At 44.2% G+C, this 144,179-nt stretch overlaps 3 protein-coding genes across 6 annotated transcripts; 2 read left to right on the top strand and 1 right to left on the bottom strand.

Moving 5' to 3' along the window:
- Positions 1–15,077: 15,077 nt before the first annotated feature.
- On the top strand, positions 15,078–36,572 carry col1a1a (collagen, type I, alpha 1a). The gene is made up of 47 exons (XM_014204457.2): positions 15,078–15,382; positions 17,756–17,947; positions 18,472–18,494; positions 18,743–18,778; positions 19,934–20,026; positions 20,724–20,795; positions 21,330–21,374; positions 21,873–21,926; positions 22,451–22,504; positions 22,691–22,744; positions 22,933–22,986; positions 23,252–23,305; positions 23,408–23,452; positions 23,605–23,658; positions 24,122–24,166; positions 24,315–24,368; positions 24,976–25,074; positions 25,200–25,244; positions 25,420–25,518; positions 25,679–25,732; positions 25,927–26,034; positions 26,716–26,769; positions 26,961–27,059; positions 27,268–27,321; positions 27,444–27,542; positions 27,891–27,998; positions 28,284–28,337; positions 28,453–28,506; positions 28,699–28,743; positions 28,981–29,187; positions 29,430–29,591; positions 29,920–29,973; positions 30,219–30,326; positions 30,724–30,777; positions 30,910–30,963; positions 31,312–31,473; positions 31,645–31,752; positions 32,055–32,216; positions 32,432–32,539; positions 32,771–32,824; positions 32,942–33,049; positions 33,320–33,373; positions 33,512–33,619; positions 33,725–34,007; positions 34,256–34,446; positions 34,579–34,821; positions 35,243–36,572. The coding sequence occupies exons 1-47, from the start codon at positions 15,301–15,303 to the stop codon at positions 35,387–35,389; spliced, it is 4,350 nt and encodes a 1,449-aa protein (XP_014059932.1). The 5' UTR covers positions 15,078–15,300; the 3' UTR covers positions 35,390–36,572.
- Positions 36,573–44,666: 8,094 nt separating this feature from the next.
- ppp1r9ba (protein phosphatase 1, regulatory subunit 9Ba) lies at positions 44,667–109,816 on the top strand. Of its 2 annotated transcripts, none has more exons than XM_014204456.2 (11): positions 44,667–44,985; positions 47,943–49,461; positions 86,152–86,284; positions 91,735–91,855; positions 91,965–92,069; positions 96,266–96,401; positions 101,476–101,619; positions 101,784–101,837; positions 101,980–102,209; positions 105,883–105,979; positions 106,165–109,816. In XM_014204456.2, exons 2-11 carry the CDS (start codon positions 48,010–48,012, stop codon positions 106,216–106,218), a joined length of 2,526 nt encoding a protein of 841 aa, XP_014059931.1. In that variant the 5' UTR covers positions 44,667–44,985; positions 47,943–48,009; the 3' UTR covers positions 106,219–109,816. The 2 variants fall into 2 exon arrangements, with proteins under 2 accessions (XP_014059931.1, XP_014059930.1); XM_014204455.2 differs by having other exon boundaries at positions 44,673–44,994.
- Positions 109,817–129,979: 20,163 nt separating this feature from the next.
- On the bottom strand, positions 129,980–137,783 carry LOC100194647 (proteasome (prosome, macropain) 26S subunit, non ATPase, 3-2). 3 transcript variants are annotated; one of them, NM_001139732.1, is given in 13 exon segments: positions 129,980–130,239; positions 130,846–130,867; positions 130,870–131,052; positions 133,764–133,867; positions 134,010–134,129; positions 134,211–134,325; positions 134,919–135,022; positions 135,523–135,713; positions 135,889–136,025; positions 136,241–136,378; positions 136,583–136,773; positions 137,408–137,572; positions 137,682–137,729. In NM_001139732.1, coding segments are annotated over 12 exon segments (1,524 nt in total). In that variant the 5' UTR covers positions 137,568–137,572; positions 137,682–137,729; the 3' UTR covers positions 129,980–130,180.
- Positions 137,784–144,179: the final 6,396 nt, after the last annotated feature.

The following is a 144,179-nucleotide window of genomic DNA, read 5'->3' on the forward strand; positions in this document are numbered from 1 at the left end:
GGTACATAATAAAAAATCTTTACCTCAAGCTGCTCTGAAGTGCAAGGTAGACTGAAAAGAACATGAAGCTACATGGGTGTGTTTTATGGTAGCATGTAGCTGTTGTACGCTCATACAGTGCAGTCAACTCCTGATTAGTAAAGGTAACCCTGTGCCTAAAATCTTGCCCTAGCCATGCTAATGTTATTGATATACCTGTAGCCTCTGCCTTATTGCTTCATTGAAATGTGCTTGCTTACATACTTACTACGTTAAATCTTTCATGAGTAAGACAAGAAATAAGATGAAAGTACTAGGATATAGAAGAGGCACTTGATAATCTTTCTACTGTGCACTTGATCATCTTTCTATTGTATGTACATGTACTTAAGAACTATATTTAAGTGGCGAATTTGGCTCTAAAACCTTGTGCTGACCAAGAATCAGTCTGAGCAATATTAAGGAGTCAACCTCCTAGGTCTGAACAATGATTTGTCTTCAACTTTGGGGTAAATGGCAAACCATAGAAGGGTATGGTGTGTGTGTGTGTGTGTGTGTACATATGGCAGTTGGCAAACTAAACCCCTAAATTTGACTAGTAGCTTGGCATAACCAACCCTGCTCTTATGCTTTGTCCTTAGAGACCCCAAATGTAATAATCTGTCCTTTAAAACCCTTTCCTGCAGTGAAATGACCTAGCAGCCTCATGGGTGGAATGTTAATATTTTTCATAATTTCATTTAATTAATAAACATTATTTCAAAAAGACTACCAAGAAAGACTCCAAGAAACACGTGGTTTTGCCCACTGCAGTAAAAGGTTAATAATGTGAGTAAATCAAATATCCCACTGCCCTTTGTTTCTTTCTGTTGTAAAAACAAAATATTTTTCCCTCAATGAATTCCCTCTTATGTGCTTCTCTGGCACTCAACTGAATCCAGTCTCACAACTTTCCCACTATCTTGTGTCCAACTTAACTCAAGAGCCTGATATCTCTATCGGTGGCTATTGTATCGTGTCAACTGCGAGAGGAGTAGTAACCTTTCTGCGCTGCAGTAGAAATGTACACAGGAACAGTTCGTCCTCTCCCTCTTTCCATCTCTCTGAGAGTCTGAGCCAACCTGGCACAGTGGGACTCCACCCTTCTTAACCACCAGTATGAACTGTACAAGACACTGACCACAAAACAATAGATTACAAAGAGTCCTGTCGGGATAGCCGGCCCTGTAAATTAATGTTTCTATTTCAGACGCTGGTTGCCCTTCGGCCAATGCAAGGCACCAGCAGTACTCTCAGGATAGCTGAATCCCTTACAAATGGGGACGAGTGAGAGTAGGTGACTAACTGGTGTGTGACTTTGTGATACTGCAGTAATACATTGAATTAGTAATCCATTTAGCATGTATGGCATTTTGCATAGTGACCTACTTTTTGGCGAAAGGTAAAGATATTTGACCACTTGTGGCCTTCACTGCACTTTACATAAACTCACTAAAGAATGAACGTGTTAAAATTGCCAAATAGTGGGAAATGCAGTATAACCTTTTGAATTCCACAGGCCCCTTGAGAGTAATGAAGCCAATGAAATGAAAAGCAACAAAGCCAACAATCATAAATAGACAGAAAAGTTAAAACGGGTTCTACAGTATCTTCTCCTTTCTTCTGAACTTCAATTCCTCCCTGATCCTGTGTTTGCATTCCAGTAATACTCATGGTTGATCTGCTGGCAGGGCCATGCTCAACAACAGAAAGTTTCTCTGCTCCATCTGGCATCAACCGGCACGTCGATCAACACTCACATACAGTACATTCAGAAAGTATTCAGACCCCTTGACTTTTTCCACATTTCCTTACAGCTTTATTCTGAAATGTATTAAATAAATACAAAATCTCAATCTACACACAGCACCCCATTTTCTGCAAATCTATTCAAAATAGAAAACAAATACCTTATTTACACACAGTTGAAGTCGGAAGTTTACATACACCTTAGCCAAATACATTTATACTCAGTTTTTCACAATTCCTGACATTTAATCCTAGTAAAAATGACCTGTCTTAGGTCAGTTAGGATCACCACTTTATTTTAAGAGAGTTGAAATGTCAGAATAATAGTGGAGAGAATTATTTATTTCAGCTTTTATTTCTTTCATCACATTCCCAGTGGGTCAGAAGTTTACATACGCTCAATTAGTATTTGGTAGCATTGCCTTAAATTGTTTATCTTGGGTCAAACGTTTCAGGTAGCCTTCCACAAGCTTCCCACAATAAGTTGGGTGAATTTTGGCCCATTCCTCCTGACAGAGCTGGTGTAACTGAGTCAGGTTTGTAGGCCTCCTTGCTCGCACACGCTTTTTCAGTTCTGCCCACAAATGTTCTATAGGATTGAGGTCAGGGCGACCAAGCTTTAACTTCCTGACTGATGTCTTGAGATGTTGCTTCAAAATATCCATATCATTTTCCCTCCTCATGATGCCATCTATTTTGTGAAGTGCACCAGTCCCTCCTGCAGCAAAGCACCCCCACAACATGATGCTGCCACCCCTGTGCTTCACGTTTGTGATGGTGTTCTTCGGCTTGCAAGCATCCCCTTTTTTCCTCCAAACATAACGATGGTCATTATGGCCAAACAGTTCTATTTTTGTTTCATCAGACCAGAGGACATTTCTCCAAAAAGTACGATCTTTGTCTCCATGTGCAGTTGCAAACCGTAGTCTGGCTTTTTTATGGCAGTTTTGGAGCAGTGGCTTCTTCCTTGCTGAGCGGCCTTTCAGGATATGTCGATATAAGACTCGTTTTACTGTGGATATAGATACGTTTGTACCTGTTTCCTCCAGCATCTTCACAAGGTCCTTTGCTGTTGTTCTGGGATTGATTTGAGCTTTTCGCACCAAAGTACGTTAATCTCTAGGAGACAGAACGCGTCTCCTTCCTGAGCGGTATGACGGCTACATGGTCCCATGGTGTTTATACTTGCGTACTATTGTTTGTACAGATGAACGTGGTACCTTCAGGCGTTTGAAATTGCTCCCAAGGATGAACCAGACTTGTGGAGGTCTACAATTTTTTTCTGAGGTCTTGGCTGATTTCTTTTGATTTTCCTATGAGGTCAAGCAAAGAGGCACCGAGTTTGAAGGTAGGCTTTGAAATACATCCACAGGTACACCTCCAATTTACTCAAATGATGTCAATTAGCCCATCAGAAGCTTCTAAAGCCAAGACATCATTTTCTGGAATTTTCCAAGCTGTTTAAAAGGCACAGTCAACTTAGTGTATGTAAACTTCTGACCCACTGGAATTGTGATACAGTGAATTAAGTGAAATAATCTGTCTGTAAACAATTTTTGAAAAAATGACTTGTGTCATGCACAAAGTAGATGTCCTAACCGACTTCCCAAAACTATAGTTTGTTAACAAGAAATTTGTGGAGGGGTTGAAAAACAAGTTTTAATGACTCCAACCTAAGTGTATGTAAACTTACGACTTCAACTGTAAGTATTCAGACCTTTTGCTATGAGACTCGAAATTGAGCACAGCTGCATCCTGTTCCCATTGGTCATCCTTGAGATGTGGCTACAACTTGATTGGAGTCCACCTGTGGTAAATTCAATTGATTGGACATGATTTGGAAAGGGACACACCTGTCTATATAAAGGTCCCACAGTTGACAGTGCATGTCAGAGCAAAACCATGAGGTCGAAAGAATTGTCTGTAGAGAAACTCCCGAAATACAGGTGTGCCACGCTTGTAGCGTCATACCCAAGAAGAGTCGAGGCTGTAATCGCTGCCAAAGGTGCTTCAACAAAATCCTGCGTAAAGGGTCTGAATATTTATGTAAATGTGATTTTTCTGTAAAAACCTGTTTTTGCTTTGTCATTATGGGATATTGTGTGTAGACTGATGAGGGGGAAAAAAAATGAATGAATCTATTTTAGAATAAGGCCGTAACATGGAAAATGTCAAGGGGTCTGAATACTTTCCGAATGCACTGTATTATATTCAGCTTTAATCCATCAATATAATGAAGTTGTTCGAAGTACAGATGTAGGATCTTCATTTGAGGCAGTTTGCTAGAGCAGGAAAATAATCCTGCAGCACCAGGAAATTTGAATTTTTATGTGGATTATAATTTATTTAATGGAAATGTTTGTAGGGGTTGATACATTTTTTGTAAGGGCAATTCAAGTATGAAATGACAGTGGAAATGACAAACTTCAGAAGCATTTTTAAATCTCAACAACAAAAGTGATCAAATTAAGATCCTACATCTGTAGTAATACCTTAATTCTCGTTTTCATTGTATTCTTTGTTAATTATAGAATACAATTTCACTGCAGACGGTAAAAGTACAGTATTCAACTACAAATAATAGCATAACAGAGATTATACAGTATGAGGCAATGAGTCATAGTAAGTGGTATTGGGTTGCATTCTTCCCCTACCAGGCCTACTGAAATGGTAACGACGTCATCATAAGCCCTCACCTGGTCACAGTATAATAAAAGGGTGTGGTGGTGGGGTATAGGATGATAGGTCTCCGTCTTACCCAATATGACACTAAGAATCCATCTCATTTGCATACAATTGGTTGGAGCATGCAGTAAAGTCAATGTGATAATGGTATTGTCAAGAGTTACAGCATTGTAACACAATGAGAGAGATCTGAAGTCTCACATGTTGTATGTCCAGTTTCCATCGAGTTCATAATAAATAACTTATCTTCACCCTTAGATGAATAGACAGTAGTGGTATGCAGTGTGTATGTGTTGGAACCTCAAATGTCTTCCTATTTGTAGTCCAGATAGTTAAAGACCCTGAACTAAATATTTGTATGTCTCAGATTAAGTCAGTTCAGTCAAAGGGCTGACTTACTGATGATAATTGAGGTCTTGCAGTGCCATTGGGTCCATCTTGCATTCCTATCCTTCTTTCCAGGTTTGCAGAGATTCCTACTCATTTTCGGTTTTTATGACGTTGCCGGGAACCACAAAGAGGATAGGACCCTTTCCAAGAGGGAACAGCTGCGGTGAAACACCAACCTGCGCGAAGCTGGTGTTTTCAGAGGCATCCCCTCAGTCTCTTGAAAGGCCAAGGAGGGTCCCAACACCTGTTTTCTCAAGACTGACACCCGCCCATCAACCAGTCTCCTTATCGTTTCCTTCAACAACAGTACCAGTAGTTGTTGATTAGATTCATTAAATGGAGCAATATGAGGGTACATGGCTGTGCTTCAAAGGTCAGGGCTCAAGGCTCGTCATGTTCTGCGTTTACATAGGTGGCCTAATTCTGATAGTTGTCCCACTAATTGCTTTTTGATCAATCACAACAGCTCTTTTGACATTAGATATTTTTCAGAGCTCAAAAGACCAATTAGTGAAAAAAAAGATCAGATTTGGGCTGCCTGTGTAAAGAGGACCACGTGGCACTCATAGGAATCTGATCATTAGTTTATTTGTAGATGGGAGTTCTACCTTGAAAGGTTCACATATGGGTAATTTCAAGGTAACAGAGTGATGCTGAGACTCACTTTAAAACGTACTGTATGTCAAACTAAAACCAATGGTTGCAAAGTTAAACAAACCAACTCTACGCACACAGACAATTTGTATGAATTTCCATAGACATTTTTTTACAAAAACACATTTACTTGAAGAACAGTGCAGATGCAAAGTTTGGTAACAGAATGATGACAAACAGCACAAACTGTCATTCGGTTACCAGATTTTGCATCTGCACTGTGGAATTGCCCATATGTAAACTGGCATGCATGTGTAAACTGCCCTTTACTCAATTACTGTACTCCATTAACATGCCATTTTTACCTAACGTGCTCCTCTGTGGTTTTTGACATTATCATGCAGGCTTGGGGTCAATGGTATCTCAATTCAATCACTGGCATTGCATATCTAAATGAAGCTCTGCAGCTCTTAAAAGTCACATGTGAGGTGTTTTGGTTGGCCAAGAGATGAAGATCCTTTTTTAATGCTGGTTCTTGACAATGGCGAGATCATTGAGGCCTCTGCATTCTCTCTGCCTCGCTCTCGCCCTCGCCCTCTGACTGAATGCTCAAAATTACAGCCCTTTTCGTTGCAGCTTCCCATCGCTCTTCATGCTGTCTTTCCACCATCAACAGTCCATGTCCAAACACTCATAGGCCTAAATGTCTTTCCTTCATCCCTTCCTGAGGTAAAAGCAATATGGCTGCTACAGCCACCAGCTATAGCAGCGGAGATTTCTATCACACTGCTTTTAGACATTCATATATCGTCAGGAGCATACGACAATGTTGCCCCACTTCTGACCCCCTGAAAGTAATTTATTTCCTGAGTAAACACAAGTCTTCATCTGGCAAAGGAATTCTAAACATTTTCTGGACTAGCTTTTCTTTCTCTCTCTCGCTCTACCCACATCATGCTAATATGTCTAATGCTGCAGGAGGGGATGGCTGCCGTTTTACATGCTCCTAACCAACTGTGCTATTTTGTTTGTTTTTTTGCATTGTTTGTAACTTATTTTGTACATAATGTTGCTGCTACCGTCTCTTATGACCGAAAAGAGCTTTTGGACATCAGAACAGCAATTACTCACCTCGAACTGGACAAAGATTTTATATTTAAGGAGTCTGACGCTAAGGATATACTGCTTTCTCGAGACCAGGTCGAAATCCCGTCATTCGCGTGAAGACAATACTGAGAAAAAGGGGGTGGAAGTCGGGATGCCTTGTGAGAATTCGTCGGCGAGTGAGTAAAACTCAACTACCATCCGTACTATTGGCCAACGTGCAATCGTTGGAAAATAAACTAGATGATCTACGATTAAGACTATCCTACCAATGGGACATAAAAACGGTAATATCTTATGTTTCACCGAGTCGTGGCTGAACGACTACACGGATAATATGGAGGTGGCTGGGTTTTCCGTGCATCGGCAGGACAAAGCAACTACATCTGGTAAGACGAGGAGCAGGGGTGTGTGTCTATTTGTCAAAAACAGCTGGTGCGCGACGTCTAATATTAAAGTAGTCTCAAGGTATTCATCGCCTGAGGTAGAATACCTCATGATAAGCTGTAGACCACACTATCTACCAAGAGAGATCTCATCTATATTAATCATAGCCGTCTATTTACCTCCACAAACCGATGCTGGCACCAAGACCGCACTCAACGAGCTGTATAAGGGCATAAGCAAACAAGAAAATGCTCATCCAGAAGCGGCACTCCCAGTGGCTGGGGACTTTAATGCAGGCAAACATAAATCTCTTCTACCAGCATGTCACATGTGCAACCAGAGGAGAAAAAAAATTAACTCTACACCACCTTTACTCCACACACAGAGATGCATACAAAGCTCTCCCTCACTCTCCATTTGACAAATCTGACCATAATTCTATCTTCCTGATTCCTACTTACAAACAAAAACTAAAGCAGGAAGTACCAGTGACTCGCTCAATACGGAAGCGGACAAATGACGCGGATGCTACGCTACAGAACTGTTTTGCTAGCACAAACTGGAATATGTTCCGGGATTCATCCAATGGCATTGAGGAGTATACCACCTCAGTCACCGGGCTTCATCAATAAGTGTCTATCGACGTCATCCCCACAGTGACCGTACGTGCATATCCCAACCAGAAGCCATGGATTACAGGCAACATCCGCACCGAGCTAAATGCATTGAAGGAGCAGGACACTAATCTGGACTCTTATAAGAAATCCCGCTACACCCTCAGACAAACCATGAAACAGGCAAAGCTTCAATACAGGACTAAGATTGAAACATACTACACCGGCTCTGACGCTCGTCAATGTGGCAGGGCTTGCAAACTATTACGGAGTACGAAGGGAAACCCAGCTGCGAGCTGCCCAGTGACGCCAGCCTACCAGACGAGCTAAATGCCTTTTATGCTCGCTTTGAGGCAAGCAACACTAAAGCATGCATGAGAGCACCAGCTGTTGCGGACGTCTGTGTGATCACGCTCTCCGTAACCGATCTGAGCAAGACCTTCAAACAGGTCAACATTCACAAAGCTGTGGGCCAGATGGATTACTTGGACGTGTACTCAAAGCATGCACGGACCAACTGGCAAGTGTCTTCACTGACATTTTCAACCTCTCCCTGACCGAGTCTGTAATACACCGCCCTTTCCCACCTGGACAAAAGGAACACCTATGTGAGAATACTGTTTGTGGACTACAGCTCAGTGTTCAACTCCAAAGTGCCCACAAAGCTAATCACTAAGCTAAGGACCCTGGAACTAAACACCTCCATCTGCAACTGGATCCTGGACTTCCTGACAGGCCGACCCCCAGTTGGTAAGGGTAGGCAACAACACATCTGCCATGCTGATCCTCAACACTGGGGCCCCTAAATGGTGCGTGCTCAGTCTCCTCCTGTACTCCCTGTTCACCCACAACTGCGTGGCCAAACACAACTCCAACGCCATCATTAAGTTTACTGACGACACAACAGCGGTAGGCCTGATCACTGACAACGATGAGACAGCCTATAGGGAGGTGGTCAGAGAACTGGCATTGTTGTGCCAGGACAACAACCTCTCCCTTAATGTGAGCAAGACAAAGGAGCTGAATGTGGACTACAGGAAAAGGCAGGCCAAACAGGCCCCCATTAACATTGACGGAGATGTAGTGGAGCGGATCGAGAGTTAAGTTCCTTGATTTCCACATAACCAAAGACTCCAGTCACCCAAGTCATAGACTGTTGTCTCTGCTACTGCACGGCAGGCCGTACTGGAGCGTCAAGTCTAGGACCAAAAGGCTCTTTAACAGCTTCTACCCCCAAGCCATAAGACTGCTGAACAATTAATGAAATGGCCACCCGGACTATTTACATTGACATTTGTTTTTACACTGCTGCTACTCGCTGTTTGTTATCCATGCATAGTCACTTTACCCCTACCTACATGTACAAATGACCTCGCACATTGACTCGGTACCTCCTGTATATAGCCTCTTTATTGTTATTTTATTGTGTTACTTTTTATTTATTTTGTAGTATTATTGTTTTTACACTAGTTTATTTAGGAAATATTTTCTTAACTACATTTATTGAACTGCATTGATGGTTAAGGGCTAAGGGCTTGTAACTAAGCATTTCATAGTAAGATCACTGACCTGTTGTATTCGGCGCATGTGACAATACAATTTGATTTGATATACTGAGAACTAAACCAAGGACAGGGTTGTCACGTCCTGACCATAGAAAGCTGTTCTTTTCTATGGTAGAGTAGGTCAGGGCATGACAGGGGGGGTTTCTAGTTTAGTTTTTCTATGTTATGTTCTAGTTTTGTATTTCTATGTTGGGTTTTGTTTGGGATGATCTCCAATTAGAGGCAGCTGGTCATCGTTGTCTCTAATTGGAGATCATACTTAAGTAGGTGTTTTTCCCACCTGGGTTTGTGGGAGATTGTCTTTGAGTTAGTGTATGTTTCACCTCTGCGTCATGGTTTGTTGTTTTTTTGTTATTCAGTTTATTTGTATGTATTGCATAGTTTCACAGTTCAATAAAATATGTGGAACGATAATCACGCTGCACTTTGGTCTGATTCATCCAACGACAACCATGACAGAATCTCTCACCTCCAAAGTACCAAGCAGCGTGGAATGGACACGTGGACTGGGGAGTATCGACGTCCTAAAGAGGAGATTGAGGCAGCGAAAGCGGAGCGGCAATATTACAAAGCACTATACCAACCACGAGGCAACTGCGAGAGGCAGCCCCCCAAAATTATTTATTTGGAGGGGGGGTAACACGGGGAGATTGGCAGAGTCAGGGTGGAGTGAGTGACTAAGCAAGCACCGTGTGATGCGCACTGTGTCGCCAGTGGGCATTCACAGCCCGGTGCGATCTGTGCCTGCGCCCCGCATTTGTCGAGCTAGGTTGAGCATTCAGCCAGGAAGGGTGGTGCCAGCTCAGCGCTCCTGGTCTCCAGTTCGTCTTCTCGGTCCAGGATATCCTGCGCACTATGTCGCCAGTGCGTATTCACAGCCCAGTATATCCTGTGCCTGCCCCACGTACCCGGCCTCCAGTGAGTCTATCCAGCCTGGTACGCCCTGTGCCTGCTCCTCGCACTTGCCCTGAGGTGCGTGTCACCAGTCTGGCGCCACCTGTGCCAGCCCCACGCATCAGGCCTCCAATGCGCATTCCCAGTCCGGAGCTTCCAGCGACAGTTCCTAGTCCGGAGCTTCCGGCAACAGTTCCTAGTCCGGAGCTTCCGGCGACGGCCCGCAGTCCGGAACCTCCTGAGACGGCCCGCAGTCCGGAACCTCCTGAGACGGCCCGCAGTCCGGAACCTCCTGAGACGGCCCGCAGTCCGGAACCTCCTGAGACATTCCCCAGTCCGGTACCTCCTGAGACATTCCCCAGTCCGGACCCTCCAGCCACGTTCCCCAGTCCGGACCCTCCAGCCACGTTCCCCAGTCCGGACGCTGCAGCGACGTTCCCCAGTCCGGACGCTCCAGCGACGTGCCAGCCCCACGTATCAGGCCTCCAATGCGCATTCCCAGTCCGGAGCTTCCAGCGACAGTTCCTAGTCCGGAGCTTCCGGCGACAGTTCCTAGTCCGGAGCTTCCGGCGACAGTTCCTAGTCCGGAGCTTCCGGCGACGGCCCGCAGTCCGGAACCTCCTGAGACGGTCCGCAGTCCGGAACCTCCTGAGACGGCCTGCAGTCCGGAACCTCCTGAGACGGCCCGCAGTCCGGAACCTCCTGAGACGGCCCGCAGTCCGGTACCTCCTGAGACATTCCCCAGTCCAGTACCTCCTGAGACATTCCCCAGTCCGGACCCTCCAGCCACGTTCCCCAGTCCGGACCCTCCAGCCACGTTCCCCAGTCCGGACGCTCCAGCGACGTTCCCCAGTCCGGACGCTCCAGCGACGTGCCAGCCCCACGCATCAGGCCTCCAATGCGCATTCCCAGTCCGGAGCTTCCAGCGACAGTTCCTAGTCCGGAGCTTCCGGCGACAGTTCCTAGTCCGGAGCTTTCGGCGACGGCCCGCAGTCCGGAGCCTCCGGCGACGGCCCGCAGTCCGGAGCCTCCGGCGACGGCCCGCAGTCCGGAGCCTCCGGCGACGGCCCGCAGTCCGGAACCTCCTGAGACGGCCCGCAGTCCGGAACCTCCTGAGACGGCCCGCAGTCCGGAACCTCCTGAGACGGCCCGCAGTCCGGAACCTCCTGAGACGGCCCCCTGTCCGGAACCTCCTGAGACGGCCCGCAGTCCGGAACCTCCTGAGACGGCCCGCAGTCCGGTACCTCCTGAGACATTCCCCAGTCCGGTACCTCCAGCCACGTTCCCCAGTCCGGACCCTCCAGCCACGTTCCCCAGTCCGGACCCTCCAGCCACGTTCCCCAATCCGGACCCTCCAGCCACGTTCCCCAGTCCGGACGCTCCAGCCACGTTCCCCAGTCCGGACCCTCCAGCCACGTTCCCCAGTTCGGACGCTCCAGCCACGTTCCCCAGTCCGGACGCTCCAGCGACGTTCCCCAGTCCGGACCCTCCAGCGACGTTCCCCAGTTCGGACCCTCCAGCGACGTTCCGCAGTCCGGAGCCTCCAGCGGCGGTCCGCAGTCCAGAGCCTCCAGCGGCGGTCCGCAGTCCAGAGCCTCCAGCGGCGGTCCGCAGTCCAGAGCCTCCAGCGGCGGTCCGCAGTCCAGAGCCTCCAGCGGCGGTCCGCAGTCCAGAGCCTCCAGCGGCGGTCCGCAGTCCAGAGCCTCCAGCGACGGTCCGCAGTCCAGAGCCTCCAGCGACGGTCCGCAGTACAGAGCCTCCGGCAATGATCTACGGTCCGGTTCCTCCTCCGACGATCCAAGGTCCGGTGGCACAAAAGCAGAGGGATCAGCGGGCGGAGCAGGGGTTACGCCCCGAACCGGAGCTGCTTCCTCTGCTGGAGGATGCGTGGGATGAGAAGGTTCTGCTTACTGCACCAGAGCCGCCATAGATATTTGTCACCCTCCCTAACCCTCCCCTTTTTTTTTGTTTAGGTGCGTTCGGAGTCCGCACCTTTGGGGGGGCGGGGGGGTGTACTGTCACGTCCTGACCATAGAAAGCTGTTACTTGCTATGGTAGAGTAGGTCAGGGCGTGACAGGGGGTTTCTAGTTTAGTTTTTCTATGTTATGTTCTAGTTTTGTATTTCTATGTTGGTTTTGTTTGGGATGATCTCCACTTAGAGGCAGCTGGTCATCGTTGTCTCTAATTGGAGATCATACTTAAGTAGGTGTTTTTCCCACCTGGGTTTGTGGGAGATTGTCTTTGAGTTAGTGTATGTTTCACCTCTGCGTCACGGTTTGTTTTTTTGTTATTCAGTTTATTTGTATGTATTGCATAGTTTCACAGTTCAATAAAATATGTGGAACGATAATCACGCTGCACTTTGGTCCGATTCATCCTACCACAACCGTGACAAGGGTCTTGAATTACAGGCTTGTAATTTGACTTTTTAACTTGAGATGTTTGACACTTTTGCTTGTCAATAGTAGCCCTGTCACAACTCCTTCTTTAGCTAATTTTTCAGCGTGACCATGTTTATGTATTTTTTTTAATGTAGGCAATTTTTTTGGTATGCATTCCCCTCTGGAGACATTCGTGGCCATCCGTTAGCCTTAACCACAATTTACATTGCGTGAAAAGTTCCAGTAATTCCAGGGGGTGAGAGCAGTCAACACTGTGGCTTTTGCGGTTTCACTTGACATTCATACTGCACGGCAAGTTTCAATTTTAGGTGCGATTCGATTTGGAGAGTTTGGGCGAAGATTAGCATAACCTATGTCGGACATGACTTTTACACTACCCTAAAGACTTTTAGTGGTCTAGGCCTATACAAGCCAGTCAAGGAAAAGGTGCACTATACGTAATTGCAGTAACCAATGCGTTGTTTCAGTTCAGTCTTTGTTGTTTAACATTCAACATAAATATTCGGTCTTCCGTCAAATTACGTTTTTATTTTATTATGCTGATCGACAAGTGACGCTTACATTGCATCATTAAAAACAAAGCAAGAAGGCTTACATTTACACAATGTAGGGTATTTTACGCACTTAAAAAAAAGATCACAAAACTACGATGCATTTCATTGATCATTGTACTTATAGCCTATCAAACATGCGGTTGATCTGAATGAAATTATTTTTAGAACGGATCGTCACGGCCATCTCATTCACACAATTACCGGGTGGCTCGCCATTGGACCTGTAGACTGTCATTGGACTGTACAGCAGTCCATCCTAAATGCCACATATTCAAATGGAGGGTTCATTCACGCAAAGCTAGCTCCCCTTTCTTACAGAATTTCCATCATTATGAGAAGCCAATCATGCCCCGTTCTGTTTTTAATAATGGTACAATGCACTTGTAATTTAGTCCCACATACACCTGATTCAGAACTCGAAATGATGAGGTGGCGCTTTCTATCTCAGAGAAAGTATTCCATCGTCATCCTCGTAAAAAAAAAGAGACGCATTTCTTGGATAATGTGAAGGCATGTGATGTGAGAGGGGTTCAGACGTGAAGGGAAAGAGCAGGGATGGGATTGAGTAGTTCTGCTTAAAGCTGCAACGTGTCTGCAGTGCAGAGAAAAGACTGTACTGATGCCAAAAAAATGTTTTTTTTTCTTAAGGAAGATGCAGGCGCGTCTATGGAGAAGTGTCTTGTCTTTCTGTGCGTAATAATTACATTATGGGCGTTGCGGAGTAGTGCATCTGGCGATTACACATTATTCACTAATAACTCATTGTATTTATTTGCTATATGTGCATGGATGTTGTATGACACCTTCATCTGGGGAGTTAGGGTGCTTTTTGACTCTTTATAGCAGGACTAACAACAAACTTGAGACAAACGTCCTAAATAAATACATTATTTTTCGTTTGGAAACGAATTCTTCCGTTGTGGAATTGCAGGGGAGTTTCCACATCTGTTTCAGTCATTATAACTTTTTTGCGTGTTTATGTCTGTGCACAGACGTTCTGCAGCATGCACACGACCAGTAGAGGAGTTGACGGTTTCCATCCAGAGAGAATCCGGTATATATTCTTCAAACAGGCGTTAATTAACCAGGAGTTAATTGACGATATTCTCCTCAGGCGACCTGTAGTGGGATTGATGCCAAGATGAAAGATGCGCTGGCAATCCACGGGCATTCAATTTTCCGATCTCTCATTCCACGTATACCTTCCGAAGCCGATCCCATATCGCGAGAACTATATTATGAACAAATGTGAAATAAAAACGTTCAATTCCAGCCAAAATAATACTATTGTCTAAACTGTGAGTTTCCAATGTGCCCCATAGCGACACTGTACACACTCTTCCCCTAAACTGTAGCTCAGTAAGGCCTAGCAGCCATCCTTTCATCAAATCAAGATCCTTATCGATACGATTGGCTACATGCAATAGGTTATCGAAAGCCCGCACACCTCTCCCAATATGATCGGTCATAGAACTTCAAACCACATTTACTACAAAAACTAAAATAATCTTAGGAATACATTCGATAGTGCCCCACATCTGGATTCAATCGATGAGCAATTTCACCTTAAACAAAAATGTAGGTAAACGTTTCCGATAGCTACGTTTCGATCAGAAATATCCTAGGCCTAGACACAGACGTACAGGCCTGCTAAGCAACAGCCAATCCATCCCCACAGAATAATAAAATTGCAACGAAACCACAGCTCCTGAGGGAACAGTGCATGCCCAATTTAGTGTCCACGTTGATGTGGCACCTTCTACTCGTAAAAGTAAGACTGTGCTACAACTGCAAAGCATTCAATATTGACAACAAAGTAACATCTGCCTGGAAACACACAAGTGGGGTAAGCAACATAATTTAAATCCATTTTCTGTGCACAGCTCGTTTCTATTTAATTGCAACCTTGAAGAATCTACCGACAGTGAGCTCGCTATCCGGGCCCTCCTCGCCAATAGACTTTTGGAGATGCCATGGCCTGTTGTCTGTCTAAGCCGGGATAGGGGAGTTTTTTTTACAAAACCTCCACCTTTTATAGAAAGATCAAGTTTCCTGAGACTTCAAGGTGAAAAATGTGCCTACGACACCCCCTTTGTACTGATGGAAGGAGGAACTTTCTTTTAATGAACATGAGCATGCTGGAGATTTCTGGTGTGGCCAGCACCTCCCCAAAAGTTTGGAATATAAAAGGCAGGGCAAAAAGTTTATGTAGGCAGTAGGGAGTTTTCTGCGGGGTCTGGATTGGAAATACAGAGAACCGGACCCTACTTGTATGATTGGAGTCTAACGGAAAATATAACTTCCCCCCTCGCCTCAAAGAGTCTACATGTCTAATATTTAGACATGTTCAGCTTTGTGGATATTCGGTTAGCGCTGTTGCTCAGCGCAACAGTGCTTTTGGCAAGAGGACAAGGCGAGGACGATCGTAAGTGTCTCTTTTTAGTCTATCCTTGCCTCTGGTATGGTATCTATTGTCTTAACGATGTTGATATGGAAAGACTGGGTTGAAAGAGAAAGGTGGTTTTAATAGGAAAAAGGTTTGGTGATGACTGAGCCATTCAGATATATTAGGATACATTTATATTTATCTGTGGTAAATGTTTATTGACTGGTTAAATGTTTTTGTTGTTGTGGGATTCATAAGGATAGCCTCTCTTGCAGCTTGAGCAGAGTGTATGCGCGTCATTGCTTGTGGGCCTTCTCACGCGTGACTGCGCGTGCCTTTGGAACGAGTTGGTACAGGTTCCAAGGCTTTCCCTTCCACTCGTTATTTGATGCCCTGGAGGTACATTTTAACAGCTGGAAATATTTGAACGCATGTAAGGGATAGAGGGGAAGGCGACATGGCATGCCAACTCTCTGCCCATTGGACTGAGTGGAATTGAACGGGCCTATATGGCTCAGTCTGGAAATAAAGTTATTCAGTTGGTTATGGAGCAATAATTCGTAGCCTGAGGCATAAATGTCAGCCATGTAGAAAAGGAGCAGGGTCATTCCTGAACCATGGTAATCTTAAACCTCGAGTTTTTCTAAATGGAATGTATACAGTCATTCATCACAGGTAGGCTATATTTTTACGTTTGTGGAAAGAATACGGTGACCTAAATGTTGAAGGAGAGGACAAAGCATCATCATGCGCAACTTCCCTTGAATAGTTTCAAGCGCAGTTATTTGGCACAGGTAACTACTTACAAAAAGTGTATTCAAATAGATATAAAGTATAAGAACCTAAATGCATTACCTATAGACAAACTACAAAATCCGTTTTAAAGTTATTGGATGTATGGTGTCACCAAACACTTGAGTATAGGGTTTCTAGTTGCATCTAGGGCGTACAGATGTGCAAATTCGCTCTACGGCCCTGTAGCGCCACCATGTGGTTCTGACATGCAATTCCACCAACATTTAAATGTTTTCAATGCGCCCCCTACCATCCCCTTTCATTTTTTGAATAATTGAAAACACATTCAGACTTCGGAAACTTTCCACTGAGGTATAAACGCGGGTGGTTGCCAAACCGACAGTTTTTAGTTATTTCAGCAGCGTTTGGAGGACAGCATTGACGACGTGGACCTTTTCCACTGACTGTTTCGCCCTCTACAGTCAAATTGTAGCAACTCCTGTGGACCAACATTGTTGGTTTGGACACAGGTAGTCGGGCCCACGGCTAAACGAAGATCACAAATTCGCCATCAATACAATATAATATTGGCTATTTAGGCCTAGTTAGAGCGCTAGCTGGGCTTACTTTGGGAATGCAATGTCTGGTTTGATATCCAACAATAAATAAACAAGCTCAAAACGAATTTTCAGAGGTAGTCAAGCCTGATGATTATACTACAAAGACGGATCAATTAGTTAGCCATCTAACTTTAAAATAAACAACTACTTATTATTTTCTTAATGATGCAGAAAATCAATAAGTTATTTCAGATTTTTTAGGCAAGTTATCCGGGTAACTAATTGATCCTACTTTGTAGTAGTATACCCCTCAGGGCTTACTATTTTGCGGGTTGGTATAATTTGTCGAACGTTATAACAGGAATCTGTTCCAAAAACGTCGTCATGTACAAGGATGCCAAAAGACAACGCATACAAAGTAGCATGATCAATTCACTTAGCTAACTAGCTGCCGAATAGGCATCAACTCACCATGTTGCTTATTCTTAATGTTTGGCCATAGGCTACCAGAGTGAGGACAGACATTTTTCGGAATAAACGTACTGAGTGAAAACGTTGTTTGTTGGCAACCTTGTTATTTACGAAGTTTTTGTAACATATTCCTGTTGGAACGTACCACAAATTATACCCACCCCTATTTTACATTTCAACAATATTTGTCAACATAAATGTAGGAAATAGGCCTTACTTTAATCGTTTGCCAGGCCTTCTGTCCTGTTGTTCATTCCAATCAAGGCATTACAAATACATTTGTCATTTAGCACAGCGTTTCTTAACTCCAGTCCTAGAGTACCACCGACAGCACACATTTTTGTTGTTGCCGCTGACAAACTCACCTGAATTAACTTGATGAGGGCTTAATGATTAATGTTAGTTGACAAGTTGAATTAGGTGAGCTTGTCTGGGGCTACAACAAAAAGGTGTACTGTGGGGGTGATCAAGGACTGGAGTTAGGAAATGCTGATTTACCAGACACTCTTATCCAGAGGGACTTGGTGAGTACATACATTTTCGTATGCATCACCTGGTCAAAGCGTCATCACATGGGCATCCGTGCCTTCTAGGTCGACATTGGATGCAAGCGATCTAAACTATTTCATCTCTGCATCTTTCTCAGGCACCGCCGGCAGCTGTACGTTGGACGGTCAATTCTACAACGACAGAGATGTCTGGAAACCCGAGCCATGCCAGATCTGCGTGTGCGATAGCGGCACCGTCATGTGCGACGAAGTTATCTGTGAGGACACATCCGACTGCCCCAATCCAGTGATCCCCCACGACGAATGCTGCCCCATCTGCCCCGACGACGGTACGCCGATTTCCTCCCGACGCAACGAGGTTTACGTTACAGGCGCAGGCACTCTCAGAATCCGTTTTGACACGTTTTTCGAGGCCCCAGAGGGACTGTTCGGCTTTTACTTTTAAGGGGTTGGACAGCATTTTATGGATGGCCAACGAGGAATTAACTTGGATTTACCTTTTATTCTAATCACACCAGTCATTTTTTCCCCTTTTCCTCCGAAATGAGATGGGATACTATTCAGTGCTTCAGGCACATATAATGCGCATGTCCAGTCTGGTGCCACTGCCACCTCCTAACTACCTCTGGCCTTCCTTTCAACTTTGACCTAGTCTCAAATTGGCCATTTGTGTACATTTTCATTAGGCCTAGTTCAGACATTGTAGGCCCCTATTAGTTCTAAATCTAATAACACAGTAGGCCTTATGTACAATTTAAATGCACCCTACAAATATTTGTATTTGTTTACTGTTCAGGCTATTTCAGATATTTCACATTTTAATCTAATTGTTGTTTCTCTGTTGCTACCATAGGCTTCCAGGAGCCAAAGGTTGAGGTAAATATGATATTACGATCCTTATTGTTATTAACTATTAGATAAGGCTATTATAATTACATTTGCTATTATTGTTAACGTTTAAAGTGTACTTTACATGTATTTTTTTATTGTTGATTCATTATAAACACATCATTGCAACAAAACTATTTTATCTTGCACTGCAAAACTAGTAAGGCCATATCACAATAAGAACCACATCTTAAATTACAACCATAACCTAATGCTACTATTTCCCCATCAAATAGGGACCCCAGGGTGATCGCGGAGCCAAGGGAGAGCCAGTACGTTTCACTTCCTTATTCCTATCATGCTTTGTATTCACTTCCTGGGGGCCAAAACCTAACAAACATGAGATTCATGCAAAACTTAAAATCACAGTCTTTCACTAATCCTCCATTGATAGAGGTGTGTGGACGTTAAAGGTTTGCACCTGTATCCCAAGTTAGGATTTGGCCCTTATGTTCTGGTGTCTTTTTGTACTTGTGTGCCTCTTGTCTCAGTTTTAAAGGACAGGCCTAGCATCTTGCACATATCACTCATAATGACTGTTGTACTAGCTCGTAATACTCATAGCAGAGTTTTGGCCTACAAGATATTAGCTATTAGTAGATTCTGTTTTTATGTTGGTAATGTCTGACATGAGGTTAGATTATAATCGATTGCAATGGATAAACATGTACATCCAGAGTCTTTGGAGTTTACTAGTAGAGCTAAATAGTCGACCACTATCTTCATTATTTAAATCTCAATTCATATTTTTCAATTGGTATAAATGTTTTACTTCATCCAAGCCCAACCTGTCTAGATACCCATTTGGTGACTAGTATTTTGAGATATGTGTGGATTTGTATTGGGCCGGCATATGCAGATATATTGTGCATTTATTGAACTAGAAATACAATTTCTTACCTTGAATAGTTCTACTCCATTTCAAATTAATTTGAAGAATAATGTGGTTCTCACAATATCTGGGACAGTGACTGGTTGGCCCTAACCAAATACTTGAAGTGGGCACAGTGTAGTGTTACAATCTTTATGACTTAAGGTACTTGGGATTGTCTTGTAAGTGAGACCATGCGTGTAATTTTATCTCCGATCAATTGGATGGATGGACAGACTGGAAGATACTTTTACAGTTGAATGAACAAATAGATAGATTGATGTATGGAAGGACAGGTAGATAACTCGACTAATGTAAAAGTAATCTGAAGGTATTACAGATTTGACCCATCAATTTGCTTGTATTATATTAGGGGCCAATATGCCTTGAGTTCACCCCAACCCCAAGGCCTATGTTAGCTTTTCCCTTGTCACTCTTCACTGATGCCTTATCTCCCATAGATAATAACGAAGCCCTTTTCTATATTCAATGACTACTACTATGTCTCTGTGATAGTTCATCACTAACCAGCTTCTCTCTCTTGTCTCTACTGCAGGGACCTGCTGGTTTCCCCGGCAACGATGGTATTCCCGGCCAGCCCGGCCTTCCTGGACCCCCAGGCCCCCCTGGACCCCCTGGTCTTGGCGGAGTAAGTATCTCAGGCCAAGATGGACGTTTAGCCTACTTAGCACTGAACCAGAGTCAGCTTTGACCAAGGTCAAATGATTAAAAGGTTATGCGTTATACAGAGGAAACTGATCCTAGATCAGAGATTAGGGGCAGCTTCTGTTGGGGGTTAGTAACTTAGATTTAAAGAAATGGGAGAAAGTGGCTAACTCTGACAGCTGGGTGAGGAACACACCAACACCCTCTTATGATGTCACATATCTTAACCTCACTGATCTCCTTATAGTCTGGACAGGCTCCAAATACAGTGTTTGCACAGTGAATACAACAGGAACTATTGTGCTAGTCTATTCAGAATGGAAATCTCCAAATCATAATGATATACCACCCAAAAGAGTAGAGGCAAGAGCACGGGAGGTGTGATGCTAAGCTATTCTGGTTAGAGTGCAGTGCAGTCTGTATTTCAGCACCAGGGCAGGTGGACAGCGCCCAGCCAGGAGTGGACAGCTAGGAAAGGCCAGAGAGGTAGTCACCCTGTAGATATGTAATATGATATGAACAGATCTGTCATTGATATGGACAGGCCTAGTGCCTTGCATTCTCTAGCTGTGTTAGGCCCATCCATATGCTGTATGTCGAGATCACTGTAATTTTCTCATGATTCCCAATACTGACTGACTGTAACACATCTTCTCTCTCTACCTTGTGTCTCCCTATAGAACTTCTCCCCTCAGATGTCTGGTGGTTTTGATGAGAAGAGCGGCGGTGGCATGTCCATGCCCGGCCCCATGGTACGGGCAAAAACTACACAGAGCCTGTTGGCCTAGTAGCATCACTCACTCGTGGTATCTGTTTTGTGTATAGACACTACCAAAAACTATGGCCATGAGAGACTTTTGCTCAGCAGAAGTCCTGCAAATTGGCCTCTGTGATACTCCATATGTAACAACAAATACTATCCCATTAAAAAAAAATGATATTTTGATGTCTTATGTACTTCCATAAACGACTAACACCATGCATTACATGTTTGAGATATCTGCATAACCTTTGACTCTTCCTACTTTGTCACTTCAATAATAGCATCAATTCCCCTGTTACCACTGTGTAGATGCCTTGAAAGGTTACTGATACCACTATTCTAATATCACTCTTCATGGTGCGACTGTTGGGCGTTAGAATGTATACTTTGGGAGGACTTTAACCCTCGTCCACCCAACCTTTGGTTGATCCTTTGGTCCGTTGGCTCCTTCTATATTCTAATGGGAAGACTGATGTGATTGGTCAATAATTTACTGATCGTTTCTCTTCCTTTTGATTGACAGGGCCCCATGGGTCCTCGTGGTCCCCCTGGACCTCCTGGTTCAAGTGTAAGTATCCCTTCCCTTTGTGTTCTAGCTGTTTAAGTGACATTTGTCATGTAGGGGAAGAGACCTCGGGTCAAAGGTCAAAAAGAGGTCAGTTTATGACTCTAGGTGAATTGCATGATGGGAGTTGAAGTCGCTCTCGAGTTGTTTAATTGTAGGTGTGTTTTTTTTAAGCATATATGGCTGTATGTTAACTTAGTTTAATTTAATAGGTTCCTGACCACTTCTATTTAGTGTCTGTTTAGATCTTGTCATTTTATTTCCATTTTAGTAAGCTGCTAGTCTGTCATTGGCTTTACTTAGTTGACCATTTCTATTGCTTTTTTTTCTCCTTTTTTTTTTTTACATTCAGTTTCAGTCTTTGATAACTATAATGACCGTGGGAATGTTTTACCCACAGGACTTATTGCCCATTGTCAACAAAACTAAACAATGTTTTTTTTTTTTTTTGGAATGAATGAACATCAAAGTCTGACATTATCTCTTTGTCTCCCCCTATAGGGACCTCAGGGTTTCACTGGCCCCCCTGGTGAGCCTGGTGAGGCTGGTTCTTCTGTGAGTATCTCGTTCCGGAATATTCCGGAAAATGATTCGCCACCATCTCAACATCACCTCAGTATCTGAATCCCTCATAAACACACACTTTGAGCTAAATTCTACGCCATATTCTGCAGGGCAATACAAAGCCAAAAAGCAGAAAAATAGCTCAACATACAATAACTACACTTAAAAAACTACTTCCAAACAACCTCCAGACTACTAAACCACCCATTACCTGCTGCATAGTTCTTGCTCTATCCTGATGCTTAGAATGGAGTCAACTAAGGTCACAGGGTCACCAATGTATGTTAATGTACCCCCCCCCCACACACACACACACAACACAGACCCCCATCTCCACCTTCCAATAGTATTTTGATTTAACTACCTATTAGGTAATCAAGTTTCTAGATTAATGACAAATGATCCTAGATTATTTCCATCACTGACAAATTGTAATGATATTTCTCATATCAAGATAACTCTCTCTCACACACACACATACACAGCCTTCTCACCCAGTGGTTTATCTCTTACAGGGTCCCATGGGCCCCCGTGGTCCTGCTGGTCCCCCTGGCAAGAACGGAGATGATGTAAGTCACCAAGATATCCATAATTAAAATCGACCATTTACCATCTATGTCCCAGGACAATTTCTGGGTAAGATATTCATAAAGGGGATGGATTTGGATCATAATTTATTCCTTAATTTGTCTCCTCCTCTCCATCCCACTCCTTCCTTCCTTCCTTCCTTCCTACCCTCCTCTACTCCCATCCAGGGTGAGTCTGGCAAGCCTGGTCGCCCCGGTGAGCGTGGAGCTTCCGGCCCACAGGTGAGTCGCAATGTCATTGTAATGTTGCTCCATCCATACACTCACTCTAGAACATTAGTCTCAAGAGCGATAGCACCTAATAGTCAGACACCATGAGACATCTCATATACTTCAAGGAATATTAAGCCATCAACTGCACTGATAACATGTCCCGTTATTTTTTTTTCTCTTTCTTTCTCTCTCTCCAGGGAGCTCGTGGCTTCCCCGGAACCCCCGGCCTTCCCGGCATCAAGGGACACAGAGTGAGTCACCACACCCCCAAACTGTCTTGGTAGAAGTTGCTCTCCAGAACAGATCCAGGATCCGCTAAACAGCCCTATGCCTAAACTTAATCATGAAGGGGATGCACGCTAAACTGATCTTGGACCAGTGTCTGGTGGCAACATCAGCCTATACTTCCCAAATAGCAGCAATACAATCTGCCCTGTTTTCCTCTCCTCTAATATTGTCCTCCATCTCTCTCTCTCTCTCTCTCTCTCCTCTATCTCTCTCTACTTCCTTCTCTAGGGATTCAGCGGTCTTGATGGAGCTAAGGGGGAGTCTGGCCCTGCCGGACCCAAGGTGAGACCCCTTCTCCTCCATCTCTCCTACTAATGTTGAAATCACACATAATTCCCCTCTCTCATCCCCCATTCACTGACCTGTCTGTTTGTCCTTCCTCAGGGAGAGGCTGGTGCATCCGGTGAGAACGGAGCCGCTGGAGCCATGGTGAGTCCCACCCTCCATTTTCTCAACAGTCCTACACAATAAAATGAGTGTCGAGAGAAGATCACACTCATTTTTAGCATTCTGCAATACAGTAGTAATGTGAATGGCAGCCATGATTACTTACCGTGCCAATATCTGTCCCTCTCTTTTAGGGACCCCGTGGTCTGCCTGGTGAGAGAGGCCGTGCTGGTCCCAACGGAGCTGCTGTAAGTCAACCCCAAAACCACCCCCTGTAACCATAAACAAGGGGTGCACTATCACCATCACAACATAGTTGTGAGAGACACTATTCCTGTAGCTCAAGGGTCATCACGTTTCCCAAGCGTTTTGCATATTTCAGATGTTTTACTGATCAGTCCAGGGCTAATTTGTTGGAAACAACCATTCTTGCTCTCAATCTACAAAAGGCCTCACAACCTGATTTACTTGAATGCCCTATATTGTGGAACATAAGCCTTGTATACTGGCTTCAGTAGGAAGCCATCTTTCACATGTTCTTACAATTCAGTATGTCAGTTATTTAGTTTTACAGTGTCATGTTGGATTCTGACATTGAAGGGTCAGCCATTTTGTTTGTTTACAATTGTTGTTTATAGTTTAGCCATATTGGACCCTGAAGGCTGATAGCTAGTTGCATCTGACCCTGTTGTGCCTCTTTCTCTCCTGCAGGGTGCTCGTGGTAACGATGGTGCTGCTGGTGCTGCTGGTCCTCCTGTAAGTACTAACGCCAGCTATCTATTCACACATAAACAGTACACAACCATCAACAGAAACATATTGGTACACAAGCACACTTATGCAGTATTCATCATTTAGACTGTAACTCATTCCTCTCTCTCTCTCTTGTTTTCTTGTATTCTAGGGCCCCACTGGCCCCGCTGGTGCCCCTGGTTTCCCCGGTGGCCCTGGAGCCAAGGTAAGATGTCAACTTGCACCTATCCGTGTTCACACACCTGTATACCTCCTACCTTCTTACTGTCTATCCTCCACCCTCTACCCTCACCTCTAGCTCTTTCCCAGGGGGCAGTATTTGGAGAGGTAGATGAGATAAAAACATACATTACATCCATTCTAGCACAAAAAAGGCGGCTAACTACATCGGCCCCAAGTGACGAATCATCCTCTTTCTTTTATAGAACAACTGTTGGGTTGGTGCTTATCTGAAGGGTGACTATGAGAAGAAATAACCCTCTGACTGCAGAACAGTCTTGCTGTAATGTCTTCATGGATCACTGTAATGAGCTCGCGCTGCCAAGCTGTCCACTACAGGGGTCATGTGGGTTCAGAGGTCACATTGATTTATATGGGGTCATGATGTGGACATCATTTAATTGAATGGCAGCATAGTACAGTACTACCATAAGGAAGTACTAGGGAGTAGGGTAGTACAGTACTAGTACAGTAGTACTTCACTTGGTAGCAGTAGTACTACTAGAGTAGTACTTGTGTAGGGTAGTACTTAAGGTAGTACTAGTACAATATTAGTTCCAGGTTCTTTCCCTGACCTATCTTCACCCCAACAGGGAGAGGTTGGTGCCCAGGGAGCTCGTGGTGGCGAGGGACCCCAGGGATCCCGTGGAGAGGCTGGTAACCCCGGACCCGCTGGCGCTGCTGGCCCTGCTGTGAGTCTCAGCTTTAGAAACCTCTAGTGAAACACACCCCTGGACTGTGTTGCAGACTTTAAGTCAAATTTGCTATCCTTGTGAGAGACGTTCCCCTCTAACCCGTTGGTTTGTATCTCTTGTAGGGAAACAACGGTGCTGATGGAAACCCCGGTACCAAGGGTGCCCCTGTGAGTATACACCTCACCCCACTCCTCACTGAACTAGCCATTTTAGTTGTCATTGGTTTGTCTTGGTATTTGTTAGTTCAACTTTGGAAATAACCAATATTGTTGTCACTGACTGGTCACTCAGTGGTGATGAATCCAGGAAGTATAATGATTGTCTCTCTGCTGCCTCCTCCAGGGTTCTTCTGGTATTGCTGGCGCTCCTGGCTTCCCTGGACCCCGTGGACCCCCCGGACCCCAGGGTGCTGGTGGAGCTCCCGGACCCAAGGGTAACACTGTAAGTCCAGCTCTCTCTGACTTCCATCACTAGATATTGTACAACATTTTTTAAATAAATATATGTTATCTTAATTTATGTTGATGTTATAACTTGGTCAGAATGCACAGACCATTGAGTGTGGATTCTGATAATGATGTTTGTTGTTTCTTCAACCTAGGGTGAGGTTGGTGCTACTGGAGCCAAGGGAGAGGCTGGTGCTAAGGGAGAGTCTGTAAGTACACCTTTTGACTTCCTCTTTGGTCAAATACGATCCACCAAGTCACCCATAGCACGTACTCTGTACGCACATACTCAGTCAGCAGTCCGTATGTGTCTGAACTCTACCACTGTACTGATCCACATCTCAGCACAATGCCTTGCCGCCCTCCATTTCTCTGACCTTCATCTTGTTTCTCCATTACCCAGGGCCCCGCTGGAGTCCAGGGACCCGCCGGCCCTGCTGGTGAGGAAGGCAAGAGAGGAGGCCGTGGTGAGCCCGGTAGTGCTGGTGCCCGTGGAGCCCCCGGCGAGCGCGTAAGTACCCCAGATAGTCACAGTGTCCCCTCTTCATCATACTGTTCTCCTGTCCTTTACATGCGTTCCCCCCTTCCCCTTCTCTTTAGGAGAGAGAGAGAGGAGGAAAGTATGCTATAATAACGGAACTAGAATCTGTTGACCAATATCTCCATTTCACTGTCCTCCTATCTCCTACTTTTAGAATAGCCCCCCCCCCGCCTCATTAAACTGTGTTGTAGTCCTCCAAATCCACAATACTTTTGCTCCACTGTTTTCCTATTCCAAAGAACCACCATTGCGTTACTGCCTCATACCCATCAAAATGATATAATTTGAACCATCCAATATAATGCTTTAAATCAACTATAGGAACTGGGTCAGTAGGAGAGTGCTATACAAGAACTTGGACATTTGTCTTTTTATACATTGCTTACTTCCTCACAGTACAGCTAGTACTGGCACATGCATACACAACGATGATATCTATACCACTACTCCGTCACATAAATAATCACATTGACTTATGAATGCTTATCTCTTTTTGGAACCAATAGCTAGCTCATAACCTAATTTGGCCACCAGAGGGCTGTGATTGCTGAGCAGTAATGTTACTGAATGGTTGTGTTACTGTTGTGGTACTGACGGAGTGACAGACAGTGTTGTGGTATTGACCTGTGTTGTGTTTGTCGCCCCCTACAGGGTGCCCCTGGTAGCCGTGGTTTCCCTGGTTCTGATGGAGCTGCTGGCCCCAAGGTGACTACACACACACACACACACACACACACACATATACGTGGAACAGACACACATACACACATGTTCAAATGTATACACCACAGTGCACCTCCAAACGTTGCTACATGCTATGGCCACTAGCTAAGTACAGCAAACTCCTCTCTCCACCCTTCTCTTTCCATCTCTCTCTCTCTCTCCCTCCATAATAGGGTGGCCCTGGTGAGCGTGGTGGTGCTGGAGTTGCTGGAGCTAAGGGTAACACTGGTGAGCCTGGCCGCAACGGCGAGCCTGGTATGCCTGGATCCAAGGTGAGTTAGACAGGGGACTGGTCTCAGATCACAGGACATGTGTTTTACTCTATCATTGTTGGATAATTATTCAACAACTAATAGATACTATAAAAATGAAACCCATATATTCATGTTAATATGGCATGTCAAGATGTGTATGCTGCCTATGTTATGTGCTTACGTTACGGTTGTTATGTGCCTGACCTTTGCCCCCCCCCATCTCTAGGGTATGACTGGTAGCCCTGGCAGCCCTGGTCCCGATGGCAAGACTGGCCCCTCTGTAAGTTCCTCAGCTACAGATTCACCTGACCCTCACAACATCAATTAAACGACACTGAGACACTGAAGCGAGAGACACTGATGAGAATGAAACCTATGCTACTAATTCTGTGGTCCCCCCCCGGTGCCGGTGGTCAAGATGGTCGCCCCGGACCTCCCGGCCCCGTTGGAGCCAGAGGCCAGCCCGGAGTCATGGGATTCCCCGGACCTAAGGGAGCCGCAGTGAGTAACCCTTCTCTCTCGCGCTGCTCTTATTCGGGCACAATCATTTACGGGCCAATTCGAGAAATGAGCTCTGAAATTGAGAGGTAACACAATGTATACCAGTGGAGGCTGTTGAGGGGAGGAAGGCTTATAATAATGGGGTGGAATGGAGTCAATGGAATGGTATCAAACATATGTGGTTGATTCCATTGACTCCATTCCAGCCATTACTATGAGCCGTTCTCACCTCAGCAGTCTTCACTACAATGTATGACAAAGTTGTCCATAGCCTAAAACCTAGGTTTCAGTATCCAGAATTGCTCTCTGATGGGAAATGAGCTAATGGGTATTTGTCTTCCCCTGTAGGGTGAGGGTGGCAAGCCTGGTGAGAGAGGAGTCATGGGACCCGTTGGTGCTGTTGGCGCTCCCGGCAAAGATGGTGATGTTGGTGCTCCTGGTGCTCCCGGTGCTGCCGTAAGTACACTTCCAGCATCCCACAATGCTTCACTCCCATTCTCCCCAAAGCTTTGAGGACAACATTCTTCAGCATTACCCGCACTGCATCACACTTGCACACAAACAAACACTATCACTAATACAAGCCAGCATGGAATCTCCTAGGAGACTGCAAAACCACTCAGTTTGTTTTTCCTTACATGATATGGGGCTAACCCCATCCCCTACCAAGGTGTAGCACCCACCATTATGCCGGTCACACTGATTTTCCTAACCGACTCTTCTCCTTCTTCTCCTCCTCAGGGACCTTCTGGAGAACGAGGCGAGCAGGGAGCCGGTGGCCCCCCTGGATTCCAGGTACAACACTGAACTATGGGACATTATCAGCATCTGACCGATCACAGACCTCCTCCTACTTCAGGACCTCTGACCCTTACCTCACCTGTTTCTCACTTGTCTCTTTGTATAACAGGGACTTCCAGGACCCCAAGGTGCTATTGGTGAGACTGGAAAGCCCGGAGAGCAGGTAAGAATACTGCAGGACTACAGCATCTTTGGTGTTGCCACTCACTGCCCCATGCCTTGTCCTTGCTACTCATCACTACATGACACTTGACTTCCTGTCAAGATTTGGGACTTGACACAGCTGAACATTGAGCATCACAAATGCAGATCTCAAATCTCTAGTCGTAATCTCTAATATCTTCTCTCTCTCTAGGGTCTTCCCGGTGAGGGTGGTGCCCCTGGTGCCGCTGGATCCAGAGTGAGTATCCCAGAATAATAATGACATCACCTCCTGGGTGATGGACTGCTACAGCTACACTGTGGCCTAGCGACTTAGCCAAGCAAGACAACGGCTAACAGCTGAAGCCGCAACAGACTAGCACCCAGCTGACCCAGGCTAAAGACATTAGCATTGGCATCGATAACATCCTTCACCTTATATACACGTGATGCTCCAGAACCAAAGCTGATGCCCTCTCTTCTCTCCATACCCCAGGGTGACAGAGGTTTCCCCGGTGAGCGTGGTGCCCCTGGCCCATCTGGACCCGCTGGTGCCCGTGGCTCTCCAGGCTCTGCTGGTAACGATGGTGCTAAGGGAGAGGCTGGTGCCGCAGGTGCCCCCGGTGGCCAGGGACCCCCTGGCCTGCAGGGAATGCCCGGAGAGCGTGGTGCTGGTGGTCTGCCAGGTCTGAAGGGAGACAGAGTGAGTACCGGTGCCACCCTTCACTTATCATCCTCCATGCCTAAATGCATGTTCATCAGTGGGCCTTGACTTCATGCTTCTGTGGCACTCAGTGGCATACCCTCCATCCATCCAAACTTCCACTTGCATTACAGTGGACTTGACTGAGTCCAAAAAAGCTCTCATCCGTCTCTGTATCTGCATAACCCACAACTTCCTAATAACCCACAACAGTACTAATTCAGCTACTCTTGTGTCGACAGGGTGACCAAGGAGTCAAGGGTGCTGATGGCGCCGGTGGTAAGGATGGCATCCGTGGTATGACTGGCCCCATCGGACCCAACGGCCCTGCTGGCTCTCCTGGTGACAAGGGAGAGACTGGCGCTCCTGGACCTGGTGGCCCTACTGGTGCCCGTGGTGCACCTGTGAGTACCTCAGTCCCACCCGGTTACCACCTCACCACAGACATGACACAAAGACCTAAAAACATAGCTCCCCATGCATCCACACCACAGGCATCTCTCTATGGGAGTTAGTCTTGAAGCTTCAAATAGAGACCACGTCGCCACAATGCACGAAGAAAAGCTAAAATGGGGCCGGAACGTACTGAGCACCAAAGCAAGCAATAAAGAATGAAACTTAAGTAGAAATGAAGGTGTATAGAAGAAAGAACTGACCCACACTCATATGATGCTAGTCCCCGACCTTTAACACACTCCTAACCTGACTAACCCTAACCTTCTCCTCTCCCAGGGTGAGCGTGGTGAGTCTGGTGCCCCTGGACCCGCTGGATTCGCTGGGCCTCCTGTAAGTACACACACCTCTTTTTACCTGTCCTCAATTCACACAGAAATCAGTTGCCAATTTAAAATGGACATCAGTTGTCAATCAAGATGATGACTCGTAACATCTTGCACACTATGACGATTCTAAGTTGATTTCATTGACATTAAATGAGACGGGCTTATCTTACCATAGCATCCAGTCTAGATGAACCTCCACACTAATCTGCTCTACATTCACTCAATCACTTCTTCTCTCTTCTCCTTCAGGGTGGTGATGGTCAGCCTGGTGCTAAGGGAGAGGCTGGAGATAACGGTGCCAAGGGTGACGGTGGTGCCCAGGGACCTGCTGGACCTACTGGAGCCCCTGGACCTCAGGTATAACACGTGGGACTGACCACTGGGTACCCACCCTGGACCATCTTAAATGGTCTTCTGTAGCTCAATTGGTAGAGCATGGCAGTTGCAACACCAGGCTAGTGGGTTTGATTCCCGGGACGACCCATATGTAAAATGTATGCACGCGTGACTAAGTCGCTTTAGATTAAAGCATCTGCTAAATGGCATATACTGTCATATTATTATACAGTTCTTTATTGATAAGTCATTACACAAATGAATGGCACTAGCATAGCCCTACAATGGTAATATCAGCGACTTCAGCTGTAGTGTTATATTGGTCTACCCGGTAAGACCACAGTATTAAGACCACAGTATTACAGAGATGTTTGTATTGCTCTTCCTTACTGACTAAAGCACTGCTGTATCCACACAGGGTCCCGCTGGAAACACCGGAGCTAAGGGCGCCCGTGGTGCTGCTGGTCCCCCTGTAAGTAGCTTTGTACCTTATCCTCCCAACATCTCTCATCTGTCTGACTGTAAAAGATAGCGTTTGTAAAGTAGTATCATGCTTCCCAATCTGATACACTAGGTTGACCAGTGCCTCTCTTTCTTTTCGTAGGGTGCCACTGGTTTCCCTGGTGCTGCTGGTAGAGTCGGACCTCCCGGCCCATCTGTAAGTACTTCTTTCTCTACCACCATTCCATTCACACTGAACCATGCCCTTCCTCCATCAGTATACCAGTCAATAACCATAGGCTAACACTAAGCAAGCAAACGGCTCGATAATAGCTTAAAACAGCAATCCCACAATACAACAGCACAACTATCAATACAACATGTTATTGTGCAACCAACCCAAGACATAACGGCATTGCCGGATGCCCAAACAAGCATCTAGCTAGTCATTAGCTTAGCATTTAGCTGATCACAATACTGTCATTGATAACAGCCATTGATACTGGTGTATTCGGTCAACTTCAGCCTCGTCTCATTCTCAACCATCCTCTCCTCTTTCTTTCAGGGCAACAACGGACCCCCCGGACCCCCAGGCCCTGGTGGAAAGGAAGGACAAAAGGGTAACCGTGGTGAGACTGGCCCCTCCGGTCGTCCTGGTGAGCTTGGCGCTGCCGGACCCCCTGGTGCCCAGGGAGAGAAGGGACAGCCTGGTGCAGATGGTCCCAATGTAAGTACCCCTTTTTTTTGGGCCGTCACCCTAACAAAGTAACACTCTGACAAGCCAGAACAATACGAATACTCCTTCTGGAGTGCACCTGTAACACACGCTGCTGGAGTTTAGATCTGACACTTTTAGAAAAGGGACACCTCAATGACCTATTCTCTTTCTCTCCTACAGGGACCCGCTGGAACTCCCGGACCTCAGGGTATTGGTGGACAGCGTGGTATTGTTGGTCTGCCTGGACAGAGAGGCGAGCGCGGTTTCCCCGGCCTCCCCGGGCAACTGGTCAGTGCTGTAGAGAGCTAGTTATAGAACTTCACGTTAAATGCCGTTAGGGTTTTGCAGAGAAGACCCAGTTCATGGTGGATATCCCTAGTTTTTCAATAAGGCAGTGATTGGATAGTCTACAAGCCTGCCGCAATGATGCTAAATGCCCTCTGTGCTATCTCTGCCAAGATGGCAGCCGACAAGTGCGACGCTCTTGCAGTAGCTTATTCATACAGTTGAGTCGCCATTGCTCTACTTCAGTAGTGGTTACTCTCGTGTTGTGGTTGAGGTCTAACCCTGTTCTTCGTTTCCTGCTTTAGGGAGAGCCTGGCAAGCAGGGACCTGGAGGCCCCTCTGGTGAGCGTGGACCCCCCGGACCCATGGGACCCCCTGGACTGGCTGGAGCACCTGGTGAGTCTGGTCGTGAGGGAACTCCTGGTAACGAGGGATCTTCTGGTCGCGATGGTGCTGCTGGACCCAAGGTGAGAGCTATGCTCATACACATGTCCTCAAGACAGATTCAAACCTTCACTTTGGGAACCAGCCTGTTGGTATACTGTAGACAATCTACACTGGTCACCATTACACAACTACTTGCATGGCTGAAATAGGCATCACATACTGTAATGTATTGGATCATGTCCAGGAGTTTGATCTTCTCTTGACCCGTCTCTGTTCCTGTCTGTCCTGCCTATAGGGAGAGCGTGGTGAGTCTGGTGCTGCTGGTGCTTCCGGTGCCCCCGGACCCCCTGGCGCCCCTGGACCCGTCGGCCCTGCTGGAAAGTCTGGTGACCGTGGAGAGTCTGTAAGTGTCCAGATCCTCCACCATTACTCTCTTAGACTGACGAGGAATACATAACTGGGCGGCAATTCAGACTTAATAATGTTCAGAGACCTTAGTGTATGTTAAACTGTTGTGGCCTCAAAATGGCCGCCTATTGCAAACTAGTTAAGGCTGTAGAAGGGGTTGATGGACATGCCAGTTGGGATTATCAATTGAATTGATTTTCATAATCTCTTTCTCTCTCTTCTTCAGGGTCCTGCTGGCCCCGCTGGTATTGCTGGCCCTGCTGGTCCCCGTGGCCCATCTGTACGTGTATACTCCATCACAGATTCATAAAACCATCACTATGAATACTATATCTGCTCTTCCACTCTGAGTCTGAGGAAAGGGTATACTGAACACACCTGTCCTTTTCTCACCCAGGGACCCGCTGGAGCTCGTGGAGACAAGGGAGAGGCTGGCGAGGCTGGAGAGAGAGGCATGAAGGGACATAGAGGATTCACTGGCATGCAGGGACCCTCTGGCCCCGCCGTGAGTACCCCTACTGATTACAAATCGACAATAATAACGACACACAAGTGACTCCAGCAGAAAAATGGAAATGGCTACCCTTTATACACATGCAGTACACCATAAATGGCTAGATTCGGACATGCCCGCAAAAGGCACAAGGAAGAGATATTTCTGCATGAAGCCGAGATATCACAAAACCTAGCAAGTGGGGGGAAAAAAATCTACCTTCTCCCTGTAATATTGTTGTTTGATATAACAGGCACCTAAATCTATTGTTTCTGCCCATAGGGACCATCTGGAGAGTCAGGACCTGCTGGAGCCTCTGGCCCCGCTGGACCTAGAGTGAGTATGATCCACATTATGACAACGGTCACACAGCTATCAGCACAGCAACGTTCTGACTGTGGATCACTTCTCTGGTGACAATATGATGTGGATAGTCTACACTGTCGTATTAAGTTATGGCTCTCCCTACACTAGGGACCTTCTGGATCTGCTGGTGCCGCCGGTAAAGATGGTATGAGCGGTCTGCCCGGCCCCATCGGACCTCCCGGACCCCGTGGTCGCTCTGGAGAGATGGGACCCTCTGTAAGTCACATCAACCACTTCAAAATCAATATATTTTGCTCCTTGTACTCCTCTTATTCTTCTTTACATCCTATCTTGATTGTCCTTTGCTTCCTCCACTTATAGGGACCCCCTGGCCCTCCCGGTCCCCCTGGCCCCCCCGGACCTCCCGGCGGTGGATTCGACATGGGCTTCATTGCTCAGCCTGCTCAGGAGAAGGCCCCCGATCCCTTCCGTCACTTCCGTGCCGACGACGCCAACGTGATGCGCGACCGCGACCTGGAGGTAGACACCACTCTCAAGAGCCTGAGCCAGCAGATTGAGAACATCCGCTCTCCCGAGGGCACCAAGAAGAACCCCGCCCGCACCTGCAGAGACCTGAAGATGTGCCACCCCGACTGGAAGAGCGGTGAGTTGGAGAGTCATAGACCCATTCTTGACTACAGTTGCTCGCTCCTCGTTAGTCAATAAATTGTTTGGCTTTGAGGAAAGCATGGAGCTGTATTGGTTCTGTCAAGCTTTAGCATAGGGTGTAAAGACGTCTTCAGTAGACACATGCTCTTTTAGTTTCTGGTGAGTCTTGCTGTCAGTGTAGTCTCTTAACAACAACAATCACATTGGATGTTCTTGACGCGATCTACTCTCCTCTCCATGCAGGCGAGTACTGGATCGACCCTGACCAGGGCTGCACCCAGGATGCCATCAAGGTTTACTGCAACATGGAGACCGGCGAGACCTGCGTCTACCCCACCGAGGCCGAAATCCCCAAGAAGAGCTGGTACACCAGCAAGAACATCAAGGAGAAGAAGCACGTCTGGTTCGGCGAGGCAATGACCGATGGCTTCCAGGTGAGAACCTCGGAGCGACAAACTAGGCTGTTGAGAAAAGAGGACCATAATTGCACCATTCTCTGGGATGATGAGTCCTTGATGCTAACTCCAAACCATGCTAACTCCATCTCTTTCTCCTCTCCCCTACAGTTTGAGTATGGCAGTGAGGGTTCCAGCGCTCAGGATGTTAACATCCAGCTGACCTTCCTGCGCCTTATGGCCACTGAGGCCAGCCAGAACATCACATACCACTGCAAGAACAGCATCGCCTACATGGACCAGCAGTCCGGCAACCTCAAGAAGTCCCTGCTGCTCCAGGGCTCCAACGAGATCGAGATCAGAGCCGAGGGCAACAGCCGCTTCACATACAGCGTCACCGAGGACGGCTGCACGGTGAGTCCTCCTTCCTCCTGTTACATACTCTCTGCTGTATCTTAGCCTGGGTCCGCTCAGGAACTGTTCTAGAAAGAATCCTTCCTCTCAGGAATGGTTCAAGAGAGAATTCTCTCCTCTTGAAGAGGTAGTTGATGTAAGACTGTGGGTATGAGCAGCAGTAATCTTGTTAAGGTGAAATTGTAAAGGGCTTTTGGGATTATGGTGTTAGTATAGGACAAGGGTCACTAGTTGGAAGCGGATGAGGGTTTAATGTGAGGGGCTTTGTGATAGTATCTGAGATGTTATTCTTCATAACTCAGTATTTCCAGGAGCCATCTTTTGAAAGGGTAAAGGGGGAGGGCAAGGAATGATTTACATTGATTAGGAAATGCAACTATGGATTCTGATTGTGCCGTTTTCATCTCATTTCTCATCACAGTCGCACACTGGTGCATGGGGCAAGACAGTCATCGACTACAAGACAACGAAAACATCCCGTCTGCCTATTATTGACATCGCTCCTATGGACGTTGGTGCACCCAATCAGGAATTTGGCATTGAAGTTGGCCCAGTCTGCTTCTTGTAAAAAAGAAATCTGGACTTGAAATTGTTTGTATGTTTTTTTTCTAGCAGTCATCCCTCTCAACCTTTTTCTATGCATTTAAAAAAAACTTGAGTTTCATTTGGCCGTTCAAATGGTCCACTTGCTTAAAACTGCACTTCTGAAGACAGTGGTTGTGTGTCATCAAGCTTTTTTGGGACCACTATTACCATCACCATCAACACCGAGGATACTTTAGAAGACTCAATGGTTTTACTGGCAAAAAGAAAATAATATATACTTGTAAAGTGTAAAATCCCCCCTGGAGTTTGACAGAAAATACATCCCAGATACAGGTGACTTTTTTTTACCACTGCGGAAGGACAATGACAAATTAAATGCTTTGTACCACTTTCAGGTGATGTCAAATAAATCTTAAAAATGACAGTGAAGTGTCTTGTTGTTGTACTCACCCGGAGAAGCAGTTGTTGTTCCTTCTGAAGTCACACAAAAGCAGCATTAAAGGCATGGGTTCAATTTATTTTTTAATCTTATGGCTACCTCAAAAAGGAAATCCACGTTACCCAGTGTTAGTGAACCCCAGGTTAGATTTTACACGGCAGAAGTATGTTTGAAAGTAACAGCTGCAAAAGGTGCTATTCTTCATGAGGTCCTGACAATAGAGGGTGATCAAAATTGTGCTATTATGTTGTCATTCTTGCTTGCAGGACTTTAGGTGCTAAATTAGCAGATTATCTTGATGTCAGTCATAACAGATGTGTTGAAGTGTTGGCTAAGAGCTCTGCAACAGAGGTATAGCAAGAGGTATACTGTAGTTAAGATGCACACGGTCCTGTCTAGTGTAGAATGAGCAGGTGGATTTGTTGTCTGTTTTGTTTTAAACATCTTTTGACACTTTTTGGTTGTTGTTTGTTTCGTTTTGAAATCCCCCCCCCCCCCTTTTTGTTGTCCAATTGCTTCTAGCAGTACCCTCCCCCCCCCCCCGCCCATTGTTTTTGTTTTTTTGTTTTGTTATTTTATGCGAAGGGTTTTGGAAAAAAATTGAACACAGAAAAAAATGAAATATCATCAAATTATGAGAGAAGCAGACACATCGTTGGGGGATTAAAACAAGAGGATCTGTACCTATTTTGTATATGTATAAAAATTTGAGATGTTTTTAATTATTTTGGATGCTGAAATAAAGCATGTTAAGTGGTCTACCTTATGTTTGTCAGACATGATCTTGACTATTCTCTGACTGCCCAATGGACTTGAATGAGGCACAGCTTGCACCTGTTACAGTTGTTTTGACTGAAAGGAAGATTAAAGAAAATCTCAAATGTTTGCCTCTGAAAATTCTATGCTTTGCAGAATTAGGTACCATTTAAGTTGGAACCATGTCCATGTCAACTATTAGGCTAAAGTAAAAACACATGGTGGCCTTTGTTAGTATTATAGACAGTTCAATAGTACAAACACAGCACAGAAGCTGGAATACTTCAATACTCTACCTTTACAACATAAGATAAATGGTTTAATCCTTTTTCTGACTTAAAACCGCTCAGGGCAAAATCCAGTTTGAAAATGCATATCCAAGACATTTGGCTTTCCTACGCTGTTCATGTCTTTTCGACAGGGTTGATTTGAAATAGATATTCCATTCTGTCCCACCAGTGATGACCATAACCGTCCACATTGGCGCGCCCATGGAGACAGCAGCGGTGCCCGACACCTGTATGCAACAAAATCTATCGTGCCCACAGTTTGCGCATTGATGTTTACGCATCGATCGGCAAAAGCAAAACCACTCCACAATTGAAATCCAATTTGTTTCAAGCATAGTTAATCCGAAATAGAAAAATAAATACAAAAGGATAATCATCCGTAAGACATTCTTTCTGATAGGCATTCAGTTGTGGAGACCCAGCACCGTAGTCTAACCGTCTCTGCCTTTCAGTGGCACACAATTCAGGTGGGCTCTACTCTACCAGTTAGCCCCGAGTTGGCTTTACAAAGGGCCCGTTTGTCCACCCTGTTGTGTCAGCAGGCAGTAGCATAGTAGGCGGCTACCCCCAAATTCCGGAGAGGGCTGGCTATAGGGGTTTGAATTCGTCTGTAAATTCCAACTTTTGGCCTCACATTTCTCGGATATGCAACATCAATATTAAGCAAAAATAACGGCTTTTTGGCTAAATATTCTAGGCTACAAAATACTTTTAGTATGTTTAGGCTAGTCTGTTGTTTTGGTTTTCCTGCTTGTGTGCAATTCTGGAGATGGGGTGGTGGCCTTGGGTAGGGGTAAATGGAGATTTTGAAAGAGAGGGGGTGAAGAATCATGAAGGAATATTCTGAAATTTGATAATTCATTCCGCAAATGAACGTACTTGTAATTTCCCTCGAATAGGATCTTTATAACAATGTTATAATCATTGTTCAAATAAAAACAAGTAGGTTATTTTCTAAATCTTATTTTTCCTAACCCCTAACCTTAACCCCTAAACCTAACCCTAACTCTAACACCTAACCCTAACCCTAATTGTAACCCTAAACCTAAGCCCTAAGCCTAAAATAGCCTTTTCCATGGAGGGACTGGCGAAATGTCCCCAAATTATCGTGAGGATTTCTGGTCCCCACAAGGATAGTAAAACCGCGTGTGCGCAAGCACACACACACACACACACACACACACACACACACACACACACACACACACACACACACACACACACACACACACACACACACACACACACACACACACACACACACACACACACAGAGAGAGAGAGCGAGAGAGATAGTTAAAGCCACATTCTGTATGTGAAATTCCAGTCATTGGAACTGATGAGATTATTACTGTCTTGCTTTATCACAAAACATGCTTGTTTTAGTAAATTGTGTTTTTATCATTACATGTCATTCACCAGGCCCAGATTTTTATTATTTTATTTAACCTTTATCTCAGTTAAGAACAGATTCTTATTTACAATGATGGCCTACTGTATGTTGGCTATAGCAATTAAGTAGGCCAACTATTTGCATTGCATGCATTTGCTTTTGCTCTGTTGTTTCCATTTTTGTTAGCGACCAACTCTTTGATTCATGGTGAGCATATTGTTTTTGTGCTGTTTGGAGAGTGCAACTATGTTTTATGTCACTAGAGGGAATACTGCCATCTTGTGGAACCAGGTGGTTCAGGTCAAATGGGCTAGGCCTAGTAGCACTCTAAAAACAGTAATGTATCCCTGAAGCAATAGAAAACAAAGATAATGGAATAGAAAGAATGGAGACTTCTAGTCTTGCATCTGTATTTAGAGGTTATTATTATTAGATATTAGAATATTTTAGATTTTATTGCACCATCATAGGTCCTTATAGCTCTTCTGACCTGAGCAAAGTATTGCCAGTCAGTGTTTGGACAGTTACTTTTCAAAAGCCGTTCATTTTCAATGGAAGCAAAGCGATGAGAAGTGATGTGGATGGGGGACCATTGGGCGATGCGAAAATGGCATGAACAGGGCGGGACTTGGGGATAGATAGATAGAGACTTGGGACTTGGGGATAGATAGATAGATAGATAGATAGATAGATAGATAGATAGATAGATAGATAGATAGATAGATAGATAGATAGATAGATAGATAGATAGATAGATAGATAGATAGATAGATAGATAGATAGATAGATAGATAGATAGATAGATAGATAGATAGATAGATAGAGACTCTGCGATATCGCAGCGCAATTGACCAATCGAAGCTCACTATGACTTCCAGCCCCTACTGGATAAGCTGTTGATACCTAGGCTAGCACTACTGGCCATGCTGTCAGTTTGCTAGAAACTACATGACGAGCCACTCTGGACAAAGCTAGCATGGCTAGGCAAAGCATCGCTGCTTGTGGATCACAGCCGTGAGAATGAACGTATTTTGGCTTGATGCCTGACAACATGTGCACCACCACCCGCGGTCGCTATTGAGTCATTTTGGCTGTCACATGCATCACATGTTGCCTGGGGAGGCTCCAGTCGTTCACCACAGTGAGTCTCCAGACAGAGAGACAACAGGCAGCACAAATCTGGGTCATTACTGCGGTGTGTGTGTGTGTGCGTGTGTGCGTGCGTGCGTGCGTGCATGCGAAGGCCACACTTGAGTTGAGAGATTCAAGTCCTCAGCTGCAATGAATCTCCTTGAGAACGAGTGCCTGCTGGGAGCCAACCTGCTGCAGATACAGTGGTCTGGACCCTACAGAATAGGGTTCTGGTGGCACTTGGCTGCAGCATGCTGCTTGCAACACCACCAGAGTTGTGGGTTTGAATCTTGAATAGGGACACATATACAGAATATGTTTGATAGTACAAGTAGCTTTGCAGCTAATACTCATTTTATTATACAATGTGGATGTGGATATTCCAATGATGTTACATAGAAATCATTTAAGCCCATCCGTATTAATGATACATCTGTGCATCTTCTCACTGTCTCGCACTGTGTGATTTTAAGAACCCAGCTCTCTTTTGTTATCCATGCTGGAGAAGAGAAGGGGTGGCTGGTTTGTTGCTCTGCCATCTGCTGGCTGCAAATGGTCAGTAGCAATAAATCATTACATTTGAGCAGGCTGAATATATTCATATTACCACTACCATTGTTACTGTTACCACTAGTCCTATTATCAATAGGTCGGAATGATGTTCATGGTATATAGTGAATGTGTTTATATATAGGATATATAGGGTTCAGTCAAGGCAACATCTCTTACCATCCTGCCTCTTCTGTCTGCAGTAAGTATGCGGTGTTGAGTCATTGGTTTAGTGAGATGGGTCTACATTCCAAATGGCACACTATTCCTTAAATAGTGCCCTTCTTTTTCCAGAGCCCTATGAGCCCTGTTCAAAATTAGTGTGCTGTGTAGGGAATAGGGTGTCATTTGAGACTTTACTCTGCTGTATTGACCCATGGTTAACCCCAAAGGATGATCATTCTGCCACTGGCGATGGAGTGAAATTATCTCTATGTGTATTTTTTTGCGATGGCAAGTCAGTTAAGAACAAATTCTTATTTACAATGACAGCCTACTGGGTTAACTGCCTTGTTCAGGGGCAGAACAACAGATTTTTACCTTGTCAGCTCGGGATTTGATCCAGCAACCTTTCGGTTACTGGCCCAACACTCTAACCACTATGCTACCTGCCACCCCGGTGTAGATTAGACAGATGGAATCCCATTATACACTGGAAGGTAAAACATGTACACAGGGTTATTTTAGAACATAGTTTTCTCACCATGTCTTCTTGAGGGTTCTGTGCCCATCAGGTCTGTTATTGGAGTGTTTTACATGCCCAACGACCATTGTGGTGACACTGACAGGAAGAATCACCTAACTTTAACTGAACATAAAGAAAGGCAAGGGCAACACGTATAAGAGGCTAGGGTAGGCCTTCTCAAAGTAAAATTATAATGGCTGAACATGAAGATGGTGTTTGTTCTTTAAATAAACAATACAAAAAATGACACTACTGCAATGCCTTTATAACTAAAGTCTTACCTGAAAAATACAGTATACAGTGAATTCGGGAAAGTATATGGCCCCTTGACTTTTTCCACAGTTTGTTATGTTACAGCCTTATTCTAAAATGGATTCAATTGTTTTTCCCCCTCATCAATCTACACACAATACCCCATAATGACAAAGCAAAAACAGATTTTTATAAATTTTTGCTAATTTACTACAAATAAACAAACTGGAAAATTACATTTAAATAAGTACTCAGACCCTTTACTCAATATTTGTTGAAGCACCTTTAGCAGAGATTATAGCCTTAAGTCTTCTTGGGTATGACGCTACAAGCTTGGCAGACCTCTATTTGGGGAGTTTCTCCCATTCTTCTCTGCAGATCCTCTCAAGCTCTGTCAGGTTGGATGGGGAGTGTCGCTGCAAAGCCATTTTCAGGTCTCTCCAGAGATGTTCGATCGAGTCTGGGCTCTGGCTGGGCCATTCAAGGACATTCAGAGACTTGTCTCAAAGCTACTCCTGCGTTGTCTTGGCTGTATTCTTAGGGTCGTTGTCCTGTTTGCCCCAGTCTGAGGTCCTGAGCGCTCTGGAGCAGGTTTTCAACAAGGATCTCTCTGTACTTTGCTCCGTTCATCTTCCCTCGATCCTGACTAGTCTCCCTGTCCCTTCTGCTGAAAACCATTCCCACAGCATGATGCTGCCACCACCATGCTTCACCGTAGGGATGGTGCCAGGTTTCCTTCAGACTTGAAGCTTGGCATTCAGGCCAAAGAGTTCAATCTTGTTTTCTTCAGACCAGAGAATCTTGTTTCTCATGGTCTGAGAGTCCTTTAGGTGCCTTTTGGCAAACTCCAAGCGGGCTGTCATGTGCCTTTTACTGAGGAGTGGCTTCTGTCTGGCCACTCTACCATAAAGGCCTGATTGGTGAAGTGCTGCAGAGATGGTTGTCCTTCTGGAAGGAACTCTGGAGCTCTGTCAGAGTGACTATTGGGTTCTTGGTCACCTCCTTGGCCAAGGTCCTTCTCCCCCGATTGCTTAGTTTGGCCGGGCGGCCAGCTAGGAATAACTCTTGTTGGTTCCGAACTTCTTCCATTTAAGAATGATGGAGGTCACTATGTTCTTGGAGACCTTCAATGCGGCAGACATTTTTTGGTACCCTTCCCCAGATCTATGCCTAAGCACAATCCTGTCTCTGAGCTCTACGGACAATTCCTTCGACCTCATGGCTTGGTTTTTGCTCTGACATGCACTGTCAACTGTGGAACCTTATATAGACAAGTGTGAGCTTTTCCAAATCATGTCCAAACAATTGAATGTACCACATGTGGACTCCAACTAAGTTGTAGAAACATCTCAAGGATGATCAATGGAAACAGGATGCACCTGAGCTCAATTTTGAGTCTCATAGCAAAGGGTCTGAATACTTATGTAAATAAGGTTTCTTATTTGTAATACATTTGCAAAAATATCTAAAAACATGGTTTCACTTTGGCATTATGGGGTATTGTGTGTAGATTGATGAGGAACCATTTAATTTAATCTATTTTAGAATAAGGCTGTAATGTAACAAAATGTAGAAAAAGTCAAGGGGTCTGAATACTTCCCGAATGCACTGTATAGCCTATGGTATTCTTTCTATAGAGGGTGAGTGCGCAAATCACAATGGTAAGAGCCTATGAAAAGATGCCTATATTTTAGTCTCATAAAAATATCTATAACATGACACTTTCCAAAGTGTCTCCAAGTGCAAAATGATGACTCTATCAATTTATGAACCATAAAACAATGACATCCCTCATAGATTACAAGTTTCTCTCTAATCCTGCATGTTATTATAATGTTCAGTGGGATAGGCCTGCATTTTAAGAGGTGGCTTGGTTTATTCCTTATTTTTCATTCATTTTTACCAGGTTAGTCTCATTGAGATAAAAATCAATTTTTCCAGAGAGACCTTAATTAAAATACATTAGGGCTCCCGAGTGGCGCTGCGGTCGAAGGCACTGCATCTCAGTGCTAGAGGTGTGACTACAGACCCTGGTTTGATTCCAGGCTATATCACAACCGGCCATGATTGGGAGTCCCATAGGGCGGCGCACAATTGGCCCAGCGTTGTCCGTGTTAGGGTTCGGCCAGGTTAGGCCATCATTGTAAATAACAATTTGTTCTTAACTGACTTGCCAAGTTAAATAAAGGCTAAAAATAAAAAATAAGTCCATATGTGCAAGTAGCCTACACTCTTACAAAAAAATACACTATCTAGAACCTTAAAGGGTTTCCCTATAGGATTCTACATGGAACCCAAAAGAGTTCTACCTGGAACCAAAAACGGTTCTACCTGGCCAGTTTTTTTTCGCACAAAACAATGCCACAGATGTCTCAAGTTTTGGGGAAGCGTGCAATTGGCATGATGACTGCAGGAATGTCCACCAGAGCTGTTGCTAGAGAATTTAATGTTAATTTGTCTACCAGAAGCCGCCTCCAATGTCATTTTAGAGAATTTGGCAGTATGTCCAACCGTCCTCACAACCGCAGATGACGTGTAACCATGCCAGCCCAGGACCTCCATATGTGGCTTCTTCACATGTGGGATCGTATGACAGCCACACTGACAGCTGATGAAACTGAGGAGTATTTCTTTCTGTAATAAAGCCCTTTGTAGGGAAAAAAACGAATTCCGATGAGTGACTGCGCCCCTACCCAGTCAAGAGAAATCCATAGATTAGGGCCTAATGAAATTATTTCAATTGACTGATTAAAATCGTTCAAATTGTTGCATGTTGCATTTATATTTTTGTTCAGTATACATCAATAAAGGAAATGGACACACTTTTAGACAACATATGTTTAATGTAATGAAAAGGCACTTTATTAACGCCTGTTGCCTATCCGATAAACTCGACAAAGATCTCATCTAGATTAGGCCTTCTTAGACCCCCTAAACCCATAAACGATAAAGAGATTTTTGTTGTAATCTAGGAATAAGGTATTAGGCTCAAGAGAAATCCTATTTATCCCTGCATTTAAAAAGCAGCTGCCCGTGGCAAATGGTGCTTGCATGGAAGTGAGACATTCTTCAAAGGATTGTTTAAATTTTACTACAAACCAATGAACAGAAACTCGTCACACTTATTACCATCGCATAAACGATCTGACAAAAATTAATTGGGGGTGGATAATCCTATGATGAAGTGTCAAAATGAAAGTGGTGCCATTTGGAGTTGCCACTGGCTGTTGTTACAATGCCGTGCACTGTACACACATGCAAATAGTAATACAGGCCTAGCATACCATCCCGTCAAAATAGTTAATTGTGTTTTTGGAAGACGTGCTGATTGCTTTTGAATTAGTGAGCATTAACCATTGTTCTTCTTGTGTGTTCACAGATTTCCTCACGAGGTCGCTGCCGACAGTCACATTTTTGTTGCATTACCAAGGAAGAGCCTAACAACCAGTACATTTTTTACTGTTCTTTATAATACATTTTTATGATGTGTGTAACGTTTCATTGGGCTACACTTTGATTGAATTTATTTCATATCGACCTATTTGAAAGTGTTTTGAACGTTTCGGTCACCAGTAGGCCTAATGGTCTTGCGCTATAAGGGGCTATAAACCCAATTACACATAACAATGTCATTTGTAATTATTTGTGTGCTGAAATTAGTATTTATTTTTATAGAAACGTCATTTTACGTAACGTCGGAGCTCCAGTCCGTCCACACGAGTCGCCGCTCAACTCTATCATAAATCGTGGAGTTGAGTTTAATCGGCTATAAACCCATTGGTCTAGCAGTCGGTTCAGTGGGCTAATAAATAATCCATATGCCTAACCGTTCGATTGTTGTCCCGAATTTTTTTGGGGTCGCCAATAGGCCTACGAGTGGCATGTCTCTTACAAGATAAAATAGGGGGAATCTAAAAGTGTATTTTGTTTTGCTCTACATCAAGGGTGCCTGTGATGCCATATGCTGTTGGTGGGGAGGATGGAGGGGAGTGAGGAGGGGAGAGAGAGAGAGAAGGCATCAGTTCGCTACGCTCGCAAGGGAATCAGAAGCGAAAACAGAACGTGGACACAATGGATTCTCTAATAGACCGATCGTAACTTGAACCAACCTCTGTGAAACACGGTGAGCAAGGTACGGTAACCAAACCTAGTAAAGACGTAACGACATTTCCTTTTTTTTGTTTTGTTGCTTTTATCTTGCTCGTTTTGTAGAGAAAGAGAACTGTTATTCCGACTGCAGAAGATGCAGGAAGCGACATACAGCCATCATGCAAGCGAGGTGTTCGAGGCCCTTCATTTCCGCAGGGTCCTAATGTTTTTTGACCACACAGAGTTTTGACGGACGCTCATATGCTATTGTCGGGGAAGTGTATTCCACAATAAATGTCCTGTATAGACATAGTTTGTTGAGCAGTGCCAGCGTTTATAGCGAACAGACTAAACTAAAGCGCTCCGTAATCCTAACTGTCTGTCTGCCTGCCAGGTAGGCTATTCGTTACAACAAAAACCTATCATAACATGACAGTCCATGATGTGTTTGTTTTAGATGCTCCGTTGCACATCAGACAAACTTTGCTACATTTTACAGAGTACCTATTTGGAACTTATCGTTTCCTGATACAATGTATCGTACGATTGTTGGACTGTAGCTGAGAAAATGGCTATTTTGTGTCAATATTACGGAATGGTCTATACACCGAGAAGATGAGTCACTGACAAAATAGCATGCTCTATGCCTAAAGAACTACGGGTAGATTTTGTTAGTGTTTTGTAGAGGATGACCTTTGTGCCATCAATTCATATAGGCGGTTGCAATAGGTTATTCCATTCATGGAAATAGCAATGATCAAACGCGGATATCCGGATTCTCTGTCAGATTTCAATTAGGCCTAATGTTGAATAGATTCTCATCATAGGCAGTAGGCATATTTTAAATCCAACTGACATCATACATGACATGTAGGCTACAGCAGTCTGCATAACATAAGCCTATGTGTAGTGGTAGCAGGATACTGTGCTCTCTTTGTAAATAAAATTAGAAAATGAATGGGATACGGTGTCGCTCTGGTAATATACAATAACAGGAAACTGGATCAATGCAGTGCTGCTGATTGAAGAATAAAGGCATTGTGGCTGTTATTTGCATAGGCACGGTCCAGCTTGATATTTTTTACATGATTTACAAAAACAATTAGGCATATTTTGTCTATTACATGGTCTGAGTTACTTTTGTATATACAGTGTATGTGGAAACCTTTCAAATGAGTGGATTTGGCTATTTCAGCCACACCTGTTGCTGACAAGTGTATACAATCAAGCACACAACCATGTAATCTCCATAGACAAACATTGGCAGTAAAATTGCCTTACTGAAGAGCTCAGTGACTTTCAACTTGGCACCGTCATAGGATGCCACCTTTACAACAAGTCAGTTTATCACATTTCTGCCCTGCTACAGCTGCCCCGGTCAACTGTAGGTGCTGTTATTGTGAAGTGGAAACGTCTAGGAGCAACAACGGCTCAGCCGTGAAGTGGTAGGCCACATAAGCTCACAGATCTAAAGCGCATAGCGCGTAAAAATCTTCTGTCCTTGGTTGCAACACTCATTACCGAGTTCCAAACTGCCACTGGAAGCAACGTCAGCACAATAACTGTTTGTCAGGAGCTTCATGAAATGGGTTTCCATGGTCGAGCAGCCACACACAAGCGTCAGATCACCATGTGCAATTCCAAGCGTCAGCTGGAGTGGTGTAAAGCTCACCGCCATTGGACTCTGGAGCAGTGGAAACACGTTCTCTGGAGTGATGAATCATGCTTCACCATCTGGCAGTCCGAGGAATGAGTCTGGGTTTGGCGGATGCCAGGAGAACACTATCTGCCCCAATGCATAGTGCCAACTGAAAAGTTTGGTGGAGGAGGAATGATGGTCTGGGGCTGTTTTTCATGGTTCGGGCTTAGTTCCAGTGAAAGGTAATCTTAACGCTACAACATACAATTACATTCTAAATGATTCTGTGCTTCCAACTTTATGGCAACAGTTTGGGGAAGTCCCTTTCCAGTTTCAGCATGACAATTGCCCCCATGCACAAAAAGAGGTCCATACAAAAATGGTTTGTTGAGATCGCTGTGGAAGAACTTGACTGGCCTGCACAGAGCTCTGACCTCAATCCCATCTAACACCTTTGGAATGAATTGGAACGCCAACTGCAAGACAAGCCTAATCGCCCAACATTAGTGCCCAACCTCACTAATGCTCTTGTGGCTGAATGGAAGCAAGTGCCCACAGCAATGTTCCAACATCTAATGGAAAGCCTTCCCAGAAGAGTGGAGGCTGTTGTAACAGCAAAGGGGGAACCAACTTCATATTAATGCCCATGATTTTGGAATGAGATGTTCGACGAGCAGGTGTCTATATACTGTTGGTTAAATAGTCTTTTAGTGAGCTTAAGGACATTGGATTTGTATTCCTCTCTCACCCAGACTTGTGGCTTTGATTGCATGAATGAGGATTATTGTAATACTGTTAACTTTAAAGTGGTGTCTTTCTACTTTGCAGCAGCTTCTGCTGTCGGTGGTGAGACCTGAAATCTTAAGGCAGCTGAGAAAAATCCTAGCGATCAAAATTATATAATTACTAAGGGATACAGCAAAAGTTGGATTTCTGCTGGGCCTACTCCAATTTGCAATCTGGTGTTATTGTTGTAAACCCTAGACTAGTCATATAATATATATCTCATATCCTTCACTGCAATTCTCTTTCTTAAGTGTAGGTGAATAGATAGGGGATATTCTGCGCCCCAGGCTGTTCCCTATTTACGTCAGAGTAAACTTACCTCACACCCACATGTGTAGCTTTTTATTTTTTCTCTCTTGCATCTAACTTGCTCCTTTTCAAGCCTCTATCCATCCTTCCCTTCCTCTCTCATGTGCAGAATCTCTATCTCCCTTTGGTTTTCACTAACCCACTCTCTCTTCCCCACTATCGCTAAATGTGGTTCTTGCATTTGTGTCTGTCTACCCCATGTGCAGGCAGACTCCCTCAGGTGAAATTGAGTGGTTTTGTTTGTTTTTCTCATCCAGGGGGAAGAGGACAGACAGAGGAGCTATGCTGTTACTTCCAAGTCTCAGTGGCTCAGTTTGATTAACCATGATGAAGACTGAACCCCCATCGGCGGGCAGTGCCAGCTCCACCCTCCGGAGCCCGTCCCCCCACAGGAACGCCTACGAGGCGGGCATCCAGGCTCTGAAGCAGGCCCACGACGCCCTGAACAATGCCGCCAATGGGGACGACGCTACCAAGGATGGCAAGCCGCCGCGGCCTACCGGCAGGGGCCGCCGCCAGTATGGCTCTAATGTCCACCGCATCAAGAACATGTTCATGCAAATGCAGTCACCTGGCGACGAGGACGACCCGTCCAAGGCCAATGACCAGGCGGTGCGGCTGTCCCTGCCCAGGGCCAGCAGCCTCAACGAAGATGTGAACCACAGCGCCCTGCTCAAGCTGGGTGCCACGGTCTCCGAGCGTGTCAACCGCTTTGACCCCAAGGGCGGCGAAATTGGTGGGTCCCGAGGGGCATCAGCAGGGTACTCCAAGTTGCAAGAGACAAGGAAGATCTTCGAGCAGCGCCAGCTGCAGGAGAAGCAGTCGGCCACCAACCGCATCCTGCTCAAGAAGGAGCGTCCAGTTTCGTCCGCTGTCCAGGACAGCCGGCTGGACGTGGTAGTGCGCTTCAACGGCAGCACTGAGTCTCTGGACTGCCTGGATACGGTAGGGGGAGCCGGTGAGGCGGTGTCGCCCACCGTAAGCCAGCTTAGCGCTGTCTTTGAAAAGGGGGACCTGAGGAACAACCTGCACCGGCCCTCCTCCACGTCTCCATTGCCCTCCCGAGAAGAAAGCCCCACTCCGGTAAAAACAGCAGAATGCCTCAACTCCAAAATCATCGCCAGGAAGGTGCAAGTCTTGCCCCCAGGCAGTCAGGAGGATGGGACCAGCCAACACTTGGACCAGGAGGGTTCCCCCAGAAGCCCCAGGAACAGAGAAGCTCCCCGAAATGACGACGGCTCCTCAGGAAGTGCACGAACAGGGGATAGGACCTCTTCTACCGAAGCCAAGTCTGAGAGAGGGAAGGAAGCCAGGGGCTCAAGTACCGGAGGTGAGCCTAGCAGAGAACCCATACCCAGGGACCAGGAGGACTCCTCTGCACCTGAGGCAGGAAGCCGGCTGGTGCAGGCCGAGGTCCATGCCTCACTGGAAAATGGAGAGGCCCCTGGGGGCCCCAGCGACCTGGCAGGGCGGCGGGAGGGAGAGAGGGGCCACAGGGAGGAGCCTGCGGAGGGGCCCCAGTGTGTGGGACAGGAAGAGGATGGCCTGGAGGAGGAGTCTCGTAAGGATGATTACTCGGAGGGAGACCTGGTGGACATCAGCGCGTACAGCGGCATCGGAGAGGACTCCGGCGGTAGCCAGCTGGATGAGGATGAGGAGGAGGAAGATGAGCCTTACGAGCCAGAATCGAGCTGTTCTGAGGTCCCAGGACTGCCTGCCGAGGAGGAAGCACCGCCGGAGAACAGGAAGATCTGCTTTAGCACTGGACCAATAAAGGTGAGTCTCTGGTTCAGGTGGGCAGAAATGAGGAACAGTTTATCAAGAGATAAGGGACAGACATCAATACTGGTCTGAAGTGGAGATCAAAAGATGTCTGTAGTGGTAGACCATTATTTCTACCTGTAGGCATAGTACTTGAGTAGTTTTATTATTTGTTTTACAGTAGTATTTAGAAGACTAAGCTCTCTGATTAATTTGTGTAGAAGCCATAATAGTGGTTGGTTGACACTGCCACATTTTCCCCCACAGTTTACATTGGCCTACATCTCTACACTGACACATTTGAATGACTTAGCATTTCCTGTATTGGCGAAAACAACTTGTGAAAGCTTGTGTAAAGATCAGCATCCACATGCTTCCTTCCACCTTCAAATCAAATGTTATTAGTCACATGCTTCGTAAACAGGTGTGTACTAACAGTGAAATGCTTACTTACAGGCTGACTACACTGCTCGCGTCGCAAAATAACGAGCGTCTGCGTTGCCAAGGGCTAAAGTAGAAGTCAGTTCTATTTGTGACGCAGAACCACGGTGCAAGTCCTGCCTCTCCCATCTCCTCATTGGTTTATAGAAGCAGATACCCACGTGCCATCTCCTCATTGTTATATCCACGTGGGTGACTGAAAGACGAATGAGGTCGGTGGCAGTAATGCAGCTAATTTATGAAAGTTGCCAATCGCAATATAAAGTCAAGAGGAGAAAAAGTTAGCTAGCAACAGCAAGCTAGCTAAATAGGACAAATTAGCTAGCAAGTGCAAGCTAAATAATCTGTCTGTAAACAATTGTTTGAAAAATTACTTGTGTCTTGCACAAAGTAGATGTCTTAACCGACTGGCCAAAACTATAGTTTGTTAACAAGAAATTTGTGGAGTGGTTGAAAAATGAGTTTTATTGAGGCCAACCTAAGTGTATGTAAACTTCTGACTACACACGTACAAGGGGTAGCAGTACCTAGTCGATGTGCAGGGGTACGAGGTAATTGAGGTAGATATGTACATATAACTATGAATGAAGTGACAGATGGTAAACAGTAGCAGCAGCGTATGTGATGAGTCAAAAAAGTTTGTGCAAAAAGGGTTAATGCAGATAGTCCGGGTAGCTATTTGGTTAACTATTTAATTAATTATTTAAGAGAGGTGATGAAGTTACACTTGAAATTCTCTACTAATGTTTGCCAGGTAAATATCTTATAACTATAAGTTTAACTATCTAAGATGTGCCAAATACATTCTCTCCAGCTCAGGGCTCCAGCTATGCATTTGGTAGCTAGCTTGCAAGATCAAGTTTCTTGGTTACAGCAGAGACAATCAATCCCCTCCTGGATCAAGATCCCTGCTGTCTAATATTTATTTTGTGCTTGCAGAAAACATTTTGAGATAGTTGTACAACTTCGTGAGCTGGGGTGTCTTTGTCCTTGCAATTAGTTTAATGTTCTCTTGCGCTTGTTAGTCCCACTAATTGGTCTAGCTGTTTGAACACAGCAGTGGTATCCAGAACAGCGTGGGCGGCAGGTAGCCTAGTGGTTAGAGTGTTGGGCCAGTAACCGAAAGGTTGCTAGATCGAATCCCTGAGCTGACAAGGTAAAAATTTGTTGTTCTCCCCCTGAACAAGGCAGTTAACCCACTGTTCCTAGGCTGTCATTGTAAATATGAATTTGATCTTAACTGACTTACCTAGTTATATAAAGGTTAAATAAGAAATACTGCAGAACACATTCAGCACTACTGTGTGAGCTGCTCTATGTATGACTAAGTGACTGACAACTTGTGAAATCTCTTTTTGGCTTGGTCAGCATTCATTAATTTGCTTGACACTGAGGGCCTACCCAGTAGTCCTGACAGCAGGATAGACTTGTTCCTCCTGCCTTGACACCAGACGGGTTCATCGTTCCATAGCTTAATTCCTCTAAGATCTGTATGTTGTATCAAGTTATCTAGAAAATGCTGGGTGTAGAAAACTGATTTTTTAAAATTCCTAATGCTGACTGCTGCTCCAATGATATGTAATTTCCAGCCAGGTATAGGCCAGGTGTTCTCATGGGCTTCAGTCTGAACCACAACTACATCGTTTACATAAAATGTGAAATGATGTAGGTAGGTAGATATTAGCTCTAGGCTACTGCATATTGTCATTATGAAATGTCAGATGAATATGCCAATAAGCCTTTCTCTCCTGTCCCATGGTGACTTGCCATTAAATGCCACCAGCAGGTAGTGTGGATTTCATCTCCCCACCATGCACAGCAGGCTAACCAACCGGGCAGCCATCGTATCACTGTAACTATATGTTATGTGAGAGGGATTTTCAGTAGAAATTTTTGCCTTTAAAATATATCTTCACCTTTTCTCAGTCAGTGAGTGTCTGAGATTTCATGATTGTGATAGGGCACAATAGATTTGCTGCATAGCCTTGTAATCCCAGTAAAGGATTGACTGCTTCGCAGTAGGCCACCCTTAGCACAGCCACTTGTGACACGTGTAGTGGCATGCCATAACTTTGCTGTCACCACAAGCAATATCCCTTTATTCCTCAGTGGCGGAGGATAGAGTGCTATCATATAGGCTAGTCCATCATAGTGTAGAGTGGAAGGTTTGATTCTGTTAAATCTACTAGACCTAGCTCTGCATAGCCATTGCTGTTGCACTTTTGAATATTACACTTACAGTGGGGGGAAAAGTATTTGATCCCCTGCTGATTTTGTACGTTTGCCCACTTACAAAGAAATGATCAGTCTATAATTTTCATAGGTTTATTTGAACAGTGAGAGACAGAATAACAACAAAAAAATCCAGAGAAACGCATGTCAAAAATGTTATAAAATGATTTGCATTTTAATGAGGGAAATAAGTATTTGACCCCTCTGCAAAACATGACTTAGTACTTGGTGGCAAAACCCTTGTTGGCAATCACAGAGGTCAGATGTTTCTTGTAGTTGGCCACCAGGTTTGCACACATCTCAGGAGGGATTTTGTCCCACTCCTCTTTGCAGATCTTCTCCAAGTCATTAAGGTTTCGAGGCTGACGTTTGGCAACTCGAACCTTCAGCTCCCTCCACAGATATTCTATGGGATTAAGGTCTGGAGACTGGCTAGGCCACTCCAGGACCTTAATGTGCTTCTTCCTGAGCCACTCCTTTGTTGCCTTGGCTGTGTGTTTTGGGTCATTGTCATACTGGAATACCCATCCACGACCCATTTTCAATGCCCTAGCTGAGGGAAGGAGGTTCTCACCCAAGATTTGACGGTACATGGCCCCGTCCATCATCCCTTTGATGTGGTGAAGTTGTCCTGTCCCCTTAGCAGAAAAACACCCCCAAAGCATAATGTTTCCACCTCCATGTTTAACGGTGGAGATGGTGTTCTTGGGGTCATAGGCAGCATTCCTCCTCCTCCAAACACAGCGAGTTGAGTTGATGTCAAAGAGCTCCATTTTGGTCTCATCTGACCACAACACTTTCACCAGTTGTCCTGAGTCATTCAGATGTTCATTGGCAAACTTCAGATGGGCATGTATATGTATTCTTGAGCAGGGGGACCTTGCGGGCGCTGCAGGATTTCAGTCCTTCACGGCGTAGTGTGTTACCAATTGTTTTCTTGGTGACTATGGTCCCAGCTGCCTTGAGATCATTGACAAGATCCTTCCGTGTAGTTCTGGGCTGATTCCTCACCGTTCTCATGATCATTGCAACTCCACGGGGTGAGATCTTGCATGGAGCCCCAGGCCGAGGGATATTGACAGTTCTTTTGTGTTTCTTCCATTTGTGAATAATCGCACCAAATGTTGTCACCTTCTCACCAAGCTGCTTGATGATGGTCTTGTAGCCCATTCCAGCCTTGTGTAGGTCTACAATCTTGTCCCTGACATCCTTAGAGAGCTCTTTGGTCTTGGCCATGGTGGAGAGTTTGGAATCTTGATTGATTGCTTCTGTGGACAGGTGTCTTTTTTACAGGTAACAAGCTACGGTTAGGAGCACTCCCTTTAAGAGTGTGCTCCTAATCTCAGCTCGTTACCTGTATAAAAGAGACCTGGGAGCCAGAAATCTTTCTGATTTGAGAGGGGGTCAAATACTTATTTCCCTCATTAAAATGCAAATCAATTTATAACATTTTTGACATGCGTTTTTCTGCATATTTTTGTTGTTATTCTGTCTCTCACTGTTCAAATAAACCTACCATTAAAATTATAGACTGATCCTTTATTTGTCAGTGGGCAAACGTACAAAATCAGCAGGGGATCAAATACTTTTTTCCCCCACTGTATTTGGTCGGACCTGTGCAAGAACAGATGACGACAGTTCAGCATCTTATTTGACCTTTCTGACCTATTGACCCTGTTATGATGTTATGGCTTTAACTCAACCAAGGGTGTGGCTTAACCATGATACATTTACTGCACCTGGGAGTTCATTCTGCAGTCAGCTTCCATTGTTGATAAACTGTGCTGTATATGAGTGTCTTGTTTTGTCTGCAGTAGTGCCTGATACTTACGCATATTCCCATACCATGGGTGACTGACTGACTCCCTCTCTTAGCCAAGGTGAGGGCACTCAGAGTGAAGAGAATTCATTTCAGTTAGGCGTTCAGCAGTCCATGGGGATGACTCTGTGAATCGCCCGTGTTGTCCTCTTTGCATAGATAAGGACAGAACAGGCAGGTCCATTCTCCTCTGTCAGCTCCAGAGTTTCTGGGTCACAGGAGGTCTGCATCCCAAATTGCACCATATTCCCTAGATAGTGCATGCACTGACCCGGTCAAAAGTAGTGCACTATAACAAATTAAATTCAGACATTGGCCTCATTATGGAAAAAATGCCATCGTTGATGCATTTAATCACCATTTGATTTCAGCGGGTATCTCTTTGAAATAACTTCTTGTAAGCCTATTCACAATGATATTGGGCTGGATGCTGATTGGGGAAACTTGCTGAATGATCAGAGAAATTATAGTCAAAACTTTTCTTTTAGGCTTTTTACAGAAAAGAAAGTCCTGGATGCTTTGCTAGCAATAGACAACAAGAAATCCACAGGGGCCGACCAATTGGATCCTGGGCTGCTTAAGTGTGCAGCGCACATCATTGTTGGCTCAAACCCACTTAAAAAAAAATGGAATTGTTGTCAGGAAATATTCCAAAAGTATGGAAATCAGCTCTTGTTCTGCCACTACATAAGGACAGGGATAGTAGGGATCTTCATTATCACCCCATTTCAAGACTTCCTTGTCAAGCTAAGATTCTTGAATCCTTGGTAAATGTACAACTTTCCAATTTTTTTAATCTGACATATATATTTACGAATGTAAACCAGTCAGGTTTAGGCCTGGACGTAGCACTATTACAGCAACCATTTTAGTTGTTAATGATATTCTCAATGCTTTAGACACTAAAATGAAATGTGTTGCCTTGTTTGTGGACCAGCCCAAAGATTTTGATACTGTTGATCATGCTATTTTATTGAATAAGTTGTCCTCGATAGGCCTGAGCTCTGACGCCTGTTCATGGTTTCATGATTATCTTAGTGACAGAACTCAGGCTATCGTGATTGTTGGGACTAAGTCTGAATTTCTTGAAGTACGTGAAGGTGTACCACAGGGGTCGATTTTGGGACCTGTTCTCTTCACTATTTATATAAACACCATTGGTCAATCTGTACTTTTTAAAAAAACCTAAATATACATGCGGATGATACTATTATGTATGCCATTGACCCACCCGACTGTTGATCTGGCAATTTCAAAACTACAGTCAGATTTTATAGCTATGCAGGAATCCCTTGCTGATTTTAAAACTTAATACGGGCAAAACTAAATACATGTTGTTTTTAATCTGAAACATTCTTACAAGAGTTTAACTACATGTTCGCTTGTTAGATGTTTCTCCAATCGAACGTGTTCCCGCATTTGGATTGATATGGATTTGACGTTTCCAAAAAAATAAATAGATGAGCTGGTTAACCTGTTCAGGCCTGCCTTTGCTTTTTCTTCTCAGTGGTTGATTATCTAGATTTTTCTGACTGATATGGCATTCATACCTCAATGACAGTAAAAGCACCGTAATATGACATGCAAACTTAATATATGCTCCATCTCTTCCTCTAAGCAGGCATGCTGTCACTCTTATCAGACACAATTTTTACTTTCCACGGTGGAGAGCTGAGAATAAACACTAAGTCCCTCTGCATTCAGGGCATGCTAGCCCCTGCGCTTTCTTTCTCTCTCCGTCTTTCTGTTTGTCTGTGTCAGCTGGCTGGCAGTACATTCCTTCAGTCCCCTATGTCGTACCACCCTGCATCCCACTGCTGGCTTGCCTCTGAAACTAAGCTGGGTTGGTCCTGGTCAGTTCCTGGATGGGAGACCAGATGCTGCTAGAAGTGGGCCAGAGGGCCAGTAGAAGGCACTTTTTCCTTTTGGTCTAAATAAATATCCCAATGCCCCAGGGCAGTGATTGGGGACATTGCCCTGTGTAGGGTGCCGTCTTTCACAGGGGACGTTGAACAGTCTTGACTCTCTGTGGTCACTAAATATCTTATGGCACTTATCGTAAGAGTAGGGGTGTTAACCCCGGTGTCCTGGCTAAATTCCCAATCTGACCCTCATACCATCATGGCCACCTAATCATCCCCAGCTTCCAATTGGCTCATTCATCCCCCCCTCTCCCCTGTAACTATTCCCCAGGTCGTTGCTGTAAATGAAAATGTGTTCTCAGTCAATTTACGTTGTAAAATAATTTGCCCAATCTCAATCAGTGAGTAGTCTGATACATGCATAAACTGACAGCTCTGTGAGTTGGTCCAAACTGTGTGTTTATATGCGCACACATGTTCATTGTGTGCATTCCTATTCAAGTGTGGAGGAGAGCGTTTGTGTGCATTCCTATTCAAGTGTGGAGGAGAGCGTTTGTATCTGTGCATCCTTGTATGTGTGATTTGTGAGAGAGTGGCCCTGTTAAGTTTTTCCTGATCCCAGACAGACCCCTCTTATCCTCTCAAAGGGAGGAAGCAGTAGAGAGGGAAAGGGGGCGTGGGGGCAGTTTAGGGTGAAGTTGGGTACGCACCTGTGGGGACGCAACCTTATCCAATTCCGAGGTGCATATTGAAGATATTGGAAGAACTGTCCATGTACTATTCGTCAGCCAAGAAGAAGAGTAGGACTTACGAACAGCAAAAGCACTAGCCTATGTCAATCTACTATCCCCCTAGTAAAAAAGATGATCTATTCTGTGTGAGAAAGAAGTATTCCAAACATAGTCTGAGACAGTTGTGGAATGAGATGGATCGCAAATTAATACAACCACTAGCATAATATATATATATATATATTTTTTTTTTAAGCAATGAGGCTGACATAACAGATCAGAACGTTTAGCTTAAAATGTTGATTAACTATTAGGCTATTTCTTTACATTATAAGCGCAACAATGCGCACATGGCAGTAGGCTATAAGCACGAATGTTCCATTAGCAGGGAAAACACCATTCTCAAAAGTGACCGCAAATGTGATAATGCATGTTATGCTTTTATTATAAAGGTGCGTTTTTATGGTGAAAATTATCTTCCCCAAACTTGAAAAACCTGTGCTGTGTATATATGCCAGTTAGGCTCTAAACCTGTTGTAAAGCTGATTTAATGTACCTAATTTTAAGAAGTTATTTGGCCACTTTCGTTGTGATATAAACCCAATCAAAACATATAGGCCTATGGGCTTGGCTACATGAGGTGTGCAACAATGATTTGAAAAAGTTGCACAAAAAAAATACCTGTTTCTTGCCTTACTGCAAACTGGGCATCATTCACAAGTAATAATATATAATTCACAAGTGATAGGGTAATATTGTCACCCATCACACTGTTCTTGATTTAATCTTGTCTTTACATATACTAAATAATATATGTGTGAAACCTGTCGGGAATGGGGCAGAGGAAAACAATGCATGTCATCAAAATAGCAAATGGAGGACGCTTTTCCTGTGGTTCCTTTTCATGCCAGCCAGGTAGGTTATACTCCTGTTGTAAAGAGAAGAAATGTGCTTAATATTAGGAAAGTTGAGAAATAAATATAGTAGGCCTAGCATATAGAAAGCTGATGGGATCCTCCTCTTTTTAGTAGATGCCATCACTCTATTTTCTCACGCAATTGCATAGCCAATAGAAATGTTCCGCAACATGAGCTCATTGGCTCTCATGAAGGGATTGATTCGATTTTCGAATACATTTGCATTGACGTCAGAGTGATTAGAGGGACAATAGAGTACTGAGTACCAGGCAGTTAGTGAGTTTTGTAGGTTACTAATGACCTGGGATCTGAACCTGCAAACACTGTCTTGTAACAGGTCAATGTCTAACCTTCCTCACATTGAATAAAACTGGCTGCCATCTGTAGTATTACAAGCTGACATCCTTCAATACATCTGGTAGATTATGTGTCTAACTAACCACCAGCTACCATGATTGCGTAAGTAACAATACTGTTTTTGATGCATCTTTTAATTAAAAAAAATAATTTAACCTTTTGTTTAACTAGGTCAGTTAATGAGAACAAATTCTTATTTACAATGACGGCCTACTGGCCAAACCCGGATGACGCTGGGCCAATTGTGTGCCGCCATATGGGATTTCCAATCTCGGACAGTTGTGATACAGCCTGGAATCGAACCAGGGTGTCTGTAGTGACGCCTCAAGCACTGAGATGTAGTGCCTTAGTCCGCTGCGCCACTCGGGAGCCCTAGGTCTGGGTGGGGGGTACGTTGCCTCGGTTGGTAGATCTAGATTATGCATTCCAAAGGAAATTACTTATTTGAACAAATTACCTTCTCATCAACATCTATCCAAAGCATCGGGGTATAAGCGGTATATAGTCCCATAACCTGGTCCATTGTCTTGTACAGTGCCACAGTCTAAGTAGTGAAACAGATTAGCGGAACGCCCTAGTGGTTATAAATAGAGGTCTACCGCTCTGAACGTTCCCATAATCCACTGCTTGATTCTTAGAGCCTCTGTACTGCCGTGCGGGGTTATTTAAAGACGTCTCCCTGTGTCAGGATGCTAGGGTGGCGCTGCAGGGGAGCAGGTCTGGAGGCCACTTAGGTTAGGTAGACATACTGTACCATAGACGTAACGCCGCCGTAACCTGGATCTTTTCTTCTGTTTCTCTCCCCGTTATGCAGAGGCCCTTATCTTTCCGATGCAGACTGTGCTCTGCAGTCAGCAGCCTTTCTGTTCACATTTCGATCGCTATCAAAGTTTCTGCATTCCATGACGGGGGCTTTTTATAGTCTTAAACGAGCAGCCGTGGTTACAATGTTGCCTAAGGCTTAGGAGGGGGGAGGTTGTCAATAGTGTCCGTAGACAGGAAGTCAACGTCTCCGGTTCCGGCCCCCTCGTCACCACCTGATGATGACACCGATAATGTCATTTGTATAAGAATGTCAAAAGGGTGAACCTCTCATGACTCATTGTTTGGGTTAAGCTATTTAGTAGCCTATAAGACCAGTCACCAGACAGGACCAATGTACTGAAGTTCTGTGTTTGTGACATATAGAAGGCAATTCAGAGTTCCAAATCCACAGCATAGCCTAGGCTACAGTCTAAATGTCCTCTCAGGATGCTGTATATAGCTTTTTTTTTACATGTTAAAACACATTTAGAGATATGTCCAGCATTTGCGGCTATGCTCGCAGATGTGCATAATGTGCTGCAACCCTAATCGAAAAGTGTTTAACTCCAAATAACAAAAACATAGCTGTAAGTTGTTGTAACATTTAAACTTAAAACATGTTTTTCATTTATTTTTTCACTGCATGGATCGCTGGTGCGCTTGAATACAGCACTGCTATATGCACTCAACATGTACCGTAGCTGATTAGCCAGCGTAGGCCACTGCCCAAACGTTGCTCTAACAGGCCTACATGTTTCTCCTTAGCATGGTGTTTTGTTGCAGGTTTTTTTTTGGGGGGGGGGTTATTCATTGTAAAGCTTTAAAAACCGAAGCCAGACTGCAACATTTTAAAACCTTAGCTAGGACTGTGACGTGTCTGTACACTTTCCCTCCACTGCGAGCGGTAAAACAGGACATACGATAGCAGCGCAATTGACGTTGAATTCACCGATTCCAGCGCATCAGGCTGTTATTTCATAAAGTTAACTCATTTATACTCGCTTGTGTGTCCTATTGTAATTCATACCCACGTTTAAATCCTTTATCTTCTAACTTTTTGACAACCAAGATGACATTTTCTGTAGGCTACGGCAATGACCCGAAACTTGGCATGGACATTTAGCCACGACACCTTTAAACATTTTGGTCTGGTAGAAGATTTGGTCAGTGTCGTTAGTGATGATATGATACAGTGCGCTGGCTGGCTCGTGTGTGTGTGTGTGTGGCAATGAACTGCCGTTTGGCGCTCAGCACGTTGGCAGTGCTTGCTGTGACTTGTACTGCAGCGCAACGCGGGCCGTATGGAAGCGGCCCAAAATGAATTGACAACCTAAATCATTGCGCGGGGCAAATAGTAGTGTGTCACTGGCCGGATCCTGTCCACGGGCCTTGAGTTTGACACGTGGTCTAAATCGATTGTCCATATGTCTATGGGTGGACTGTGTGACGCCGTTGAATGGTGAGCTGTGTGTATTTTGTGTCAGTGAGTTTGGAGAAACTGGGTGTATAATATTAAAGAGAAGAAGGAGAACAATACCAATGGCATGCCTGAGCAGCACAGCAGACCTCCCTCTCTTTCCCTCCCTCGCCTCAGTCTGCCATTCCCCCTCTCCCTGGAGAGAAGGATTATTAAAAAATCTGTCTCTCTTTCTTTCTCCGCAAATCCTCAACAGGAAATGGGCTATGCCGTGAGTCTCATTGTGCCAGTTCACACCCAATACACCTCAGAATTACAGCATAGCTTTTTCATTCTTTGTTTCCACTGTGTGTGGTATTTTTGGTTTTGAAAACAACTTCACATGACCTATTATTGTTTCCCCAGATTTTGCCACAACAAACATTTTGTGCCGCTGCTTCCAAGTTCCGTGTAGAACCTCCAAGAACAGGAATCGGACAGAGAGCATGTTCCATTTCTCCCAATTGTATTGCTCACAAACAGTACATTATTATTCTTCACTATCCAGGCTGGTTTGTCTTTAACTCATTCTATGCCACTTCTAGACAATATTACTCATACAGAACAGTTACTGTATTACCAATGGCCTTAACTCAATTTAAACAGATGCTTTTGTATTTGTTCTGGTTCATTAACCTAACCTTGGGAGTCTCTCTCCAGTCTGTTAACAGTGTTCTGTCTGTGAATGATAGCTCCTAATGATTCTAATTATCTGCAAATCTCATTCCATCACTCCGATACTTTTTGAATTGCCTGCTGTTGTAATCCCCCATCACAGAATTGCCTGACTAGAACCTGAACTGAAACATGCTTAGAATGAGGGAGGAAGAATGTTATTCCTGGCAGTGAGACGGCCATCTTGGTAGTGATGTAGGCCTATGTGACATGCCCCATTATGGAAGTAGAGGCATTCTTACTGTACATGACATAACTTCACAAACGCTCTAACTTCAGGCGATATAGTACTGTACCACCAGTCAGTGTATTAACTGGTCTTGGCTGTGCTTCCGCACTCAATGTGATGATTAACATCCTACTTCTCCCAGGATTTATTCCGCTGCTGACTGTAATGGTACAGTAACTCACCTGATTTTTAAAGCAGCGATTATTGTATATGGTGTTATGAAATATTGACTTGGGCTTGGTTAAATCACAACCCGAAACAGGAAGGCATTGACAGCAAGAAGACTCTGTTTTTTCCCCCCTCAGGACTTATTCTGCAGTTCTACGTAGGCCTACTCCAATCTCTTCCACCTCCAGTATGTTCCCCACAAAACAAATCTACTTTCAGGTGCTGTCAGAAGCCTGAAACAAAGCCAGGTCACAGAGAAACATTGTAAAGCACACACAGCTTTTGTACATGTATCATGGGCAGTAGGTAGCCCAGCTGCTAAAGACTTGGACCTGTAGGCGAAAGGTGGCCGGATTGAACCCTGGGCCGGGCACTGCAAAAATGTGGGATTTGTTCGTGCAACTGGAGGGCTGCTGGGTTTCGACACATGTTAAGACATCGCCCTACTGTTAGGCCCCTTGAGTGAGGCTCTTAACATGCTCTCCATCCAGGTGTGCTGATCCTGTGCTTTTAAAAATAAAAAATAAAATGATGGCGCGTGTCTGAGTGCCTTGCCGTCGGGGTGAGATGGGAACAGCATTTAACCGTATGACTGTGGACGTTCAATCCAAGGCTGTGTTTATTTTATAGCCCCGGGTATAGGCAGTGTTTTAAGCACTGACTGCCATAAGCCATGACTTGTTTTTATCTTCATTTGAGTAACTTCCATAGTGATCTCTTCTCAGTGTTTTCTCCCAGTTAGCGGAGTCTGACATTTAGAGGAGGAGGATGGTGAGAATGGATTGTTTGTGCCACATCGATTTTAAGAGGCTGGAGTGCCATTTTGGGAGTTGCAGGGTCTGAATTGAGCTGGGATGTAAGTTAGTAACCCTTTACATCCCTGTCATCACAAGATTACAATGAAACGATTGTGTAATAATGATCAATAGACTACCCAGCCCCTCTTGGCTCTCATTGTAGCAAAAATAGTTATTCCCCGTAAAGTTTTTTTTTCCTATAATTTCTCCTTAAAATAGTTAGCCTTCGTCAAACCTCAATATCTAGCAGCTTTCTCACATTTGAGTTAAATGTAACTGGTCAAGGAAGTATGACAATGTGATTTGGCTTACGTTCACTCAAGTGACCCATGAAACACCTAGCCTTATAGAAAACCTCTGCAGTGAGTTATGTATGTTGGTTAATGACTAGCCCTTGTGTAGCCCATTCAACTTGAACCCCACACTTGCCATGCCGTGGCACGACGTGAAGCTAGCCACATTACTGCTACGTCTCTATTCGATAACGTCAACGCTTACTAGTGTATACAGGGAAGGGTGGCCATGTTGGAATCCGAGATTGAGAAATATACTATGAACCGAGATCAACAAGATGGTACACTTTGCAAGTGTAGATCAACAACCAGACTTTGTGTCATGGCGGTCTTTTTTAAATGAACAACCTATTGTAGTTTGATGACCATGTGGACACGGTAAATCAAGCCATCAGTCTCCGGGAAGGCTTTGTCCTTATTAATGGTTGTTGATGGGATTGTTTCACAGGTAACTCCAATCGCTGCAGCCCTTCTTACTTTGTGTTTCAGGATCAGATTTCTACCAAAGGCCATGACCATTGAGCTAACAAGCAAAACACATCTCTGCAAATGAATCTACTTAAATTACATTTTACACTGAATGTTAATAATTGTTTTGTTCTCTTTCGCTCTCTCCTGGAGAATGGCTTTCCCCTGTCACTCTCTAAACTGTGGCAACCTTCATTTTCATTTGTTTCTATTTCCCTCCCTCTGTCCCTTTCCTACTCACACATTTATATTAAGAATTTCATGCCTGTGGCGCCTTCATGGCTTTTTCTTCCTCTCCCCTGTACGTGTACACACACCTTCTTTCTGACACCATATTTACCTGCCTGTCTGTTAGGCTGTCTGACACAACACATTCAATGCATTCTTGCACAATACCCCCGTGCTTAATCTGCCTCTTTACCAAGATATCAACACCAATGCCGTCTAAAACAGGACTTGCTTATAGCTCACATTTTTGTTTTTCTTCCTCAAAGCAACACGCAGGGTTGCCAGTACTGGACCTTTCAATCCACCATTTCTAAAGCGCTTGGATTTGATTTAGCCTAGTTCTTAGAGGCTGTCCAAGGAAGGTCACAGCAGAGGAACAACTGGCAACTCCCTCACTAGTTATGACTCACACCCTGGTCTCTGTCTCAACATGCTCCAGAAACTTGATTCAATCCTGCTGCTTTCATTCATTCTTAGTTTTTGTAAGCTCTCTTTATTTTGCTCTCTTTTTGTCCTTTCTTTCTAGCTCTTTACCTGGCTCTGACTGACTGCTTTCTCTCTTTCTTTTGTGTGTGTGTGTGTGTGTGTGTGTGTGTGTGTGTGTGTGTGTGTGTGTGTGTGTGTGTGTGTGTGTGTGTGTGTGTGTGTGTGTGTGTGTGTGTGTGTGTGTGTGTGTGTGTGTGTGTGTGTGTGTGTGTGTGTGTGTGTGTGTGTGTGTGTGTGTGTGTGTGTGTGTGTGTGTGTGTGTGTGTGTGTGTGTGTGTGTGTGTGTGTGTGTGTGTGTGTGTGTGTGTGTGTGTGTGTGTGTCTGTCTGTCTGTCTGTCTGTCTGTCTGTCTGTCTGTCTGTGTGTGTGTGTGTGTGTGTCTGTCTGTCTGTCTGTCTGTCTGTCTGTCTGTCTGTCTGTCTGTCTGTCTGTCTGTCTGTCTGTCTGTCTGTCTGTCTGTCTGTCTGTCTGTCTGTCTGTCTGTCTGTCTGTCTGTCTGTCTGTCTGTCTGTCTGTCTGTCTGTCTGTCTGTCTGTCTGTCTGTCTGTCTGTCTGTCTGTCTGTCTGTCTGTCTGTCTGTCTGTCTGTCTGTCTGTCTGTCTGTCTGTCTGTCTGTCTGTCTGTCTGTCTGTCTGTCTTTCTTTCTTTCTTTCTTTCTTTCTTTCTTTCTTTCTTTCTTTCTTTCTTTCTTTCTTTCTTTCTTTCTTTCTTTCTTTCTTTCTTTCTTTCTTTCTTTCTTTCTTTCTTTCTTTCTTTCTTTCTTTCTTTCTTTCTTTCTTTCTTTCTTTCTTTCTTTCTTTCTTTCTTTCTTTCTTTCTTTCTTTCTTTCTTTCTTTCTTTCTTTCTTTCTTTCTTTCTTTCTTTCTTTCTTTCTTTCTTTCTTTCTTTCTTTCTTTCTTTCTTTCTTTCTTTCTTTCTTTCTTTCTTTCTTTCTTTCTTTCTTTCTTTCTTTCTTTCTTTCTTTCTTTCTTTCTTTCTTTCTTTCTTTCTTTCTTTCTTTCTTTCTTTCTTTCTTTCTTTCTTTCTTTCTTTCTTTCTTTCTTTCTTTCTTTCTTTCTTTCTTTCTTTCTTTCTTTCTTTCTTTCTTTCTTTCTTTCTTTCTTTCTTTCTTTCTTTCTTTCTTTCTTTCTTTCTTTCTTTCTTTCTTTCTTTCTTTCTTTCTTTCTTTCTTTCTTTCTTTCTTTCTTTCTTTCTTTCTTTCTTTCTTTCTTTCTTTCTTTCTTTCTTTCTTTCTTTCTTTCTTTCTTTCTTTCTTTCTTTCTTTCTTTCTTTCTTTCTTTCTTTCTTTCTTTCTTTCTTTCTTTCTTTCTTTCTTTCTTTCTTTCTTTCTTTCTTTCTTTCTTTCTTTCTTTCTTTCTTTCTTTCTTTCTTTCTTTCTTTCTTTCTTTCTTTCTTTCTTTCTTTCTTTCTTTCTTTCTTTCTTTCTTTCTTTCTTTCTTTCTTTCTTTCTTTCTTTCTTTCTTTCTCTTCCGTCAATTCAAAAGCCATTTATTTTCTAGGGGAATTTCTATCCACACCATGAATTGACTGAATTGAAATGGAATCGAGTCCAACCCTGAAAGATAGCATATAGTCATGTAGTCCAATGTAACAGTTCATAAGAATCCAGTTTAACCGCTGCACCTGCACAAATGCATTGTGAGGGAGGCTTTTGGAGGCTTTTAGCCCTTTGGATACATGCTTAGCTAATGACTTTCTCAGACACACAAAGAAGCTAGGCTAGAGCCTGCTGTTAGTGTTATTGTGTTTTCTCTCCGACATGTTTTCCTGGTGTTTGGGAGAGACGCCTACGAGGGCACTTGGAAGTGTGAACCGCGCCAGCCAGGAAAAGGAGGAAAGGCGAGGAGGATGGTGGAGTGGAAAGAGGAGGAAGGGTGGGAGGGCAATGGAGAGAATATAGTGCAATTAACAGTGGATGAGTTTGGTGGGATGGAAGGAGAGGGGGTTGATTCAGGATGTCTCTCCCAGACTGCAAAGTCTAATGAAGTGCACAGTGCATTCTCACTCACATAGACAATCAATTTCTCCCCCTCTCTTTTACACCCATCCTTCTCTCAGACAGTTGATCACTTTATCTGAACCCCTGAAACATGTCTCTTGCTGTCATTTCTTTATTTATATATACACACCGCATTTCCAGCCCTCTTCAGCTCCCCTCTGTAGACTGACTCGGGTGGAGAGGCTTTGTTGTGGTGGTGTGGCAGCCTGGAACTCCCACAGCCTCCATTTTTAGAAAGCGCTTATTATTTGTCTTCAAGCTGTCTGCGCTGTCTCCTCGCCTGTCACTACAACTACTCTGCTCTTTCCGTCACGCTGTAGCTACGGATCAGCTGGTACTGCTGTTGGTCAGTTCAGGCTCACTTTATTAGTTATGCAACCCCGCAAATCTAGGCCTATAGTGCATCCCTTTAATAGGACTTTTAGGTTGAGATTTCTGTCTCAATCTGGTATTTTCTTTGGGGCAAGGTCTTTAATATCTAAACTAGAATAAATTCCATCCCTGTTGAACCCCGCTTTTTGTAGTTGTTTTGACGTATTTCTGCCTATTCGGCATGCCCTTAGCGAAGAGAGCCTTAGTATATTACAGACAAACCATGATTGTATTTGTCGCTGCTGGGGCTTCTATTGAAGTTTTAAAGTGAACAGTAATATTATTATTTTTATATTTTCATTTAAACTTTCCTTTAAAAGTGTTCCCAACACCTCTGGTGGTATGCAAACAAAACTTAAGGAGAGTTGCTTGTTTGGTCTATGAGCTCACAGTAAAATTGCAAATACTTCTAGTGTGACTGTATTTATCCAAGTGTGACTGGCTCTCGTTCTTACACAACCCTCTTAATTCAGCTTCCCTTCACTTAGATCTCCACTCTTGTGTAAGACGTTTTGGGGGCATACTGTATGTGACACGTGTGTAATGGTCAACGCGAGAAGGGATTCATTCCAGTCGATGCCCATTACAATGGATGGCTGTCATGTCAGTGTGATCACCTTGTAGATGAACACTGAATATGTATCAAACCTATTGTGGAACGTCTGATTTCTGCATGTCTAGTTTCCTAGGCCGTAATCTCTTCAAAGCCTATGTACACTAAATGTAACTAAGACGTGATGAAAATGCTCCTGCATAAGTAATCAGGTCTATAAAAACATGTTCCGTCCTCCCACTGCCCTGGCGGCTCTGTTGCTTTTATGGTTCTGCAGTTTCCTTCCAGTTTCTCAGAAACAAGGAACACTAGTTAAACAAAAAAACGTTCTCTGGAAGTCAGCTAGCTAGACATGACAGCCGTTGTCGCATTTTGTGCTGTGATTCCAATGTCATCGTCCCAAATGGCACCCTATTCCCTGTAGAGTGGACTACTTTTGGCCAGAGCCCTATGGGCCAGTGTGGAAAATAGTGTTGAAGGTGTCGAAACTGTCAATAAACAGTAAAGTGTTTGTTGTGAACTTTTAGAAGTGAGATTTTCACTGGGGCGGTTACTTTAACCATTTGTTACTAGTATCACCTTGTTACAGATTGCGACGACACAACGGCCATTTCAAAAGCCAGTCCAACAGGGACCTTTCGACGTCAAGGTCTAATCACATGACTTGTGAGGGCCGAGGTCATGAAAGACTTAGCAATATGAACTTGTTTACGAGAGCCGAGGGCAGGCAGGAAACAGCAGTTAGAGCTGAAGAGAGAGAGCTGTGTTTGTGTTGCACCAGTGACGCACAGCTAAGTTTTACTGTCACTTGGCTAGCTGAGCTACAAGAGGCCCAGGAGGAGGAGGAAGTGCACTGAAACCAAGGTGTTTCGGTTTTCGCATCAGGCAGCGCAAAACATAGATGTATAAGTAATAGCTTGGGTATTACCGCAACCAAGGTGTGATAATTGTTTCCGTGTAGAAATAGCTCATTGACTCACCTCAGAGAGAGAGAATGAGGGTCTTTTCTGCTAATTCTACATTTCTGTGTCAATTTTCAAATTCAGTGCCCTGTTGTCACCCAACACTGTCTCTCCTTCAGACAATGTCGATCTGATCTGAAATCATGTTTGGTGCTTTGTTCTTACTTCCCGATTTGTGTGGCAGTTGCGAAGTCTGTTCTACAAATGCTACAAATGTGTTACACTAAAAGTGAATTGTGTTAAAGTGAGCATAGCTGACTTTCGCCTCATTCTTTTGACATTACTGTAGAGGTCTTCTCTTTTTTTTTATCCAGTAGCAGATAAATAGTGGATGTGCGCTCCACACACACTCCATTGTGACGTGTAAAGTCTGTTCCATAGCAATGATCCACACTAGCATTGGTAGACACGAAACCTATTTCCCTGGAATGTAGTGTCTGTGCAACCCTTTTTAGACCATTTCTGCCTGGCGAATTGCTTTTCTGGACGACGTCGTGACTGTTTGGCCCCAAAATGGCTTCCGTCAGCGAGGAATGTCACTCTGGCTCAGTCTCCTCCAGGGCTGTTTTTTGCTCTCACGTGTCGTGGCTAAAAGACCCAGATGAGGAGAGGAGACAACGAAGAGACCCTTTTTAACCTCTTACATCTAGACGTTCCGCTAGCGGAACACCTGCTCCAATATCCAATGATGGGCGTGGCGCGAAATACAAACTCCTCAAATCCGAAAACTTCCATTTTTTTTAACATATGACTATTTTACACCATTTTAAAGACAAGACTCTCCTTTATCTAACCACACTGTCCGATTTTCAAAAAGGCTTTACAACGAAAGTAAAACATTAGATTATGTCAGGAGAGTACCCATCCAGAAATAATCAGGCACCCATTTTTCAAGCTAGCATATAATGTCACAAAAAACAAAACCACAGCTAAATGCAACACTAACCTTTGATCTTCATCAGATGACACTCCTAGGACATTATGTTATACAATACATGCATGTTTTGTTCAATCAAGTTCATATTTATATCAAAAACCAGCTTTTTACATTAGCATGTGACGTTCAGAACTAGCATTCCCACCGAACACTTCCGGTGAATTTACTAAATTACTCACGATAAACGTTCACAAAAAACATAACAATTATTTTAAGAATTATAGATACCGAACTCCTTTATGCAATCGCGGTGTCCGATTTTAAAATGGCTTTTCGGTGAAAGCACATTTTGCAATATTCTGAGTAGATAGCCCGGCCATCATGGCTAGCTATTTTGACACCCACCAAGTTTGGCACTCACCAAACTCAGATTTACTATAAGAAAAATTGGATTACCTTTGCTGTTCTTCGTCAGAATGCACTCCCAGGACTTCTACTTCATCACCCAATGTTGTTTTGGTTCCAAATAATCCATAGTTATATCCAAATAGCGGCGTTTTGTTGTGCGTTCAAGACACTATCCGAAGGGTGACGCGCCCGGCGCGTATCGTGACAAAATATTTCAAAATATTCCATTACCGTACTTCGAAGCATGTCAAACGCTGTTTAAAATCCATTTTTATGCTTTTTTTTTTCTCGTAAAATAGCGATAATATTCCGACCGGGAAACCCTGTTTTCGTTCAAAGACTGAAAATGTAAACATGGAGTCGTCTCGTGCACGCGTGCGCCCGTCTCATTGTTCTCAGATCGACCACTATCCAAATGCGCTACTGTTTTTCAGCCAGAGACTGCAAAGTCATCATTCAACGTTCTGGCGCCTTCTGAGAGCCTATGGCAGCCTTATAAAGTGTCACGTTACAGCAGAGATCCCCTGTTTTGGATAGAGATGACAAAGAAGGCCAAGAAATGGTCAGACAGGGTACTTCCTGTACAGAATCTTCTCAGGTTTTGGCCTGCCATTTGAGTTCTGTTATACTCACAGACACCATTCAAACAGTTTTAGAAACTTTGGAGTGTTTTCTATCCAAAGCTACTAATTATATGCATATTCTAGTTTCTGGGCAGGAGTAATAACCAGATTAAATCGGGTACGTTTTTTATCCGGCCGTGAAAATACTGCCCACTATCCATAACAAGTTAAGACAAGCTTTAATCGTGTGTGCGGGTGTGTCCTGTTCTTCTACCTGTCACATTCATCATTTCCACTAATTACCTCTTCTCCGATGACAGCCGAGCTTTGCCGTTTTTGTTTTGAGCTCTAACTACACTGCTCAAAAAAATTAAGGGAACACTTAAACAACACATCCTAGATCTGAATGAAAGAAATAATCTTATTAAATACTTTTTTCTTTATATAGTTGAATGTGCTGACAACAAAATCACACAAAAATAATCAATGGAAATCCAATTTATCAACTCATGGAGGTCTGGATTTGGAGTCACACTCAAAATTAAAGTGGAAAACCACACTACAGGCTGATTCAACTTTGATGTAATGTCCTTAAAACAAGTCAAAATGAGGCTCAGTAGTGTGTGTGGCCTCCACGTGCCTGTATGACCTCCCTACAACGCCTGGGCATGCTCCTGATGAGGTGGCGGATGGTCTCCTGAGGGATCTCCTCCCAGACCTGGACTAAAGCATCCGCCAACTCCTGGACAGTCTGTGGTGCAACGTGGCGTTGGTGGATGGAGCGAGACATGATGTCCCAGATGTGCTCAATTGGATTCAGGTCTGGGGAACGGGCGGGCCAGTCCATAGCATCAATGCCTTCCTCTTGCAGGAACTGCTGACACACTCCAGCCACATGAGGTCTAGCATTGTCTTGCATTAGGAGGAACCCAGGGCCAACCGCACCAGCATATGGTCTCACAAGGTCTCACCCCACACCATGACTGACCCACCGCCAAACCGGTCATGCTGGAGGATGTTGCAGGCAGCAGAACGTTCTCCACGGCGTCTCCAGACTCTCTCACGTCTGTCACGTGCTCAGTGTGAACCTGCTTTCATCTGTGAAGGGCACAGGGTGCCAGTGGTGAATTTTCCAATCTTGGTGTTCTCTGGCAAATGCCAAACGTCCTGCACGGTGTTGGGCTGTAAGCACAACCCCCACCTGTGGACGTCGGGCCCTCATACCACCCTCATGGAGTCTGTTTCTGACCGTTTGAGCAGACACATGCACATTTGTGGCCTGCTGGAGGTCATTTTGCAGGCCTCTGGCAGTGCTCCTCCTGCTCCTCCTTGTACAAAGGCGGAGGTAGCGGTCCTGCTGCTGGGTTGTTGCCCTCCTACGGCCTCCTCCATGTCTCCTGATGTACTGGCCTGTCTCCTGGTAGTGCCTCCATGCTCTGGACACTACGCTGACAGACACAGCAAACCTTCTTGCCACAGCTCGCATTGATGTGCCATCCTGGATGAGCTGCACTACCTGAGCCACTTGTGTGGGCTGTAGACTCCGTCTCATGCTACCACTAGAGTGAAAGCACCGCCAGCATTCAAAAGTGACCAAAACATCAGCCAGGAAGCATAGGAACTGAGAAGTGGTCTGTGGTCTCCACCTGCAGAACCACTCCTTTATTGGGAGTGTCTTGCTTATTGCCTATAATTTCCACCTGTTGTCTATTCCATTTGCACAACAGCATGTGAAATGTATTGTCAATCAGTGTTGCTTCCTAAGTGGACAGTTTGATTTCACAGAAGTGTGATTGACTTGGAGTTACATTGTGTTGTTTAAGTGTTCCCTTTATTTTTTTGAGCAGTATATTTAGATGTGTTGCATCTCGTCACGTGACAGGCAGACTTGAATAGACTTTTGCGGTTCTTCTGGTTGTCTTGTTCTTGTTTTTCTCTGCAGGATAGTCCCCGAGGGTTGTTTGGTCTCAGAGAGGAAGTACTAATGCTGCTGCCACAAAGGCTATTTTCCTCTCCTACTCCTCCTCCGCGTGGGAGAAAATGGCGTCTGTCTTTGGCTGGAAACACAGGGACTTGGTTGTGAAGAGAGGCACTCCGGGTCAGGCTGAGGTGGAAAGAGACAGAAAACGAGAGAGCGCTTTTCTGTCTTTCGCTCTCTCTTCACGTCCCTTTGATAGTCTTCTACTGGCTAGAAGCCTGTGGAACTGTTAGAAAGAGGGAGAGAGAGAGAGAGAGAGAGAGAGAGAGAGTGTGGGAGAGAGAGCGAGCACACTGCCATCTCTGTTCTCTTTCACTCTCTCTCCTTCCCTCTTTTATTTTTTTTAATTTTTTTTGCTCATGAGATTTTTGCCTCTCCCTGCCCTCTCTGCCACTCTCTCTCTCTTTTCCTCCCCTCATTCCATCTTTGCCTTTCTTTCTCTGTCTGCGGTCTCTGTCAACCTCCCTAGTTCTCTGTCAGTTGGTGCCACTGTCTCCCCTCTCGCTTTCTTTCACCCCCTCTCTCTCTCCCCCTCGACACTCCTCCTTTTTACTCTGTCCTCCTCTCACTTGTCCACACTCAATCTCTCTCTCCTGCATCCACCTCACTGCGTATCCATTCAAAGCAACCATTTGAAAGAAATAGTCTCATTGGAATCGCTGCCACCCTGCCTCTGGGTGTCAAACTCATCAAGCCCAGAAAGCCTACTCACTGCATTATGTATGCGTCGTTGTGTGTGCCTGGTGGGTCATGCTTATTTTTTGGTAATTTTGTTCCCGATCCACAGGGTACAGGAGGGACCATTTTTTTCCACTAAGCGGGTCTGTGTGCGCTAGGTTAAAACAGTTTTCTAAATGGGATTCCTGGAGCTACTCATTTAGCTACCAGCTGGGTGGTTGTGGAGGGGGAGAGGAAGGAGGGATGGGGGAATGGGGGAGGGAAGTAGAGATGCAGTGGTTTTGGGAGAGATATCATGATTGGTTTGTTTGTTGTAACTGGTAGATGCTTTGGGGTGGGTCTTTCTCTCGCTCACTGGCATTTTAGTAGTTCAGTTAAAGTAGCTGTATGTTTGCTAGAAGCACTGGCAGTTGTCTCACGAACATAATTGTAACTACAGAGTTTACAGTTAACACAACAGTAGTAGCTACTAGCAGCTGTGACCCTCAGAGGCAGTAGCCAGTCTCAGTCAATGGGACAGAGAGGCTGAGACTGAGACAGTGCCCTGGGGGGGGGGGGGGGGTCATGGTGGGCGGCATGCCTTTGACCGTGACCCTTTTCCCTCCGCGCCGTTATGAACAGTGGGCCAGAGAGAAATAAAGGACCTGTGAGGATCAAAAGGGCCACGGGCATAATCAGGCTTTTACAGCTGCTAAAGCTGAGATGGAAGTGTATACTGTATGGAAACACACACACACACACACACACACACATTGTAGTAACCCAATGTGTGGACAGTTCTACAGCTAGTGTTTCCCTGTGACATTATGTGCAGTAATACACCCCTACCAGCGGACCACAGTGGATCATACTGCTGATAGATAGATGGTACACTACAGCACACCAGCAGCAGGGTTATTTATGGCTGTTCATCTATAAAAGGCTGCCGGCTGAGAAGGACATGACCTCTAAAAGAGAGAGCGAGAGAGGCAGGCATAGCTCAATGGCTGCCCTGTTAGCAAGGGATTCACACACACAGCCCTGTCAGCAGAAGTGTGTGTGTGTGTGTGTGTGTGTGTGTGTGAGAGAGAAAGGAGGAGACCATGAATGTGTATCAGTGGCCGACGGGCCAGTGTGTGTGTGTGTGTGAGAGAGAAAGGAGGAGACCATGAATGTGTATCAGTGGCCGACGGGCCAGTGTGTGTGTGTGTGAGAGAGAAAGGAGGAGACCATGAATGTGTATCAGTGGCCGACGGGCCAGTGTGTGTGTGTGTGTGTGTGTGTGAGAGAAAGGAGGAGACCATGAATGTGTATCAGTGGCCGACGGGCCAGTGTGTGTGTGAGAGAGAAAGGAGGAGACCATGAATGTGTATCAGTGGCCGACGGGCCAGTGTGTGTGTGTGTGTGTGTGTGTGTGTGAGAGAGAGAAAGGAGGAGACCATGAATGTGTATCAGTGGCCGACGGGCCAGTGTGTGTGTGTGTGTGTGAGAGAGAAAGGAGGAGACCATGAATGTGTATCAGTGGCCGACGGGCCAGTGTGTGTGTGTGTGTGTGTGTGTGAGAGAGAAAGGAGGAGACCATGAATGTGTATCAGTGGCCGACGGGCCAGTGTGTGTGTGTGTATGTGAGAGAGTCTTCGTATCTTTTATGCAAGTGTGTGTGCGCACATGTGTGCGTGTAGTTATATATTTTGGTGTGTGTGTAAGCCCTCCTCCCTTCTCTCTAAGCTGATTGGACGGTCTCTGACAGCCAGGGTGCTCTGTGGCAGCAGTAGCCGAGCTCTTCTGTGATTGGTCCAGCTGCTCCAGTGGCGGGTGCTGTCCCAATTGGGGTGGGGTGACGTCAGTACTGCTCACTGGGTCAGCATTGCGAGAAGGAAGGAGAGTAAGAGGGGGGATGATGATGGAGGAGGAGGGAGGGGACACTGCAGCATTCAGAACCCCTCCAATGCAAGAACGGTTTCTTTTTTCTTCCCAAGTTGTTTCACTCTCAGAAAGCAGGGAAGATGGAGAGGAGAGAGGAGACGTTCATGTAAACTCTCTCTCTTCTGCAGTAACACTACTGCTGGTAGTAGTAAGTCGAGGGCCTGCTATTTTGAATGGCAGTTGTGCAGAAGGAGAGGGGGACATTTTGGGGGGGAGGCGTTTGACTGTTGTGGCTTCTGCTGTGTTGAATTCTTGGTGGGCAAGGCTTGTCGTTTTAAACGATGCCATCAAAATAGAATGTGGTTAACTCAAAGGTGTTAGCAAGGCTCACACCGTTAGGAAGATGGCTAACCGGCCTGCCAGTAAAACACTTAATTCCTTTTGTTTTTTTTAAACTCTAAATGGATAGTGTTCAACTCTGCACGTTGACTTGGTGGGTCGTTCTGACCTGCAGTACTGTCCCAATTCATCATGGTGAAGGACCAGAAATAAACGGCTCAGGTACCTCACCGTTTACAGCCAGATTCTCGCTCTCTCATTGTATTTCTCTCCTTCTCCCTATCCACTACCTAGTTGTCTCGGTGTGTGTTTATATACAGGGCTAATAGCAGAAATAGAGTGCTCTATCCTTCTTCATTTTCTCCCTCCCTCACTCCTGGGGAGAGGTAGTGGGTTATTAGAACAGAGGGAATGCTGCATTCCTCTCTCTCTCTCTCTCTCTCTCTCTCTCTCTCTCTCTCTCTCTCTCTCTCTCTCTCTCACCATTGTTGATAAGCAGGGAGGAGAGCATCACTCCCTCTATTGCTCTCCTCCTCTCGCTCCCTCCCTCAAACCCCCCCACCCCTGTCTTTCCTCACACTCATTTTGTCCCTCCCTCAGCACGTTTCTATAGGTCCAATCATTTCTAGTTGTCGTGTCTGTGTGCCCCATAAGGGTTAAACAGATTGACAAGCGAGTCCTGTGTGTGTGTGTGTCTTCCTGCAGAAATGCGAGAGAGAGCAGTGAAATGTGCTAACAGTGCAAAGCCCCATATCCACCATTCAATACTGTTATATTGGATATAAGAGTCATATTGAATGTTGATTGGACATGCATTGGTTATGTGACAGTGATGATGGTGGTGATGGTGCATGTCGGTATGATGACTAGTCTGATGGCTGTTTTGTGACGGGCAGGACCGTTTTCACGTGACGGTGATTGTGTTGCCAAATGACTCGCTTTACCAAGTCTCATATTCAGCTGCACCACCTTATCCATCAACGGAGGGGGTACTCTGATAACCGATACGCAGTGTAATTACAGGGACATGATGAGGGGATAGCTTCCACCCCTGCCGTCTCTCCTCCTCCTACAGCTGGGGTGTAAGTAAGTAGCCTCGCGTGAGCTTTGGCTTGTGCGAGCCAGAATGCCTCATAGGCTCCTATCTCCTGTTTCCGTGGCGTGAGGAAGCTTGATGTACAAGTACACCCCCTGGACAGGATGCTAGACTATCACAGGGCCTTACCCTCAATCTATCTCCTTAATGCTGAGCGCCAAGCAGAGACGCATCGGGTCCCATTTTTAGTCTTTGTTAAGACTTGGTCGGGGATCGAACATCCAATCTCAGGGCGGACACTCTAAACACAAGGCCACTGAGTTGGCTACAGCTGGGGTGTATACTGTAATTTTGGGGCGGCAGGTAGCCTAGTGGTTAGAGCGTTGGGCCAGTAACAGAAAGGTTGCTGGATCGAATCTCTGATTTGACAAGGTAAAAATCTGTCGTTCTGTCCCTGAACAAGGCAGTTAACCCACTGCTCCCCGGTAGGCCGTCATTGTAAATAACAATTTGTTCTTAACGGACTTGCCTAGTTAAATAAAGGTAAAAAAAATGAAATGTGATTGGTTTATTGATTGGTGACCACTAAAATCAGCCATACTTCATGGGATCAATAACATTTATTTAAGCTTTGATCTTTTAACCCCAAATGGGGTTTGGAACAGTGGGAGATCTGTTGTCGTTTGTGGCCTCCAGGCTTGGGGCGACACATTTTTGGGAGGCAAAGCACTCTGTGACAAATTACCTGTTATGTAACGTAAAATCAAAGAAGGTTAATTGAACAGGAAATTGAAAGTCGCTTCGGCCCGATGGGCTCAGACTGAGTCGTTAGCTAGTGTGGTTTAGCTACTATGTGTCATGCATTTGTCTGGTTTGAGTCCTGGTATGAATCGATATTCAAGTCAGCCAATATTAAATACAGTAAATAACTCAACACGTTGTTTATATAAATGCTTTCCTTCAGCGCAAAAAATAAATAATTGTGCTTGTAACCGAGCCATGTTTGTTTGGTTTGAATCTTGCCCCGTGTCAGATTTGGTCTCAGACCTGGTCTGGTCTCAACCCTGGTACCCTGCCCTGGCAAGCTCCACGTGTCGATGACAATGACAGCCAGAAGCCCTGCAGCTAGTCTGCTCTTCCTCCTCCTCCCTTCACAGAAAACGGAGCGTCTATCCCTCCCTTCATCGCTTAGCCTGGGCTTGGGGAAGTGGACAGAGCGGTGGAGAAAGGAAATGTGGGATATTCTCGTCTCATGTGGATTCCATCCCTTCAGCAGACCAGAGCTCTGTCTGTCGTTAAAAAAAAAGCCTACTGCTATTATATATTTATAATGTGATATAATAGAGATGATTTAATATATAGTATTTTCTACGCTTCCTGTTAATCTAAGCAGTTTGAGATGTTGTATGATGGAAATGGATCTAATGAATGATTTAGCTAGCTGAGGGTTTGGGCTACTATTAATAACTCATGATTGAATCGCTCCTAGCCGCTACCCTGCCAGGCTGTAACATACTATCACATGCATGTCTTCAGACATATATATCCCCACTCTTACATGGGGAAACTGCTGTAGTGCCTGCAGTGTTCGCCTAAGACTCCATTTCCTACTGCTAATCTAATACTTTACAATGCCATCTGATGGTAATGGAGCTAATGAATAGTCTGTGCTGGTGTCAGTGATCTTGATAGCCAAGGGATGGAACATTACTGTAGCTAGCGTGGCTATCTCCCTGATGGCTAGCTATATAGCTAGTTGCTATGTTTACTGTAGATAAGTGTATACACAGTATACTGTAGGCTATAAAGTATCCTGCAGTGTTTTTAGAATAGTTTCAGGGGATCTCTGTATACTGTATGTATATCTAATAGTTTTTGAAGCCATCTTTTGAGAATCCGTCTAGGGAATGGTTTGATTTAGTCTCCATGTCATTTACTGGCACATCATCCTTCCACAATAGACTGCCCAGTCCCTCCCTCTGGCTATGGTAAGATGCCATAATAATATAATATCTGCTGTACAGTGCAACCCGAGTATTTCGCAGAAAGGCACGTGGGAGCGTTATTGTATTGCAACTGTGAATGGACGTTTTCAAATGCCACATGGTGTGTGTTCATCTTTCTGAATAGTTATATTGACTATAATGGTGCGCTGTGTTTCTCTGTAGGCCTACTATACAGGTTAGAATGTACAATGCTGCAGTCCAGTGTTTCCCAAACGCTGGGCTGCCTGCAGATGTCTTTGGGTTGAGTCATAAGGCTGGGCACTGGATGTATGTTATTGCTTTATTTGTGGCTTATGTTTCAGGAAAACACCCAAAAGCTCTATTGAAGATACAGCTTTTAAAACGTTTGGAAACATGCAAAGACACAGTCACACACACACACAGGCCTATCACAAGGGAGGTGGAACAGTAGCCGATCAGTATCTACCACTTCCTGTCGTCATGTTGTGCTTCCTGTCCCTCCCCAGTATTGTCTGAAACTGTTCCAGAGTCCGTCTTGAGCGTATTCTACTGAATATACCCCTATGATACAGCGCTTGCACCAGACGCCATAGAAACTCCTTAGCGACGGATTTGTTTGTTGTTGCCCGTCACCCTTAGCTGTCAGGGGTAGTGACACATGAACCCCCTAGAGACATAAAGACAGACTGAGGCTAAATGTGTGTGTGTGTGTGTGCGCGCGCACATCTAGACAGGAAAACATCATCAAATATAGTCTCGCTCCCTCCCTTCCTCCCTCTAAACCCCAGCAGCATGGACCCCCTCCCCTCCCCTCCACTGTTAAAACCAGCATGTCTCCTCAGGTTCATTATCAGATCACCAAGTGGATTATTTAGCTAGGCAAACACCCTCCTCCTCCTCTGCATCCTCCTTCCCCTGCTGTGGTTGCCGTTAGGCCTAACAACGTTCGCCTAGTGTACTACGGCAGCAATGTAAAATGGTGGCTGGGACAAAGTTGGTCTTTTATAATGTGGGATTCGGGATTTGAATTAAAGGTGTAGACCTGCTGTTTTCCCTTGAGCAACGTATTTGAAAAAATAATCAAATGTACACTCGACAAGGGAGGCTGCAAATTGGAAGATCTTGGCAGATTTGAACTGTGTTGCCTCCTCGTTATGTATGATGACGTCATTGCTGAGTCTGCCTTTTTAAGCCAGATACTGCAGTGTACGTGTCAAACTCATTCAATTGAGGGCCGGGTTTCTGCTCATTTGCGCTCCTCCCTTGTACTCGATTTGATGAGTTAAGGTCACTAATTAGTCAGGAACTCCCCTCGCCTGGTTGCCTAGGTCTTAACTGAAAGGGAAAAACCTAAAACCAGCAGACACCAGATCCTCCATGGAATGAGTTTGACCGCCTTGCTGAAGTGTTATTAAGATACTATACATGTGGACATATTCATGTTCCTGTTGGGATAATGGTGTCTGTGACTTGTGGTGTCCCCTCCCCTCTGCATGTGTGTGTGTGTGTGTGTGTGTGTGTGTGTGTGTGTGTGTGTGTGTGTGTGTGTGTGTGTACAGTATTGTCAGTGACCTGCCTCTCATTGAGGGGACAGTACAGAGCAGAGGTGGGGGCGTCCTCTGTGACGAGCACTGTTAAGGCCTGCTGTGTGCGACGACTCTATCTGATTTAAAAAAAAAAGAGGGATAAACAAATGATTGTAGATTTACACACAGAAAAAGGAAAACATGGTGAATTAAGGGGTGAAGAAAAATGATTAAAGTACAGCGCATAATCAATATAAAAGGCTGTTAGGCAGAGAAGTTACTTGGATGAGGCTTTACGTGGAATATCCAGATTCTTTTTTTGAATTTGAAGGAGTTGAAGCTGTTGCAGTGCCTGAGGTGTTCTGGGAGACTGTTCCAAAAAAACAAACAGACCTCTGTAGGAGATGGGAAATTGACCTGGTCTTGTATGGAAACAGGGGGTGTGGAACTCTGTGGCAGTTGTTGTGGACCCCTCTTTTCTCTCCACATTCCCCTCCCTCTATACCATCTCTCCCCCTCTGCTGTGTTTCTCTTAGCCGTTCTGGTGAGTATCACAATCGCTGCGGGTTGCCACATGCTTTAATCACATGCATGAGCCCTATTGCCCAAACTGATTGCATTTATATGGCGTTCCTCCGTGAGGGATGCTGAAAATACTCTAGTCACATTCCCTGTGTCCACAGGCCTGGCTGAGAGCTGTGTGTATCCGTGGTAACCAGGCAAGCAGTGTAAAACATCGGCCCGCATGCCCAATTTACGTCGCTCTTAAGGCGCATGAAACCATATGCTTATTTTTTTAGGGAAAACGGCTAGTGAAATACAACCTACTCTCACACTCTGCCCCGCCTCACTGGAGTCTAAACTGCTGACTGTGCCAGAGCTTTTACGTACATTCGTCCGTGGCGTTCGCCTTTTGAATGTTGCCTCATGTCTCGCTCTCCCTCCACCGCTCCAGCCAGCCACCACACCCCCTCCACCCCACCGCAGTACACACACACACAGCTGGGCGGAGCCAAGAGAGAATGTACAAGCTATGCTATGGTTGTAATTGCTATGCTGTTAGCATTAGCAACATGCTATGCTGCTGCTAGCGTAGTGCCAGCTCAATCCTGTGGAATGGCTGAGAGGCAGGAAACCGGGAGATGGTTAAACACAGTGATGAGCCCAGCCACATTCCTCACTGTCTCTGTTGTGCGTCCAAAATTGCACCCTATACTTTTGATCTAGGCCCATAGGACCGTTCGGGACTCAGACACTTTCTACCCACCCCGCTCTCCCCTAAGTAACCTGCTAAAGGTAGGGGTCGCCCTGAACCACAGATCTAGGTTCAGATTTACCCTCGTTCTTCATCTCAACCGTTAGGGAGATTGATGGAATAATAGCTGATCCTGTATGAGTGGTTAAGAACAGCTCCCACAAACTAAACACAATTCGTTCATTTTGGTACAGCGCATCCCCTCAGCTGATTTACCAGCTAGCTGTTGTCAAACACACGTGGGTCTCGAAAGACGATTGTCTTCCTCGATAGTGTGCCGCGTATTCTACGAGATGAAAAGCCGAAAATGAGTATGACATCGTGGCATTTTAAAGCGTACTACATTTTCGAAATGTCACACTATATAAAACTACTTTTTGCATACCCAAAATGCCTACTATTTAGAACGCGAGTACGGGTATTCGGACACGGCCCATGTGTCGCTCTCCCTGCCACAGCTGGCCTCTTGTATCAATGTACAGCTCCAGGGAAACGGCAGGCAGGACAAACTGCAGGCTAGGGATGAGGACTTTCCAAACTGGTCACATCAGGCCAGAGCAGGGCCCTAAATTCAGACTTGGTCTCATACTATACTGTCAAAATGATTTATTCACGGCTACTGTAACTATCTTAGCCACCCTGAGTCACTACAATAACTTCACTCTGATTTTTTTACTGGTTTGCATTTGGCTGATGTTTTATGGCTGTGAAATCATGCTGGGCAGCCGTGTTCATTTTCCACTGGTCATATCTGGATCTCTGAGGTCATCTGGAATCTGCTCTCTCTGTCCGTCCGCATTCTCATGTTGTATGGTAACTGGTAACCACTAACCATTTTATAATAGCAATAAGGCACCTCAGGGATTTTTTTGTATATGGCCAATATACCATTGCTAAGGCCTGTATCCATAATATACTGAACAAAAAAATATGAACACAACATGCAACAATTAAGGATTTTACTGACTTACAGTTCATATAAGGAAATCAGTCAATTGAAATAGATTCATTGTGCCCTAATCTATGGATTTCACATGGGTGGGCCTGGGAGGGCATAGGCCCACCCACCTGGGAGCCAGGCCCAGCCAATCAGAATGAGTTTTTCCCCCACAAAAGGGCTTTATTACAGACGGAAATACTACTGTGTTTCATCAGCTGTCCGGGTGGCTGGTTTCCAATGATCCCACAGGTGAAGAAGCAAGAAGTGGAAGTCCTGGGCTGGCGTGGTTACATGTGGTCTGCAGTTGTGAGGCCGGTTGGACACACTGCCAAATTCTCTAAAATTACGTTGGAGGTGGCTTATGGTAGCGAAATTAACATTACATTATCTGGCAACCGCTCTGGTGGACATTCCTGCAGTCAGCATGCCAATTGCACGCCCCCTGTGGCATTGTGTTGTGTGACAAAACTACACATTTTAGTGGCCTTTATTTGTCCAATGCACAAAGTGCACCTGTGTAATGATCATGCTGTTTAATCAGCTTCTTGAGATGCCACACCTGTCAGGTGGATGGATTATCTTGGCAAAGGAGAAATGCTCACTAACAGGGAAGTAAACAAATTTGTGCACACAATTTTTCATGAAACCAACACCTTACATGTTGCTTTTAGATTTTTGTTCAGTAATATATGCCATTTAGCAGACGCTTCGATCCAAATTGACTTACATTCATGCATACATTTTACCTACGAGTGGTCCTGAGAATCGAACCCACTATACTGGCTTTGCAAACGTTATGCTCTACTAACTGAGCTACAGTAAAGACCACTCTCTGTCTGTCCTCATTCTCATGTTACAATCATAAGGTCCATTACAGCTCTGAAAGCCATTACTTAGCTTTTGCCCATTATAGTTTTAGTACAGCACATTTATAATTGACTCTCTATAGGAAGATGGAGAGATCAGTGTAGAGATCATTGAGCTGGTCAGCTTGTTCATATCGAGTGAGGGAGGGCGGTATCTTTTATGTTTTTCCCCGCTATGGAAGCTTCCGCTGATTTAGACCATATTGTCAAAGTTATCGTAGATTTATGTTTTCAGATGTTAAATTAGATTTTCACTATTTAGCTGAGCAATGCGCCATAATAGGGGAGATACTGAAAACACACAGGTTTTTTTCAATGTGTGCCGTGCACGTTTTAAAAAGCGTGTTTGTGTGTATTTGTAAAATGAATACCCTGAAGTCTAGACAGAGACGCTGAGACTGAAGGAAAAAAACTGCCCTCTGACTGCAGCCTGGGGAGAGAGAGACAAAGAGAGATAAGGGAGAGAAACTGGTGTCAAACTAACATTTGCTAAGCTGCGGGTTGCTATGGCGATGGGCACCATGTGACCACGGTGAGGTATTCACACAGAGTGGGGAAACTGTTGAGAGAGAGAGAGTGCAGGCGAGAGATTCTTGAAAAGCAGAGTTGAGATTACAATGCATTTGATAAAATATTGATGCTCCTAGGCAGAGAGAGAGAGAGTGATGGGATGTGGGGGGAGGGGTCAAAAGCAAGGTTGTGAAAGAAAGGGCCTATTGGATATTTAAGGATTTGAATGGTTGTTTTATTTATATTTTCTCACAGACCCAATCATTCTATCTCTCTCTAAGTATTCACATTCTTTGATTATGGCAAGCTTAAATACTATAAGTTCAGGAGTAAAAATGTGCTTAATAAGTCACATAAGTTGCATGGACTCTGCAATAAGTGTTTAACATTTATTTTAGAATGACTACCTTGTCTCTATACCTCACACATACAATTGTCTGTAAGGTCCCTCAATCGAGCAGTGAATTTCAAACACAGATTCAACCACGAAGACCAGAGAGGTTTTCCAAAGCCTCGCAAAGGAGGGCAACTTCTAGGTAGATGGGTTCATTTAAAAAAAATTAAAAACAGACATTGAATATCCTTTTGAGCATGGTGAAGTTATTAATGTCATTTTGGGTGGTGTATCGATACACTCATTCACTACAAAGATACTATAGGCGTCCTTCCTAACTCCATTGCAGGAGAGGAAGGATGAGGCCAATGGTGACTTTAAAACAGTTACAGAGTTTAATGGCTGTGATAGGAGAACTGAGGATTGATCGACAACGTTGTAGTTACTCCGCAATACTAACCTAAATGTAAGAGTGAAAAGGAAACTTGTACAGAATACAAATATTCCAAAACATGCATCCTGTTTGCAAAAAGGCACTAAAGTAATACTGCAAAAAATGTGGCAAAGAAATTAACTTTATGTCCTGAATACAAAGCGTTATGTTTGAGGCAAATCCAACACAACACGTCACTGAGTACCACTCTTCATATTTTCAAGCATGGTGGTGGCTGCATCATGAGTATGCTTGTAATCAGCAAGGACTAGGTAGTCTTTTTTTTAGGATAAAAAGACACGGAATAGCGCATAGAGCTAAGCACAGGGAAAATCTTAGAGGAAAACCTGGTTCAGTCTGCTTTCCAACAGACACTGGGAGACATTCATATTTCAACAGAACAATAACTTAAAACACAAGACAAATCTACACTGGAGTTGCTTACCAAGACGACATTGAATGTTTCTCGGTGGCTTAGTTAGATTTTCAAGCCGATTAAGTCAAAATCTATGGTAAGACTTGAAAATGGCTGTCTAGCAACGATCAACAACCAACTTGACAGAGCTTGAACAATTTTTAAAAGAATAATGTGCAAATATTGTACAGTCCAGGTGTGCAAATCTTAGACTTACCCAGAAATACTCACAGCTGTAATCGCTGCCAAAGGTGATTCTAAAATTGACTCAGGTGTGAATACTTATGTAAATGAGATTTCTGTATTTATTTTTCAATAAATTAGCAAACATTTCTAAAAACATGTTTTCACTCTGTCATTATGGGGTATTGTATGTAAAAAAAAAAATATATATATATATATAGTTAAAAAATATCTATTTAATCCATGTTGAATTCAGGCTGTAACACAACAAAATGTGGAATAAGTCAAGGGGTGTGAGTACGTTCTGACAGAGAAAGGAGGATACCTAGTCATTCGCACAACTGAATGCATTCAACCGAAATATGTGTCTTCTGCATTTAACCCAACCCCTCTGAATCCGTCTGGTTGTAGTTATCTAATAGGTAGGTGGGTGGGTGGGGGGGGGGGGGACTGCTACATAGGGCCAATCATATGATATGTGTTAACACACCTCTGGTTTATGTGCTATCAAATGGCTGTTCCTTTTATTATGCTAGTTATGGTGTAACTTATCCACAGCTGTCTTTAGGACAAAATGTTTCTGTATTTTAAACATCTGGATGGCAGTGCTGGGTTTTCACCAGCTGAAATGAACTGTAAAATCAGAGGCATAGTTTGTAGGCTTATTTTCCATTTGAGGGGGTTATGCAAATTCTATGTAAATGAAGCCCCCATCAGTTAAATACATGTTGATTATGGTTGGGCTTGGTTCAGTGTGGCTTTGTGATAAGTAGTCCGTCTCTGGTGTAAAAGAAGCTAACAAGTGTTGGTATTTTACTAGGGGTAGTGATCTGGCTTTCTCAGTAGTAAATATGAATCTTCTGCCTTTTTGAAGCAGAAGGACGTAGCACACCTACTAGCAGCCCTGAATAGAGCGGCTGATAAGGCGACGTCTTTCATTTGAGAAGTAGACACATCACACTCTTGTTTAAAAAATGGTTTTACTATTTTGATATTGAATCCTGCATTGTTGGATAGTTATGAAGTTAAGCATTTCACTGTACATTTCACTGTACTTTCACTGTACTAGTATCAGGTCTCGGCTACTTTTAGTAAGAGCTTATGAGGCAGACAGTGTTCATGTCACTCTATGGAAAACTGAAAGTTGAAGAGGAGATTCGAGGACTTGAACCAATGCTGAATTCCAAACCCTTATTTATCACATCTTATTTTCGTCTCTTCTCTTTCTGCCTCTCACACAGTCAACCTCAATTTCCCCATAAAATACCACGGCTTATTAAATTCTCCCCTGACCAGCTGATGAACTCAATTCCCTTGTTGCCTACTTTGAATTATTTCTCACATCTGTGCCCCCATCTACCTTCTTTACTCTGCTTCTATGAGCACAAGATGTTGAAAATGTCTTTCATCAAATTTTCCAAGCTGGGCCTAGATAACATAGAACTGGACTAGGGGATTTGGGGTTAGAATTTTAGCAGTACAAAATCCTAAATGTTTAGGGTTGTGTTTTATCCTTTTAACCTCAGCAAGAGAATATCTACCTTATTTATACTTGACCCTCTTAGCACGCTTGTGGATAACTGTTGTTAATTTGTTGGTGGGGGGGTTTTACTATGGAAATGAATGCATATGAACAATGTTGTCATGGCAACCCTGGATCAGATCAAATAACTGGATAAAGGATTCCTCCCAATTTATGATATGAATAATACATGTGAAACTTCATGGTGTGTGTGTGTGTGTGTGTGTGTGTGTGTGCGCGCACACTCGTGCACGACCCCATTTCAAATATTAAACCTCATCCCTCTGAAAGCAGAACGCATCCCCCCAAAAAACGCCCCTACCTCTCCAGACCTGCCCGGACACCCATCTAATGCAGGACGGGAAGTTATGAAAAATACATCGCCCTGTTAAATATAAATCACCTGAGTAGCACTAAAATACACCCCACCTAACCACTCACTGGAGCACCCTCACCACTGCTCTCCACACCCACAAGTTGCCAGCGTAGCAGGGCACACCAACACCCCCCAGAAGTATGTCCTCGCTGCCAGAGTGAATTTGGCTGGCTGCAGAGGGAGGAGAGAGGCCTTAAATGCACACACGAATGCACACACACACGCTCTCTCCTCTCTATATTGCACTCACACACATTAAACTAGATAGACTTTATTAGCTTGGATGATAAGCCATTAGCTCAGTGAGAAGCCATGAGTGTGTGTGTTTGTATCAGCGGGCCGTATATAACACCACCCCTGTCTGTCTGGTTATTGGAGACGTCTCCTTCCGCCCTGTTAGCGCCTTGGCCGCCTGGCTCTCCTTTTAGCTCCGGGTAGAGGTCTGTATGCCTGTTAGCACAGATTTAGGATCAGCCTACTCTTCCCGTAGTCTTATCCTTAACCATTAGTGGTGAAAAATGCTAACCTGACCTTAAATCATTTTCTAGAGCAGGGGTTCCCAAACTTTTTCACTCGGGGCCCCCCTTCCAGCATTGGGGAACATCCTGTGCCTACCCTGCGGGTACACATGCCACGTCTGTTTTTCTGGGCACAAGCAATGTTCATAACACAAACTGTTCACCCCACAGTTTGGGAACCACTGTTCTAGAGGAAATGTCTTCTCTATGAGAAACCTGTTGTGGTGTAAACGTTGTGTGTTGGTGAGTGTCGAACTGACCTATGACCTTTTGTCTTCTCTTGGCAGGTGTTCACCACGTACTCCAACGAGGATTACGACCGGCGTAATGATGACGTGGACCCCATGGCGGCTTCGGCTGAGTACGAGCTGGAGAAAAGGGTAGAGAGACTGGACCTCTTCCCTGTGGAATTGGAGAAAGGTAAAACCTGGTGGAATCTTCTAGAGCATTACAGATCCTCACAGTATATTGTTAGTCCTGCATGGCTCAGTCGGTAGAGCCTGGCGCGTGTGACACCAAGGGCTGTGGGTTCGATTCCTGCTGGGGCCAGCCATACGTAATATATACATTTTATTTTTTTTAATTTTTTTTACGTATGGTTGGCCCCAGCAGGAATCGTATATATAAAAGAGACCTGGGAGCCAGACATCTTTCTGATTGAGAGGGGGTCAAATACTTATTTCCCTCATTAAAATATAAATCATTTTATAACATTTTTGACATGCGTTTTTCTGGATTTTTTTGTTGTTATTCTGTCTCTCACTGTTCAAATAAACCTACCATTAAAATTATAGATTGATCATTTCTTTGTCAGTGGGCAAACGTACAAAATCAGCAGGGGATCAAATACTTTTCCCCCTCACTGTAAGTGCATTGGTCAGGTCACTACGTGGAAGACGTGTATATATATTTAAATACATTTTACGAATGGTTGGCCCCAGCAGGAATCGAACCCACAGCCCTTGGTGTCGCATTTTTAAAAAATGTAACCTTTATCAAAATCAAATCAAATTTTATTGGTCACATACACATGGTTAGCAAATGTTATTGCATTTGTAGAGAAATGCTTGTGCTTCTAGTTCTGACATTACTTGTTAGATATTGCTGCACTAACAATGCCTAATGGAATAAGGAATGGAATAAGAAAAAATAAATAAACTCAGCAAAAAAAGAAACGTCCTCTCACTGTCAACTGCGTTTATTTTCAGGAAATGTAACGTGTAAATATTTGTATGAACATAACAAGATTCAACAACTGAGACATAAACTGAACAAGTTCCACAGACATGTGACTAGCAGAAATGGAATAATGTGTCCCTGAACAAAGGGGGGGTCAAAATCAAAAGTAACAGTCAGTATCTGGTGTGGCCACCAGCTGCATTAAGTACTGCAGTGCATCTCCTCCTCATGGACTGCACCAGATTTGCCAGATCTTGCTGTGAGATGTTACCCCCCTCTTCCACCTAGGCACCTTCAAGTTCCCAGACATTTCTGGGGGGAATGGCCCTAGCCCTCACCCTCCGATCCAACAGATTCTAGATGTGCTCAATGGGATTGAGATCTTGGCTCTTCGCTGGCCTTCGCAGAACACTGACATTCCTGTCTTGCAGGAAATCATGCACAGAACGAACAGTATGGCTGGTGGCATTGCCATGCTGGAGGGTCATGTCAGGATGAGCCGGCAGGAAGGGTACCACATGAGGGAGGAGGATGTCTTCCCTGTAACGCACAGCGTTGCGATTGCCTGCAATGACAACAAGCTCTGTCCGATGATGCTGTGACACACCGCCCCAGACCATGACGGACCCTCCACCTCCAAATCCATCCCGCTCCAGAGTACAGGCCTCGGTGTAACACTCTTTCCTTCAACGATAAACACGAATCCGACCATCACCCCTAGTGAGACAAAACCGTGACTCATCAGTGAAGAGCACTTTTTGCCAGTCCTGTCTGGTCCAGCGACTGTGGGTTTGTGCCCATAGGCGACGTTGTTGCCAGTGATGTCTGGTGAGGACCTGCCTTACAACAGGCCTACAAGCCCTCAGTCCAGCCTCTCTCAGCCTATTGCGGAAAGGCTGAGCACTGATGGAGGGATTGTGCGTTCCTGGTGTAACTCAGGCAGTTGTTGTTGCCATCCTGTACCTGTCCCGCAGGTGTGATGTTCAGCTGTACCGATCCTGTACAGGTGTTGTTACACGTGGTCTGCCACTGAGAGACGATGAGCTGTCCGTCATGTCTCCCTGTAGCGGTCTTAGGCGTCTCACAGTACGGACATTGCAATTTATTGCCTCCTTGCAGCATGCCTAAGGCACTGAGTTTTTTTGCTGAGTTTATATGCATGAGCAATGACAGAGCGGCATAGGCTAAGATGCAATAGATGGTATAGAATATACACTTCCATGCAAAAGTTTTCGGGTCAATTAGAAATGATCAGAAATACAGTGTAGTCATTGTTAATGTTGAAAATGTTTTTTTTAATTATTTTTTAAATTGAATATCTGCAAAGGTGTACAGAGGCCCATTTGTGGGTTTGATTACAGGCTCAAAATGGCCAGAAACGAAGACCTTTCTTCTGAAACTCGTCAGTCTATTCTTGTTCTGAGAAATTAAAGCTATTCCATGTGAGAAATTGCCAAGAAACTTGAGATAGAAGCTGTTTTTCAGTCTCTCGGTCCCAGCTTTGATGCACCTGTACTGACCTCGCCTTCTGGATGGTAGCGAGGTGAACAGGCAGTGGCTCGGTTGGTTGTTGTCCTTGATGATCTTTTTGGCCTTCCTGTGACATCGGGTGCTGTAGGTGTTCTGGAGGGTAGGTAGTTTGCCCCCGGTGATGCGTTGTGCAGACCGCACCACCCTCTGGAGAGCCTTGCGGTTGTGGGCGGTGCAGTTGCCATAATAACCATCATATGAAGTAAATTTGGAGTCACCCGATAATATGGTGTGTGGTCCTCCCATTACAACCTGGGAAACTATGCAGTTTATTAGACTACAGATTAAATAAATTATGATGAACTTCACAGAGTGGTGAAAGTTCACGATGAGGAGCTTGATGCTGCTTTCCAATAAATATTGCACTGTACCCATCTGCGAGCTGCTGGCTAGAGCGCATGTGCCACGACCAGAGTATTGTTGATCTTTTTGGCCTTCCTGTGACATCGGGTGCTGTAGGTGTCCTGGAGGGCAGGTAGTTTGCCCCCGGTGATGCGTTGTGCAGACCGCACCACCCTCTGGAGAGCCGAGATTTGTTTTTTATTTATTTTTAATTTCACCTTTATTTAACCAGGTAGATGCAGTGCCTTAGACCGCTGTGTCACTACGCTCCACACGATTGTCGCTTTGGAGTTCAATAGCATAAACCAATACAACAGAAAGACGACTAGAGAGAGAATTAAGTGTAAACATTTAACAAACTATTGAAGTTACAACTAGTAGCTAAACATTTTCAGTGAAGTCTGTAGTTCCCATTAAATTGCTTCAACTAGCTAGTTGAAGTCTTTGAGTAACCTTTACTCTTTTTCTCACAAATCTGCTAGCCACATATATTTACATGAGGAGCAAACACCTTAGTGGTCACTAAGTGCTTAGTGGTCGCTAATGAATTCAGTCGCCCGTTATCTCCTTATTGGATTTATATTAAACTAGATTTGCAGTGGCTAATTGCGTTCTAATATGGATAATGGCGTAGTAGTTTTAGCTAGCTACTGTATCTTTAAGTCAAGGTCCCCCATTTTATTCCATTTATTTCCTTACATCTGGAAGGTAACATATTTATGAGGTTAGAGTTCAGGTGGGCCTTCTCGCTTCAGCAAACAAAGGAAAGGAGGGATGCTCAACAACAATGACACAGATCATGAGAATGGCTTACCAAGAAAAACTTCCAAAAGGACTAATTCGAGGTAAAAAGGAGTTGGAGCACTAAAACAAAAAAGAGCAGAGATTGATTTTTTTTCTCTCACTTTAATCCATTGTACAGGATGCAAACAGGTGACTGACTTTTCGACGACAAGCTGACGTCTTCCGCGTAGTGACCTGACCATTGCACTTACAGTGAGGGGAAAAAAGTATTTGATCCCCTGCTGATATTGTACGTTTGCCCACTAACAAAGAAATGATCAATCTATAATTTTAATGGTTGGTTTATTTGAACAGTGAGAGACAGAATAACAACAACAAAAAATCCAGAAAAACGCATGTCAAAAATGTTATAAAATGATTTGCATTTTAATGAGGGAAATAAGTATTTGACCCCCTCTCAAATCAGAAAGATGTCTGGCTCCCAGGTCTCTTTTATACAGGTAACGAGCTGAGATTAGGAGCACACTCTTAAAGGGAGTGCTCCTAATCTCAGCTTGTTATCTGTATAAAAGACACCTGTTTACAGAAGCAATCAATCAATCAGATTCCAAACTCTCCACCATGGCCAAGACCAAAGAGCTCTCCAAGGATGTCAGGGACAAGATTGTAGACCTACACAAGGCTGGAATGGGCTACAAGACCATCACCAAGCAGCTTGGTGAGAAGGTGACAACAGTTGGTGCGATTATTCACAAATGGAAGAAACACAAAAGAACTGTCAATCTCCCTCGGCCTGGGGCTCCATGCAAGATCTCACCTCGTGGAGTTGCAATGATCATGAGAATGGTGAGGAATCGGCCCAGAACTACACGGGAGGATCTTGTCAATGATCTCAAGGCAGCTGGGACCATAGTCACCAAGAAAACAATTGGTACCACACTACGCCGTGAAGGACTGAAATCCTGCAGCGCCCGCAAGGTCCCCCTGCTCAAGAAAGCACATATACATGCCCGTCTGAAGTTTGCCAATGAACATCTGAATGACTCAGAGGACAACTGGTGAAAGTGTTGTGGTCAGATGAGACCAAAATGGAGCTCTTTGGCATCAACTCAACTCGCCGTGTTTGGAGGAGGATGAATGCTGCCTATGACCCCAAGAACACCATCCCCACCATCAAACATGGAGGTGGAAACATTAAGCTTTGGTGTTTTTCTGCTAAGGGGACAGGACAACTGCATCAAAGGGACGATGGACGGGGCCATGTATCTTGAAATCTTGGGTGAGAACCTCCTTCCCTCAGCCAGGGCATTGAAAATGGGTCGTGGATGGGTATTCCAACATGACAAGGACCCAAAACACACGGCCAAGGCAACAAAGGAGTGGCTCAAGAAGAAGCACATTAAGGTCCTGGAGTAGCCAGTCTCCAGACCTTAATCCCATAGAAAATCTGTGGAGGGAGCTGAAGGTTCGAGTTGCCAAACGTCAGCCTCGAAACCTTAATGACTTGGAGAAGATCTGCAAAGAGGAGTGGGACAAAATCCCTCCTGAGATGTGTGCAAACCTGGTGGCCAACTACAACAAACGTCTGACCTCTGATTGCCAACAAGGGTTTTGCCACCAAGTACTAAGTCATGTTTTGCAGAGGGGTCAAATACTTATTTCCCTCATTAAAATGCAAATCATTTTATAACATTTTTGACATGCGTTTTTCTGGATTTTTTTGTTGTTATTCTGTCTCTCACTGTTCAAATAAACCTACCATTAAAATTATAGACTGATCATTTCTTTGTCAGTGGGCAAACGTACAAAATCAGCAGGGGATCAAATACTTTTCCCCCCTCACTGTAGCTCCTATTTCTAGCCTAGTGGCCCATTTGAGACACAACAATGGATCCTGTACAATGGATTAAAGTGAGCAAAAATAAATCTCTGCTCTTTTTTGTTGAGTGCTCCAACTCCTTTTTACCTTGAATTAGACATTTTTGAAAGTTTTTCTTGGTAAGTCATATTCATGAGGTAATTGTAGTATTTGATTAAATACAATTTCCCCATCTCCTATCCCCTCCTCTCCACAGATGGGGACGGTCTGGGGATCAGCATCATCGGCATGGGTGCCGGGGCGGACATGGGTCTGGAGAAACTGGGCATCTTCGTCAAGACGGTCACCGACGGAGGAGCTGCGCACAGAGATGAAAGGTTCTGAACAATCTGTGTTTCAGCAGTGTATCCCAAAATTGTGTTTTTCCCTTGCTCCTTGTCCTCTTTTCCCATTGTTCACTATCACTCTCTCCCTCCCACCCTGCAGGATCCAGGTGAATGACCTGATCGTGGAGGTGGACGGGACCAGTCTGGTGGGCGTGACCCAGGCCTTTGCTGCCTCCGTCCTCAGGAACACCACCGGCACTGTCAAGTAAGAACCCTCACTCAATAGCTGTCAATAAACACTTAGTTTCAACATCAAGCTATTGGTACAGTATATATTGTGTATTTACTGCACTCTGGTCAAATACGGTTCAACAGTACCCTGACAAAATCTTATGAGAAACTAAGCATGGGATTGGAAGGAAGGGGGTCTAGATACAGAACTTTAGGAAGACTGGTGATAGGGAACCAAACACACTATTGCTCCCAAGTACCATAACTCCACCTCCCTTCAGACCAGATCACAATTGGGATCCCCCTCCCCATAGGGCTAGGCGCTATTTACTTGACCTTCTATACCAGTATTTGAACGTTTGGTTTGTTAAATGTTATACGCTGTGTGTAACATCCATTTTGTTAGTGTACTTCGCTACTTGAGTCATCTCTCTCCACTCTTTCTCTCCATGCCGCTTTCCACACAGACCTAGCCACGCCCCCTGTCACTCAAGGAGCATGTTTGTTGTTCCTCAACATCAAGACACTTGCGTTCAGTCTGCATGGTCAATGCAGCACAAACAACGTTGATGACAATGATGCTGTTTTCACTTTGCTTCTTCATATAAATCCACTAGCGTTCTATATTGACACTATTAGTTTGTGTTTCTTACATCAGCAAACAGCTAGTTTGTATTTTCTTAGCAAGTTGCCCTAAATCTTGTGAGACGCTAATTGTTACCCGCTAATGCTAATAGCTAGCTAGCTAATACAGCCTGATAATACCAGTAATGATGTAGACCTAAATCAGCATGTTGTTTGTGCAACAGTATCTTCCAAGTCAAAGAGGAATATGCAAAGCAAGAATGTTAGCTACATGAAGTAGCTAAGATAAAACATGCAATGTCGCCAAAGCTGATAGGGTCCCCTAGGAAACACTTATCAATACTTTAGTTCCTACCCTGTCACAGTAACTCCTCCCTGGCATTTTAATTCGTTGTCATGTCAAACAACACTGTATTCAAAGTGCCCACTATTATATTCTAGCTATAGAATTAGAATAGTCATTCTATTTCCATGATTCCAACAGTTTTGCTCTAATTCGCAAGTCAAATCGCAATTGCAACATTTGGTTAAAAATAAGTCCTAGATTATTTGCCCATATTGTGCAGCCCTACGTGGCAGTGTGGAAATTATCTCAATTGAGCAGTGGTGTAAAGTATTTAAGTAAAAATACTTTCAGGTACTAATGTTTTATTTTTTTTTTAATTTTTTTTTTGTATCTTTACTATTTTTATTTTTGACAACTTTTACTTCACTACATTCCTAAAGACAATACTGTACTTTTTACTCCATACATTTTCCCTGACACCTAAGAGTACTCGTTACATTTTGAATGCTTAGCAGGACAGGAAAATTGTCCAATTTACACACTTGTCAAGAGAACATCCCTGGTCATCTACTGTCTCTGATCTGGAGGACTCACTAAACACAAATGCTTTGTTTATAAATTATATCTGAGTGTTGGAGTGTGCCCCTGGATATCCGTAAATAAAAAAGAAAATGGTGCCATCTGGTTTGCTTAATATAAGGAATTTGAAATTACATTTACATTTATCAATTACATTTACTTTTGATATTTAAGTATATTTAAAACCAAATACTTTTAGACTTTTACTCAAGTAGTATTTTACTGGGTGACTTTCACTTTTACTTAATTTACTTACGTTAATAGAAAATTCTTTACTTTTACTCAAGTATGACAATTGGGTACTTTTTCCACCAATGCAATTGAGTGCAGGAAATGCAGAAATTATAAAAGTGCTGAAATTTGTTTTGATTGAACAGTATAAAACAATCAGAATGGAGAAACATTCTAAGTGATTTCAATGAGTCTGTGTTGCCACCCTAGGATCATTCACTACTCATAAAACAGATGTACAACTTTTACTATTCAAAAACCCAAAAATACCATAAAATGTCCAATTAAAAAAAAAAAAAATCCTGTGATAGAATATTTTGGCCATATCGTCCTGCCCTATTCCCCCCTCATCCCTCTCCTGCATTATTAACTGCCTGTGGGGGTCCTTGTGTTAATTGGCGGGGCAGTTTGACTGTAGTGTAGTTAGGCGAGCAGAGACGTTTCTCCCGTCTTCACATCACAGCCACCCAGAGATGGGCGAGCCTGATTAATACATGAGCCTGGATCCCAGGGAGATAGTGGAGAGGCCGGTGTCGGTGAGGGAGCTGCGAAGCTATTTATAAAACAGCCTGGTCCAGCCTGATTTTCGGACCAAGCTCAGGTTGCTGTCTAACACTACGGACTGTAACCAAAGGGGGGGGGGGGATGCCCCAAAAATGTCATTGCCTACCCAATCGGAGTCTTGTCTCCCTTTGTGGAAGCACCTTTTTTCAAAGTGAATTTGCCACCTATTGTTCAGTTTTGTACCCGTTTTAATCAAAATCCAATAAATGGATTTGTCTCTATACAATCTCTGTGGAGAATGCTGGTGTATGACCTCATCCAAGGTAGGATGGGTTTGTAAAGATGATGGCAGGCGGATACTTGCAGATTCACACGTACAGACGGTTCCAGACTAGGCCTGGTTGTTTTCCACGTCGCCTCATGTCCTGCAGGCTGGATGGAGAGTGTCTCTGAGCTTGTGAATATTCATTGATTTAGTGTCTGTCGATCACCCTCACAGGCTGCTGAGGGGTTGCACTGACAGGTGGTGATGTTTTGATTGGTCCAAAATTAGAAGCGCCGTCTCTTTGGTGAATATGATTCAGCATAGTCACAGAAAATAGATGGCGTGGTTTGTTTTGAAAATGCTGGAGAGGTTAGGCATCATATTTGCTTGACATCTTTTTCCGTGCACAGCTTGGCTTTTCCACATAGTGGTTAGATTCCTAGTCACCATTTCTTCCGCCCTTTTGACCACCACTGAGTTATTTCTCCTCAGGCAACGAAGGGGGCCTCTAGTGGGTTCTTAACCCTCACACACTCACAACATCATCACGGAACCCCCGCTCACACTGAATGCCACAGTGGTGCCGGCGGTCGTGTTGAGTTATGTAGCTACCGCTCTCTTGGGTCTCATTGAGCATGTGTGGTAGTCTAGTCTCAGGCAGGGATACAGATTGGTGACCAGAGGGTGTTCATATCTCACTTAGGGTATTTTTATGATGTAGTGATCAATGCCACATTTTTTTCTCTGCAGTAAACCATATTAGGTGTACAAAAATATCACGTTATAATAGATTTAGAAATGATTTGTTTTCATCATTTTGTCTAGGGCACTTATGTCAAGGAATATGATATTCTGTTGAGAGGATCCCTTTTAGTAAAACGTGGTATTAGCTACAGAAATATGTTTTTCTTTGTGTCTTACGTGTCAATGTGCATCTGGCTGCTTTGCACACAGAGTGTGGAACATGATCTCCAGGCAAGCGTCCAGTTGAGGTCTTTCCACTCGATCGTTCCCTTTGACAACATGCGACAGCCAGAACTGGTGTCGCGGTCTTAAGGGTCCCATCTGCAACAGGATAACTGTCAGACAGTTCTGCTACGGCTGAAGTGTCTCTGTAGACGCTTCAGTCACACATTCGATGAAACACGCATGTCCTCTCATGCTTTCTGGTCCCCAGGACTGGCATTTGTTTACTTTGTTATTATCTGTGATACATAGAAAAAGGCTGTGTCTAAAATCGCAATCTATTCGCTGTGTAGCGCTCTGGGCAAAAGTAGTGCACTAAATAGGGAATATGGTGCCATTTCAGACACAGCCATAATCTTCTCTTCTGATGGCATGCCACACTTATTCACGGAATTGTCTTTCTCCCTCAGCGCAATCTTTATCACATTTTGTACTCGTTACAACTTTTCCTTGATTTGTCATTAGTGGTGTCAACTCATCCGTCCATGTACAGTGAGCGTCATGTTCCTTCCAGGCACAAGCTGTAACTTCAATTTCCCGTCAAAAGTTGCTGCCCTGGCTTGCACTTGTTTGTAAACTGGGGGCTATTTTCTTGGCAAATGTAACGGATGAGTTACTTGAATTCTACAGTATGGTCCTTCTGTGATTAATAGCAAATCTATCTTCTGAAGTTGCAACCGCTAGACCTAAACTTAACTATCCTACCCTAGGTTTACCTTGCTACCCAGTCAATTCTACCCTAGGTTTCCCCATTGGCTTCCCCTTGACAGACATGCCTTTCCACTCACCCCATTGGTTGTTGTTGCCCATGCAGGTTCATGATTGGCCGAGAGAAGCCAGGTGAGCAGAGCGAGGTGGCTCAGCTGATCCAGCAGACCCTGGAGCAGGAGCGCTGGCAGAAAGAGATGATGGAGCAGCGCTACAGCCAGTACATGGAGGAAGACGAGGAGGTGAGGGGCTCACAATGTCTGTGTCCTAAATGGCAACCTTTTCCCTTTATAGTGCACTACTTCCGGCCAGTTACCATTGGGCCCTGGTCAAACGAGCACACGCATGCCATGGAAAAAGATTAGTTCAGCCCATCCAAAACATCTTCACTCCTTCCATCAGTCAATAATATGACTAAACAAGATTTTTTACATTTTAGTCATTTAGCAGACGCTCTTATCCAGAGCGACTTACAGTAGTGAATGCATACATTTCATTTGTACTGGCCCCCCGTGGGAATCGAACCCACAACCCTGGCGTTGCACACACCATGCTGGCATTGCAAACACCACGCTCTACCAACTGAGCCACAGGGAAGACGCTGATGGCGCTAATGAAGCGTTTTGACACTTCCTCCACATCACTATCAGATGTTCCATTGGGCTCCCTTCACAATGGAATAATACAACTGTCATTCTAGAAAGAACACTCCTTGTTCACCTCCACTTCACTTGATCTAACAGGACTGGATAGGTTTAAGTAATATGACGGAACCTAGGTGCACGTAGTGCTTTATACCTGCCCAGTCATCTCAGATCTTTGAAAGGGGCTGAATAAGGACATATACAGTAAGGGGGAAAGCGTTGTGGAATGAAACCCAGCCCAGCAATTTTCTCAATTCCTTGTCTCCCCTCAGTCTCTTCCATGGAGAGGAAATGCTTGAATAATTCAATCTGTCTCCTTGTTAAATTCAATCGCGTTCAATAGATGTCTGGGCTTGGGTGTGAAAGACGGACGAGTGCGGGCCAGATGCCACGACCCAGGTCTGGTATTCCATCACACTGTGTCTCCCCATCAGAACATGCCCCCTCCAAACAGATCTGAGCCTGCATCAATGGAATTTCCTGCTAAAGATGCGTTACCATACACGTCCTTTCTAATATGTTTTAAAAATGAATAGTTGTTGTTATTTGGCCTTGTTTTTATTGATAGGACAATGCCATCTAACGATTCCTATGTGACTCCGCCTCATCCCTCAGTCTCTGCACTCTGTTAGTTTCTCCCCGACTCTGGTTGGCTATGCAAACCGTTCAAACGGTGTAAACATTTTCAGCACGTTTGGAGAATTGTCACAACACTGTCTGATGTGTCAGGCGTGTTCAGGGCTTTGATGCTTGGTCCAACTGGGATGGTTCAGACGAGCAGACAGCCCAGGGTTGATATGGGATGTGTGTGGCATTCCCTCAGAGAGAGTGACTCGTTGGTGTGACAAGGTTAGGAAAGCTTTGTTGGGGCTTGTCCCAGGCGGCTGTTGTTAAAGGAATATTTGAAGTGTGTGTGTGTGTGTGTGTGTGTGTGTGTGTGTGTGTGTGTGTGTGTGTGTGTGTGTGTGTGTGTGTGTGTGTGTGTGTGTGTGTGTGTGTGTGTGTGTGTGTGTGTGTGTGTGTGTGTGTGTGTGCATGAGATGGGAGGTGTTAGGAGTGAGTAGGGATGGGTATGGTTAACATTTTAAGGCTATTTACTAATCTTACTGATGCTGCTTATCGATCCGGTACTTTAACGGTATTCTTATCGGTTCTTTTAGTTATTTTTTTTTACAGGGGAAAAAACTAAACGAATGAAGAACAGAATTAACATTGCTTTATTTTCTGAAATGTAAAATAAATAAACTATTATTTACAGCAAAAAAACAGCAATGTTTTTGAACAAATCCCTATTATAGACTAATGTTGTGATGATGGAAATGTAAAACAAATGAAATAAACAATCTTTTCCTGCAAAAGAAAATACAGTAGTATAGAGCAACATGGGTGGGGCATGCAGGTAGGCCACAAAAGGACTAACAGTTCTTCTTGAGAAAGATCAACATATTTGCCTTCTCTGGCAGAAGTCGGGACCTCTCCTGGCTTATTGTGTTCCCTGCTGTCAAAAATACCCTCTCGCTAGGGTTGGAGGAGGCTTGAGCACAGAGGTAGCTTGTTGTAATGTTTGTGAGGAGGGGCAGAGTAGCTCTATTCTCCCACCACCACATCACAGGATCTTCAGCCATGGGGATGGGAGGCAGGACTTTGTAGAGCTCAACCTCTAGGTCAACATGCTCGCTGAGGGTGAGGGACGAGGTGTCCTGTTGGATTGTCAACCTCAACTCCCTGTCCTCTTCTGAGAACAGCTCCTCCAAGGCACTCCTTGTTTTGTACAATGTAGGGACTGTCTCCTCCATTTCCTCTCCTTCAGACTCCTCCTCCTGTTGCTGGTGCTCTGTGTCTGTCTGCTCCGGCTCCTCTGACAGCCCTGGTGTTGCTCCTGTCACATTGGCCTCAACAGTTGCCTTCCTCAGCCTGTCCCAGGTGGTGTCACTCACCGGCCTCCCTTTAAATCTGGGGTCCATTGCTGTGGCCTCATGCAGGAAGGCTTGAATGTCCTCATCCTGATAGCACTTGGAGAGGTTCTCCCACACCATCTCTTTGATGGTTGCCACAAACGTTGTATCTTCTTGCTTCACAGTGAAGTGCTCTTCCAGTTTTTGGAGGATGGGTATGATCTGTCCACAGGTGGCATTCTTTTCACATGACACACAGTGTGGATGTATAGAGGATTCTCATGAGCTGGACAAACTCCTCAGCCTGACGGATGTCCTCATCCTTCAGACGGTCGAGGTTGTCCTTGGTCATTTATTTTCGCAGTTGTGGGTCCAAGACTGCTGCTTGGATCGCTGGATACTGCTCCATGAATCTCTCATTAGATAGAGCGAGTTCCATCTGGTCTTGACATCAAGGATGAGTGAGTGTTGCGGAAGGCCTAAAACAACATGCATTTAATCACCGCCCACTTGACTATTGAATTAAATTGTTTAATGTGGGAATTTCTAAATAATTCTTTAATAGATTGAACTGGCTTCTTACCAAGGAGGTGCTGCTTTTCCTTCAAGACTGTTTTGGACATGGAGGCTCTCTTGAACCACATGGCCACTGCTCTGATTCGGGCTGCCCATTTATCAATGGAAGTCATTTTGTAGATTTTCTGCGCTGCCAGATTCAATGTGTGCGCAAAGCATCCTATTTTTAGGATGTGTAGCCTCTTGATGGCAACTTCCAGATTGTCAGCATTATCAACAGTCACAGCTACAGTCTTGCTCGGCTCTATCTCAAACTCTTCCAGAATGTCTGAGATCTCCTCTGCCACCACTTCGCCAGTTTGCGATTTGTACACTGCCCTGGTGTGGCGGACCTTCTGTTTTTACACTACCCTGGTGTGGAGGACCTTCTGTTTTTACACTACCCTGGTGTGGAGGACCTTCTGTTTTTACACTACCCTGGTGTGGAGGACCTTCTGTTTTTACACTACCCTGGTGTGGAGGACCTTCTGTTTTTACACTACCCTGGTGTGGAGGACCTTCTGTTTTTACACTACCCTGGTGTGGAGGACCTTCTGTTTTTACACTGCCCTGGTGTGGAGGACCTTCTGTTTTTACACTACCCTGGTGTGGAGGACCTTCTGTTTTTACACTACCCTGGTGTGGAGGACCTTCTGTTTTTACACTACCCTGGTGTGGAGGACCTTCTGTTTTTACACTACCCTGGTGTGGAGGACCTTCTGTTTTTACACTACCCTGGTGTGGAGGACCTTCTGTTTTTACACTACCCTGGTGTGGAGGACCTTCTGTTTTTACACTACCCTGGTGTGGAGGACCTTCTGTTTTTACACTACCCTGGTGTGGAGGACCTTCTGTTTTTACACTGCCCTGGTGTGGAGGACCTTCTGTTTTTACACTACCCTGGTGTGGAGGACCTTCTGTTTTTACACTACCCTGGTGTGGAGGACCTTCTGTTTTTACACTACCCTGGTGTGGAGGACCTTCTGTTTTTACACTGCCCTGGTGTGGAGGACCTTCTGTTTTTACACTACCCTGGTGTGGAGGACCTTCTGTTTTTACACTGCCCTGGCTTGTGTAGTGCACTGTAACAGTGAGATAGTGGTCCTGAAAGAGGCTGGTCCACCCATCTGTTGTGACAGCTTTGACATGTCCTTCAGCTCAGTGATCACATTGGCCTTTTCTACACCACACCAGGTAGGAATTAATGTGTCACTGAGGTAACTCCTGGAGGGAGGGTATATTTGGGGTTGAGTGCCTTGCTCATCTCCCTACAGTAAAAAAAATTGTTTGTGTTGAATTATCATTATTGAATTAGTGTTGTTGTGGAGTGATGGGACTAACATACAACCCTTTTTATACTACTATATCCTAAAAATGAATACTATATATATATATATATATATATATATATACCTAAAGCCCTTGGACTCCAATGTTGCAAAGGGGTGTAGGCCTTTCACTATGAACTTGGTCACGGCTAGGTGGCACTCATTCACCCTCTCCTCAGTCATCCTCCCACTAGCTGCCAGCATGAAGGGGCTTTGGGCTTGTCTTTGGCTTGGACCAGCTGTCTTTCATAATTTAGCCCCGTGGCCCGTTTAATACCGGGTTTCGGTACCCATCCCTAGGAGTGTGTGTGTGTGAAGGAAGGGGGAATTTCCTTTTATCTAACAGAGATGTGGGTGTGTTTTGTTATTGACCTCACCAGGTCCATATAGACAGTACAGTAGAGTGGGATTTATTGCACCAATCAACATAACTATTGATTATAGACAAATTTGTATGTAGACTATTTGTCAACAAAGATTCACATCACTGCAGCCACTGAGTCCCCTGACAAGCTTTGCCTTCTGACAGGCTTCCCTGGTAAACACAAAATGGTGGTTGCCCAATTCTAGGGTGTCAATTCTGGCCCACTATCGTTCTACTCCTTGAGGACTTTTTCCTCTAAGCTCAACTTCACCATCTAGTGGCCATTTGAGGGTAGAGGGAAAACATTGATGAGAAATAGAAATGGAGGCCTATCCTGTGAGGACCCCCCAAAAAACCTTGGTTCCCCTTTGGTAAAACCATGTATTTACTTCACATGGTAGTTACATGGGCAGATTTGATTACTGTGTGACATTGTTGCTTCACAACAAGACAGAAACATGACAGGAATGTCTAAATGCACTCTCTGAATATATGGTGAATATACTCTGAATCTTCTGAATGTCCTCCAGACAGGTGAGTATGCCACGGACGAGGAGGAGGAGATGAGCCCCATGTTCCCCAACGCCATAGAGGTGTTTGACCTGGCGGAGAATGAGGACATGCTCTCCCCCATGGAGATGGACCCTGAGAAACTGGCCCACAAGTTCAAAGAGGTGAGCAGGGAGGCTTGATGCCAAAGGCAAATGTTCATCTCAAAATGAAGAAAATGTTATGTTCAATTCAACTTTTTGTTGAGAGAGCGTATCAGATGCGACATTGTGCTGGAGTGAGCCATGGTGTCAATTTTTAACTCTCTCCTCTCTCTCTCCCTCTATAGCTTCAGATAAAGCATGCAGTCACCCAGGCTGAGATTCAACAGCTGAAGAGAAAGGTTAGACCTGCTCCAAAATCAATTACCCAACAAACATTGGACTTGTTTCACAGATCCACCTTAATCCAGGACTAAAACACACAGTCCAGGAGTAAACTAGAAGTATACAGGAATAAACTTTACACTTTCTCCCCTCATCTAGCTGGCGCATGCAGAGCAGGACAAGCTGCGCTGGCGCATGGAGCGTGCCCAGCTGGAACAGAGCGTTCGGGAGAACAAGGAGCGCATGGAGAAGCTGGAGGGCTACTGGATGGAGGCCCAGAGTCTGTGTCAGGCCGTGGATGAACACCTGAAGGAGACACAGGCCCAGTACCAGACCCTGGAGCGCAAGTACAGCAAAGCCAAGCGCCTCATCAAGGAATACCAGCAGAAGTAAGGCTGATAAATAAGGAGGATTCTGGGGTTTGTAGGAGGGAGAGTAATGAAGGATTCTGGAGTTTATAGGAGGAAGAGAAGGATGGGGGGATTATGGGGTTTGTAGGTAGAAGAGAGGGATGGGGTTTCTGGGGGTTTGTAGTAGGAAGAGGATTGGGGTTCTGGGGTTTATAGGAGAAAGAGGAATGGAAGATTCTGGAGTTTGTAGGAGGAAGAGAGGAATGGAGGATTCTGGGATTTGTAGGAGGTAGTGCTGAGCGATTAACTGAAATTGCGGGGGTTTTGTTATTAAATGACCTACGTTGGTTCAATTACTTAGTTTTTTTAGCTAAATGCGCCATTTCTCTAGAGAGAAATCAAATAATTCACTAGAGAAATGAAGTCAAGAATGATGTGAGACGCTGGGCTGAAGGAATTGTAGTTTTCATTTAAGCAAACGAGTTCACCGCAGAAATGTGGTAATTAACTACAATGACTAATCAATTGAGCCTGTTCTTTCTGGCTCGGACAGAGACGGATACACACAGACCGCATGAGAGAGGATGATGGATAGAGACTGCTCGTGAGGTAGCGCTACATGATTTGATAGTTGTAGTATTTGGTAATAAGCAGTCTTGAAAGTATGACTTGCCTACTTTGATGAATGTAGCATTATGACTATAACTACTATTCTCTGAAGGAGGGAAACGAGGTACAACATACTATGGGGAGTTGTAGATCCTTCTTCGGGATCGGTGTCCCTTCCACTGGACGGTTGAGCTTACGTAGGCTAATGCAATTAGCATGAGGTTGTAAGTAACAAGAAAATTTCCCTTGGCATAGACATATCTGATATTGCCAGAAAGCTTAAATTCTTGTTAATCGAACTGCACTGTCCAATTTACAGTAGCTATTACAGTGAAAGAATACCATGCTATTGTTTGAGGAGAGTGCACAATTTTGAACATGAAAAGTTATTAATAAACAAATTAGGCACATTTGGGCAGTCTTGATACAACATTTTGAACAGAAATGCAATGGTTCATTGGATCAGTCTAAAACGTTGCACATACACTGCTGCCATCTAGTGGCCAAAATCGAAAGTGCACCTGGGCTGGAATAATACATTATGGCCTTTCTCTTGCATTTCAAAGATGGTACAAAAAAATACTAAAGAACGGTTGTTCTTTTTCTTTGTATTATCTTTTACCAGATCTGTGTTATATTCTCCTACATTACTTTCACATTTACACAAACTTCAAAGTGTTTCCTTTCAAATGGTACCAAGAATATGCATATCCTTGCTTCAGGGCCTGAGTTACAGGCAGTTAGATTTGGGTATGTCATTTTAGGTGAAAATTGATCAAAAGGGGCGGATCCTTAAGGATCTCTTTTTTTTTTACCCTTTCTCAACCCAATTTCGTGATATCTAATTGCGATCTTGTCTCATCACACTTAACACCCGCCCGCTTAACCCGGAAGCCAGCCCCACCAATGTGTCGGAGGAAACACTGTTCAACCAGTGGTGTAAAGTATTTTTAAGTCGTTTTCTGGGGGTAACTGTACTTTACAATTTATCTTTTTCACAACTTTCACTTCATTACATTCATGAAGAAAACAATGTACTTTTTACTCCATACATTTTCCCTGACACCCAAAAGTAGTCGTTACATTTTGAATGCTTAGCAGGACAGGGAAATGGTCCAACTCACAAACTTATTTAGAGAACATCCCTCGTCATCCCTACTGCCTATGATCTGGCGGTCTCACTAAACATTGTGCCCCTGGCTATTCGTATTTAAACACAAATAGGAATGGGGTTGCCATAACGCCGGGGAAAAGATATTACATTTCACTCGCAGGAAATGAAGCATGCTAGCTGACATTACCCAGGAGTTTTTTTTAGCATAATCTAGGCTAGCTAGCTTTGACCGCAGTATGGTCCATTTTAGAATAACCAAGCGACTTAAAACTACGTATACTAAACAAGAACGCTACCCCAGCAACTCCACCGTGGGAATAGCAAGTAATAGCTAGCTCGCCTATTCATGTTCGCCAACCTGGCTAGTACGCAATGCAGCGCTTGCTTAGGTAGCCAAGTCAAGAAAGTCCACATAACCGAGGTGGGACCGGACCCTTCATCAACAAGTCTGGGAAGAGTGGCAAGCGGTGCTTGACCGAGTCACACAGGCGGTAGGTTATGTGGTAATGCGCCCACGGACTGGTTTGAGTGAGGGCCGCCTGAGCGGGCTGCAAGCGGAGACAAGCTACACATAGATCGTGAGTATCTTTCAGAGAAATGGCTTACACAGAACCCAAACCGGCTGCGCGCGTGCGCCATCATGCATAAAATGTATTTTGTCCCCCTACACCAAACGCGATCAATGACACGCAGGTTATAATATCAAAACAAACTCTGAACCAATGACATTAATTTGGGGACAGGTCGAAAAGCATTAAACATGTATGGCTAGTTAGCATGCACTTGCTAGCTAATTTCTCCTATTTAGCTAGCTTGCTGTTGCTAGCTAATTTGTCCTGGGATATAAACATTGAGTTGTTATTTCACCTGAAAAGCACAAGGTCCTCTACTCCGACAATTAATCCACACATAAAAACGGTCAACTGAATTGTTTCTAGACATCTCTCCTCCTTCCAGGCTTTTTCATCTTTGAACTTAAATGGTGATCGGCATCTAAACTTTCATAGTATTACCACGACGACCGGCAAAACAGTTCGTCTTTCAATCACCCACGTGGGTATAACCAATGAGGAGATGGCACGTGGGTACCTGCTTCTATAAACCAATGAGGAGATGGGAGAGGCAGGACTTTCAGCACGCGTTGGCGCACGCAAGCAGTGTGGGTGCAATAATTGATTAACATGGATTTCTAAATTTATTTTGCGCCGTGTCCGGTCTGGTCAGCATGTTTGTTTGTTTTAGTAGCGTGAATCATTCCTGTTCATACTGAGCGGAGTAATTGAAGGAATGAATCCGACCCTCACACTTATCACCTATGGAAGGCAGGGCTTCCGGCGCGGCATGGATTTCATTGGCCTTGTCAGGCGTGATTGTAGATCCTTTAACTGAAGTCACGAGTCTGTATGTTGTACCGAAGTTTACTGACTGAAAGGGAACTAGTAAGATGTTTTTTTCGTCAACAGCTCTTCAGTATACGTAGCCAGCTACAGCTACTAGGTTTGTCAGACAGTACAGTTTGGGGAGCACAGAGAACGTTGGATGGCTGGCTGCTATTGCCTGAGCAGAGATTAAATGATGACTGAATGAAAAATAATAAAATCATCAAATAAAAACGAAATAATATACACAGAAATATTTTATAATTTCATAGTAATTCCCTATTTGTCTATTGATGTCTACCCAATGTGCACCTGGCAGAGACAATGGAATGTTTTTCAATGTTTTGTCAATTGAATGTTCACTATATTTGGTTTTGTCGAAAACCGTGATAATTTTTTGTATAATTGAACCGAAACCGAACCGACCTCAAAACAGCACTAATCGCTCAGGACTTGTAGGGGGATGGGGGGGGGGGGGGTTGTAGGAGGAAGAGGAATGGGGGTTCTGGGGTTTGTAGAGGATTTGGGGATTCTGGGGTTTGTAGAAGGAAGAAAGGATGGGGATGGATGGGCAGGATTCAGCCTAACCACGCCACGCTATGTGTCTCAGGGAGATTGAGTATCTGAAGAGGGAGACGGCTCAGCGCAGAGCCCAAGAGGAGACAGAGGCCACTCATAAGGAAGAGGCAGACAACCTCCAGGACAAGGTGTTGTATATTTAGGTTCTACTCTGTGTGGAAATATGTCATGACATTCTCAATAATTATGTAAGACAATTTGCTGTGGTTAATCTAGACACATAGCATGAAGACGCTACTGAGTTATGATCATTCTGCCTTGGGATTTTGTGTGTAATAAAAGCCCCCCCCCTCTCTCTCTCTGTCCTCCTCAGATCACAGACCTGGAGACCAAGGTGGATGCGCTGAAGACCTCTGATCCCTCCTAAACCTATGGCAGAGAGAGGGAAAGGAGGAACAATGCCTTCACACTGGGGCTATCCTTTTTCCAATCCATGTTTTCCTTGACGGATTGTAAGAATGACAAAAGAAGAAGAAAATAATGGAGAAAGGAAGACTTTAGGGGCAGCAGTTTTGGGGGGAGGGGGTTCAAAAGACACCTGCGAGCGAAAATGGAAGAAAAAAATCATGTTTTCAACTGATGTCTGTCATTTGCTTCGAGCCGCGTCAACAATCCCTATATGCTCTTTATTCAGAACCTGGAGTCCTTGTTGCATCGAACCACATTCAACTAGTTAACTACCCAATTGATCAATCTGTGAAGGAGGTCGCTTGTCTTCTATGCTCTTCTTTCTGTCTTATCACATGTAAAATAACTAACCAGGAAATACAGCCCCTACTGACTTAACGCTTCTATACTAGACTTACTGGTTCAATAATTAACTGGATATGGGGACCAGAATTGGACAGAAGAAACTGATAGGATGACAGAGATCCTCAAATACTGGTGTATAGCCTACTGGTGACAGACAGTGCTTCTGCTGTATGGCATGATCTCTCTTGATTTCTACTAACTGAACAAAAGAAAATGGCCGCTTCCCCTTTTTGCTCAACTGCTCCCCTTGTATGATGGAAAGACTCAGGTTGGGTTCAAGTTCATTTGTACAGTGATGATATGCTTGTTTTGTATATATTCTTTACATATATTTAAAATTGCTTAAAAAGCTTAAGCAATGAGGCTGGGTTGAGAGGGCGTTGAATGGAATTGACTTAAGCATCGAGAAGATTGGGTATACAGAAGATGGTCTAATTCCAAGTGGATATAGGCCACGCAAAGTGGCACATTTTCCTTTTTATATTAGCAAAATGGCAAACAGGGTGTGAATATGTGCAAGCTTAACAGTTCAATGTGTTACTCGTGGTTTTACTTGCGTATGTCTCACCTTGGGTTCTGATAACGTGGAGGGTCAGTATTATTTGACTTTGTGCTTCGCTCTATATCAATTTCAGAATCCGGGTTTTCCCCGCCCCAACCAGGAAGGTCTTACTCACGCTCTAACGTTTGAGTCTGGAATCACTGCTAGTTTAGCAAAGGGGTTTAAATTTAGCCCCCAGATCGGTATAGCCCTTTGAATTTGGGGACTGGATGGCAATCTTTGTGTAATGTTGGGGTAACTAGAGCCATGGGATAATGTTGTTACATAGCAGCTTTATGAAAGAGATCGATAGAGGCAGGGGGGAAATGTTCCAGCATGCCTCAAGTGGCTTCCTATCTCCTCGTCTCCTTTTCTTAATTTCATCTGATCTGAAAAACATAGGGAAGGTAAAAGCAAAGCAGTGTGTCTGATCTGATTCCTACCAGAGGACCTCCTGTCACCTGTCCAGTGTATCTCAGGTCAGTGCAGATGAAGGAGACAGGAGGAGAATGCCACTGTGGACTACTGAGGTGCAGTAAAAGGTCTTTGTCTGTAGACGCGATGCTCTCACTTGAATCTCCAATAATACCAGTCAGCTGCCTTGCTCCCTCTGTGCTGCTCATGTTTGTTAACAGTGTCTTATCCAAGACTAGGCATTTGGAACTTCCTCTCATTACTTCTCTGTCCCCTAGTAGCACAAACAGGTCAGACTCATTTGCCCCCACTATGTATTCATTTTTTCTTCTTAAAAATGGCCCTATTTTTATTTTAATCTTGTAACATTTTAGTTGGGTTTTAATGTAACATTTGTATTTTAACTGTGAAAACTCTTGTCAAATACATCTGTTTTCATGGGCCCAATGTTACTGTACATCTCTTATGTTGCAGTACTGCTCTAAATCAGGAGGTGTCACTCTCAGTGAGTTTGATTGAGAGAAGGAATACCAGGTCGTCAGTTAGTGGCTAATTCCTGGTTTACCATCTCTGGAATAAGCTGACAGGTTTTCTGACCATATTTTGCAGTGTTAGGTAATATTGGAGTCGATGTGCGAACAACTTCCACATGCTGAGAAGTGGTAGTGAACAGAGAACTTAAAAGGGACTTAAAGGCCCAGTGCAGTCAACATGGTGTGCCTGTGTAAAATTATATATTTCCACACTAAGGTTTTAATAATACTGTAAAATTGTGAAAATTATGATAATGCCCTTTTAGTGAAAGAGTTGATTGAAAAGACTGCCTGTGAATTTCGGCCTGTTTTGGTGGGATGGAGTTTTGGCCTGTCCTGATTAGTTAATAGAATTCCAAACATCTTGTTTTCAGTTTTCCCCTCCCCACTTAGACCACTCCCAGACAGTCCTAGAAAAAGTATTGCTTGAGAAATTGCTCTTTGCTAAGAAAGTTTTGTTTCTTTTTGATGATTTTAATTGAAAACAATCACAGTAAGGTACTAAATTGTGACCCAGAAATGTTCAGATTGAGATAAAATGGCTGCATTGGACCTTTTTTTTAAGAAAAAGCAAAAACATTCAAAAAAATGACTTTTTGTGTGTTTGTCTTGTATGACATTGAACCATCATTGGCCTACTAACTCCATACAGTATGCTTGTATAGGATGCTGATCGTAACATAGTGAGTGTGCCAGTATGGAACACACACGGTCCACCTTAGAGATAAGCAGTGCCTCTCTCATCTCAAGACCTTTAATCCACTGTCCCCAATGGTATTATTGCTACCTTGCGCTTTCCTCTTGGCTATATGCGGTATATGTTTACCTTTTTAAATCCATCTTCATAGTGAATACCTTGCCTACAGTTGTGAATCAAAACTGTTGACCTCTACTAACCAAAAGAAAGAACTGCATAGAACACATTCGGATAGATACGATGTCTGTTAATGTATGACTGTCAAATGGACCTAACCAAGGGACTTGCCTGTGAAGTCTTCATCACATCACTTCTCCTCTCAGATGGCAGGCAGACACTGGACAAGTATCATTTAACTACAAACTAGACTAAATTAAATATGTTCACAAAATAACATTCCTTGGCTAGCTATGCTGTCAGTAAAGTTACAACCATGGGAAACATGTCAGAAATGGGATAGTTGACCAATGGAAATGTCTGGGTGAAAAAGAGATGTTATTTACTGAAGTGGATCCTTGAATTTGACACATTTAGCATCATTATGATTCCAGTTCTGATAGTACCCCTCGAGGCAGTATCAGAATACAGTACATATGCTGGGAAATGCATGTTCATATCTTTACTTCAGAATAGGAAACCACGCCAATGAGGCCATGAAACAGGAGCTCTATATTATGATCTGGACCAGAACAATTGTATGGTTTCTCTCATCTTTTAACATTCCATTGTACACTTTGTCATTATTCTGAGGGCATGAGATTCAATATACCAGAAAAATGCTGTTGGAAACGCATTCTGGATCTCTGCTTCATACTAATTGACCATGGCCCATTAGTACAGTGTAATAGCTTTGCCCTCCTCTGAGGGGAAGGAAACTGGTTACATTCCTTTTTGTATTTTTTTTTTAAATCATTGCCTTGTGGTTTGCAAACACAATGAGTAAGAGGGAAAAGTCCAGAAATTCATCATGTTTGTCTCTCACATAATTTTCTGTCATTGTTAATAAATGCAGATGTGTTGAACAAGAGCTCAAGGGTCACGTTGGCTTGTTTTGTGTTTAGAACCAGTTGCACCTGCAATACATCACTGAAAGGGGTATCATTTTCGTGAATGAAAGGTATATTAATGTGTGTCTGTTTAAATTTTATGCACTGACTTTGTTCACAAAAGTCAAGAGGTTCTAAAAGATTAGAGGTTATTTCACTTTTCAAATCAAACTTTATTTGCCACATGTCCCGAATATAACAAGTGTAGACTTTACTGTGAAAGGCTTACTTACAAACCCTTAACCAACAGTGCAGTTCAAGAGGAAAATATTTACCAAGTAGGCTAAAATAAAAAGTAATAATAAAAAGTAACACAAGAATAACAATAACGAGGGTATATACAGGGGGCACCGGTACAAAGTCAGTGTACAGGCTAGTTGAGGTAATATGTACATGTAGGTGGGGGCGAAGTGACTATGCATAGGTAACAAACAAACAGCGAGTAGAAGCAGTGTACAGGGGCGGTCAATGTAAATTGTCCGGTGGTGATTTTTATGAATTGTTCAGCAGTCTAATGGCTTGGGGGTAGAAGCTGTTGAGGAGCCTTTTGGTCTTAGACTTGGTGATCCAGTACCGCTTGTCGTGCAGTAGCAGAGAAAACAGTCTAACTTGGGTGACTGGAGTCTCTGACAATTTTATGTGCTTTCCTCTGACACCACCTACTATATAGGTCCTGGATGGCAGGAAGCTTGGTGATGTACTGGGCCCGGTGATGTACTGGGCCGTTCGCACTACCCTCTGTAGCTCCTTATGGTCAGATGCCGAGCAGTTGCCATACCAGGCGATGATGCAACCGGTCAGGATGCTCTCGATGGTGCAGCTGTAGAACCTTTTGAGGATCTGGGGGCCCATGCCAAATCTTTTCGGTAACCTGAGGGGGGAAAGGTTTTGTCGTGACCTCTTCACGACTGTCTTGGTATGTTTGAACCATGATAGTTCGTTGGTGATGTGGACACCAAGGAACTTGAAACTCTCGACCCGCTCCACAACAGCCCTGTCGATGTTAATGGGGTTCTGTTCGGCCCGCCTTTTCCTGTAGTCCACAATCAGCTCCTTTGTCTTGCTCACATTGAGGGAGAGGTTGTCGTCCGGGCACCACACTGCCAGTACTCTGACCTCCCTATAGGCCGTCTCATCGTTGTCGGTGATCACATCGACTGTTGTGTCGTCAGCAAACTTAATGATGGTGTTGGAGTCGTGTTTGGCCACACAGTCATGGGTGAAAAGGGAATACAGGAGGGGACTAAGGACGCACCCCTGAGGGGCCCCAGTGTTGAGGATCAGTGCGGCAGACATATTGTTGCCTACTATTACCACCTGGGGGCGGCCCGTCAGGAAGTCCAGGATCCAGTTGCAGAGGGAGGTATTTAGTCCCAGGGTCCTTAGCTTAGTGATGAGCTTCGTGGGCACTATGGTGTTGAATGCTGAGCTGTAGTTGATGAACAGCATTCTCACATAGGTGTGCCTTTTGTCCAGGTGAGAAAGGGCGGTGTGGAGTGCGATTGAGATTGCGTCATCTGTGGATCTGTTGGGGCGGTATGCGAATTGGAGTGGGTCAAGAGGGTCTGGGAGGATGCTGTTGATGTGAGCCATGACCAGCCTTTCAATGCACTTCATGGCTACCGATGTGAGTGCCACATTGTGGTTATCATTTAGGCAGGTTACCTTCGCTTCCTTGGGCACAGGGACTATGGTGGTCTGCTTGAAACATGTAGGTATTACAGACTCGGTCAGGGAGAGGTTAAAAATGTCAGTGAAGACACTTGACAGTTGGTCCGTGCATGCTTTGAGTACACGTCCTGGTAATCCGTCTGGCCCAGCGGCTTTGTGAATGTTGACCTGTTTTTTTAAAGGTTTTGTTCACATCGGCTACCGAGAGCGTTATCGCACAGACATCCAGAACAGCTGGTGCTCTCGTGCATGCTTCATTGTTGCTTGCCTCGAAGCGAGCTAAGAGCATAAAAGGCATTTAGCTCGTGTGTTAGGCTCGTGTCACTGGGCAGCTCACTTCTGGGTTTCCCTTGGTAGTCTGTAATAGTTATAATGATTTCCTCATAGTGGATCCTTTTCGAAGTGTCTTATAGGATCTTTAGGATAATAGTTGGCCTAAAGGTATCACAAGGAACATTGCCAACACATCCTTGAATTATTGCTCTTACAGTCACAGCACCATGCCTATATCCTTGCTCCCCATGTTATTCCCAGCCCCCACGCTCTTCAGGAACAAAACTACCTTGCGGTCATGCACAACATTAGGTTGCATGATGTAATACCGTTATAAAGTCTGTTACTTTTCATCAGTCATCATTAGTGTTCTTCCATGTAGGATGAGAACTTCAAGTGATCAATTATGGATGACAATAAGGTAGGCTTAGTCCTTGAAATACTTGTAGGCCTGGGATTTCAAAAGTTAACATAACATCTGATATTGATATACATATTAGTCCTATATAGATTATTACTATTAATAATAAGCTATCTACAGTGGTTGCAGTATAGAATAGCACCTAGCCTATCAGGTGCAGGAGGCCATTTTCATTATGACTTTATGACACCTGCAATCCTCAAATTCAGGGTGCAGTTCAAACGGGTTTGTACTGGTTGTACATGTTTTAGCAAATATACCCTTTTTTTGCATCCTTCCCAAATCGGATGAAAAGCAGTTAGATTTGAAATATCAACAGGAGAGAGATGGAAGAGGAGAAAGAGCCAGTAGTCCAGCCAAAGAAAGACAGGACTAGCAGTGGAAAGACAGCTGTTCTCGGAGCCTTTGGTATTATTCTTTATGTAAAACCAAGTTTGATATTTTAACTTTGGTATGGTTACATAAGACAGATGGTTACTTAGTATGGTGGTTGGTCGGGCGTATAACGTGAACGTCTAGCAACCCAAACGTTGTGAATTAGAATATCATCATGGACAAATGTAGCATTTTAGCTCATTATTAACTTTTCAACAATTTATTACTTTTTAGCTACTTTGCAACTACTGAGCATGTTAGCTAACCCTAACCCTAACCTTACCCCTTTTAGCTAACCCTTCACCTAACCCTAACCTTAACCCTTTAACCTACCTCCTAAACTAATCAAATAACACACATGGAATCATGTAGTAACCAAAAAAGTGTTAATTCAAAATATATTTTAAATTTGAGGTTCTTCAAAGTAGCCACCCTTTGCCTTGATGACAGCTTTGCACACTCTTGGCATTTTCTCAACCAGCTTCATGAGATAGTCAAAGTGTGCAAATCTGTCATCAAGGCAAAGGGTGGCTACTTTGAAGAATCTCAAGAGGTATATAAAAATACATAGAGGCAGCAGTGGTGTGTGTGCGTACATGCGTGAGTGAATTTGTGTTTGATGTGGGAATGCAGAGTCAGTGCAAATAATCTGTGCAAATAGCCTTAAGGACAGCCAGGGGTTAGCTGTTCAACAGTCTTATAGCCTGCAGGTAGAAACTGTCTCTGAGCCTGTTGGTCCTGGCCCTAATGCTCTGAGACCACCTGCCAGACAGTAAGGGAGAAAACAGTCCATGGCTTTGGTGGCTGAAGTCTCTGGAAATCTTCTGGGCCTTCCTCAGACACCACCTGTCTCAGTCTCCAGTATCTATGCTGCAATAGTCTATGTGCCGTGTGGCTAGGGTCAGTCTGTTATATCTGGTGTAATTCTCCTGTCTTATCTGGTGTCCTGTGTGAATTCAAGTATGCTCCCTCTAATTCACTTTTTCTCCCTCCTCTCCCGGAGGACCTGAGCCCTAGGATCATGCTTCAGGACTACCTGGCCTGATGACTCTTGGCTGTCCCCAGTCTACCTGGTCGTACTGCTGCTCCAGTTTCAACTGTTCTGCCTGCAGATAGGGAACCCTGACCTGTTCACCGGACGTGCTACCTTGTCCCGGACCTGCTGTTTGACTCTCTCTCTCCACCGCACTTGCTGTGTCGACCTCTGAATGCTCGGCTATGAAAAGCCAGCTGACATTTACTCCTGAGGTACTGACCTGTTACACCCTCTACAACCACTGATTATTATTTAACCCTGCTGGTCATCTTTGAATGTATGTACATCTTGAAGAAGAATCTGGCCTTAAATGGCCATGTACTCTTATAATCTCCACCCGGCACAGCCAGAAGAGGACTGGCCACCCCTCAGACCCTGGTTCTTCTCTAGGCTTCTTCCTAGGTTCCTGCCTTTCTTGGGAGTTTTTCCTAGCCACAGTGCTTCATCTGCATTTCTTGCTGTTTGGGGTTTTAGGCTGGTGTAAAAAGGGCTTTATAAATACATGTTATTGATTGACTGACCACCTGGTGTAAATGTCCTGTAGGGCTGGGAGCTCGCCCCCAGTGATGGACTGGTCAGTCTTGACAACTCTCTGTAGAGCCTTACGGCCAGGGACACCGCCAGGGATTTTGGCCTCCATGAAAAGATATCACATTGGGCCCCAACACCGCAGGCTGCACCAACCCTGCGCAATTGCTGTAACCACACACCTCCAGAACCCAATCGACCCATTCAAAGCTTTAAATAACTCTACCTTTGCAGGCTTGCAACTCTCTTGTAGTCCAATATTTACTGTATGATATTTACTGACAGTGAGCTGTGAAAATATAACACTGTGCAGACATGCATGCAACATTCTGCATACAGTGGAATTCACTATTTGATGCAAGACTGATACCTTCTATAAGAAATGTGCTAAATGCCATCTTTTACAGTCTAAATGTAATTTTAATGGGAAAATTCTTGAATGGAAAATTCTCTTAACATGAATGAATAAAATAAATATAAATTACGCTATTCAATTAAAATAAATTAACATTATCATCTATAGAATGATATAAAAAACAAAATAATAAAATCAAAATAAAATCAGCAGCAGATGTTTGAACTAAGTATACATACCAACTAGAAAATAAGCAGCTGTAAAAGTGGAAATAGAAAATGGAAAACAAAATTTAACTTCCTAAACAGGGGATGACACACCTCTTGACACGGACACCTACCAGGAAATTACTCTAGGGGTGACTATATTGACTAACAACCCTCTTGTTCTGGAGTCTGGTCAAGCGGTAACACTCTCGATTCCCAGACCACACATTGTGACGGCCCTGAATTGTCTGAACCGTCTGTGCTTCTCCTTCCAATAGGGCGCTTTCGCTTTAATTCCCAATTAAATAGCCAGCATCAGTTGCGAAAAAAGGGGTTGTGATGGTGGTGCAAACGAGGACGTGTTCAACCCTCAGTTCCGAAGCTTCTTTACTTTGTTTGTTTTGTTGTATTTTAAAAGTGTGCTTTGTAGCCTTGTCTCAAGTTTAACCAGGATCGGATCCACTCATTTCATCTGTTGGTCTCGGCTGTTTCGTCATGGCCTTTCTCTGCTGGAGATCTGTTAGCGGATTGGATTGTCCTGACTACAACTTTTTTTGCATTTGGTATTTCATTTGTTTGAATGGGATTTATACCGTGTTGATTTGTGGTCAGTTGTAGTTGAAGACTACTGAGATTTGATACTCTTTATGGTTGTGTAGTAAAAGAGTTAGATATTTTGATTGTATGATTGAGACTGGGTTTAAGCTACACTTTTATGAACAGACAAACATTGCGTGACTAAGGTCACTTGAGTTCACTGAACTCCTTTACCGGGCTGGACTCTTTTAGGCCCGAGGTACTGGACTTTGTTAAATGATCACACACACATAATAATATATGTTGGTAATACAACCAATGCAAAAGAACAGTTGTTTTGAAGTTATTTCCAATGTTTTAATGGTTTATGAAAAGTGTATGTCCATACTGACTTTTACATGTGTCCTTTGTATTGGTGTAGACTTGACGGACCAGACGGGGCTCATTCCCTCACAAACAAAAAGGAGAAAGCAATATTTTCTCTGGTAGGCACAACCTGACTGGCACCCCAACAAACAATAACCTCTAGTCATAACCGTTACAACATGCCTTCGAGGCGACGGGATCAAATCGCAACTCGGTCATTCGTCTAAAATCCTTCCTCACTGTTTGTTCTATACATGTCTCCCGACTTCCTACCGTCCTGTAAAAAAATTATAATAAATAAATAAAACAAAGGGAAGGAGATCGGAGCTCCTGGTATATAACATTTGTTTTACCTCTCTGCCAAACCACATACAATACAAATCTTTTGACACCCACCAGAAAATTATTCTAGGGATGACTGTATCAATCAATAAAAAACACATACAGTATAAATACATTAAATAAATAAATAAATAAATACATGCATACACAAACAAAATAAATTAAAATACACAACAAATATCCCAGTACTTCATAAATATAAATATTTTTTTTTAAGTATAAATAAGTATCTAAGAGACTCAACAGACAAATCAAACAGTGGCCATGGTTTATCTCACATCAGAGTTGGTGGGAGTGCAGGCGGGGACTTGCCACTATCTGGCAGCTATCAGTGTTGCTTTCTCAAGGAAACTCTGAGACAGCAATCAGAGGTGCCGTAGAGTGGCAGGACAAGCTAAGAACAAACCCTCATGGGGAGAAAGAGATGAAGAAACGCAGGCACTCAGACCTTAACCAGTTGCTATTGTACCAATTGATGGGGAACAGATAGAACAAGGCTTGAACCAGCAACCTGCAGTTATAGGATGAGAACCAGATCTTGGGAGATAGGGGATGAAACCAAAACCAATTGTGTAGCGTCCCTCTCTCTCAGATAAAGTGCTCCGCTTGCTTCATGTTTTCGAATGTCCCGTTTGACCTTGATTGACAGATTAGACAGAAAGACTGAAGCAGGCTCGAACAAATATTAAATATGTTTCAACCAGGCGACATCACTACGCAGCTTCCTTAGAAGTCCAATAGGCTTCTGGCACGGACGACCCCACTCCGCTCCTCCATCCATGTCTGCACAGGTTTTGCTGCTGCTGTAGAGTGCAGCCCAGCCCCTTTGGCCTGGCCTGAAAAGGTTCAGTCCCTCTGTCCTGGCCTGGAAGTCAGGTGTTCGACGTTGCGCAGGCTGCGTTTTAGGTTCTGTGTGAAGTCACGGAGCTGCAACAGGATAAAGTGAGTGGCAACCTGAACCTCGTAGTCCCCTGGGAGGCGTGAGGCCAGTCCTGAGGCCTCATACTGGGCCACACTGCTCATCTGGCCCGGCTTCTGCATCTGAACAACACAAAAAAACACACACATACAGAAGGTTATTAACCTAAACGAACATCTCAAGTGTGACGATATGAGTGTAGGACCTCTTTGATCGTGTGCCAGTGTGCATGCATGTGCAGATGTCTACTTTTTATTACTCAGGGAGTTTGTGTGTGTCAGTCTCACCTTGTTGACCTGGGCCAGCAGGTCTCTGATGTCAGCCAGGAGTCCTGTCAACTTTTCAGTGGTCACACGCTCCTTCAGCACACCCAGCACATCCTGATACAGCTGCAGCCCCGCAGATATACTGCTCAGACACACCTCCTGTAGGCGGAAGCGCACAGCTGGTCAGACAACTAAAATGGACCATGGCCAGTATGCTAGGACACAACGCAATAAGGAACCGTGTCAGAACTATTCATGTCAAGTTTATTATTCTATCTGCAACATTCAGGAGAACCGTAGCATTGTTTCCCCTTCTCTCTCTCTCTCTCTCACACACACACCAGTGGAGGCTCCTCAGAGGAGGAAGGGAAGGACCATCCTCCTCAGTGAGTTTCATAAAAATACAAATTAGTGAACCATTAAAAGGTATCCTTTTTAGATAACTATACAAAATATATTCACGTCACCAAATTATTGACTAAAATGCACTGTTTAGCGATGAAGGTCTACAGTGGTGTTAGGTTCTAAGTAAACAAAGTAAAAACTAACAGACAACTAGGAAAAGCTCAAACTAAGTTTATTCACCCAATAGGTCAGACAGCTGACAAGACAAAAGACATATTCCCACCAGCACAAGTATTTCCACCACACTTTAGGCAGAGTCTCCTCCTTTTCTCTAAACATGACATATTGGTTGCTAGGCGGGAAGTTAAGTGACGTGTGTAATAAACTGTTCCTTCTCCCTTCATGTGATCTGACCTGACCTCGGCCCACATTCCTCACTAATCCACAGCTATCCACCCTTAACAGCTATCCACCCTTACCGCAACCATGTGATTGCCTTTTCCCTCACTTAGTAACTCTCCAAGCTCATAGCTCATATCCACCCTTAATTGACTCCACCATATACATTGCTCCTACATATAACCATTAACTTCTGGTGCAGCAAGTATTTCAAATTACAACCCAACAGTAGCCTCAACAGCACTTTGTAGGGGAGCACCATGGTGTAGCTAGAGGACAGCTAGTTTCCATCCTCCTCTGGGTACATTGACTTCAATACAAAACCTAGGAGGTTCACGGTTCTCACCCCTTTCCATAGACTTACACATGAATTATGACAACTTCCTCCTACCTATCAGAGCTCTTGCAGCATGAACTGACATGTTGTCCATCCAATCAAAGAATCAGAGATTGAATTACTGATTACTGAAAGCATAACCTACAGCTAGCTACCACTGCAGTGTATAAAATGTGGTGAGTAGTCGACTCAGAGAAAGACAATAGCTGGACAGTTTTTAACAAATTAATTTCTTAAAAAATGAAGGTGAAGCAAAAGAGCAAGAGAGCCATATGTTGTTGTATTTTTTTAAACTTTCACTTGCTTAGCTAGCAAGGCGGCTCTCGACCTGTGCAACTACGTTGTATAGGTTGTAGCAACACCATGATGGGAATAGGGAAAACATGTTGTATCATGTAGTAGTCTAAACCTATCGATGTTACATTGAGCTGGGTGAATGGAATATGAATGACAGTCACCCAATACGCTGTAATAGAAATAAGGCCAAGCTCATACATTTTTTTTAATCATCCTCCCCATCTTAAACGGCAGCGACCGGCACTGACACACTCACCAGGGTGAAGTCGATTTGGTTTAGGGGTCTGCAGACAGCCTTTAGTTCTGGTGCAGCGGGGATGCCCAGGGAGGTCACCATGGACTGGTACGGTATGTTCCTAGACTGGCTGGACGGGTCAAGGGTCAGGCCCTAGGAGAAGAGGAGTGGTTATAGAGCTGGAGCCAATGTAATGCATACATGTATGTCTATGGGTTGACTGCAGATCAAGCAGAGAGAAGTTGGGGTTAGTGCACTTTTGGAATCTGTGGTGTTAGTGATCACGACAGGTTGTAAAACCAAACCACAGCAAGTTTAAACGCACAAAGAGATGCATTTGTTTTGCAATTTAACTAAACCTACCTGTATATTTTACTAAATTTGCCTGCAGCTACAAGGTATGATTGCATTTACTAAATTTAGCAGCAGCTAAATGTGATATTGATCTTTGTTAGATACATGCTTTGCATTCTTCAATGCAAATATGTCCTGTCGTGTTCTAGGGTTTGTTTTATGCAAAAACAACAATGTTTGCATGATCTAACGGTCAACGTGATTTCAACTCAAATCGAACATTATTAAAGACCATGCAAAGCTGCGTAATTTTACCCATAAAAGTATGCGATAAATTACATACAGTAAAGACCATACACACCGCGTAAGAACAGGGCATCGTCGCCGTCCAATAGACTTACCGTGATTTTGACACTGGACCCGTGAACCACAGGGATGTTGCCTAATATTTTTTCGACCAAACTCCTTGCGTCCATTGACTTCTCTGGAATGTGTGCGGACCGGACCAGAAAAGCTAAACAGCAGAGCAGACCTACAACTTTGGGAAAGGAAAAAACAGCTGCAGAACGACTCTATGACGATTCAGATTCTGAACAAGTTGAACTGTGATACATTATGCAAGAAAGGGGAGCGTGCCAAATGTAGTGCGTTGAGCTAAGCAGTAGCGATGCACAATAAAAATGCCTGGTGACAACCACTCAAAATATGTCCAAGCTATTATGACTTTCTTCAGACAATTTTAACAAAATATTGTTTCCAAGTAAAAAAAAGTTGCATCGAGAAGAACAAATACACTAATTAATAGTGTCCTAGTCAAATGTATTTATAAATATCTCATAAAATATAACTTACTTTTGAGAGTGTTCATTCCGTGTCAGTATGGTTAGTCTATTTTGCTAAATATGTAGGATTCTTTCTTATCTCCCATTTCAGGGAGACTTGAAGTATTTATATGAATCAAGTATGTTTCATGGGAATTTCCACTGAAGGGTCATTGTACTGGAGGGTCTTTGTAAACCTGCAATAGTGAGTGACTAATAATTTGGGCTCTATTCAATCTGATTTGCGGAAGTGCAGCTTTACAGCGTGGTTGAAATGTAAAGGCAATGTTCCTGCTTTAGCGGAGACTGAATTCACGGTAAACGCTACATATGTAGTAGTCTCAATCGGAAATTAGGCTACCTTTACATTTCTATCGCGGAATCTGTAACGCTTCAGTTTTACATATTGAATAAAGCCCTTAAGAGATAGAAAGGCTACATCCTGATGACCTTGTGATATGCATTCCAAAATCAGAACATGAGCAAATATATAATGCATGTGATTAAACGGACGTGCTTGTTGCACCCTCGACAACTACTATGATTATTATTATTTGACCATGCTGGTCATTTATGAACATTTTAACATCTTGACCATGTTCTGTTATAATATCCACCCGGCACAGCCAGAAGAGGACTGGCCACCCCTCATAGCCTGGTTCCTCTCTAGGTTTCTTCCTAGGTTTTGGCCTTTCTAGGGAGTTTCTCCTAGGGAGTTTTTCCTAGCCACCGTGCTTCTTTCACATGCATTGCTTGCTGTTTGGGGTTTTAGGCTGGGTTTCTGTACAGCACTTTGAGATATCAGCTGATGTACGAAGGGCTATATAAATAAATTTGATTAAAACTGTGCTTATGATTTTTTTAAAAGACAACTAGCCTATTAGGCTTTCAATACAGAAACTATAATATAGGCTAAGCCTAAACGTTCTATTCTGCTATTTTACATCTATTACAATGCTATTATTTTAATTTTATTAGGCCAATATTTTATTTCCTAGAGCTTATTGTAAAGCACTTTGAGCTGCACATTATGAATCAAATAAATGAAACAAAGCTATTAATTGCCTAATATTGATTGGACCCATTCTTCACTCTCCATCCACTCTGTCCTACCCTGTGTTCCCTCCACCTTTCCACCTGGCTGTCACTGTCTGGACTCACTGTCACTCCTGCCCTACTGAACTCCCTAATGTTTAACTGTGTGTGTTTTAACCCCATGTATTAAACAACATTTTATCTGTAAAGTATGTTGAGACTTATGAAATGCACTTTAAATAGGCTTAGCTGGTAACTTGACTTGATTAACAGGTCTATAGGCTATACTTCTTATTATTTTACTCTTTAATTTGTATTTTTGGATGGGAAATTATTTCTAGCCTATAATTCAGAAAAATGTCAAATTAGTTTTTTTTAAATGAAATTCAATAGCCTGAAGTGAACGGTCACGCTGCGGACAACAGGCTATGATTGAAAATACGCGCTCTACAAAACAGTCGCACATCCAAACACAATGCAGGGGACGTTCGCATGTGTAGCTGTGTTGACGTCATGGCGAGCCCAAGACCGAAACAACCTTATGGCATTTTCAGTGACGTTCATGTAGGGCTACATTACTCAGAATAAATACATGTACATAATTTCACAACTCTAGTTGTAGCAATTCGACATTTTATGTATGCTACTCTCTGAGTAGGCATATACTAAGGAAATAAGGTTGTGTTACCTAATGCTTAGTTCCTATTTTATTTGCTCAGAACAATTGAAGACTAATATCCCCGTTTGTGAAATCCTTATTTGCGCAAGTAAATTAGTCTTACCTCAGGATTTGGCCATTGCGATATGACATCAAGCCCACACGCATCTTGATTGCAAGGTATGCTCACTTGTTCTCTTGACTACAAATCCCTTTCTTAGGTAATAACTGACCTCATTCCCAGCGTCTTAATTAAGCAATAAGGCCCGAGGAGGTGTGCTATATGACTAATATCCGTGTTGCATCGCGTTAACAGCCATTAGCGGTGGTATATTGGCCATATATCTCAAACCCCCGAGGTGCCTTATTACTAATATAAACTGGTTACCAACATAATTACAGCAGTAAAAATACATGTTTTGTCATACCCGTGGTATATGGTCTGATATACCACGACTGTCAGCCAATCAGAATTCAGGAATCGAACCACCCAGTTTATAATGTACCATTTATCATGACGTTTGTGAATAGCTGTGTTCAAGAGCACATGTTGCCGCGCGGTGAAACACTGCTTCCCATTCATTTTCATGGGGAATGCACACTAGATAGCGGTATTGCAGCGTACCGCTTACGCCGCCCATGGTGACTCGCTGGTGGGCGTGCTGGCAGCGTATGACAGCAGCACGTTCGAATGTGCGTCAATAATTCAGCGTAGCTGGTTATTAAATGGGTAAATATTTCCAATAGTAATATCCTCTAAATCACTCTGGTGACAAACAAACTTTGCTTCCCTGTTTCCAATTGTCCACAAGGCTGGGTGAACCTATTCAAGTAATTAAATACATTTCGAAAATGTAAAATAAACAATGTATTATTACCTAACTAGCTACAGTGCAGGCTAACTCAAATGAGCTGCTAAATGAGCTAGGCTAGCTAGCTATCTAGCCAACTTCACATACTGTATAGATAGGTAGCTGGTGATATTTCATTATTAAGGTAGCTAACTTCATATTAGCTAGTTATCTATATGTATTTATCACTGTATAAAACAAACTCCAAATGCATTTCTAGGTAGCTAGCTAAGAGCCACGGAGAAGGATGAAAGGATAATAGCCCCAACTGTCAAAATGAGAGAGTAGGCTATTCTGGATAGGGCAGGTACTTTTGTGTAATTCCTATCCCTAGAAGTATGGACGGAGATAATGGTAACATACTAACAGTGCAGTGTAATTTCAGTATAATGAAGTCTGTTGTGAGGTTTTCTCTTTAGATTTATTTTATTTATTTCACCTTTATTTAACCAGGTAGGCAAGTTGAGAACAAGTTCTCATTTACAATTGCGACCTGGCCAAGATAAAGCAAAGCCGTTCGACATATACAACAACACAGAGTTACACATGGAGTAAAACAAACATACAGTCAATAATACAGTAGAAAAATAAGTCTATATACAATGTGAGCAAATGAGGTGAGATAAGGGAGGTAAAGGCAAAAGGCCATGGTGGCAAAGTAAATACAATATAGCAAGTAAAACACTGGAATGGTAGATTTGTAGTGGAAGAAAGTGCAAAGTAGAAATAGACATAATGGGGTGCAAAGGAGCAAAATAAATAAATACAGTAGGGGAAGAGGTAGTTGTTAGGGCTAAATTATAGATGGGCTATGTACAGGTGCAGTGATCTGTGAGCTGCTCTGACAGATGGTGCTTAAAGCTAGTGAGGGAGATAAGTGTTTCCAGTTTCAGAGATTTTTGTAGTTCGTTCCAGTCATTGGCAGCGGAGAACTGTAAGGAGAGACGGCCAAAGGAGGAATTGGCTTTTGGGGGGACCAGAGAGATATACCTGCTGGAGCGCGTGCTACAGGTGGGTGCTCGCGTGCTATAGGTGGGTGCTGCTGTAACAGTGTAGGTTCCGTCCCTCTCTTTGCCCCAACCTGGGCTCGAACCAGGGACCCTTGCACACATCAACAACTGACACCCCACGAAGCATCGTTACCCATCGCGCCACAAAAGCCGCGGCCCTTGCAACGCAAGGGGCAACCCTACTTCAAGTCTCAGAGCGGGTGACGTCACCGATTGAAACGCTATTAGCGCGCACCACCGCTAACTAACTAGCCATTTCACATCGGTTACACTCACCCCCCCTTTGACCTCCTCCTTTTCCGCAGCAACCAACGATCCGGGTCACGGCACCAATGTAACAGTGTAGGTTCCATCCCTCTCTTCGCCCCAACCTGGGCTCGAACCAGGGACCCTTGCACACATCAACAACTGACACCCCACGAAGCATCGTTACCCATCGCGCCACAAAAGCCGCGGCCCTTGCAACGCAAGGGGCAACCCTACTTCAAGTCTCAGAGCGGGTGACGTCACCGATTGAAACGCTATTAGCGCGCACCACCGCTAACTAACTAGCCATTTCACATCGGTTACACTGCTATGGTGACCAGTGAGCTGAGATAAGGGGGGACTTTACCTAGCAGGGTCTTGTAGATGACCTGGAGCCAGTGGGTTTGGCGACGAGTATGAAGCGAGGGCCAGCCAACGAGAGTATACAGGTTGCAGTGGTGGGTAGTATATGGGGCTTTGGTGACAAAACGGATGGCACTGTGATAGACTGCATCCAGTTTATTGAGTAGGGTATTGGAGGCTATTTTGTAAATGACATCGCCGAAGTCGAGGATCGGTAGGATGGTCAGTTTTACGAGGGTATGTTTGGCAGCATGAGTGAAGGATGCTTTGTTGCGAAATAGGAAGCCAATTTTAGATTTAACTTTGGATTGGAGATGTTTGATGTGAGTCTGGAAGGAGCTTTACAGTCTAACCAGACACCTAGGTATTTGTAGTTGTCCACATATTCTAAGTAAAAACCGTCCAGAGTAGTGATACTGGACGGGCGGGCAGGTGCGGGCAGCGATCGGTTGAAGTGCATGCATTTAGTTGTACTTGTATTTTAAGAGCAGTTGGAGGCCACGGAAGGAGAGTTGTATGGCATTGAAGCTCGTCTGGAGGGTAGTTAACACAGTGTCCAAAGAAGGGCCAGAAGCAGAATGGTGTCGTCTGCGTAGAGGTGGATCAAAGACTCACCAGCAGCAAGAGCGACATCATTGATGTATACAGAGAAAAGAGTTGGCCCAAGAATTGAACCCTGTGGCACCCCCATAGAGACTACCAGAGGCCCGGACAACAGGCCCTCCGATTTGACACATTGAACTCTAGATAAAGAGAGCTATGACAGCCTGTCTACATATGAAGAGGTCCCAATGAAGAGCAGCGGTTCTCAGTCCTGGTCCTGGGAACTCAAAGAGGTGCACATTTTTGTTTTTGCTTTAGCACTGCACAGCTGATTAACTCATCATCAAGCTTCAAGTGATATTTATGTATTCATTTGTGATGCTATCCGTGATATGATCCTGTTATTGTCACATGCTACACATGCACATACAGTTGAAGTAGGAAGTTTACGAACACTTAGGTTGGAGTCATTAAAACTTGTTTTTCAACCACTCCACAAATTTCTTGTTAACAACCTATAGTTTTGGCAAGTCGGTTAGGACGTCTACTTTGTGCATGACACAAGTCATTTTTCCAACAATTGTTTACAGACAGATTATTTCACTTATAATTCACTGTGGGTCAGAAGTTTACATACACTCACTTATGGAAACTGAAACTGAACTGGAAAAGCTTGTGCGAGCAAGAAGGCCTACAAACCTGACTCAGTTACACCAGCTCTGTCAGGAGGAATGGGCCAAAATTCACCCACCTTATTGTGGGAAGCTTGTGGAAGGCTACCCGAAACGTTTGACCCAAGTTAAACAATTTCAAGGCAATGCTACCAAATACTAATTGAGTGTATGTAAACTTCTGACCCACTGGGAATGTGATGAAAGAAATAAAAGCTGAAATAAATCATTCTCTCTACTATTATTCTGACATTTCACATTCTTAAAATGAAGTGGTGATCCTAACTGACCTAAGACAGGGAATTCTTACTAGGATTAAATGTCAGGAATTGTGAAAAACAGAGTTTTTAAATGTATTTGGCTAAGGTGTATGTAAACGTCCGACTTCAACTGTGTGCCCATGCATCTATCAATCCAATGTTATCATGATTTATTATAAGGGATATTATACTTTAGTAATCCACAATGGTGATGTAAAAGTCTAATAATTACATTATCGTCCATATTCCTACAGTTACCTTGTAACTGGAGATTCCTTCAAAACGATTGCCTACAGTTAGTGTAGGACACAGCAAGGTTGGGTGACCAGGGCCATCTGGGACTGCCTCCTGGAGGAATTCAGGTGTGTGAAGGCTACCTGTGTTCTGCATAACTTCCTGAGGATGGACACAAGGACAAGGAGGGGATCTGCAGCTCGCCGCTGTGTGCCTGATGAGAAGTCTGCTGCTCTGCAGGATGTTTCAAGGATGGGGTCCAACAACGCAGCAAGAGAAGCAATCTGTGTGTGGGAGATATTCATCTCCTACTTCTTCAAAGAGGGTGCTGTTCCATGGCAACACCATAGACTACACTATGCACAACCAAAGGCTTTTTTAAGTCATCCACATTGCAACAAGAGTATTATTCCATTTACTTAGCTATGTCAACTGCAGTTATTCAATTCTTAGTTTCTCTCCCTTTGATTTCTACTTCTCAGAAGCTGTAATGTCTGTACAAAAACATAACATGCTATTTTAAATCACCCATATTGAAAAAATGTAGAACAATTAGACACCCTATAACCCACACCTAAACACTCATAATCAGGCTCATGTGTATAACTGTGGCTCCTTCCACCTTCATATAATAGGCAAGAAGGCCAACCATGGAGAATAGTAAGACACTTAATTATTTCTATAACTACGCTATATTGTTTGTGCTTGTGTCCGTTCATGTTTTTCAGTATTAAGTACTCTGCAGCCACTTAGTGTGGACACCAGGTGAGGCCACACACAGATTCCAGTTGAACACCTTTAACTACCCTATTTTGTCAACTCTCTCCTTCAATCTTTTCAGTCTCCTGAGGGGGAATAGGTTTTGTCGTGCCCCCTTCACGGCTGTCTTGGCCTGCTTGGACCATGTTAGTTTGTTGATGTGGACGCCAAGGAACTTGAAGCTCTCAACCTGCTCCACTACAGCCCTGTCGATGAGAATGGGGGTGTGCTCAGTCCTCCTTTTCCTGTAGTCCACAATCATCTCCTTTGTCTTGATCACGTTGAGGGAGAGGTTGTTGTCCTTCCACCACACGATCAGGTCTCTTACCTCCTCCCTATAGGCTGTCTCATCGTTGTCTGTGTTCAGGCCTACCACTTGTGTCATCAGCACACTTAATGATGGTGTTGGAGTCATGCCTGGCCGTGCAGTGGACAGGGAGTACAGGAGGGAACTGAGCACACACCCCTGAGGTGCCCCCTTGTTAAGGATCAGCGTGGTGGATGTGTTGTTACCTACTCTTACCACCTGGGGGCAGCCTGTCAGGAAGTCCAGGATCCAGTTGCAGAGGGAGATGTTTAGTCTCCGGGTCCTTAGCTTGGTGATGAGCTTTGAGGGCACTATGGTGTTGAACACAGAACTGTAGTCAATGAATAGCATTCTCACATAGGTGTTGCTTTTGTCCAGGTGGGAAAGGGCAGTGTGGAGTGCAATAGAGATTGCGTCATCTGTGGATCTGTTCATGCAGTATGCAAATTGGAGTAGGTCTAGGGTTTCTGGGATAATGGTGTTGATGTGAGCCATGACCAGCCTTTCAAAGCATTTCATGGCTACGGGTTGTTAGTCATTTAGGCAGGTTACTGTAGTCCCTGTGCCCCAGAACACTATGGTGGTCTGCTTGAAACATGTTGGTATTAGAGACTCAGACAGGGAGAGGTTGAAAATGTCAGTGAAGACACTTGCCAGTTGGTCAGCACATGCTGGAAGTACATGTCCTGGTAATTCGTCTGGCCCAGCGGCCTTGTGAATGTTAACATGTTTAAAAGTCTCTCACATCGGCTGCCGGAGAGCGTGATCACAGTCTTCCGGAATAGCTGATGCTCTCATGCATGTTTAAGTGTTACTTGCCTGGAAGCGAGCATAGAAGTTATTTAGCTCGTCTGGTAGGCTCGTGTCACTGGGCAGCTTTCGGCTGTGATTCCCTTTGTAATAGTTTGCAAGAACTTCTTTCAATAAAGTGTTTCACAGTCTCTGCTGGTTGAAATACTACACTTATCCTGTGTTTATCAGATCAATGCAGATGAAGGAAATGAGTTCTCATTCTTTCTGTGTATATGAATTAAAAATCAGCCTTTAACTAGTTAAACCGTTTCTAGTCTATTAGTTACAATGTGTAACCATTGATGTCTCAGGACCAAGATTGGTAAACACTGAAGTGTATAATTGTAATACAAACTCAGCAAAAAAAGAAATGTCCCTTTTCCAGGACCCTGTCTTTCAAAGATAACTTGTAAAAATCCCCCCCAAAAATAACTTCACTGTAAAGGGTTTAAACACTGTTTCCCATGCTTGTTCAATGAACCACAAACAATTAATGAACATGCACCTGTGGAATGGTCGTTAAGACACCAACAGCTTACAGACGGTAGGCAATTAAGGTCAGCAGGCCCACAAGTGAAGGCAATTTACCGCTTACTAGTGAACACGAGCCCTAACAATGTCAATACATTTTGCCTAACGTCTTAACATTTTAATATTACATTTTCATCTTAGCGATTGAGTAATCAAGCGCAATGCTCTAGAACCATCATTACCTTGCAATGGGCCTTTTACTGCACGTCTATGTTTGTGTCCCAATAATCTCTCCCTCCTCCTGAAGTATGACCCATTCACTAGTCTGCAGATATTGAAAAGCACTGGATTGGTGTTGGCATAGGCATTGTTCACTTTGCAGGAAGTGACTGGTATAGGACTGCATTATATGACTGGTTTATACAGTGCTGTCAAAGTATTCAGAACCCTTCCCCTTTTCCACATTTTGTTACAGCCTTTATAATGGATTCAATTAAATGTTTCTCAATCTACACAAAATAACCCATAATGACAAAGTGAACAGGTAAAACATTTTTGCCCATTTATTAAAAAAAATTAAAGGAAATACCTTATTTACATAAGTATTCAGACCCTTTTATATGACTTGAAATTGAGCTCAGCTGCATCCTGTTTCCATTGATCATCCTTTGTTTCTACAATTCGATTGGAGTCCACATGTGGTAAATTCAATTGATTGGACATGATTTGGAAAGGTCCCACAGATGACTGCATGTGAGAGCAAAAACCAAGTTATGAGGTGGAAGGAATTGTCCGTAGAGCTCTGAGACAGGATCGTGTCAATGCACAGATCTGGGGATGGGTACAAAAGAAGGTTCAAGGCATTTCAAGGTTCCCAAGAACACAGTGGTCTCCATTCTTTAATGGAATAAGTTTGGAACCACCAAAACTCTTGCTGGCCGCCCAGCCAAACTGAGCAATTGGGGGAGAAGGGCTTTGGTCAGGGAGGTGACCAAGAACCTGATGGTCACTCTGACAGCTTCAGAGTTCCTCTGTGGAGATGGGAGAACCTTCCAGAAGGATAATCTCTGCAGCACTCCACCAATCAGGCCTTTATGGTAGAGTGGCCAGACGGACGCCACTCCTCAGTGAAAGGCACATGACAGCCGGCTTAGAGTTTGCCAGAAGGCACCAAAAGGACTCTAGGTTGTAAGCACTGCCAAAGGCACTTCAACAAAGTACTGAGTAAAGGGTCTGAATACTTATGTAAATGTGGTATTTCAGTTATTTATAATTTGGCCAAATTTTCTAAACACCTGTTTTTGTTTTGTCATTATGGGGTATTGTGCGTAGATTGAGGGGAAAAATATGACTAACGTATCAATATGTCGAAATAGTCATGGGGTCTGAATACTTTCCGAACGCACTATACCAGTCATTTCTTTTAAAATCCATGAAGCTAATGGAACAAAATAGATAATTGGGATGCACCCTGTGAGGCAGGAGGAAGAGGGAGCTAAACTAAGAAATCAGAGGAAGGAATATGAGCTGTGAACAATGAGGCAGAGACAAATCTAACTCGTTGAGCTCAACGGCACACAGTTCTAAAGAGGGACAACAAATGATTTGATTTCCTCAAGGTATTTTGAAATATGAGTTTCCATATCTGCATTTTAGAAAGGTCTGCTGTCAAGATATTGAATTGCATTGCGCAGCAAAAATAACAATCAAGGAGCCAACAAATTCCTGACAGTGTGCCAAAAGGCTCTTAGTTTGGTAGACATTCACTGTACAAATGAGTGTTCCCCAAATTAGAAATTAAATTGACAAAGACTGTTTTTGTGTGCTGGCCTCAAACTCAATACAGATACACAAAATGCTTCTCCCAGCAAGTTAACAGTGACACGCAAAGTCTAAAAGCAGGGACAACGATGACCAGTGGTAGGGTTGAATAGAGGTGTTCTTATTGTATGTTACAATGCTAACATACACATATTATAAATGGCCTTGTGCCTGCAGAGAAATAAACAAAACAACTATTACAAGAGGGAGGAGGAAGGATAGAGGGGGGAGAGAAAGGGGAAAAAACAATAAGGCATCCTTGTACTCGTTCCTCTCAGAGGATCATGGGAAACTGTCATCGTCATCTTCCGCCATCTCCTTGGCAAACTCCAGGTCCTGCTGCTCCCGCTCTCTGCGCTCCTGAAATGTAAACACACACACTAAAGCTGCAGTATGTAACTTTTTGGGAGACCTGACCAAATTCCCACAGAAATGCATTATAGATCTGTCATTCTCATTGAAAGCAAGTCTAAGCAGTATATCTGTTCTATGTGCCCTATTTCTATGCCTCCCATTCTTAAGTTTTGTTTTTGCGTCTTTTAAATTTGGTTTTGTACACCAGCTTCAAACAGCTGAAAATATAATATTTTTGGTTATGGAAAAGATATTTCAGTGGTTTAGATGTTACAGTGAAGCTCACAAACTGAAATTAGGAAAACTATTAGACTTAGCAACCAGAAAATGGTGGAGTGATTTATGCATAGTGCATCTTTAAAATGGTTAAGATTGCAAATAGCTAACATTTTAGAATGACAGTCAGCATTTAGTCTGAAATTCTAGTCCCAAATATAACATTACAAAACTAGTTAACACTGCCCCCTTGTGGTCATAACAGTAAAATATAGTATACTGGTAGTTCAGCAGCACAGATATAAAGAACAATTTCATATTATCTCCTACAAAAGAACCCTCACGACAGTTAATTTCAGGGGCTAATACAAGGAGTAGTAAAAAGTTGGTACACACCTCTGCTGATTCTAGGTCCTTGTTGTAAGCCTTGGGTGGAAACCTCATGGCCTTGACAGACATGTTGTGTATGTCCAGGCAGAAGGAGATCCTCTGGTGGAAGGCCAGCTGGGGCTCCCTGGTACCGTAGATGTCCATGGTCTCTTTAGACTGAACATAGCCCTTCTCATGGTTGATGCTGGCTTCGATCACTCCGTCACGGATAGCCTGGAAGAGGGATGAGGTTGGGAGAGAGAAAGTCAGTAAGAGACTGAGGTAGTTTTCCCTTGCCACCGTGTCACCTGTGGCTTAGGACAGTTGAGGACTGCATTCCATATTTATCACACACACAAGTGATGTGCTTTTCTATTAATGCTGTTTAGGAAATCCTTGTATGAGCTGATGTAGAGCAGGCAGTGGGGATAAATCATGAGCTTAAGGTACAATATATACACACACTGAACAAAAATAAAACAGTCCCATGTTTCATAAGCACAAAAAGCTTATTTCACTCAAATTTGTTTACATCCCTGTTATTGAGCATTTCTCCTTTGTCCATACACTTGACAGGTGTGGCATTATCAAGAAGCTGATTAAACAGCATGATCATTGCACAGGTGCACAAAGCCACATGTCTCAAGTTAAGGGAGTGTGCAATTGGCATGCTGACTACAGGAATTTCCACCAGAGCTGTAATGTTCATTTCTCTACCATAAGCCACCTCCGACATTTTAGACAATTTGGCAGTACGTCCAACCGGCCGCACAACTGCAGACCACATGTAACCACGCCAGCCCAGGACCTCCACATTCGGCTTCTTCACCTACTCAATCATCTGAGACCAGCCACCTGGACAACTGACGAAACTGTGGGCTTGCACAACCGAAGAATCTCTACACAAACAGTCTCAGGGAAGCTCATCTGCATGCTCGTCGTCCTCACCAGGGTCTTGACCTAACTGCAGATCAGCATCCTAACAGACTTCAGTGGATAATTGCTCACCTTCCATGGCCACTGGCACGCTGGAGAAGTGTGGTCTTGACGGATGAATCCAGGTTTCAACTGTAACGGGTAGATGGCGTGTACGGAGTCATGTGGGTGAGCGGTTTGCTGATGTCAACGTTGTGAACAGAGTGCCCCATGGTGGCGGTGGGGTTATGGGCAGGCATAACCTCTATGGGCTAGGTGGGACGCTTGCGTTAGATTGCATTAGATTATGTCAGCAGAGTACCCAGCCAGAAATAATCAGACACCCATTTTTCAAGCTAGCATATAATGTCACAAAAACCAAAACCACAGCTAAAAGCAGCACTAACCTTTGATGATCTTCATCAGATGACACTCCTAGGACATTATGTTATACAATACATGCATGTTTTGTTCAATCAAGTTCATATTTATATCAAAAACCAGCTTTTTACATTAGCATGTGACTAGCATTCCCACCGAACACTTCCGGTGAATTTACTAAATTACTCACAATAAACGTTCACAAAAAACAATTATTTTAAGAATTATAGATACAGAACTCCTTTATGCAATCGGTATGTCCGATTTTAAAATACCTTTTCGGTGAAAGCACATTTTGCAATATTCTGAGTAGATAGCCCGGCCATCACAGGCTAGCTATTTTGACACCCACCAAGTTTGGTACTCACGAAACTCAGATTTACTATAAGAAAAATTGGATTACCTTTGCTGTTCTTCGTCAGAATGCACTCCCAGGACTTCTACTTCAATAACAAATGTTGGTTCGGTTCCAAATAATCCATAGTTATATCCAAATAGTGGCGTTCTGTTTGTGCGTTCAAGACACTATCCGAAGGGTAAAGAAGGGTGACACGCCCGGCGCGTTTCATGACAAATTTCAAAATATTCCATTACCGTACTTCAAAGCATGTCAAACGCTGTTTAAAATCAATTTTTATGCGATTTTTCTCGTAAAAAAGCGATAATATTCCGACCGGGAAACCTTGTTTTCGTTCAAAGACTGAAAATGTAAACATGGTGGAGTCTCGTGCACGAGCGCCCCAGTCTCATTGTTCTCAGATCGACCACTTACCAATTGCGCTACTGTTTTTCAGCCATGGCCTGCAAAGTCATCATTCAACGTTCTGGCGCCTTCTGAGAGCCTATGGGAGCGTTAGAAAATGTCACGTTATGCCAGAGATCCCCTGTTTTGGATAGAGATGATCAAGAAGGCCAAGAAATGGTCAGAGAGGGCGCTTCCTGTTTGGAATCTTCTCAGGTTTTGGCCTGCCAAATGAGTTCTGTTATACTCACAGACACCATTCAAACAGTTTTAGAAACTTTAGGGTGTTTTCTATCCAAATCAAACAATTATATGCATATTCTAGTTACTGGGCAGGAGTAGTAACCAGATTAAAAAACGTACCCGATTTATCCGGCCGTGCAAATACTGCCCCCTATCCCCAACAGGTTAAGCTATGGACAACGAACACAATTGTATTTTATCGATGGCAATTTGAATGCACAGAGATACCGTGACGAGATCCTGAGGCCCATTGTTGTGCCATTCATGCGCCACCATCACCTCATGTTTCAGCATGACAATGCCATGTCGCAAGAATCTGTACACAATTCCTGGAAGCTGAAAATGTCCCAGTTCTTCCATACTAAGACATGTCACCCATTGAGCATGTTTGGGATGCTGTGGATCAACATGTATGACAGGGTGTTCCTGTTCCAGCCAAGATCCAGCAACTTCGCACAGCCATTGAAGAGGTGTGGGACAACATTCCACAATCAACAGCCTGATCAACTCTATGTGAAGGAGATCTGTCGCTATGCACAAGGCAAATGGTGGTCACACCAGATACTGACTGGTTTTGTGATCCACGCTCCTAGACCATATTGACTCCAATCTGGGCTCGAATCGCGGTCCACCAATTGAGTATGGCTGTAGTATATCATGTTACCTTGGCCACTATGAACTCAGCATCCTCTGGACTGTCCAGCTGCAGCTTCTGAGCGATGTCTGCCAGGGATATACGAGAGTAGGACAGGCTGATCATACGCACACCTACAGGGAGAGATGGTGTTAAATATCAACAAGTCATTCAGGTATTAAAAATGAAGAACCATGACCAAAAACTGTTAAAAAGAAGAGGAAGCCATCTGAGAATGTGGAAGAATAGCACGAAGTGAAAGGCCTGGTCACTGACCTGTCTTGATGACATTGTGTCGCAGGCGGATGATCAAGGTATAGGTGCCGTCTGCCTGGAACTTCTCTCCAAACTGATCCAGGGCCTGGTTGAACTTGGCCAGGTTACCCGTCCTGACAGCTGTGTGGGAACAGAGATCAGGGTTCACATCTTACTCACGCTTAAGACTCATTCTCATGACCCAGCTTGCCGGCAATTTACCCTGGGTGAGCAGGAAGTAGGGCGCTAGTGATCTCTTCAGGGGAGCCTGACGGAACTGCAGCCTGTCTGGTATCTCCCCAAGCAACAGCTCTACCACAATCAGCAACTTGTGAACCTGATAGGGAGAAGATGTGAACAACCTGAACTTTGTGGCATACAGTGGGCTATTTTATTTGTTAAGCACTTCGAAATGCATCCCCTGAATTATTGAAATAGCATTAGCATGTGGGTCTTGGCAGATGAGATGTCATTGTGCTCGTCTCAGTTGTTGTTCGTGTGTGCAGGTTTGTGTATGAAGTGGAGAAAGAAAAATATTTCGTTTTAAATGTATTTTATATTAAAAAAAAATTGAAATGCATCATTCCCTATAAGAAATGTGCTGTACAAATAAAGTTTGATTGACAATATGTTGTCAGGCAACACACTACGGGAAATTTGAGTGACAACTTTAAAACCTTAACAAGTTTCTCCTTTTTAATAAGGTAGCCTAGTGGTTAAGAGCATTGGACCAGTAACCAAAAGTTTGCTGGTTCAAATCCCTGTGACGACTAGGTGATAAATCTCTCGATGTGCCCTTGAGCAAGGTTCTTAACCCTAATTGCGCCATTAAGTCGCTCTGGATAAGAGTGTCTGCTAAAAGACTAACATGTAAAATGTGTGTGCAAAATGTAATAATTGCACACAAAACTGCATGCTGGGTGTACTAACTGTCTGTTTGAAGCCCACAGCTGTGTGTTGGGGGGCCTTCCTCAGGGCATTGGTCAGGGTCCTCCTGGCCTCTGTGTACTCCAGCTGGATGGCCTTGATACGACCTGGAGGGTTGAAGGAGAGAATGATCAGAGTGGAAAAGCAGCAAACTAAGCCACAACTACAAATTCATTCATATTCTGAGGCAGTTTCCTATAGTCACTTCAAAACCTGTAGAGGCCTGATAAACATAATTAAATTGAATGTGATTAAACTAAACAACTTCTGATGTCTTCAACTAGTAAAATGTATACAGTTTTATCACGGGTGACACCTTATGTCAACAGAAATTGGTAAGCTTAGTGCTCACCCCCAGTCCCTCTCACCCCCAGTCCCCAGTCCCTCTCACCCCCAGTCCCTCTCACCCCCAGTCTCTCTCACCCCCAGTCTCCCTCTCACCCCCAGTCCCCCTCTCACCCCCAGTCCCTCTCTCACCCCCAGTCCCTCTCTCACCCCCAGTCCCTCTCTCACCCCCAGTCCCTCTCTCACCCCCAGTCCCTCTCTCACCCCCAGTCCCTCTCTCACCCCCAGTCCCTCTCTCTCACCCCCAGTCCCTCTCTCTCACCTGTGTAGTAGAGGTAGCGGGCCCACTCGTTGTTGTTGGCCAGCTCAGGGAAGACTGACTTGGACACCAACTTCTCAGCCTGGTCGTACAGGTTGTACTGCAGGTAGTTCCTCAGCAGCAGGTTGAGCAGCGTGGCCTGGCCGTCGGCGTCGTGCCGCAAGGTGGCCGTCCTCAGGCGCGTGTGCAGGAAACTGAGAGAGAAGGGTTTTTAGTTTAAAATCGACCGAAGGCATTACATATTGACTTGCATAGGTTCAAACTGGCCTACTGCCTTTTGAAACAACCTCCATCTTTCCCCACCGTCATCCTCGCCATGGGTTTAAGTCAGAAAAAATAAAAACAGTCAGTGAGTGTTGGTGGGCTTACCTACGCACAGTGTCCAGCTGGTTGAGGAACTCGTAGACGCGGGAGTGGTAGTAGTAACACTTAGCAGCCACCAGGTCCAGAGCACGGCGGTTCTGAGGTCCGATCTTCTGCAAGAGCTCGTCTGACACCTTCTGGGCCTACAGAGAGAAAAGTGAGAAGCTAACAACCAAGACAGGCAGTCGGGAATTAACCCAGACATCATTTCTTTGTAAGGACCACCGTGTGGTGAGTATTGTATATACCAAAGAGAATACAGAGCTCAATCCAACATAAATATGTACTGTGCATGCCTGAGAGCGAGAGACAGAGGCATGAGAGAGCGAGAGAGTGTGTGTGAACTCAGTCAGCCCACCTCTGTGTAGCGTTTGTTGTCGGTGAGGTAAACCAGCAGGAGCAGCTGCAGGTAGGCTTCCGCCTCAGGGATCAGGGGGGTGGCAGCTGCCTTCCCTGTACGGGGCCTGAACTGAATATCTCCCTCGGTGTCCATGGGCTTGATGGATGCAATAGATGGAGGGGAGAGGGCGTGGGTAGAGGAGGGAAAAGGAAAGACAGAAGCAGACAGAAAGGGACCAAAGGAGTCAAGTGGGCAAAGGAGACAGAGATAAAGGCAATGGGTAATAGTTCATAGTCAAGGTTTCTCAGCAATAGAAGTAGTAATAGTAGTACCAGTCTTTTCTATCTGCACTCATCATACCTCCTCTAGGAAGCTGAGTAGGAACTCTTTGCCAGCGGCGTTGGAGGTGTAGAAGCCAGACACAGCCTTGTGTAGCACGTTGGGGTTGAGGCGGCGGCTGGTGGAGGGCAGGGCACGCAGGGCCCTCAGCACAAAGCGAGGCTCCTTGCCCGACACAGCCTTCTCTATCTGCTTCACATGCTCCTTGATGTCTGCAACGGGAGAGGGGGAGTGAGGTCATAAGGAGAGACTTATGGAATAGTGATTGAAAAAAAATCTGACAACTAATGTCAGTTCTTTCACTCAATTCAAAACTGAAAAGATTTGTAAATACAATGACCTGGCAAGCTAGGTCGCTACAATTGGATACACAAAAATATAGAAGTAATGCTTTGACAGGTTACGTCAGTAAAGTGATTTCCAACTGACACGCATTAAAGTTAACATTGCTAGCAAACTGATTAACTAGCTAGCTATGACTAGGGGATTTCGTTGTTAGGCACCCAGATAGTTAGCTAGCTAACGTTAGCTACCTAGCTAGTTACTAATACAGCGAGTGAATAAAGTCAGACAAGCGTTAACGCAGTTAGCCTGTTACTATATGTTCTGACTAACTAGGTCAGCTAATTACATTCTCTCACGATAGTTACATTTCAACAAAGTATTGCCAATTAAAACTGTCAAATTAGTTAGCTAGTTACATAGACTGACAACAGCTTGCTAACTAACATTCCGTACTAGGTAGCAAAAACCGAAGCAGTTGCAATATTCCGTAACTGACATTGAGTTTGAATATATCCTTTTCAGTATTTGTGTTAAACCGCAGCTAACCATCTATCTAGCTACCTTCAAGTGTGAGGGTATCAAGTTCCTTGGGTTTCTTTTCTGCAGTAGTCGAGTCTTCCTCCGGCATCTCCACATCCTGCGGCTCGGGGCCCGCATCTTTCTGTTTCTCAGCCTTGGAGTCCTTGGGTTTCTCGCGTCTCTTGGCTGTTGTCTCTTTCATACTGTCTGAAATGAAATGTGCAAGTAAAAAAAACAACTTACCTATCAATAAGCCATGTAAAGAATAAACCACGTAGAATACACAGTTAGTTATTTCACTCCAATCGACACTCACATTCGTCTCGTCGGCAGAATGACTGGCAACTATTGCGAGACGCAAAGGATTATGGAGACATACCATACTAGTTGATGATGATAATATCGAGCAGTCAAAAGTAATAGATAGCTGAATAAAGTGATCATTTTCACTAACGCTACTTTTAGTACGAATTGTTGTTTGATGTAGATATAAAACAGGGTGATCTGGTAATAATAATAATTTTCTTAATCCAATTTAAAGAGAAATTGAATTTGTTTAGGGCTCCACTCATCTTCCTTAATAATCCAAACCATTTATGGCGAGTTTTGATCAAATAAAAAATGTATTGTAGGCCTATTGTGCTTTGACAGAGTTGTAGCCTATGTTGTAATTTATATGACGTCCATTTCTCGCATTGGCACATATATACTGAACAAAAACATAAACGCAACATGCAACAATTTCAAATATTTTACAAAGTTACGGTTCATAGAAGGAAATCAGTCAATTGAAATAAATGCATTAGGCTCTAATCTATGGATTTCAAGTTTGGGCAAGGGCACAGCCATGGGTGGCATAGGCCCACCCACTGGGGAGCCAGGACCAGCCAATCAGAATGATTATATTTCCCCACAAAATGGCTTATTACAGACAGAAATACTCCTCAGTTTAAGAGAGAAATAAGCATTTTGTGTCTATGGAATATTTCCGGTATCTTTTATTTCAGCTCATTAAAAATGGGACCAACACTTTACATGTTGCATTTATATTTTAGCTCAGTATACATCCTCAGTGGGATAATTTACTTTGTGAGCCAATCCACTTACAATGTTTATGACCATTGAAGACGCTTAGGCGCACACATACAGTAATTACACTGATTGCAATTTCAACATTATTTATTTGATCATCTGAGCACTATGATGATCCCACTCCAAATTCCATGCATGCCACACAGATCTACTGTAAAGACACCAAAACCAAAGGCAAGAGATGTGTCATAAAGTTATATAATCACAACTCCCTTGACAGTCTTGAAAGAGAAAAGGGAAAGGATAGATCAGGGATTGTTTGTACAAGGGGGTAAACATGAATGAGCCGTTACCATGGAAATGGCGAAAGTGCTGGCATGCCAACAGAGTGATGAGAGACACATTAAAGGCTGGGAGGATGGTGGGGGAGGTAGTGGAGGGGGGGATGCAGCGATCCCGTCCCATGCTGTGCCATCTCCTGCCACCATGGGGCTCTCTCTCTCTCCAATAAGAAGGGGACATGCGATCTCCCACAGACGGTCAACAAACCAAAGCCAGTTCCACCCACACGAGCCCAGAGTGGCATACGGGACAACATGAATGTTGTGGGTGGTGTATGTGAAGTACCGCTATGTGTGTGTGTGTACCTAAACGGACTGCAGAAGGGGAGACCCACTACCTGTTCAATCATATGAGCATATGTCACTTATGGACTCTGCATTCTTGAATTGTTGGCATTGTTTTCCCTCGCATGTCTTTCGGACGGTCTTTCATAATTTGACCATTTGATAATAATTGTGAACCCTTGTAACGAATAACCATATATGTGCATTTGGAAAATTCAGATTATATTAAATATTTGTATTGGGAATGTGTATACAACATCAAGTGTCATTATTGAAAGATAATGTCATCACACTTTTCAGTTTCAATTATACTTGCTAGTTTGATTGAATTATTTTTTCCATACTTTTAATAATGATTCATGAAGTCTCCTTTTTTTCAAAACACACATTGTTTTCGTCTGTACAATTAATGAGCCACCTTCTCCTCCAATAACACTGAAAAAAAATGTAACGCAACATGTAAAGTGTTGGTCCCATGAGCTGAAATATATTATATTATGTGGATATATTGAAGCAATATCTCAAGACATCAGTCAGGAAGTTAAAGCTTGGTCGCAAATGGGTCTTCCAAATGGACAAGGCATACTTCATAAAGTTGTGGCAAAATGGCTTAAGAACAAGAAAGACAAGGTATTGGAGTGGCCATCACAAAGCCCTGACCTCAATCCCATAGAAAAATTGTGGACAGAACTGAAAAAGCGTGTGCGAGCAAGGAGGCCTACAAACCTGACTCAGTTACACCAGCTCTGTCAGGAGGAATGGGCCATAATTCACCCAATTTATTGTGGGAAGCTTGTGGAAGGCTACCCAAAACATTTGACCCAAGTTAAACAATTTAAAGGCAATGCTACCAAATACTAATTGAGTGTATGTAAACTTCTGACCCACTGGGAATGTGATGAAAGAAATAAAAGCTGAAATAAATAATTCTCTCTACTATTTCTCTGACATTTCACATACTTAAAATAAATTGGTGATCCTAACTGACCTAAGACAGGGAATTTTTACTAGGATTAAATGTAATTAATTGTGAAAACTGAGTTTAAATGTAGTTGGCTAAGGTGTATGTAAACTTCCGACTTCAACTGTATGTTGCAGGGTGGCAGTAGATGGGCCATCGCAGGAGGAGGTGGCCAATAAAAAAAGAGGAGTGAGGTGTGACATCTGCTATTCAAGTCAATGACATCAACAAGTGAGGCAGGGACAGAGAAAGGAGGATACCTAGTCATTTGTACAACTGAATGCCTTCAACTGAAATGTGTCTTCTGCATTTAACCCAACCCCTCTGAATCAGAGAGTTGCAGGGGGCTGCCTTAATCAACATCCACAGCACTCAGGGAACAGTGGGCTAACTGCTTTGCTCAGAACAACAGATTTTTACCCTGTCAGCTCGGGGATTCTATCCAGCAACCTTTCAGTTACTGGCCCAACACTCTAACCACTAGGCTACCTGCCACCCCAGACAGGGATAAAGGAACAGAGGCAGGGACAGACAAAGATTGGACTGTTGACATGGAGTTTCAAGCAATAAATTGTCTGCTTTTGTACGCTTTGTGTCAGTACAGCTTAATAAATGTTCCTATTTTCATTTTGTCACATGCATTAATTTTATACATCCATCAATGCACTGTACACAATGTTATGTTACATCAGTTGGGCTAAAGATGGTAAAGCTTATTGCTAATAGCACACCTGCCTGATAATATGGACCATGTATCGGCTATGGTAAAAGAGTAAGCGCTCTCTGTTTTAGATGGTGTCAACATAATTTTATTTTCATTAATTTTGGAGTAGAAGGTCTTTTGAAAAGTCACCAAAAATTACTCTCATAGTCCTCTACAAATGTTTTTTTTCTCCATAATTTTCCAATATTTACCGCCATTTTTGTTGGACCTTTATTTAACCAGGTAGGCCAGTTGAGAACAAGTTCTCATTTACAACTGCGACCTGGCCAAGATAAAGCAAAGCAGTGTGACACAAACAACAACACAGAGTTTCACATGGAATACACAAACATACAGCCAATAACACAATTGTCACGTCCTGGCCAGTATATATAAAGTTAATTGTTTTGTAGTTTGGTCAGGGCGTGGCAGAGGGTATTTGTTTTATGTGGTTCGGGGTGGTGTGTTTGTTAAAAGGGTGTTTGGTTTAGTATTTCCGGGTTTTGGTTTATGTCTAGGTAGTTCTATGTGGAGTCTAGTGAGTGTATGTCTATGTTTGGTTAATTGGGGTTGGGACTCTCAGTTGAAGGCAGGTGTTGTCTATCTGCCTTTGATTGAGAGTCCCATATATTAGGGTGTGTTTGTGTTTGTGATTTGTGGGTGATTGTTCTGTGTTGAGCCTATGCTAGCCAGACTGTTTGTAGTTGTTCGTTCGTTCTTTTTGTTTTGTGATTTTGTACGTTCATTTTTTGAAGTTAATAAATTCTCAAGATGAGCATACACGTACCTGCTGCGTATTGGTCTACCTTTTCTGATGACGATTTCGCATTATCGTCAGAAGACGAAGATACTTGTGACAGAATCACCCACCACTCAAGGACCAAGCAGCAGAAGAAGGAGCAGAGGGAATTCGAGTTGGACTGGCGGGAGAAATGGACCTGGGAGGAAGTTCTGGACGGGGCCGGACCTTGGCACCAGGCTGGGGATTATCGACGCCCGCAGTGGGAAATTGAGGCAGCCAAGGCAGAGAGGCGGTGGTACGAGGCCAAGTACGCGCTGAAGGAGAAGCACGAGAGGCACCCCCAAGAATTTTTTTTGGGGGGGCACACGGGTAGTTTGGCTAGGCGTAAGAAGAGCCGGAAGCCAGCTACCCGTGGTTATATGGAGGAGCGTATGGGGTGGAGAGCGCTATGTTTCGCTGAGGAGCGCACTATCTCACCCATACGCACGCACAGTCCGGTGTGCGTTATTCCAGCCCCTCGCAGGTGCCGTGCTGGAGCGGGCATCCAGCCTGGTAGGAGGATGCCTGCGCAACGCATCTGGTCGCCGGTACGCCTCCGAGGACCAGGCTACCCAACTCCCGCTCTACGCACGGCTACCATCAGGCCCCTGCACAGCCCAGTCTGCCCTGTACGAGCACCCCGCTCGTACAGGGCTACTAGTTCCATCCAGCCAAGACGGGTTGTGCAGGAGGTAAGATCGAGACCGACTGTGCGCCTCCATAGCCCTGGGTTACCAGCTCCTGTCTCTCGTGCGGACCCGGAAGTGCGTCAACCCAGTCCGACTCGTCCTGTTCCCGCTCCCCGCACTAGCCTGGAGGTGCGTGTACATAATCTGGTAAGCCCAGTACCAGCACCACGCACCAGGCTACAAGTGCGTCAACCCAGCCTCGCCAGTCAACAGTCATCATCAGAGCTGCCCGCCAGTCAACAGTCATCATCAGAGCTGCCCGCCAGTCAACAGTCATCATCAGAGCTGCCCGCCAGTCAACAGTCATCATCAGAGCTGCCCGCCAGTCAACAGTCATCATCAGAGCTGCCCGCCAGTCAACAGTCATCATCAGAGCTGCCCGCCAGTCAACAGTCATCATCAGAGCTGCCCGCCAGTCAACAGTCGCCAGAGCTGCCCGCCAGTCAACAGTCGCCAGAGCTGCCCGCCAGTCAACAGTCGCCAGAGCTGCCCGCCAGTCAACAGTCGCCAGAGCTGCCCGCCAGTCAACAGTCGCCAGAGAGGTCAGACTGCGCTGAACTGCCGGAGTGGCCAGACTGCCCTGAACTGCCGGAGTGGCCAGACTGCCCTGAACTGCCGGAGTGGCCAGACTGCCCTGAACTGCCGGAGTGGCCAGACTGGCCAGACTGTCCCGAGTGGCCAGACTGTCCCGAATTGCCAGACTGCCCAGACTGTCCCGAACTGCCAGACTGCCCAGACTGTCCCGAGCTGCCAGACTGCCCAGACTGTCCCGAGCTGCCAGACTGCCCAGACTGTCCCGAGCTGCCAGACTGCCCAGACTGTCCCGAGCTGCCAGACTGCCCAGACTGTCCCGAGCTGCCAGACTGCCCAGACTGTCCCGAGCTGCCAGACTGCCCAGACTGTCCCGAGCTGCCAGACTGCCCAGACTGTCCCGAGCTGCCAGACTGCCCAGACAGCCTGGAACGGCCTGAGCCGGAGCCACCTCCAAAAAATAGCTGGGTTGGGGAGGGGGGGTGTAGCACAGTGCCGTCGTTGACGGCAGCCACCCTCCCTTCCCTCCCTTTAGTAAGGGGGAATTTTTCTTTTGGGTATTGTTTGGGGTTATTTTTTTTTGTTAAGGTGCTTCCGGGGTAGCACCTTTAAGGGGGGGGTACTGTCACGTCCTGGCCAGTATATATAAAGTTAATTGTTTTGTAGTTTGGTCAGGGCGTGGCAGAGGGTATTTGTTTTATGTGGTTCGGGGTGGTGTGTTTGTTAAAAGGGTGTTTGGTTTAGTATTTCCGGGTTTTGGTTTATGTCTAGGTAGTTCTATGTGGAGTCTAGTGAGTGTATGTCTATGTTTGGTTAATTGGGGTTGGGACTCTCAGTTGAAGGCAGGTGTTGTCTATCTGCCTTTGATTGAGAGTCCCATATATTAGGGTGTGTTTGTGTTTGTGATTTGTGGGTGATTGTTCTGTGTTGAGCCTATGCTAGCCAGACTGTTTGTAGTTGTTCGTTCGTTCTTTTTGTTTTGTGATTTTGTACGTTCATTTTTTGAAGTTAATAAATTCTCAAGATGAGCATACACGTACCTGCTGCGTATTGGTCCTCCTTCACCTACGACAACCGTGACAACAATAGAAAAAGTCTATATACAGTGTGTACAAATGAGGTAGGATATGGGAGGTAAGGCTATAGGCTATAGTGGCAAAATAAATTACAATATAGCAATTAAACACTGGAGTGATAGATGTGCAGAAGATGAGTGTGCAAGTAGAGATACTGGGGTGCAAAGGAGCAAAATAAATTAAATAAATAACAGTATGGGGATCAGGTAGTTGGATGGGATAATTACAGATGGGCTATGTACAGGTGCAATGATCTGTGAGCTGCTTTGACAGCTGGTGCTTAAAGTTAGTGAGGGAGATATGAGTCTCCAGCTTCAGTGATTTTTGCAGTTCATTCCAGTTATTGGCTGCAGAGAACTGGAAGGAAAGGTGGCCAAAGGAGGAATTAGCTTTGGGGGTGACCAGTGAAATATAC

This window comes from Salmo salar, chromosome ssa06, assembly GCF_905237065.1.
Source record: "Salmo salar chromosome ssa06, Ssal_v3.1, whole genome shotgun sequence".
NCBI classification, from domain to species: domain Eukaryota; kingdom Metazoa; phylum Chordata; class Actinopteri; order Salmoniformes; family Salmonidae; genus Salmo; species Salmo salar.

Bases quoted from the DNA above. Each gene is read 5' to 3' on its own strand.
- col1a1a (XM_014204457.2), top strand. From the start codon at position 15,301: ATGTTCAGCTTTGTGGATATTCGGTTAGCGCTGTTGCTCAGCGCAACA. The intron at 18,779-19,933 runs GTACGTTTCACT...TCTCTACTGCAG, and splicing joins GCGGAGCCAAGGGAGAGCCA to GGACCTGCTGGTTTCCCCGG. The intron at 31,753-32,054 runs GTCAGTGCTGTA...TTCCTGCTTTAG, and splicing joins CCGGCCTCCCCGGGCAACTG to GGAGAGCCTGGCAAGCAGGG.
- LOC100194647 (XM_014204326.2), bottom strand. From the start codon at position 137,567: ATGAAAGAGACAACAGCCAAGAGACGCGAGAAACCCAAGGACTCCAAG. The intron at 131,053-133,763 runs GTAACATGATAT...TCCCTCTTCCAG, and splicing joins CTGAGTTCATAGTGGCCAAG to GCTATCCGTGACGGAGTGAT. The intron at 130,240-130,845 runs GTGTGTACCAAC...TTTACATTTCAG, and splicing joins AGGACCTAGAATCAGCAGAG to GAGCGCAGAGAGCGGGAGCA.
- ppp1r9ba (XM_014204456.2), top strand. From the start codon at position 48,010: ATGATGAAGACTGAACCCCCATCGGCGGGCAGTGCCAGCTCCACCCTC. The intron at 49,462-86,151 runs GTGAGTCTCTGG...TTCTCTTGGCAG, and splicing joins TTAGCACTGGACCAATAAAG to GTGTTCACCACGTACTCCAA. The intron at 96,402-101,475 runs GTGAGGGGCTCA...AATGTCCTCCAG, and splicing joins ACATGGAGGAAGACGAGGAG to ACAGGTGAGTATGCCACGGA.